General features: G+C 42.6%; 1 protein-coding gene across 2 annotated transcripts; it reads right to left on the reverse strand.

Moving 5' to 3' along the window:
- Nucleotides 1-6,929: 6,929 nt before the first annotated feature.
- On the reverse strand, nt 6,930-105,326 carry GPATCH8 (G-patch domain containing 8; the record flags this gene model as incomplete). Of its 2 annotated transcripts, XM_080713147.1 has the most annotated exons (8): nt 6,930-10,815; nt 18,229-18,359; nt 42,405-42,548; nt 45,532-45,618; nt 47,735-47,802; nt 76,291-76,363; nt 88,964-89,038; nt 105,282-105,326. In XM_080713147.1, the coding sequence occupies 8 exons, from the start codon at nt 105,324-105,326 to the stop codon at nt 6,930-6,932; spliced, it is 4,509 nt and encodes a 1,502-aa protein (XP_080569273.1). The 2 variants fall into 2 exon arrangements, with proteins under 2 accessions (XP_080569273.1, XP_080569274.1); XM_080713148.1 differs by lacking the exon at nt 88,964-89,038.
- Nucleotides 105,327-144,179: the final 38,853 nt, after the last annotated feature.

A 144,179-nucleotide genomic window follows, 5' to 3' on the forward strand; every position in this document is an offset into this window, starting at 1 on the left:
ACTAAGCTGCAGAGGGCCTCACTCAGTAGCTGAGGCTGACTGTGAACCTGCGATCCTCCTGTCTCAGCCTCCCAAGTATTGGGATTACAAGTGTGTCCCACCATGCCCGGCAGCAATTTATTTTTAAAGCTTTTGGGTCTGGCTGGGTTGTAGACAGTGGTACCATTAACTATAAACACAAGAAGGGAGAATCCGATCTTTTGTTGTTAATGTTGCACTGGGGATTGAGCCCTGGGGAATTCTAACTCCAAGCTTTACCCCCAGTCCTATTTTATTATTTTTTTTATTTTGAAACAGGGTCTCTAGCTGGGCATGACAGCATACACTTGTAATCCCAGCATTTGGGAGGCTGAGACAGGAGGATCGTGGTTTATGCCAGCCTCAGCTACATAGCGAGGCCTTTTGCAACTCAGCGAGACCTGTTTCAAAATAAAAAATGAAAAATAGGGCTGGGGCATAGCTCAGAGGTAGAATGCCCCCTGAGTTCTATCCGTAGTACAGTACTGGGAAAAAAAAAAAAAAAAAAAAAAAAAAAAAAAAAAAAAAAGCTGGCAGAGGCCAGGAGTGGTGACACATACCTATTATCATCAGTGCTTGGGAGACTGAGACAGGAGAATTGCAGGTTTGAGGGCAGCCTCAGTAGGGAGACTCTCATCAGCCTAGTGAGACCCTGTTCTAAATAAAATTGGACCAGGGGGTGTAGCTAGAGGAACCCCTGGGTTCACTCCCCAGTGTCACCAACAAAACAAAGAGTTGGCAGAGACCAACCTCAGCAACTTAGCCAGATTGTCAGCAATCTAGTGAGACCCCATTTCAGGTGCCCCTGGGTTCAATTTCTAGTACCAAAAAGAGTGGGCAGAGCTGATACCTTATTTCCACTTTCCCAACCCATCAGTCAGAGTCCTAAAAATCCCTCAATGAATTCATAATTCTGCTAAGGCTTTATTCAGTTAGCAACTATTAGGCTTCAACCACATTCCTGGTACTAAGTGACAGAGGCCAGAAAAACTTTTTGAAATCACTTTTAAAATGTTCTCTTGCTGGGTGTGGTTGGCACATGTTTGTAATCCCAGCACTTGGGAGGCAGAGACAGGAGGATTGCATGTTTGTGGCCCTTGTTTCAAAATAAACTAATGAAATAGAGCTGGGAGTACAAAATAGAAATAGAGCTCAGAGGTACAATGGCCCTGAGATAAATAAATAAATGAATAAATCACTTGCTAAATCCTTATGCACAATAATCAATTAATGGTATTTCACACCAGGTGTGGTGGTGCACACATGTAATCCCAGTACTTGGGAGGCTGAGAGGAAGATTTCAGATTTGAAGCCAGCTTCTACAATTTAGCAAGGCTTTCAGCAATTTAGCAAGACACTGTTTCCAAATAAAAATAATAAAATAGGGTTGGGGTTTTAACTCGGAGAGGCAGAATGTCCAATCCCCAGCAATACCACTACCACTACCACCACACACAACTAAATGTATTTTACTTTGCTCACATCTTTCTTTAAGCATAAAATCAAAATGTTTACTATGGCTGGGTATGTGCCTATAGTCCCAGTTACTCAGGAACTTGGGGCAGAGGATCATGAGTCAGGGGCCAGCCTGGATAACTTAGCAAGACATTGTCTCAAAATAAAAATAAAAAAGAAGCTGGGTGTGGTGGCACACGCTTGTAATCCCAGTACTTGGAAGGCTGAGACAGGAGGATCACAGGTTCGGGGCCAGCCTCTGCTACTTAGTGAGGCCCTCTGCAACTGAGATCCTGTTTAAAAAAAAAAAAAAAAAAAAAAAGGACTGAGGTGTAGCTCAGATCTCCAAAGAAAATAAGAGAATCTTTTTATTTGCAGTACTGGGGATGGAACCCAGGGGCATTCTACCTATGATCTACACTCCCAGCCCTATTTTTTTTTGAAACAAAGTACTCACTAAATTGAAGAGAGCCTCACTTAAGTTAGCCAAGGCTATTTGTGAATCCTGATCCTCTTGTCTAAGCCTCCCAAGTACTGGGATTTCAAGCATGTGCCACCATGCCTGGCTAATTAATCAATCTTAAAAAAGTAGGGGGGAAAAAAAGGGCTGGGAGTGGTGGCGCATGCATGTAATCCCAGAATTTGGGAGGCTGAGAGAGAAGGATCTGGGTTCGCAGCCCACATTAGCTACTTAGGCCCTTTGCAACTCAGTGAAACCCTGTTTCAAAATAAAGAATGAAAAATAGAAGCTCCATGGGGTGGTGCATGCTTGTAATCCCAGCATTAGGGAGGTTGAGACAGGAGGATCACAGTTTGTGAACAGCCTCAGCTACTTAGTGAGGCCCTTTGCAACTCAGTGAGACCCTGTTTCAAAATAAACAATAAAAAATAGGGCAGGAAGTGTAGCTTGGAGGTAGACTACCCCTGGGTTCCATACCCAGACTGCAAGAAAAAAAAAGAAAAAAAGGTTTACTATGTAATTAATTCCATGTAAGACACCCTTCAGGATTAAAAAAAAAACATAAAAAATGAGGAATCAGTCCATTTTTTTTAGTGTGTGATACTGGGAATTGAACACGGGCATTCTAATCTGAGCTCCACTCTTGGCCCTATTTTATTATTTTACTATGAAACAGGGTCTCCCTAGGTTGATGAGAGTCTCACTACTTGCTGAGGCTGTTCTTGAACCTGCAGTCCTTCTGTCTCAGCCTCCCAAGTACTGGGATTACAGGGAGATGCCACCATGCCTGGCTTGAATCAGCCTATCTTTCTTTCTTTCTTTTCTTTTCTTTTTTTGGTGGTACTGGGGTTCCTGGAAGCCCTTCTACCTCTGGGCTACACTCCCAGACCTATTTTTATATTTTTTATTTGGAAACAGGGTCTCCTAAGCCAGCGTGCGCGGCTGGCTTCGAACCTGCGCGATCCTCCTGTCTCTGCCTCCCAAGTGTGGGGTTTACAAGCGTGCGCCACCACGGCTGGCTCAGCCCATCTTTTCAGAGCTTGTAATTTTACTGGGAAGCTGTGAGTACAAAAGAAACTGCACTCAGATTCTGAAACACCAGTTAGCTTACAGAGGGCAAGGAATTAGGTCCCAGTGTCAGAGGCAAGCAGGAAAATGCTGCAACAACGTGGACGAGAAAAGATACGGGAGAGGTGAAGGGATCTCTGGCAAATACAAATGGAAACGGTTGCCAAGGCCTGGATTAGTCAGCAAGGGTGTAGAAGAGGGCACACTTCCATGTTTCAAGTTGAGGTGGCTGAAGCCGTATCAGAACAAGGCAGCTGCATACAACTCTACAGCGCATTTTCCACACAGCCGGGTAGCCTCTTTGACGCACCACCTTCTTTGCTTCTGGAAATTTACTTCTCATTTCTTAATACTTTCTTTCTGGGCAGGGATCTTTGCTACTTTAGGAAATCAGGCAGGATCTGAGCACCCAAACCTAGGTTTAAGATGAATAATTTTTCTTTAGTGGGAGAACACAGCTATATCAAGAGACCAGGAAAGAAACAGACATTACACAGTTCTTTTTTTGGGGGCGGGGGTGCTGGGGATTGAACCCAGGGGCAGTCTATCTCCAAGCTACATCCCCAGCCCGATTTTTTTATTGTCTATTTTGAAACCGGGTCTCATTAGGTTGATGAGAATCTATTTGCCAAGGATGTCCTTGAACCTACAGTCCTCCTGTCTTAGCCTCCCAAGTACTCGGATTACAAGTGTGCACCACCACACCTGGCTGCACAGTTCCTCTTTCCAAAGCTGAAGGTAAGAGGGGAAAGGAATTTATCACTATAAATCTGTGACAGCTTTCCAGGCCTTAATTTTTCCCTGCTTGTGAATTTACTAAGGATAAATAGGGACTTTTGTTTCAGTAACAATTTGGGCTTCTTAAATAGGCAGAAGTGCTCAAACACTGTAGGAATATTAAAGGGTTGAGGATAGAAATTCAAGCCAAGGCATGCAGAACTTTACCTGGAGGACTAAGGCCAGGCAGGTGACTGCTGTAATCCCATTACCCTTAAATTAATCCAAATCCTAAAAACCAAAGCCAGAAACTGCAAACCCATTTAGTGAGCCCCTAACATATTATGCATTCTACTCCATAGATTACAAATCTAAATTGGGGGGCGGGGAGGACAGGCATGATGGCACAAGCCTGTAACCCCAGTACTTGGGAGGCCGAAACAGTAAGACTGCAGGTTTAAGAACAGCCCCAGCAACTTGACTCTCAGCACCCTAGAGACTGTTTCAAAAAAAAAAAAAAAGGGTTGGGGGTATAGTTTGAAGGTAGAATGTCCCTGGACTCTATCTCCAGTACCACCCCCTCAAAAAAAAAAAAAAAAAAAAAAAAAGAAAGAAAATGCTTAATGCTTATGGTAAAAGAGAACAGGAAGGCATTCCAAATCATCTACCTAAGATTAAGAAAAACTTACCAGTCCCCTCCCCCCGCGTCAAATTTTCCCTCTTCTTGGGCAGCCTGGGCTTTCAGAGGAACCAATTCCAAACATCTTTAACTAGTTCACAAGAGTTTAACCCTTAATAATTCCAAATTAGATGTTATTTGTAACCCACAACTCCAATCCTTCCCAACTTAAGTAGATGGGGCAACAATCACAACAGACTGCTAAATTTCCACAAATCATTGGTTTATTAGAAAGTTCCTTTCCCTCATTTTACAGCATATATAGCTCTATCATATGTGATAAAGTTAAATACAATCTGTTATGCCTGTAAGTAAGGATAGGTTATTTTTCCTTTTTTTTTTTTTTAGGTTTTAAAATCACCATTCTGGAAGTTAAACAAAACTGCCCCCAGGAAGGCAGAGAGGCGGCCAGAGTGTGGCTCAATCTACAAGCTAAAGGGGAGCAGCACAAAAGTGTTAACACTGTATTATTTAAATATTTACATGGGCTGAAAGAAAAGAAAAATGAATTCCTTCACATTACAGATGATTCATTTTTCCAGTGCTAGCTATCCAAAAAGTGACCCTTCTGAATCGGACCAGGAGCACTGAGCAGGTGTATGGAGGGTGGTGCTCAGCAGGAGCCTTTTTTGCCCAGCACTTGCTTCTCATAAGCGCAAACCCTTTCTTTTGGGAATCTGAGAAAGAAGGTAGGAACACAGAACCATGGCCCAGGTAAGTTTGGTTTATTTTTCCTGTCAGGTGAGATCACTCAACCAATTCTAACCACAGGAAGTTAGGGATATGACAAAAAGGAAACCTCTAACTACACCAAAAGAGACGGGACCTGCAATGCAAGCAAATACCTTGGGTCAGCATGTTTACTAGGCTGAAGGCCGGGGTGAAAGGCAAGAAGGGGGAGAGGGGAGCAGGGCTGAGATGGTAATTCCTCTGGTTGGTGTTACGAGAGAAAGGGAAATAGGACTTCTACCACTGGGTAGAAAGCATGGAACTATGGAGCAAAATCTATGAATGTGTGCCTCCTAACAAAACTATTAGGAGAACTGTCCCAACTTTATTATTCTGTGGTCTATTTATTCTTCAGTTTCTAGCCAACCCAAAAGGCACATTAAAAACAAACAAAATCGGAAGGGGCTAAATACTAGGAAGGCAATGGACTGCCTGGAACAAGGTACTCAGGGAAACCCAGGATCCCCCCCACCCACCCAGACAATCACTGAATCTTACTGCTTCCAGAGAATAAAGCCCCCCCCTCAGCGGGGTCCACCTGGTCTCTGTATAAAACAACAAAGCACAGGAGGGAGACCACTGCGACTCAGCATTCCTTGGACAAGTGCAGCTGCCTGCTGCCTACAGTAACTCAAAATCCCAATGCTGGGGGCACCACTTACTGCAAATTACTCAACATTTTGTCCCAGCAAAAACTGTTTTAACATTTTTATAGTTCAAAACTTCAAAAAATACATGAGCTTGATAAAATATACATGCTTAGTCATTTTTGTATCTAGCAGAAAACAAATACTTTATTTTTTTTGTTTTCATTTTATAACCTTTAAAGTTTCTTAATTCAACTAGGGCAAACATATTTACACAAAGCCACCAGAACAAGGATCACTTAAAGAGCTGGATGTAAAAAATATTATTGCAGTATACTACAAATATGGAACCTTTTTATATGAGCTACAAAAAGCAGCATTTACGATTATAGAGTTCAGTGCAATTTTTTTACATTAAAAAAATCCTATAAATTAAGAAGGAAACATCAACACAACAAAAGAAAATATACCCTTCAGACACATGAGCTCCTCTCTGGTGAAGCACATGGGTGACTATGTTCCGCACAGCTTCTATTCATGATAGAATCCTATTTTCTGGGATATGCAGATGCCTTTTCTGGGATGAGGGACTTGAGGACAATAGTGCCTGCCACATGTGTGGCTCTGTTTGTATGGGAAGTGGATCAAATGGCAGCCTGAGTTGCATCTGGTTCTGGGTCAGACTCCCTTTTAACCTCACTTGGGACAACATGTCACCAAGGGATGGTCAAAGACACTGCCCAAAAGGGATGGTGCTTTCACGGCTGGAGACAGACAGCCTGGCCTTTCTTGTGGCCCTGAGAAGGCAGGACCAGATGGGCCCATGGCAAGTACTTTGGTGACAACCCGCCAGAAAGGAGGAAAATGTTTAAAATTTACATAGGGAAGAGCACAGGGTAAAAAGTAGAGGGAGAAGGGGACTATCTAAATCTGCAGATGTTGCTGCAGAGAGCTGGGCAGCACTTACTGGTGTTCCCTAGCTTAGAAACAGAAAAGAGAAGGACAAATAGAAAGGAGGAAAGGGAAAATCCCTGATAATAAGCCCAAAGCAAACTTCAAATCCAAACCCATCCCTGCAAGCCAAAACTTAATTCTTTGGCTCTCAGACACTGCCTCCATCCCAGCTTCTGCCTGCTGGTATTAAGTGGCTCAACACCCCCAAGGGAAGAATTATGGGTCACCTTCCCTGGCCCTGCCTCTTCTCATATTCCTCAACTCATGTGCCATGGCTTGGGGGGTGTTGCAGGTCCTGACCTGAGAAGATGGGGTGAAGAAGTGGGTGAAGGTGGAGGGCGGTGGCAGCTGCTGCAGCAGGCCTTGGGGCAAGCAGGGTAGGGTAGAGGGCAGCATGTGGGACAGGGTGGAAGGTGAAGGGCCCAGGATGGATGGCTGAAGCAGGAATGATGTGGATGGGATGGCTAGCAAGAAAGGTGGCAGGGTGGCCAGGGATGATTGAGTGAGTCAGGTGGGACAAGGAAATGGGAGTCAAATGGGGCTGGGGGATATGGTGCACTTGGGCAAGTGGCTGTGGATGAGGGTGGGGGTGAATGCCAATGGCAGCAGCTGCAGCTGCAGCGTGATGTTGTAGGATAGCATGCTGAACAGTTGTGATGGAGGTGGCAGAAGCTGTGGCCGGCTGCTGAATATGAATGGGCTGAAGAGCTGGCGTGGCTGGGGCCAGGGCTGCTGATGCTGGAAAGGCCTTTACTTGTTTGGCCAGAAGTTGCTGCTGGATGTGCTGCTGCGCAGCCTGCTGGAGCTTGCTGTACTTTTCCATCTCCTCAGGGGTGAAGGTGATGGGCTGGCTCTCCAGGGGGGCCAGCGAAGCATCCTCAGCCCCATCTGTCGACTCAATACTAGGTTCCCCACTGGGAGGTGCATAACTAGGGAAGTGTTCAAGGTCTGGTGCTATAGGCAGCAAGCTGGATTCCACAGGACCTGGTTGACTGCCACTATCCAAAGACTCTAGGGTGTCCCCATCGCTGGGATCAGGGAGGTAGTTATGGGAGATGGCAGGCTCCCCTGGGTAGCAGTCAGAGTGTGCCGGGGTACCTAGCGGAGCCACAGGGTGATCAGCAGTAGCTTCTTCAGACTTTGGCTCTTCTGGGGGTGAGTCTGACAAGGGGCCAGCAGCTTCCTCTGAGGGAAACTGATGTCCAAATGAGACATCACTGCTCACTGGGGGCCCTTCTTCTGTCTCCGACTGTTCTTCCCCTCTTTCTAAGCCAGACTCTTCACATTTCTTGTTGGGCTTTCGTGTAGTTGGAAGCTTCCCTATTAGTGGAAGAACAGGCTTATTGCCAAGAGAAGGGGGAAGCTTGGGCCCAAAGTAACCTTGTGGGGGGTCCTTGAGCTTGAGCCCAGATTTATTAGGGGTGGCCTGCACCTCCTCACTCATACTGGGTTTCCTTTCCACTTTCCTGGACTGGATTTTCTCCAGCAGCAATTTGGCAGTGACAGAGTTCTTGTCTTCAGGGCTACAGTCACTTTCTGACCCCCTTCCTGTGCCAGTGTTGCTATTCTGGGAAGGTGGACCTGTCCCTTTACTGTCTTCTCTGCCATCATCTTTCTTCCCAGGGCCTTCACCCCGGCCCGATCGGAAATAGTGGGGGGACTGAGAACGATAGATCTTTGAGCGAATGAAGTCCCGACGGCCAGAACGCCTCTCCTCGGGGCTCTCGTGACCCCATGATCCCTTCCTAGAGCCTGATCTCTGGGAAGGACTTCTGGTACTGCGGCTACGGTCGCGGCTATAGCTCCGGCTCCGCTGCCAGCTGTGAGCCGTGGTGCTGCGACTTCTCCTCTTGCTCCGACTCCGACTACAACTGCTGCTGTGGCTGCGGCCCCGGGATCTTGAGCGCTCTCTGGTATGACTCCGAGATCGGCTTCGGGACTGACTGCAACTGAGGCTATAGTCATCATCAGAAGATGAGTATTTGTGTCGTTTGGACCGGTGCTTGGAGCTGGCATAGTCTGAGTCATCCGAGTCATGAGAGCGCTTAGAGTGCCTTCGTGATCGGTCACTATAGTCACTATAGCTGTCATCAGAGTAACTGTGCTGTCTACTATAGCAGCTCTGGTCTGAAGAAGCATCTGAACTACTTGAATAAGAACGCCGGGAGGAATGGTGTGAAGAATGGTGCCGGCCAGACCGTGAGCGGCTACGGGAATGCTCACTGCCTGAGTCTTCTTCCTCCTCTTCCTCTTCCTCTTCTTCCTCCTCCTCACTGTACTGGGAGGGGGACTTCTGGTGGAGCCTGTGTGATGAAGCATCATCACTATCCTCATCCCCACTACTGGGTTGGCTCCGATGGCTAGACCGACTGCTCCGTTTGGTGCCAGCTCTTCGCTGGCAGGATGACGCTGAGGGTTCGCCTTTGTGTTTCCTCCCACCATGATCTTGGGAACTGCCACCACCCCCACCTTCATCCTTCTTGCTACTACTCTCTTCTTCAGCAGGGAGGGATCTCCTCTGGGAGTCATCTTGAGCTCGTCGTCTTCTTCTTGGTGGTGCAGGGCTGCCACTTCCAGGGGGCTCTGGTTTGGGTCCTCGTTCAGAATCTGCTGGGGCTGAAGACTTCTTCTTTCGTTTTCGTTTCTTACGCTTTTTAGACTTCTCCCCAGATTCTCCCTTAGAGCTTTTCTCTTCAGTATCAGCCTTGTGTTTCCGTTTGTGTTTGCTGGACTTTTTGTGCTTCTTTTTCTTTTTGTGTCTGTGGGACTTTCCAGATCGTTCTTTCTTGTTAGGAAGGCTTCTCCCTGTCTCTTCAGTCTCTGACCCATGGCTGCCCCCAGGCTCCTGCTTGTTCTGGCTGCTACAGGCAGGCCCCGATGCAGGTGCATCTATTCTGCTTCCTGATGAATGAACTACATTCTCTTCTCCTTCCTTGCTTTTATTAGACTCAACAGGATCAAGGCCTTGGGGATGGTCCTTTGAGGAGCCTCCTACATCCTTTGGTTTTTCTGTCCCTTTACATCGAGCATCTTTGTTCCTTGAAAGTTTAAAGTCAAAGTATAATGGGTTACAACTATAGGAAATGGAGGGTTCTGCCTTGGTGAAAATTAATAGTTCTGATGGCCACTGGAGGGCAGTGCTTTCATCTTTGCTCAAAACTGGGAAGAAGGGACCAGTAGGATGTTTGGGTCCTTCCTGGCTTTCTTTCCCTGCTGGGGTGCCCTGAGAGGTTTCTTTAGAAGGGTTAGACTCAGAGACTTGGATGTCTGAAGACTTCTGACTCTCTAAACTCTGCTCACAAACGTCCCCTCCTGAGACCCTCTTTGTGTCCATTTTGCTTCCAGGCTCTGAAGGCTCAGCCTCAGTGGTTTCCTTCTGCTGCTCAGAGACTTCACCAACTGTCTTTTCTGCTCCTTGGCTTGCTGTCACCTTAACACAGCTTTTAGGCTTGGGAGAACTGCTTTTTTTGCTCTCTGGGGCATTCTTGGAGTGTGTACTATTTTCACCTTCCATTTGTTCACTGGCTCTCATAAAGAGCAAGAAGGGAAAATTAGGTTTTACTTTACAGTGTGCTGGGGGGATGTAGTGGTAATACTCTGGCTCTGTAGCTCCAGTTCCTTCTTCTCGCTTCATCCTTTTTAACTTGGATAATGTTGAGGCAAGGGACCCTCCATCCTGAGGGTCTTCATCTTCTTTCTTCCCATCAAGATGACTGCTTCCGTCAGCATCTCCCACCTTCTGTGGTCCTTGGTCAGCGCTCTTCTCATCAGGTTTTGTTCCATCTTCAGAGGTTCCTTCCTCTCCATGGTCCTTGAAAACTGATGCTATTGATTCGAGTTTTACTGGAGCCTTCTTGGCAAAGGAAAATGACACTCCTAACTTTTGCAGTGGGGTCCCCGGATTATTTTTAATGCCAAAGCTGATGCCTTGGGAGGGTAACCCAGGTGCCTGTGCCAGTCCAGTGGTATTGGTGATTTGTACTGCAATGAAGGGACCTCCTTTATCTGTAGAGAATTCAGATCCCAGACTGCAAGCAGCAGTGGTACCTGTCCCACTGTTTGTAGTTGATTCATCCTTATCTTCATCTCCACCTTCTTCATCTACAGCCACTGTGGTTGGTCTGAACATAGGACCACTTCCAGGTACACTACACAATGGTTTTAAAAAGAGAAATAAAATGAAAAACAGGCTTAGGAGTATATCTTATATATTTTATAAAGTACACATCTTTTTTTTTTTTTTTGTGGTTACTAGGGTTCCTGGAAGCCCTTCTACCTCCGGGCTACACTCCCAGTCTCTTAAGTCAGCGTGGCTGGCTTCGAACCTGCGCGATCCTCCGCCTCCCAAGCGCAGGGATTACAAGCATGCGCCACCACGCCTGGCTCATAAAGTACACATCTTTTACCATTCATCATAGTTAGGTCTAAAAGCCATTAAGTAGTGGCCATTCCTTAGCCCTGTACTAATAAATAAAACTTGTCACTGAAAGTCAGGCAATGTTCTCATTCTATTAACCTACCAACCTAAATTTTTAAGGCCATCCAGTTATTTTTTTCTTCTTAAGTTGCCTACATTAGAAATTGTAAAGCTTATCTTACAACTCAAATACTCCATCATTACCATTTAGTACTATATACCTCAACCAGTTTCTGATCTCATTTCTTATTCTATAAACCTACACTTCGGTAAATTATCAAACATATGGCTATAAATCTATTCTCAAAGGTTATGTTTCACTCAGCTAAAGGAAAATAAATCAGCTGGGCACAGTGGTACACGCATCTCAGTACTGGGGAAATTGAAATAGAAAGATTGCAGATTCAAGGACAGCCTAAACAATGCATCGAGAGTCTCAGCAACCTAGAGACCCTATTTCAAATAAAATAGGGGTAGGTGAGTAGTGTGGAGGCAGAATGCCTCTGGATTCAAGCTCTAGTACCCCCCACACACAAAATTTAGGGGCTGGTGATGCAGTCTATTGGTAGAACACATGATTAGCATGTGCTAATATGAAGGTTCTATCTCCAGAACTGTAAAAACAAAATGGAAAAAAAAAAATCTAATTTCCTCTATGCTTTCAAACTTCTTTCTTTTTTTTCTCCTTTGATTGTACTGGGGGTGAGAACGAGAGGCTTTTCTACCTCTAGGCTATACTCCTGGACCTATTATTTATTATTTATAATTAATTAATTAATTAATTAATGGTGCTGGGGATGAAATCCAGGGGCCTTCTACCTCCAGGCTACATTTCCAGACCCATTTTATACTTTATTTGGACACAGGGTCTCACTAAGTTGCTGAGAGGCTAAGTAGCTGAGGCTGGCTTAGAATCCATGTGATCCTCCTGTCTCAGCCTCCCAAGCGCTGGGATTACAAGCGTGCACCACCACGCCCAGCTAAATTTCTTTATTTTTTATTTTGTTGTTGTTGTTGTTGTTGTTATTATTATTATTATTATTATTATTTGCAGAACTGGGAATTGAACTCAGGGACATTGTATTTCTGAGTTATACTCCCAGCCCTATTTGATTTTTTATTTTTTATTTTTTAAGTGGTATTGGGGATTGAACCTAGGGACTTTTCTACCTAGGATATACTCCTAGACCTATCTTATACTTTGTTTGGAAACAGAGTCTCATCAAGTTGCTAAGAGCCTCATTTAGTAGCTGAGGCTGGCTTTGAATCTGTGCGATCCAACTGTCTCAGTCTCCTAAGCACTGGGATTACAAGCGTGCGCTACACACCTGGCTTGAATTTTAGTTTGAAATAGAGTTTCATTAAGTTACTGAAGCTGACTTCAAACCTTCCAGTTTGAAGGCAGTGATCTTCCCGTCTCTGCCTCCCAAGTATCTGGGATTACATGCATATGCCATCACACCTGGCTGTCAAATTTCATTTAAAAAAAATATACATAAGAGCATTTGGGAGTCTAAGACAGGTGAATTACAGTTTGAGGACAGCCTCAATTACTACTTAGTGAGGACCTTTGCAACTCAGTGAGACCCTGCTTCAAAATAAAGAATAAAAAGTCGGGCTGAGAGTGTAGCTTGGAGGTAGAATGCCCCTGGGTTCCATATCTCTCTCTCTGGGTTCCATTCCCAGTATGTATGTATGTATGTATGTATGTATGTATGTATGTATATCACACACACACACACACACACACACACACACACACACACACACACACACTACATAAGAGCCAGGCGTGGTGGTGCACACTTATAATCCCAGTATTTGGCCAGGCTCAGCTACTCAGTGAGTCCCTCTGCAACTCGGTGAGACCCTGTTTCAAAACAAAGAATAAGAAAAAAGGGCTGGGGGTTTAGCTTGGAGGTAGAATGCCCCTGGGTTCAATTTCCAGTACAAAAAAAAATGTATACAAGGTCGGGCATAGTGGCACAATACTATAATCCTAGTACAGGAAGATGGTAGGTTTGAGAAAAGCCTCAGCAAATAGTGACTCTCATTAACCTAGGGAGACCCTGTTTCAAAAATAAAATAGGGCTGGGGGTATAGCTCAGAGGTAGAATGCCTCTGGTTTTGATCCCTAGTATCAGAAAACAAAACAAAACAAACAAAAAACAGAGCTGGGAATATAGTTCAGAGGTAGAATGCCTGCTAGGCTTGGTGGTACACATCTGTAATCCCAGTACTTGGGAGGTGAGACAGGAGTACTGAATATAGCCTCAGCAAGTAGTGAGATTCTTATCAACCTAGAGAGACTGTTTCCAAATAAGTATCTGGGAGGCTGAGATAGGAGGACCACAGGTTTGAAACCAGCTTTAGCAATTTAGTCAGGCCCTCAGCAACATAGCAAAACCCTGTTTAAAAATTTAAAAAAAAAAAAAAATAGGGTTAGGGGTGCAGCTCAGAGATTTGTAGAATGCCCCTGGGTTCGGTTCACAGTATCCACCCCCTAAAGTACATATTTTGAATTAAATATAGAAACCTCTAGCCGGGCGTGGTGGCGTATGCTTGTAATCCCCGCGCTTGGGAGGCGGAGACAGGAGGATCGCGCTGGTTCGGAGCCAGCCTCTCTGGCTTAAGAGACCCTGTTTCCACATAAAAAGTAAAAAAAATAGGTCTGGGAGTGTAGCCCATGGGAATGTATCCCGAAGGTAGAAGGGCTTCCAGGAACCCCAGTACCACCAAAAAAAAAAAAAAAAAAGAAGAAGAAGAAAAAAAGAAACCTCGATCATGCTACCCTGTGGCAGTCTGTGGGTCCGTATATCTGTCTTGGAAGTTAAAATGTCTATGCCAATCTCCTGTGTATCACATAAAAGTTTTATTTTTTTGGGTGGTGCTGGGTATGGAACCCAGGAGCGTTTTTACCTCTCAGTTACTTCATCAGCCCTTCTTGTGTGTATGTGTGCAGCATTGGGCATTCTACCTCAGAGCTACAACCCCAGGGTCTCACTAGATTGATGACAGTCTCACTCCTTGCTGAGACTGTCCTTGAACTGCGGTCTCAGCCTCCCAAGTACTGGGATTACTAGCCCACGCAACCATGCTTGTCTCCCTCAGGCCTATTTTCTTTTTTTTATTTTGACACAGGGCTGCACTGAGTTGCTGAGGGCCTCACTAAGTAGCTGAAGCTGGCCGTGAACCTATGATCCTATCTCAGCCTCCCAAGTACTTGGATTACAGGCGTATGCCTCCATGCCTGGCTGCTTTGGTTTTATAATACAGAAGTCACTCCTTATTCATGGGGGATGTTTAAAGACCTCAAGTAAATACCCGAATCCACAGACAATATTGAACCCAATTTACACTGTTTTTTCATACACACCACACACACCTATGAAGTTTAATTTACAAATTAGGCATAGTAAGAAATTCACAACAATGATATAATAGGACAGTTATAATAATATACTATGATAATATATATGTGGTCTTTCTCTTTCTCTAATGTGTAGACAGCACCTATAGCCTGGATACACTGGACAATGGGTTAATTCATGTGCCAGGTAGCATAGAGTTGAACAGTTTGAGATTTCATTACACTACTCAGAATGGCAATAATTTGGCCAGGTGTGATGGTGCATGCTTGTAATCCCAGCATATGGGAGGCTGAGACCGGAGGATCACGGTTCACAGACAGCCCCAGCTACTTAGTGAGGCCCTCTGCAACTCAGTGAGACCCTGTTTCAAAAGAAAGAATAAAAAATAGGGCTGGGGGTGTAGCTCAGAGGTTAAATGCCCCTGGTTCCACCCCCCCCCCCAAAAAAAGGATGGCAATAAATTATTTATTTCTTAAACTTTCTATTTAATATTTTCAGACCAAAGCTGACTACAAATAACTGAAATCACAGAAAGTGAAACCACAGGAGCTACTATAACATTCTGGAAACATAAAACAATGGCCATTATGTACGTGACCAAGCACATTTTCAGCTTTGACAATAGAAACAATAAGGAACCTTACCGACAGTGTTCTACCTGCCTATTTTGTAGACTATCTGGGCAGCTTTTGAATTTCAAATTCAAGAACTAGCCAGGCATGGTGGTGCATGCTTGTAATCCCAGCACTTGGGAGGCTAAGACAGGAGGATTATAGGTTCTAGGACAGTCTCAACAAATAGAGAGGCTCTCATCAACATAGAACTTGTTTCAAAAAAAAAAAAAAAAAAAATAGGGCTAGGGTGTAGCTTAGAGGTAGAATGCTTCTGGGTTTGATCCCCAGTAATGAACCAATACATATACACACAGACACCCAAAACAACCAAGAACTAAATTATACATCTATTTGGATAAAATTCTTGTTATCTAAACCATAGCAACTGTCTTCAACTCAGAGACCAAAAACATTCACATAATGTGGTACCTCTTGCTGCATCAATTTGCTATTAGAAGAAGTGAACCCAACAGAATTTTATAGCAAAATATACTTGTACAGTGAAATGAAATCTACTCCACAATAACACACACCCCTAAATACAAAACAAAACTTAAACTGAATAAAAAGGAGATTCACTTTAGCTGGGTGTAGTGGGGGAAGCTGAGACACTGAGAAAGGAAGATTACAGGTTCAAGGCAAGGGTTAGCAATTTAGCTAGGTCCTAGGCAACTTAGTGAGATCCTGTTTCTTTCTCCTTTTATTTTTGGTTACTGGAGACGAATACCAGATGTTCTACCACCAGCCTCATCCCCAGCACTTTTTATTTTGAAATAGGGTCTTGATAAGTTGCTGAGTGTCTTGTGTGCCACCATGCCTAGCTAGTAAGACCCTTTAGAAAAAGGAGGGAAGAAGCTGGGTGTGGCAGCAGATGTTTGTAATCCCAGCATTTGGGAGGCTGAGACAGGAGGATTGTAGTTTCCGAACAGCCTCAGCCTCTTAGTGAGGCCCTTTGCAACTCAGTGAGACCCTGTTTCAAAATAAAGAATACACTCCCAGTCCTATTTCTTATTATTTTAAAACAGGATCTAAGTTGTAGAGGGTCTCACTATGTAGCTGAGGCTGGCCATGAACCTGTGATCCTCCATCCTCAGCCTCCCAAGTACTGGGATTATAAGCATGCACCACCACGCCTGGCAAAAGATTAATTTTGATAATTTGCTTTTAGCCTTTGACATGTTACTCCAATAACTTACTATAGGGTCTTGCATTCCTTCTAGGATAAATAAATACTTATTTAACAGACCAAATCTTCTTTTATTCTCTTGAGATTATTTGGTCTTTTTTTTTTTTTGCTGGAAATGGGGATTGAACTCAAGGCCTTGTGCTTGCAAGTGGTTTACCACTGAGCCCTACTAAGTCATCTATTAATTGTTCATTTATAAAGCCAGAAACTAAAAAAAGTTACTTCTGAAAAAAAATCCATTATAATATGTCCTGAAGGAGAAAGTGGCGTGGTATACATATTTTAAGGAGGCACTCTTAACATGGCCAAGAAGGATGTGTTTAGTTGCCAAAGAAGGAATCAAAATATTTTTATTGGCAGTTTAACTCAACATTAGAGATCACAGATTGTTTTAAAACTTACACTATATGCCCTCTCTGTTCCTTCTTTCTCCAAAATACAAGTGAATAAGTTAAACAAACAAACAAACAAAAAAGGGACAAAATAAAACTATTAAGTCCAGGCTGGGATTGCATCTCAGTGGTACAACATTTAACTAGTAGGTACAAGGCTTTGGGTTCAATCTCCAGTACCAACAAACAACAAGCACCCTCAAAATTTGGGTCTGCAGAGTCTAGTTGTTTGAAAATTTCACTGAACACGAGGTACATTCCTCTGAAGGCTAAATACCATACAGAACTTTGACAATCAACAAGAACTATGAAAGAACACTTTTTTTTTTTTTTGCAGTTCTAGGGATGGAACCCTGGGGCATTCTACCTCTGAGCTACACCCCCAGCCCTATTTATTTATTTTTATTCTTTATTTTATTTTTATTCTTTATTTTATTTTTATTCTTTATTTATATTTATTTATTTATTTTTATTCTTTATTTTGAAATTTTATTCTTTATTTTTATTCTTTATTTTATTTATTTATTTATTCTTATTCTTTATTTTATTCTGTGAACCTGCGACCTTGTCTCAGCCTCCCAAAAGCTGGGATTACAAGCGTGTGCCACTATGCCCAGCTGAAAGAACACTTAAAAAGAACACTCATAAGCCGGGCATGGTGGCGCACAGCTTGTAATCCCAGCATTCGGGAGGCTGAGACTGGAGGATCGCAGTTCGCGGACAGCCTCAGCTACTTAGTGAAGTCCTTTGCACCTCAGTGAAACCCAGTTTCAAAATAAAGAATAAAAAATAGGGCAGGGGTGTAGCTCGGAGGTCAAATGCCTCTGGGTTTCATCCCCAGACCCGCAAAAAAAAAAAAAAAAAAAAAAAAAAAAAGACCACTCATGAGGGCAGGAACCTACAGAGAAAGAGATGTAATTCTATAGGCTTTAGACTAGTTAGTACTAACTGTATGGTACTTAATAGGCAATAATAGCACTTGAATATAAGCCCCAATACTTTTTAGCTATAGAATAGAATATTGTGCTTTTCTACAAAAGAAGAATATTAGAGAGTGGGAATAACATAGTAGCATCATTTCTGACTTATTGAGATTGGTAGGCTATTTTTTGTAGTACTAAGGATTGAACCAAGGGGTGTTCTACCTCTGAGCTATACAGAGAGTCCTCTTTTATCTTTTAATTTTGAAACAGACTAAGTTTCTGAAACTGGCTACAAATCTTTGATCCTCTTGTCTCCCACATAGTGGGATTACAGGCAACTGCCACTGCACCTGGCTCTAGTTTATAACGTTAAATCCTTTTTTAAAAAAACATACTGAGGATTGAACACAGGGGCATTCTACCTCTGAGCTACACCCCTAGCCCTATTTTTTTATTCTTACTTTTATTTTTAAACAGGGTCTTGCTAGGTTGTACTAGCTAGGTTGATGAGCATCTCACTACTTGCTGAAGCAATCCTTGAACTTGCGATCCTACTGTCTCAGCCTCCCAAGTACTGGGATTATAGGCATGTGCCACCATACCTGGCGTAACTTTATATCTTAGGATTATAATACTCTGAGAAAAAAAAAATCCTTACCATTCAGCTTGTTTTCTTTGCTCTGCCAACTCATGAAGTCGTCGAAGGGCTTTTTCTTGTTTCTTCTCATCCTTACGGGACCTTGAGGAGACATTTCGGGCAAATTCTCTCTGTTTGAGATCTTTTAACCTCTGGGGTAACAGAAAAAAGGAACAGAGAGTGGGTGATTTAGAGTTAACTTGGGAATCTGAAAGCAAACCTTTAGAATATTTACTAGTGTAGAATAAACTATTACACTTTATGGTAACTGAAAACACAATGGTTGATTACTTTGGTATGACTCTTAGAGTATTTACATTTCTAATCAGGACAGCATATCATTTGCTTTATTGGACAATGTAAAGTCACTTGAGAAGAACGAGCAAATTTTAGAACACTGGGAGGAAAGAAAAGGGACTATTTAACCATCTGTTCTTCCAGGATGCAAAATTAGACAAACAGAACATGAGATAAATTGTAGTAACACAGGCCAAAGAGTACAGAAAGGGGTTAGCTAGTACAGATAATCACCCAAGGTGTAAGATTTTTAAAAAGCAATGTACAGCTTACATGGGGAGGTTATTTTAATCAGAACAAATAGAAAATGTCTTTTTATTTCACCATAAAAGGTGTTACTTCTTTTCAGCACGAAGGTTTTCTGTTAAGTATTAATCCTAAGCGAGATCTTCCAATGGTAGCAGGTCAGTGCTCACCAGTCTGACCACTTCCATCTGGTCAGCCTGCTGAAATTAGAGATTAATATATGTCTTTTCATTCCTTTATGGCCTTGAGAGAAATATCCAGGGGATAAGGGAGAATAGAGACAAGTCAAAGATTTTATTACTTAAAATCCAGGTAACAGAATTTTTTTTTAGAGGCTACTGTTCAATTTTCCTTAAAATGAAACAAAAGAAACAACCAAAAAACAATAGTGCCATGACACACTGGTGACAGAATCCAGACATATGTATCTGCATTAAAGACAGAACTAAAATTATTTAAAACACATTAGATATTAAGAAAGAAATAAAACAAAATCAAACACACAATTAGTTTGAGCTTTTACAATAGAGCTGGGCAAGAAATCTGACCCAATATAAGTGGACATTGCTTTGTAGAGAGGCATGATGTTCCACAGACAAAGGAATTTTCTTACCTAATATTTATGAATGTGTTTGAATCTCTTCGCACTGGGAAGGGGAGGGTAGAAAGACACACACAAAAAGATATACAGCTAAAGACACTAGTAGAAAAACTCACTCTTGTGATCTGGGCTCCCAAATTAGAAGGATTTGCTTTCAATACATCAGCTGAAAATGTCACATCACAAGGAAAAAAAGTAAAAAGTAAAACAAGAGTGGAAGAGAAAAAAAAATAAAGCAAGCATTACTACACAAGCTCTCTTAGTGAATCTACAAACTATTATACTGAACAGTGAGGGACAAAGCCGTCAACTTTAAAAGGGCTGGGGAGAAGGGAAAGCACCTGTACAACATGTATATGTGTACATACACACAGAAGGACATGGTAATCCCACCTAGATAAATGAACTATCTGTATTTCTTTTTTGTATCCTGGTACTGAAGATTGAATCTAAGGGGACTCTACACCTAAGCTACACTCCCAACTCTTTTAATTTAATTAATTTATTTATTTTGGGGTGCCGGGGATCGAAACCAGAGGCATTCTACCTCTGAGCTATAACCCCAGTCAGATTTTTTATTCTTTATTTTGATACAGGGTCTCACTAAGTTGCGGAGGGCCTCACTAAGTAGTTGAGGCTGACCACAAACCCGGATCCTCCTCTCTCAGCCTCCCAAGTACTGGGTTTACAAGTATGCGCCACCATGCCCAGCTTTTATTTTTTATTCTGAATCATGGTGTTACTAAGGCTGGCCCTTAACCTGTGATCCTCCTGTTTTAGTACTGGGATTTACAGGTATGAGCCACCTTGCCCAGCTGAAGCTATCTTAAAAGAAAAATGGTTACAAACTTTGGGAAAAACCAGGCTTGGTGGCCTTAATGAGGCCCTCTGCAATTTATTAAGGCCCTTTTCTTTCTTTCTTTCTTTCTTTCTTTCTTTCTTTCTTTCTTTCTTTCTTTCTTTTTTTTTGGTGGTACTGGGGGTGGAACCCAGAGGTCTTCTACTTCCAGGCTATACTCCCAGACCTATTTTATATTTTTATTTGGAAACAGGGTCTCACTAGGTTGCTGAGAGCCTCACTAAGTAGCTGAGGCTGGCTTCGAACCTGTGCGATTCTCCTGTCTCAGCCTCCCAAGTGCAGGGATTACAAGCGTGCGCCACCACACCCAGCTATTAAGACCCTTTTTCAAAATTAGAAATAAAAAACAGGACTGGGACATAGCTTGGAGGCAGAATGCCCCTGGGTTCAAACCTCAGTACCACGATAAAAACAACACAAATTTTGGAAAAGACTCCATCCATTCATCCATCCATCCATCCACAATCCAACCATCTATCTGTAGTACTGGGGACTGAACTCGGGGGCATTCTACCTCTGAACCACACCCCCAGCCTATTTTTTAATTCTTTATTTTGAAAAGGTCTCACCAAGTTGTGGAGGGCCTAAGTAGTTGAAGGGTATCCTGAAGACACCCTTCCTCAAATCCCTGCTACAGGTACACAGATGGTGGTAAGAATGGAAGAGAATGGGTTGATGTCAATAAAACCAATCCAAATTGTAAACTGCCTTGACTTTGTTATTCTATTAGGTATAGCAAACATTTCCATATTACCTTTACACACTTTATAGTCAAGGCTGATGTCTTCAAAGTAGAACTGGAACCCCAAAACTTTAAGTAAACTTTTCCAAAAACCAATATGTACATCTGAGGTTCCTCTGGGATGATATTATGATAATAAAAATGGTAAGGTATCTGAGGCTCATATTTCCCCTTTTTTGTATTAGATTATAAACTCAGGGCCATTCTGCCTTCAAGCCACACCCTCAGTCTTATTTTTATTTTGAAACAGGGTCTTGCTAAGTTTCTGAGGTTGATCTTAAGCCTGCAATCATCCTGTTTCAATCTCTGAAGTACTGGGATTACGGTGTGTGCTCCCCCCCATACACACACATCTAATTCCAAGTCTCTTTCCTACTCAGGGCACCTCATAAGACTGTTGCTTCTTTCTTTCTTTCTCTTCCTTCCTTCCTTCCTTCCTTCCTTCCTTTATTCCCCCCCCCCCTTCCTTTCCTTTCCTTTTATTTTCGGTACAGGAGATTGAACCAAGGGGAATTCTATCTCTGAGCTATGCACCTGCCAGCCCATTTTATTTTTATATTTTTATTTTTTATTTTATTTAATTAATTTTTTTTTGGTGGTACTGGGGTTCCTGGAAGCCCTTCCACCTCCAGGCTACACTCCCAGACCTTTTTTTATACTTTTTTTATTTGGAAACAGGGTCTCTTAAGCCAGCGCGCTGGCTTCGAACCAGCGCGATCCTCCTGACTCCGCCTCCCAAGTGCGGGGATTACAAGCATGCGCCACCACGCCTGGCCAAAATAAAAATAAAATAAGAGCCAGGCATGGTGTCACACACTCGTAATCCCAGCATTTGGGAGGCTGAGACAGGAGGATCGCAGTTCAAAGACAGCCTCAGTTACTTAGTGAGGCCCTCTGCAACTCAGTGAGACTGTTTCAAAATAAAGAATAAGAAATAGGGCTGGAGATGTGACTTGGAGGTAGAATGCCCCTTGGCTCAATCCCCAGTACCACATGTACAAAAAAGTAAAGTTTGATATGAAATATTTTCACATCTCTAACAATAAGATATTCAAGTTATATAAAGTCTTTCAGCTCTCAGATGATAGCAAAGTCCCTTAGAGAAACAAAAAGGCTAAAATTAAAACCCCTTACTTCTACACAGAATTGGGCCAAATGACAAGATAGTGACAAGAAGATTAAATTCCTATTTAAGAAGTAACTGGGGCAGAGGTGTGTGTGTGTGGTAATATGCTAGGAATCAAACTCCAAGCCTTAGGCATGCTAAGCATGTGCTCTAATATTGAGCTATATACCCCAGCCTAAAAAGTAATTTTGTAAAGACACAGGACTTCATCAGGGTCAGAATGTTCCAAAGTTGCGCGCACACACACACACACACACACACACACACACGAGCGCGCGCACGCTAATTATGACCTTATCTTTGAAAATGCTTCCTGAAGAGCTGCTTAAAAAGATATATATATTTGGTGGTACTGGGGTTCCTGGAAGCCCCTTCTACCTCTTGGCTACACTCTCAGACCTATTTTATGCTTTTTTATTTTTGGAAACAGGGTCTCCTAAGCCAGCGTGGCTGGCTTTGAACCTGCACATCCTCCTGTCTCCGCCTCCCAAGCATGGGGATCACAAGCGTGCGCCACCTGCCCGGCTAAGAGTTGCACAGTTTATCCATCAGGTTCCTAGGTGTGGCTCATTTGCTACTGAATGCTCACATGAAATTCTCTTGGGGAATTTTTGTCCTTTTTTTCTTAAATTCTAAACAGAAACATAACTTAAGATAACTTCTTCAGGTAAAAATAAAGGAGCAAACATGCCTACCTATCAAAAAACAGGCAGAAGTCAAATAAAAATGCCCAAACTGCAGATATGTTATCAATTCAAAACTCTTGTCAAGGCTGAGCAAATTCTATATCATATATAAAAACTCAAGTTAGACTCCCACTTAGGACACTGTCTAATCTGAATGGATACAGTTAATAATGTAAATGGACTCAAAAGCTATGACTACACCAGGCATGGTGGGACACACCCAAAATCCCAGTATTTGGGAGATTAAGACAGGAGAATCCTGGTTGGAAGCCAGCCTTAGCAATTTAGCAAGACTCTTAGCAACTTAGTGAGACCTTGTTTTATAATGAAAATAAAAAGGGCTAGGGGTATATTTCAGAGCAGTTCAAAGGTAGAATGTCCCTGGGTTATTCAACACCCAACACACACACACACACACACACACACACACACACACACACGCACGCACGCACGCACGCGCGCTCGCTATTTATGACCTTATCTTTGAAAATGCTTCCTGAGGAGCTGCTTAATAAATTAGCTTATTTTTATCAAAGTTTATAAACAAAAATTTAAGCCCCATTAAATATTTAGTGGAAATTATTTTGATTCAAAGGAAGGAGGCTGCGGGCGTGGTGCGCACAATTGTAATCCCTGCACTTGGGAGGCTGAGAAAGGAGGATCGCACAGGTTCGAAGCCAGCCTCAGCTACATAGTGAGATCCTGTTTCCAAATAAAGTATAAAATAGGTCTGGGAGTATAGCCTGGAGGTAAAAAGCCTCTGGGTTAGACCCCCAGTGCCACCAAAAAAAAAAAAAAAAAAAAAGGAAGAGGCCAAATCTCATTCAAAATGAAAGGGCTATGCACCGGGTGATATACTAGTAACCCTAGCTACTCCAGAGACTGAGTTGGGAGCATCACTTGAGCTAAGGAGCTCAAGGTCAGCCTGGGCAACACAGTGAGACTTCACCCAATAAAAAACCCCATTCACCTAACCAATAACAAAAAAGAACAAAGAACTGAAGATCCTATTTTCCTGAAAATTCAACAGTGTTTTCCAAAAATGCCCTTCCTTCCTTCTATCAAAACAAAATTAATTCTAGGAGTTTATATTTGAGTATATTTAACCTGGAATAAGTTTGATCGTTACTTTCTCCAGTATTTCAAATCTATTATATACATTAATTTCTTAGTTTAATTAATTTTTTGTATGTGGTACCATGGAGGCACTTTAACACTGAGCTACTTCCAGTCCATCTGTCCGTCCGTCCGTTCGTCCGTCCGTCTGACTGACCTACCTACCTATTTTTACAGTCCTGGGGAGTAAACCCAGGGCCATTCTACCTCTGAGTTACACCCTTTATGTTTAAAATTATAGTCTTCATTTTGAAACAGGGTCTAAGTTGCAAAGGGCCTAAGTTGCTGAGGCTGGCTTCAAACTTTCAATCCTCCTTTCTTAGTCTCCCAAGTGCTGGGACTATATGCAGGCATCACCACACCCACCTCATTTGTTTTTGTGGTACTGAGGATTGAACCTAGGGGCATTCTACCTCTGAGCTACACTTCACACCTATTTTTGAAATAAGGTCTCAGTGAGTTGCAGAGGGTTTCAGTAAGTTGTTGAGGCTGGCTGCATAAATAAGATCATCCTGTCTCAGCCACCCAAGTACTGGGATATAGGTATGTGCCACCATGCCTGGCTCTTTTTATTTTTTTTATTTTGATACAGTGTCTCATTAAGTTGCCCAGGATGGCCTTGAATTTGTGATCCTCCTTCCTAAGCCTTGAGTACCTAGGGCCCCTGTATTCACAAAAAGGGAAGAAAAAAAACAGTTTGATAAGTTTTCATATAGCATATCTTTTTGTGTTATAAACAACAGTCTGACATACAGGCTGAGTTAAGGTAAAATTAAGTCTCAGACTTTGTTCTGGAATGTGGCTGCTATCAGTTCAGGAAAAAAAACATAATTTTTTGACAAAAAGATTATTAAAAAAGAAGAAAAAATCAAGTTTCTCTTTAAAGCTGAGTAAATGTAGGACATAGGAATTTTATTGTCAATAGAGAACACTGCACCTTAAATTATACCGGCATTCTGATACCTACAATTCCTTTCAACTGGGGAAAATGTTTTGAGTTTGTAGTGCTAGGTACTGAACCAGGCCCTTCTTCATGCGAGGCAATCATTTGATCACTGAGCTAAAACCCCTCTTCCCCCACCCCCGTTTTGTTTTTGTAGAACCCAGGTGGGTAGTGGGAATCATGAAACCCAGGGGCATTCTACCTCCGAGCTACATCCCCAGCCCTATGTTTTATTCTTTATTTTGAAACAGGGTCTCATTGAGTTGCAAAGAGCCTAAGTAGTTGAGGCTACCGACCAACCAATCTTCCTTTCTCAGATGCCAAATGCTGGGATTACAAGTGTGCACCACCATGCCCAGCCCAGCCCAGCCCAGCACTGGGAATTGAACCTACGGGCATTCTACCTCTGAGCCCAACCTCCGGCCCTATTTTTTATTCTTTAATTTGAAACAGAGCCTCAAATTAGCCGAGGCTGGTCGCAAACTTGCAATCCTCCTATCTCAGCCTTCCAAGTAATGGAAGTGTGCACCACCACACCTAGGAGAGCAGGGTGGTGTGTGTGTGTGTGTGTTTTTGTACTGTGTGTGTCTTTTTATTTTTGTACTGGGGGGATTAAATCCAGGAGAATTCTATCTCTGAGCTACATACCCTGACCTTTACAGGGTCTTACTAAGTTGCTGGGGCTGTTTTTTTTTTTTTTTTTTTCTCTTTTCTTTTCTACCTTCGAGCTCTACCCCCTGCCCTATTTTTTATTTTTATTTTGAAACAAGGTCTCACTGAATTGCAAAGGACCTAAGTAGCTGGGGCTGGCTTCGAACCTACTCGATTCTGAGACTATTCTTGAACATGGAATCTTCTTGTCTCAGTCAGCCCCCCAAGTACTAGAATTACTAGGCATGCACCACCATGCCCATCTTGGTTTGTTTCTTCTTTCTTTGGCACTGAGGATTGACTCCAGAGGCGTTTTACCTCTGAGCTACAACCCCAGCCCTACTTTGTGTATTTATTTTTATGACACTGGATTGAACCCGGTGGCATTCTACCTCCAAGTTACACCCTCAACCTTATTTTTTCATTTCTATTTTGAAACAGTGTCTCACTAAATTGAAGATTTGCTGAGGGTGTCCTTGCATGTGCAATCCTGTCTCAGCCTCCCAAGTACTGGGATTACAAGGATGTGCCACCATGCCCGATATTTATTTATTTATTTATTTATTTTTGTATGTGTGTTAGGGATTGAACCCAGGGGCATTCTTTGTGTGTGTGTGTGTGTGTGTGTGTGTGTGGGTTTGGGGATGGAACCCAGGGGCATTTGACCTCCAAGCTATACCTCCTGCCCTATTTTTTATTATTTATTTTGAAACCGGGTCTCACTAAGTTGCAGAGGGCCTCACTAAGTAGCTGAGGGTGTCCGCGAACCACGATCCTCCTCCAGTCTCAGCCTCCCGAATGCTGGGATTACAAGTGTGCTCCACCACACCCAGCTAACCCAGGGGCATTCTAACTCTGAGCTATACCTCCAGACCTATTTTATTTTATTTTATTTTTTTTAATTTTGAAACAAGGTCTCACTAAGTTGCAGAAGGCCTCATAAGTTTCTGAGGCTGGCTGCAACTCTGTGATCCTTCTGTATCAGCCTCCCCAAGTACTGGGATTATAGGCATGAGCCATTGCGTCCAGCTTTCGTTTTCTTTTTCTTTCTTTTTTGTGGTACTGGAGAGGGACCCAGGGCATTCTACCTCCGAGCTACACCCCCAGCCTGATTTTATTCTTTTATTCTGACACAGGGTCTTATTTGTTGCAGAGGGCCTCACTAAGCAGTTGAGGATGGCTATGAACCTGTTATCTCCCCATCTCATCCTCCCAAATACTGAGATTACAAGTGTGTGCTACCACACCTGGCTGGTTTTGTAGGGGTGGAGGGGTGGGATTGTGGATTGAACCTAGAAGCATTCTACCTCTGAGATATACCCTCAGCCTGGCTGGGTGTGGTAGCACATGCTTGGGACTGAGATAGAAGAATCATAGTTGGAAAATAGCCTCAGCTACTTAGTGAAGGCCCTCTGCAACTCAGTAAGACCGTTTCAAAATAAAGAATAAAAAAAAATAGGGATGGGAGTGTCTCTTGGAGGTCAAATGTCCCTGGGTTCCATCCCCAGTACCGCAAAAATAAAATAAAATAAAATAAATAAACCCTCAGCCTGAATTTATTTCTTATTTAGAAACAGGGTCTCACTAAGTTGTGGAGGGCCTCGCTAAGTTGTTGAGGCAGGCTGTGAACCTGTGATCCTCCTGTCTCAGCCTCCCAAGTACTGGGATTAACCACCATGCCCAGATGGCCGGTCTCTCTCGGTCTCCCTCCCTCCCTCCCTCTTTCTTTTTGTGGTACTAGGGGGCATTCTACCTCAGAGCTACACCCCCAGCCCTATTTTTCTTTCCTTTTATGGTACTGGGGATGGAACCCAGGGGCTTTTCTACCTCCGGGCTATACTCCCAGACCAATTTTATACTTTATTTGGAAACAGGGTCTCACAAAGTTGCTGAGGGCCTAAGTAGCTGAGGCTGGTTTTGGACCTATGTGATCCTCCTGTCTCAGCCTCCCAAGCACTGGGATTATAAGTGTGCGCCTCCACGCCTGGCTCTATTTATTTATTTATTTTTGGGTGGTACTGGGGTTCCTGGAAACCCTTCTGGGCTATACTCCCAGATACACACACACACACACACACACACACACACATATATAATTTTTTTTTTTTTTAATTTGGAAACAGGGTCTCTTATGCAAGCACGGCTGGCTTTGAACCTGCGCGATCCTCCTGTTTCTGCCTCCCAAGCGCGGGGATTACAAGCGTGCGCCACCACACCCGGCTTATTGTTTTATTTTAAAACAGGGTCTAAGTTATATATTGTATAGGCTGGTCTGGAACCTGTGCTCCTCCTGTCTCAGCCTCCCAAGTACTGAGATTATAAGCATGCATCACCATGTCTGGCTTTGGTATATTCTTTGATAGTACCAGATATGCCTACTTTAAGGTACTTTCATACATATATATTTAAACATGTCCACACAAATATACACAAACATGTATGTATATGTAAGTATATGCAGCATATAGTTTTAAGTATGCCATATCTGGAGACAAAGATTTGCCCTGTATAATTCACAAAAGTTCCTTGGGTCCAAATCAAACAGAACAGCAGGATCCCAGTTTAGAGCACTCTTTACAGCACTATCACTTATAAACCTGTATTATATAAGTTGTTTTAGCATTTTAAGACTACCATAGAATACAACCTAATCCCAGAATCCCAGAATTTCCATACCACAGTGCATCACTATAATGAATTTAAGTTTACCAGGCAGAAAACAAGTTGAAATGGCAGGATATAAATAAGGTAGACTCATTTTTATTTATATTTGGATTGTATGCCAAGATGAAGAATAGTTAGCAATACATATTAAGAGATATTGCCTGTTTTACCTACAACATTAGTTCTTGAAGGGTCTGTTTAAAGTTACACTACTCATAAAAGCAGACAGTTTCTCTAAGCAGACACAGATCTGCCCAAGATTAAGGAGACTGTGATTTCTGGGTCTAAGTAATCTACTTCCAAAGCAAATGAGTATGTAAGATTTAACAGGTGAAAAGGTTCAAAACATGCTCAATTTTTGGAAGACTGACAAAAACAGCACGATAGAATATGATATCCACAGTAATATAAAGTACACAGAATCTATCATTTTCACCTCTGCTACAGGTTGTTTAAACTACAATGTGCTCAAGTTCTGAGATGCATTCCTTTCTTCACATTTGTTGTTTTTAAAGCTTAATCTCTTAGATATGAACTCTGTTATTTGAGTTGCATTTATGAAGTTTTGGGATTCCAAGGTACTTCATTATTTTCTACTTTTGTCAACAATCACTGGTTTCTTAAAAATAAGCATTCTAGCCGGGCGTGGTGGCACACACTTGTAATCCCAGCATTTGGGAGGCTGAGACCAAAGGATCGCGGTTCTTGGACAGCCTCGGCTACTTAGTGAGGTCCTCTGTAACTTAGTGAGACCCTGTTTCAAAATAAAGAATAAAAAACAGGGCAGGGGGTATATCTTGGAGGTCGAATGCCTCTGGGTTTCATCCTCAGACCTGAGGGGGGGGGAAAAAAAAAACGAAAAAAGAAAAAAACATTCTATAGAAAGCCCTAATACAGAGTACCTAAAGAGTACCTTCATAAATATCTCATTTTTGTGGTTTCATTTTTTGGAAGTGTAATCTCTTTTAATTTTAACTCTGGGATTACTTTCTCTCGTTCTTTTTCATTTGCTTCTGTGTTCACCCCCTATGGCATATCAAAGCAGCACTTAAACAGAAACCCAGTTTGAATTTTGCCAAATAATGCAGGGGCTTGACAGAGATCTGACTTGTTTTGACCAGTCTATTTGTCCTGATGCAGTTTGTATAAAGCATATAGAAAATCAAATGCAGAAAAATATCCCGAGAGGCAAATATTCAACCAGTTAACAGTGAAACCTCAAATGGAAAGTGATCACTGCAAACTTTACTAAAGTCTTTGTGAAGTACAAAAAAAGACCCTCCTTCTATCACCACGAAATTTCTCTCAGAATACACTTCAATTCAGAATCTGTTTAATTTTTGAGTAATGAGGAAAAGTCTACAACTTCTGTTCTTTGATAATGTTACTGGGTACTGAAATAATCAACAAAGAGTAAGCAGTACTGCCAAAAAAGTTGGCAACAGTTGAGACAAAAATCATGTATTAATAAATTGTATTCTGTACAGTTCAGATTAGAGAATCACTGGTGGTTGCAACGGGCTCATCTGTTTTAGTTCAGCTATTTGAAGTTCAGGATACTACTACTTTTATTCATACAGTTAAAATAGACCTTAGTATTAAATAGGTCTCCGGTTTTTTCAGAACATGTAAGAAGTACAGGGGTTTTCATATTAAGGTAATAAATATATAATAATATATATTAATATATTATTATATAATAATATATAATAATATATAATAAAAGAAAGAAGAGGCAGGATAAAAATGTTCTTTCTTCTGAATGAGACACATATTCTTTCTATAAGGTAAGAGGTTTTGTTTTTTTGTTTTTGCAGTACTAGGGATGGATTCCAAGGGCATTCTCCCTCCAAGCTACACCCCCAGTCCTGTTTTTTTTTTTTTTTTAAGTCTTTTTATTTCTTGAAACAGAGTCTCACTGAGTTGCAAAGGGCCTCACTAAGTAGCTGAGGCTGTCTGCAAACTGTGATCCTCTGGTTTCTGCCTCCCAAATTCTGGGATTACAAGTGTGCGCCACCACTCCCGGCAGGGTAAGAGAATTTCTGAAACTGCTTTACAGTGCCTTTTTTTTGGGGGGGGGGGTCTGGGGGTGGAACCCAAGGGCATTCGACCTCCAAGGTACACACTCTGCCCTGTTTTTTTATTCTTTATTTTGAAACAGGGTCTAAGTTGCAGAGGGCCTCACTAAGTAGCTGAGGTCCGCGAACTGTGATCCTCCGGTCTCAGCCTCCCAAATGCTGGGATTACAAGTGTGAGCCACCATGCCCGGCTACAGTGCCATATCCATGCCCGGCTACAGTGCCATATTTTAAAGACAGGATCACACAGTCACGAACTGAAAAATATCAAGAGACTCGGTCTCAACACTAAGTGTAACGAGACGGCTTCTTTTCTTCTTCGTTTTGGTACTAGGATTAAACAAAGTGGCATTCTACCTCTGAGCCAAACCCCCAGCCCTTTTTACTATTTGTTTTAAAATATGGCTTAGATAAAATAAGTTGCTGAGAGTCTCACTAAGTTGCTGGGGCTGGTTTCAAATTTGTGATCCTCCTATCTCACCCTCCTACGTACTGGGTTACAGGCCTATGCCACCATGCCTCACTAGGAGACAGCTTTTCAATGTGCTACTTTCTCCAGTGTCAGAACTTACAGATATGTGAGAAGAAAATGTCCTTGCCTGGGTTGTGACTAGTATTCAGAAGCACTTGGCAGGTTAACAATAATAAACCACACAGGCATTGGTATATATATAAAAAAGGATGAAGTGAAGACCACAGGTAATTGAAGAGTGAGCAGACTGCCTGAATCAATGGCTGTGTTGAAATGTAGGTCTAAGGTGAACAGATGCTTTAATTTTTCAAGACAAGCCAAAGCCTGAATTATGTAATATCTCGTTTTGAGGGGGGCAGTACTGGGGATGGAACCCAGGGGCATTCTACCTCCAAGCTATACCCCCAGCTCTATTTTTTTATTCTTTATTTTGAAAAGGGGTCTCACTGAATTGCAAAGGGCCTCACTAAGTAGCTGAGGCTGTCCATGAACTGCGATCCTCCTGTCACAGCCTCCTGAATGCTGGGATTACAAGTGTGAGCCACCATGCTCAGCTCTCCTAATTTTTTTTTTTTAAGTGCTTGGGGTCTTGCTATATTAGTTGTCTATGCTGGCCCCAAACATCAGGGTTTAAGTGAGCCTCCTGTGTCAGCCTCTCCAGTACATACCACCAATTCAATACTCTCTCTCTTGTACTGGGGATTAAGCCCAGGGGTATTCTATTTCTGAGATATACCCTCAGTCCTTTTGAAGCTCCTTTTATTTTTTGCTTTGAAATTGAGTCCTGCTGGGTAGTTGAGAGTCTCACTACATTGCTACGGTTGTTCACAAACCTGCAATCCTCCGGTCTCAGCCTCCCAAATATTGGGATTACAAGCATGTATCACCATGCCCAGCTGGGAACCAATTAAACTTAAAGGGGGAAAAACTAACATTATGCAGACCAGACAGAATATATCTGTGAAAAAATTTGTGATCTTTGATTTACATGTCAGAAGGATCTCTTAGCTGGGTGTGGCCACTCAGGCTTGTAATCCCAGCATTTGGGAGGCTGGGATGGGAGGATCACAGTTTGCGGACAGCCTTAGCTACTTAGAGAGACCTTTGCAACTCAGTGAGTCCCTGTTTCAAAAATAAAAAGACTAAAAATTATGCCTGGGTTGTAACTCAGAAGTACAATGCCCCTGGGTTCCATCCCTAGTACCATTAAAACAAACAAAAAAGAATCTCTTAGTGGCACAAATAGAAGAGGATAAGATTAGAAGAATTCTGAGTGGGTACCAAGGTAACCAAGAAGCAAATCATTAATCTTTTTCTTTTCTTAAATGTACAAGCTGGGTGTGGTAGTGCACACCTGTAATTTTAGTCCTTGGTAGGCTGAGACAGGATTACAGGTTAGGGGACAGCCTCAGCAACTCAACAATCTAGTGAGACCCTGTTTAAAACAAAAACAGAAAAAGAGCTGGGGGTGTAGGTCGCAGGTAGAATACCCCTCAGTTTGACCCCCACTACCTACGCTAAAATATAGTACTACTGTGGATCAAACCTAGGGCCTCACACACACTAGGCAAGTCCTCTACCACTGAGCTATACCTCCAGCCCAATCATTAATCTATTAATGTGCTGCTAGAAATTTACTTCTGGAAAAAGAAATACAATTTTAGGCTACTGAGAAAGCTAAAGAAAATGGTTTCAATTGCCATACCTAGTAACAGCCAATTTCTTTTCCTTCCTATCTCCCTTCATAACACTGGGGATTGATGCCTGGGCAAACAAGTTTGGGTTTGCTTGCTTCCCTGGACCAAGGACTGAGCCCAGGGGCATTTTGCTTCCAAGCTATTCCCCTTTTTTTTTTTTTAATTTTATTTTAAAACAGGGTCTCACTAAGTTGTGGAGGACTTCACTAATTAACTGAGGCTGTGATCCTCTGGTCTCAGCTTCCCAAGTACTGGGATTACAAGTGTGCGCCACCACGCTCGGCTCGCTCGCTCCTTCCTTCCTTCCTTCCTTTTTTCCAGTACCGGGGATTAAACCCTGGGCCTTATGTATGCTAGGCTTGTGGTCTACCGCTGAGCTATATCCCCCTAGTCTTTTGAGACAGAATCTGAAAAGGTTCCCAGGCTGGCCTTGAACTTGCGATCCTCCTGTCTCAATTTCCCAAGTAGCAGTAGTACAAACATGTGCCACCACACTCAGTTCTGGACAAATATTTTAAAAAGATATGAACTGGCCGGGCGTGGTGGCTCACACTTGTAATCCCCGCGTTTGGGAGGCAGAGACAGGAGGATCGCGCCGGTTTGAAGTCAGCGCAGCTGGCTTAAGAGACTCTGTTTCCAAAAATAAAAAAAGTATAAAATAGGTCTGGGAATGTAGCCCGGAGGTAGAAGGGCTTCCAACCCCAGTACCAAAAAAAAAAAAAAAAAAAAAAAATTAACCGGGCATGGTGATGAATGCTTGTAATCCTAGTGTGGCCAGCCTAGTAACATAATGAGGTCTTCTGCAACTCGTAATCCCAGCATTTGGGAGGACGAGATGGGAGGATCTCAGTTTGTGGACAGCCTCAACTACTTAGCCAGGCCCTTTGCAAAATCATTAAGACTGTTTCAAAAAGAGAAAGACAGCCAGGCATGGTGGAGCATACTTGTAATTCCAGCATTTGGGAGGCTGAGACAAGAGGATCATGATTTGCGGACTGCCTCAGCTACTTAGTGAGGCCCTTTGCAATTCCGTGAGACCCTGTTTCAAAATAAAAAATAAAAAATAGGGCTGGTGGTGTAGCTTGGAGGTAGAATGCCCCTGGGTTCCACTTCCAGTAACACACACACACACACACACACACACACACACACACACACGAAAAAAAAATAAGACTGGGGATATAGCTTAGAGATGAAATGCCCCTGGGTTCCATCCCCAGTAACACACACACACACACACACACACACACACACACACACACACACACACACAATAATAAATAGGGCTGAGGGTGTAGCTTGAAGGTAGAATGCCCCTAGGTTCAATCCCCAGTGCCATACACATATACACAAAATATATATATGCAAAATAATTAAAGAGGAAAGGATGTAGAGATGAAAAAATTTTTAGTTTCAAATTTAACTTACAACTAAGTCAACAAAGGTAGGATATGATCAGTGCTAATGTTTGAGCACTCAGGCACATCAGAACTAATTTACAGCTGGGTGTAGTGACACATATACCTATAATCTCAGTACTTAGGAGGCTGAGACAATGGGATCAAAATCAAGGACAACCTCCACAACCTAGTGAGACTGTTTCAAAACAAAAAACAAACAAAAGTGCTAGCTGAGGTTATAGCTTGGAAGTAGAATGCCCTGGGTTCAATCCCTAATACCACATACACAAAAAAGATCTATTTTATATAAAATGGAATCATAAATTAGGTTATCTCTTAAGGACTTGTTAGGCCTGTCTTTGGAAATTTCAACACATAGTAAGATTGATCACTTGAAAACAAGGTTTGAAAAGCCGGGTGTGGTGGTGCATGCTTGTAATCCCAGCGCTTGGGAGGCTGAGACAGGAGGATCACACAGGTTCAAAGCCAGCCTCAGCTACTGAGTGAGCCTCTCAGCAACTTAGTGAGACCCTGTTTCCAAATAAAGTATAAAAAATAGGCCTGGGAGTATAGCCAGGATGTAAAAAAGCCCCGGCCCTGGGTTCCACGCCCAGTACCCCCCACACACACAAAAAAAAAAAAAAAAAAAAAAAAAGAAAAAGAAAAAAAAGAAAAGAAGAAAAGAAAGAAAAGGTTTGGCTCTGAAAAGAGCCAACAAAATATGTAATTAGCTTTTACACTTATGAAGACAAAGTTGGGATTTAATATTTTTATATTAATGACTTCACAAAATATTAAAAAATTTCAGAAAATCTGGTAAATAGGGAGAGGCATGCCAGGCATGATAGTGCACACTTGTATCTCAGTACTTGGGAGGCTGAGACAGGAAGACTGCAGGTTCACAGACAGTCTCAGCTACTTAAGTCTCTCTGAAACTTAGTGAGACCCTGTTTCAAAAAATAAAAATAGGGCAGGAGGAGTAGTTCAGAGGTAGAATTCCCTGAGTTCCATCCCCAGTACCACAAAAATAAATAAATAAATAAATAAATAAATAAATAAAGTAAAGGGCTGGGTATGTAGTTTGGAGGTAGAATCCCCCTGGGTTCCATCCAAGGGGCCACACACACACATACAACCAAGGGAAAAAAAAGGGAGAGGCACATAACACTTTTCCTAATCCCCATAGCCCCAGTCACAATAATTGAGGGTAACTGTGTATCTCCTTTATCAGGGATTAACTCTGCTGAATAAAATGTTCAGGGTGGACTAGTTTACCATTTCTCTGGAAAAGCTTCAATGGTGAAAGATGAAAGCTAAGGATTACTAATATGGGATGACATACTTACCTATTATCTCAGATTCATAATAATCCTGTGTGCCTTCCTGGAAGACAAGACAGGGCGTCTTTATAATTTTAGAGTACGAATTTGGAAAAATGGCAGGCCCATTTGTATGGTAAGTTCATGTCCATCAAAGAGAAATAAAAAATATGTTCTATCTACCATTAAGTGCTATTAGGTGTTATGTTAAAAGGTCAGCTAAAGGTTCTTTAGAAATTCTATGTATAGAGAAGAGTTGTATAAAAAATTCAGTGCTTTTTTGGCTGTTAGTGATATGGTTATGCCATGTTATTTAGAGGGTCTACCATTTGCAACAAGATAGCATGAAAAAGGTGAACGGCCTATATTTCGACCAAAAATAAAAGCCAAATTCATACTACATCTATCTTTTTGTTGTTGTTTTACTGAGGATTGAACTCAGAAGCATTCTATATATGAGCTATACCTCCAGCCTGCCTATCTATCTATCTATCTATCTATCTATCTATCTATCTATCTATCTATCTATCTATCTTGGTGGTGCTGGGGTTCCTGGAAACCCTTCTACTTCCAAGCTACACTCCCAGACCTATTTTATACTTTTTAGTTGGAAACAGGGTCTCAAACTAGCGTGGCTGGCTTTGAACCTGCGCGATCCTCTTGTCTCCACCTCCCAAGCACGGGGATTACAAGCATGCGTCACCACACCCAGCCTATTTATTTCTTTTAATTAATTAATTTATTTATTTTTGTGAGTCTGGGGATGGAAACCAGGGACATCTGACATCCGAGCTACACTCCTTACCCTATTTTTATTCTTATTTTTGAAACAGGGTCTCACTAAGCTGCGGAGGGCCTTACTAAGCAGCTGAAGCTGTAAGTGAACTGCGATCCTCCGGTCTCAGCCTCCTGAATGCTGGAATTACAAGTGTGCACCACCGTGCCAGGCTCCCCCAGCCCTTTTAAGAAAAACAAACAAACAAAAAAAATCAAAAAACTTTTATTTGAAACAGGGTCTCCCTAGGTTGATGAATCTCACTACTTGCTAAGGCTGCCCTCCAACCTGCAATCATCCTGTCTCACCTCACAAATACTTGGATTACAAGCATGTGCCACCATGCCCAGCTCCTATATCTGACCTTTTTTTTTTTTTTTGACAGTTGCTGAAGATTTAAAGTTTATTAGAAGATAGAAATACAGAAAATAGAAATACAGCCCCATGCCAAAATGACATGGGGGGGTTGACTCGAAATGAATATACCCTATATCTGACCTTTTTTAAGAGTTGAGTTTTTGATTAAAGTGAAGAAATAAACTAATCTCATTAAATGTACATGCAAAAGATTTTCCCAGACCAGGGATCACAGGTATACATTCTATATTAGTGGACAAGTAGTTCATTTTCTATGAGAAATTCTTAATTTTATATTTTCATATTTATTTATTTATTTATTTTTGTGGGTCTGGAACCCAGAGGCATTTGACCTCCGATCTACACACCCTGCCCTATTTTTTATTCTTTATTATTTGAAACAGGGTCTCACTAAATTGTGGAGGGCCTCACTAAGTAGCTTAGGCTATCCGCAAACCACGATCCTCCTGTCTCAGCGTCCTGAATGCTGGGATTACAAGCATGCTCCACCATACCCGGTTTATATTTTCATTTTAATAATAACCTAAAAAAGAATAATAAGTATTTTGTAGTATTAGGGATTGAACCCAATGGCACTCTACCCAAGTGACATTCCAAGACCCAGTTTTCTTTTGGGGGGGGGCGGGATAACCAGGTTTCACTGAGTTATCAAAGACTGGCCTTGAATCTAGGATCTTCCTGTCTCAGCCTCCTAGGTACTGGGATTACAGACATGCACCATACCTGCCCTAGTTTACTTTTTTTTTTTAGTTGAAACTTTAATTAATTTAAAGACTTCTCATTAACTAAAGATGTAATCTAATTTTTTTTGTGTGTGCCCTAAATATCTCTGGGGTCTTTTTATTTATCACAGGCACTTTTTGGTAATGAAGATTGATCCTGGGGCCTTCTACCTCCAAGCTACACCCTTAGCCCTATTCATTCATTCATTCATTCATTCATTCATTCATTCATTCATTGCAGTGCTGGGTACTGAACCCAGTGGGGCATTCTATCTTAGAACTATGCCTCCAGAACCCCCTTTATTAAATGTTTGTTTGTTTTTGAAATAGGGTCTGGTCTCAAACCTATGATCCTCCCGTCTCAGCTTCCCAAGGTACTAGAATTACAGGTATGCAAAACCACATATAGCCCCAGCCCTATTTTATTTTAATTTTTGCATTACTGAGGATGGAACCTAGGGGCAGTCCACCTCTGAGCTACACCTCCAGCCCCACTTTTATTCTTTATTTTGAAATAGGGTCTCACTGAGTTGCAAAGGGCCTCACAAAGTAGCTGAGGCTGTCCTCAAACCATAATCCTCCTGTCTCAGACTCCCAATTGCTTGGATTACAAGCATGTGCCACCACACCCAGCTCTTAGCCTTATTTTATTTTTTGGTGGTACTGTAGGTGAAACCCAGAGGCTTTCTACCTCCGCGCTACACTCCCAGACCCATTTTATATTTTATTTGGAAACAGGGTCTCACTAAGTTGCTGAGAGTCTCACTAAGTAGCTGAGGCTGGTTTCGAACCTATGCGATCCTCTCGTCTCAGCCTCCCAAGCGCAGGGATTACAAGCGTGTGCCACCATGTCCGGCTTCTTAGCCTTAGTTTAAAACAAGATACTAGGCTGGGCATGGTGGCGCACACTTGTAATCCAGTACTGGAGAGGCTGAGATAGGAGGATCACATGTTGCAGGCAGCCTCAGGAAGCAGTTAAACTCTCATCAACTTAGTGAAACTGTTTAAAAATAAAGTTTAAGGCCGGGCGTGGTGGCGCATGCTTGTAATCCCCGCGCTTGGGAGGCAGAGACAGGAGAATTGTGCAGGTTCGAAGCCAGTGGCGCGCGCTGGCTTAGGTGACCCTGTTTCCAAATAAAAATGTAAAAATAGGTCTGGGAGTGTAGCCCGGAGGTAGAAGGGCTTCCAGGAACCCCAGTACCACCAAAAAAAAAAAAAAAAAAAAAAAAAAAAAAAAAAAAGTTTAAGCCGGGTGTGGTGGTGCACGCTTGTAATCCTAATACTTGGGAGGCTGAGACAGGAGGATCACAGGTTCGAGGAAATCCTCAGATACTTAATGAGGCCTCTACAACTTAGTGAGACCCTGTATAAAAAAAAATATAGGGCTGGGGTGTAGATCGGAGGTAAAATGTCCTTGGGTTCAACTCCCAATATTGCAAAAAAAAGAAACAAACAAACAAAGTAAGTTTAAAAAATAGAGATGGGAATGTAGCTAGGATGTTGAATGCTTCTGAGTTCCAACCCCAGTACTACAAATAAAATAAAACAAGGTCTTGTTAATTTGCTGAGGGTCCTGCTATTTGTTTTTGTTTTAGTATTGGGGATTGAATCCAGAGGCGTTCCACCTCTTAGCTACACTCCTAACCCTACTTTATTCTTTATTTTGAAACAGGGTCTCAAAAAGTTGTGGAGGGCCTAAATACCTGCCATCCTCCCGTCTCAGCCTTCCAAGTACTGGGATTCCAAACCCACACCACCACGCACAGCTGGTCTTGCAAATTTGATGAGGCTTGCCTCAAATTTACCATCCTCCTGTCCCAGTTTCTCAAGTACTGGGACTACAGTCATGCATCACTGTCCCCAGCTCATAGATATTTCTTAAATGAATAAATTCTCAAGAACTCAAGAAGGTGGGTAAAGTCAGGTGTGGCAAAGCACACCTGTAATCTCAGTATTTGGAAGGCTAAGAGGCAGGATTGAAGGCTGAAGGCCAGCCCTATGTAACTTGGTGAAACCGTGTTTAAAAAAAAAAAAAATAAGTCTGGGGTTAAATAAAATAAAAAAGGAAGCTCAGAGACAGAGTGCCCCTGGGTTCAAAAAAGGGAGGAGGAACAGAGTGAATACTTCCAATGCTTTGTTAATCCCAATACTTGGGAGGCTGAGACAGGAGGATCACAGGTTCATGGACAGCCTCAGCTACTTAGTAACGCCCTCTGCAATTTAGTGAAATCTTGTTTCAAAAATAAAGAATAAACCAGGAGTGGTGGCAGAATTATAATCCCAGTAGGAAAATCACAAGTTTGTGGCCAGTCTTAGCTACTTAGTAAAGTCTTTTGCAATTTTGTAAGATCCTGTTTCAAAATAAAATAATAAAAAATAGGGCTGGGTGTAACAGCTCAGAGGTAGAATGCCTCTGGGTTCAATCCCCATTACCATCAAAAAAAAAAAAAAAAAAAGGAAGAACTTGACATTTTAAATTTATAAACACACTGAAAAACTATGAAAGTTATTAATAAGCAGTATTCACTGTAACTTATTTTTGGGGAATTGAATCTAGGGGCATTCTACCTTTAAGCTACATCCCCAATCGTGTTCTTTTTTTTTTTTTTTTGCGGGTCTAGGGATGGAACCCGGGGGGCATTAGACCTTTGAGCTACAACCCCTGCCCTATTTTTATTCTTTATTTTGAAACTGGGTCTCACTGAGTTGCAGAGAGCCTCACTAAGTAGCTGAGGCTGTCTGTGGACTGCGATCCTCCGGTCTCAGCCTCCCAAATGCTGGGAATACAAGCATGCACCACCACACCCGGCTTCATGTTCTTTTTTATTTTGAAACAGGGTCTCGCTATATTGCTGGCGCTGATCTTGATTCTGTGATCTTCCTATGAGTCTCAATAGTATTGGGATTAGAAGTATACACAGAAACATTCTACATCTGAGCTACACCCCAGCCCTATTTTATTTTTTATTTGGAAACAGGGTCTCACCAAGGTAATGTGAGCCTCACTGTATTGCTGAGGCTGGCTTCAAATCTGTGCTTCTCCTGTCTTAGCCTCTGAAGTACTAGAAATATAGACAGGTGCCACCACTCCAGCACACTCTTAGTTTTGGGGGGTTTTTTTGGGGGGTGTGGTACTGGGGGTGGAACCCAGGAGCTTTTCTACCTCTGGGCTATACTCCCAGACCTATTTTATACTTTATTGGGAAACAGGGTCTCACACTAAGTTGCTGAGAGCCTCACTAAGTAGTTGAGGCTGGCTTCGAACCCGTGCGATCCTCCTGTCTCAGGCTCCCCAACGCAGGGATTATAAGCTCATATCACCATGCCCAGCTACATTCTTAAATTTTTTTTTTTTTTTTGAGGGTCTGGGGTTGGAACCCAGGGGCATTCTACCTCCGACCTATACCTCTTGCTCTATGTTTTATTCTTTATTTTGAAACAGGGTCTCACTGAGTTGCAAAGGGCCTAAGTAGTTGAGGCTTGAGGCTGTCTGCGAACCACGATCCTCCGGTCTCAGCCTCCCGAATGCTGGGATTACAAGTGTGCACCACCATGCCTAGTTACATCCTTAGTTTATGGAAGATGATTCTTTGAAAGAGAAAGCTAACTGCTATATATTTTTCCCATGTATATGTTCTCTAAGTTTCTGTTCTTCAAATCAAGCAGAGTTGACAATATATTAAAATAATATACAAAGGAGTGTAATAAGTTGAAAGGCTGTTTTAAATATAATTTTTTCCCCTTGTGGTACTGGGGGTGGAACCCAGGGACTTTTCACCTCAAGGCTATATTCCCAGACCTATTTTATACTTTATCTGGAAACAGGGTCTCACTAAGTTGCTGAGCGCCTCACTAAGTAGCTGAGGGTAGCTTTGAACCTGTTCAATCCTCCAATCTCAGCCTCCCAGGCATGGGTATTACAAGTCTGCGCCACCATGCCCAGCTTTAAATATAATTTTATCATAAAATTTTTAACTTGGTTAGGTGTAATTAAATATAGAAAGAATTGCTGCAAAAGCATTTCACATGCAGCTTATAAACTCTCCCTATGTCATGAAGACTAAAACTTGGTCAAAGATTGCCTTTTACTTGTGTACTGAAAGATGACTGGAAGATGAAGGAAAGGCTTTAAAAACACACAAAACCTAATTCAATGGCTCTGGCTTAAGAGATGCAATGCCAGTAATCCTCCTAAATTTTGTCTAAAAATTATAACTCTCATATCCCACAGACACCTAGCAAAAGTCAGGCAAAATCATCCAAAAGGCAACAGCTCAAAATTCTTTAATAAATCAGAACAGGGTTAAAGATTTATTTCTCCCTGCTAAAGTCCCCAAGAAGAAATACTGTCAGTAACTAGTTAGGTAAAAGTTTCTTTTACCTACACAACCAAAAATGATTGCAGAAAAAGTATAACTCATTTCTCATCTCTTTAACATGAAGCATTAGAGGTTCTTTTTAAAAGATAGCATCTAATTTTATTTTCTGTTTCAAGATTTATCTACCTTTCAAGATACTGATAACAAGATGACTTACTGATAGCAAACAGTAGCCAATAAAACATGAGCTCTTAATTCACAAGCTGAAAAGACCACAGTCTAGGATAACTCTTCAAAGTTTTTTATTTATTTACTTTTGAGACAGGTGGTGGCGCAGGCTTGTAATCCCTGCATTTGGGAGGCAGAGACAGGAGGATCGCACAGGTTTGAAGCCAGCTGTGCTGGCTTAAGAGACCCTGTTTCCAATTCCAAATAAAAATATAAAAAATAGGTCTGAGAGTGTAGCCTGGAGGTAGAAGGGTTTCCAGGAACCACCAAAAAAAAAAAAAACAAAACAAAAAAAAAAACAAAAAAAAAAAACTTATTTACTTTTTTTTTTTTTTTGCAGGTCTGAATGCCAGGGGCATTCGACCTCCGAGCTACACCCCTGCCCTATTTTTTATTCTTTATTTTGAAACTGGGTGTCACTGAGTTGCAGAGGGCCTCACTTAGTAGCTGACCCTGGCTGCGAAACGCGATCCTCCAGTCTCAGCCTCCAGAATGCTAGGATTATAAGCGTGAGCCACCATGCCTGGCTTCAAAGTTTTTTAAACAAAGAAATGGAAACAAAGCTCCCAGAAATCCTCAGTGAATTACCAAATTACATACAAATTTAGAAACTGCTCAAAGTCACAAATATTAAGATTCATGAAGCTCACAATTCTTCACTCTACTTAACACAGTTGGGGAGTAGCTGGTAAAGAAAGTGGGTGCCTATGTCATCAGGATTTCTGTTGCTGAAAATATCAAGTAAGTCAAATGACTGTAAACAAAGATTGGAGGACACAAGACACCAGTCACAAAGTTTCTTGGGAGATCATAGAATCCAATAGTTACAGCAGGAGCTAAAGTATGCTTTGGCTTGTTAGTAAGTAATTATTTCTAACCTGCTTGTGCGCATGATCATAGGAGTTGATGTGGTTGTCAAATTCTTGATGCTTCTGATACTGTTTATCACAGAGTTCACAGTAAAAGTTGGCCCTGAGGTCTTCCAAGGCTTTGGCAATTGCCTTCTCTTTGTCAACATAATCCTGTAAGAACCACAAAATAAACAAGAAGTAAACCGATAAATTTCACAAAATTTAGTGGTACCAGTAAAAACTGAAGGAAACACAGTGGCAATCTGGTGGGGTAATTAGTGTGGTTGTAGTTATGCTTGTTTACAAATAAACAAATGTCAGAGTTTAATTTTACTTTCCTTTTGGCAATATAGTAGATAAGATATTTTGGACTGCCCTATTCCTACCCTGGCTAAAAATCAATATAAAACACAACTTGGCATGGTAGCACACACTTGTGATGGGAGGATCCCAGGTTTGAGTCCAGCCTCAGCAACAAAGCAAGGTCCATCAGCAACTCAGGAGACTTTGCTTCAAAATTAAAAAGAAGAAAAAACAAAAAGGCAAAAGAACTAGGTATGATGGTGCATACCTGGTTTCAGTACTTGGGAGTAATTTTAGTACTGTGGTGGGTGGGCGGAGACAGGAGGATCACAGGTTCAAGGACAGCCTTAGCAAGTTAGTGAAACTCTCAGTAACCTAGTGAGAGCCTGCTTAAAAAAAGAAAAGGCAAGCCAAGCTGGGCGTGGTGGTAGTGCACACTTGTAATCCCAATACTTGGGAGGCTGAGACAGAAGGATCACAGGTTCATGGCCAGCCTCAGCTATTTAATGATGTCTTTCTCTGCAAGTTAGTGAGACCCTGTTTCAAAATAAAGAATAAAAATATAGGGCTGGGGGTATGCGCCGGGGTTCCATTCCCAGTACTGCAAAACAAACAAACAAACAAACAAAAATCCTATTTCTCTTTTTCACCTTAAATATGAATAAAATGGATGCCATAGTATACTCCTGTAATCTTAGTATTTGAGAGTCTGAGGAAGGAGGATTGTGAGCTCAAAGCCAGGCTTAGCAATTTAACAAGGCCTTCAGCAACTTTTTAGGTTGAAATCCTATCTCAGCCTAAAAAAGAAAATAGGGCTAGGGTTTGTGGCTTGGAGGTAGAATACCCCTGGGTTCAATCCCCAGTAACTAGCTAGGACCCCCCCCCAACACACACACACCATGGTCAAAACCTAGTTTCTATATGATAACTTAAGTAAGTCTGTTTCTTATCTTCTAATTCATTTATTTATTTATTTATTTTTATTTGGTGGGGCAGGGTACTGGGGATGAAACTCAGGGGGCATTCTACATACAAGCCCAAACCCCAGTCCTACTTGATTTTTATTTGGAAACAGGGTCTCACTAGGTTGATAAGAGTCTCACTATTTGCTGAGGCTGTCTTCGAATCTGCAATCCTTTTGTCTCAGCCTCCCAAGTACTGGGATTACAAGTGTGTGCCACCATGCCCATCTTATTTATTTATTTTATAGTAAAGCTAAATCTGCACTTTAGAGTTTAGATTAAAATTAGAAAAAAAAAGTTCTCAATTTGTTGTTATTGTTTTGTTGGGTTTTTTTGGCAGTACTGCAGATGGTACCCAGGAGGATTCTATCTCTGAGCTACACCCTTAGCCCTGTTTTTTATTCTTTATTTTGAAACAGGGTCTCACTGAGTTGCAAAGGGCCTCACTAAGTAGCTGATGCTATCTGTGAAACGCGATCCTCCCGTCTCAGCCTCCCAAATGCTGGGATTACAAGCATGCACCACCACAACTGGCTTCAATTTGTTATTCTTAAAATATATCTCATCCATTAAGAAAACAGAAAAGGAAAGCCTTATTAATTGTTATCAAGTTCTCAAAGAACTTTTTTAAAATTTTTTGCAGTGCTAAGGATTGAACCCAGGACTTTGTTGGGCAAGCATTCTACTACTGTACTACCTCCCCAGCCCCTTTTAAAATTCTATTTCAAAGCGAGGTGTGGTGGTGCACGCTTGTAATCCCAGTACTTGGGAGGCTGGGATAGGAGGATCACACAGGTTCGAAGCCAGCCTCAGCTACTGAGTGAGCCTCTCAGCAACTTAGTGAGACCCTGTTTCCAAATAAAGTATAAAAAATAGGCCTGGGAGTATAGCCAGGATGTAGAAAAGCCCCTGCATTTCATCCTCAGCACCACAAAAATAAATAAATAAAATAAAATTCTATTTCAGAGCTGGGCATGGTGGAACATGCTTGTAATCTCAGTACTTGGGAGGCTGAGACAGGGGGATCACAGGTTTGAAGCCAGCCTCAGCAACTTAAGAGAGGTCCTGTTTCCAAATAAGAAATAAAATCAGACTGGAGGTATAATGCCTCTAGGTTCAATTCCCAGTACCAAAAATAAAAAAAAGAGAGGAAGGAAGGAAGGAAGGAAGGAAGGAAGGAAAAAAGAAGAAAGAAATCAAGCTCTATTTCAGACAAGTCTCGCTAAGTTGCCAAGGCTGTCCTGAAACTTGGGATCCTCCTGCCTAGCCTCCGGAATAGCTAGGTAACATCACATCTACCTTTCAAAGGACTTGAATTTTAGCTTTTGTTTTATTTTTGGTGATACCGGGATTCCTGGAAACCCTTCTACCTCCGGGCTACACTCCCAGACCTATTTTATATTTTTTGGAAACAGGGTCTCTTAAGCCAGCGTGGCTGGCTTCAAACCTGCGCGATCCTCCTGTCTCCCCCTCCCAAGCACGGGGATTACAAGCGTGAGCCACCACGCCCAGCTTGTTTTGTTTTTTAAAGTGTTGGGGATCAAACCCAGGGCCTTGCTGATGCTAGGCAAATGCTCTGCCAGTGAGCTACATCCCAGCCCCTTAAGTAAAAATTTTAGTGCTGCTACTACTACTTGTCTATCCAAGTACCAGGAATTGTATTTTCAAACATTAACTAATGTGTTTTTTCAAAGAATTTTATAAAGTAGGTATTATTATCACTATAGTTTTCACACAGGCAATAAATAGAACAGTAACAGAAACCAGAGTACTACTACTAATCACCACACCAAATGCAAAGAAATAGTGTTCTCAAGAGAGATTCTTTTCACCAAAAATGTACTTCTTCTTGAGTAAGGCACATCTGACACAAAAATGACGTTAAGTACCTTGTACTTCTGTCTCAGTTCTTCTGTGTCTTCCTTTTCCACTTCTAGGACACGGCGCCGTTCGGTAGCATCTTCAGCATAATCAAGCTTAACAAAAATAGACACAATCAGTCTTATTTCCAAAAGTACCCCAAGATTAGCTATGAAAAAGTCATTTGTACTACAATACTGTCTGATAACAACAACAAAAAAACCTGTGTATTTTGCTCAGCTACTTCTTGCTTTATTATCACCCCATAGAGAAAATAGCAGGAAAAATATTCTATTAATCCTTTCATGCTGGTGGCTCTCAACAGACACATTTGTTGATGATAACAGACATCAACTCAGTGTTCACTGCCAAAGAATTAAGAATAAATGGATCACCAGGCATGGAAAAGCAGGCCTATAATCCCAGTAATTAGGAGGCTGAGAGAGGAATATTACAGGTTTGAGGCCAGCCGCAGCAATTTAGTGAGACTATCACAATAAAAAAAGGCTGGGGGTGTAACTCAGAGGTAGAATGCTACTGGGTTCAATATCCAATGCCAAAATAAATAAATGAATAAAATATTGTACTGGGATTACAGACACATATAACCATGCCTGGCTACAGGGAATATTTAAAAAACTGAGAAACACTGCCCATGAAATAAGCACCAGGGCCTGGGTCTACGTCTGAGTCTGCCTTGCTGTACAACCTGGGCAAACCAATTAAGCTCTTTACATTCGATTTGCCTTAAAAGTATCACTAAATGAGACTATAAAATGCATCTTTAAGCCAGGCACAGTGGCCCAATGCCTGTAACCCCAGTACTAGGGAGGCTGAGACAGAAAGATCCCGGGTTTGTTGCCAGTCTCTGCAATCTCATGAGGTCCTCCACAACTTAGCAAGACTTTGTTGTAAGATAAAAAATATTTATTTATTTATTTATTTATTTATTTATTTATTTATTTATTTATGTGTGTGGTACGAGGGATGGAAGAGAGAAGAGGCATCCTACATCCTACCTCCTGGCTAGACCCCACATCTATTTTATATTTTCATTGGGAACAGGGTCTAAGTTGCTTAAGCTGGCTTTGAACCTGAGCTCCTCTTGTCTCATCCTCCCAAGTACTGGAATTACAACTGTGTACACCATGACCAGCTTTCAAAACAGAAAATAAAATAGGGCTGGGGTATAGATCAGAGGTAGACTGTCTCTAGATTCAATCCCAGTGAATATATATATATATCACACACAAAATATATTTTACAAATTTATCTTAACTGTCCAAAGAATAATATTAGATTATATTCACTCTGATTAAAAAAAAAATTGGGGGGGGGGTGGTACTAGGGATTGAACTCAGGGGCATTCTATCTCCAAGCTATATCCCTATACCTTTTTATTTTTATGTTTTGAAACAGATTCTTGCTAGGTTGCTGAAAGTCTCACATTACTGAGGCTGCCTTGAACCTGTGATCCTATCTCAGCAGTCCAAGTACTGGGATTAGAGCCACCATGCCCAGCTGGAGTTAATGTCAATTTTATTTATTTTATTTATTTATTTATTTATTTTTTGGTGGTACTGGGGTTCCTGGAAGCCCTTCTATCTCCGGACTACACTCCCAGACCTATTTTTACATTTTTATTTGGAAACAGGGTCTCCTAAGCCAGCGCGCGTGCGCAGCTGGCTTCGAACCTGCGCGATCCTCCTGTCTCTGCCTCCCAAGTGCGGGCATTACAAGCGTGCGCCACCACGCCCGGCAATGTCAATTTTAAACATCCCATAAAACTAGGCTGGGCATGGTGGCACTCACTTGTAACCCCAGCATTCAGGAAGCTGAAACAGGAGGATCGTGGCTCACAAACAGCCTCAGCTACTTAATGAGGCCCTTTGAGACTCAGTGAGACCCTGTTTCAAAATAAAGAATAAAGCTGGGCTTGTAATCACTGCGCCTGGGAGCGGAGACAGGAGGATCGCGCAGGTTCTAAGCCAGCGATGCTGGCTTAAGAGACCCTGTTTCCAAATTTAAAAAATATATAAAATAGGTGGGAGTGTAGCCCAGAGGAAGAAGGGTTTCCAGGAACCCCATTAGCACCAATAAATAAATAAATAAATAAATAAATAAATAAATAGGAATGGGGTGGACTCGGAGGTAGAATGTCCCTGGGCTCTATCCTCAATACCCCCCCCACAAAATTCCCATAAAATTAGTGGGTTAATAAAATGAATTTACCTCCATTTCCATACGACCCATGCCCATGACATCATACTTGACAACGATTGGAATAGGATCTGTCCTTCCTGTAACAGGAACACATAACCAAGGTAAGACACAAAGCTAAGCCAACAACTCACTTTACACATTAGGTTTGGGTGGTTAGAGATCTTGCCTTGGAGTGCAGAGACCAGAAAGCTACAGTGAACCAAACATAAGCCATTCTCACAGCTTACACCCAAACCCTCCTTTTCTAGTTTAAACCAATTAACCACTTTGTTTGACCTTCCAGTTGGGGGTTAACTCCAGATTACTATGACAGAATTGAACTAATAAGTAATGCAAAGCAATTCTAAGCAATGGCACCAGGAGATTTAAAATTTTAAACTTTACTTCTCATCAAGAATCACTTCACACCATCCATTAATATCCACCCAATCACTTACAACTGGTTAGTTACTCAAGTGACATGCTTAAAGAAGTATATAGATACTTTTTTGCAATACTGGGGATGAAACCAAGGGGCATTCTACCTCTGAGCTACAACCCCAGCCCTATTTTTTATTCTTTATTTGGAAACAGGGTCTCACTGAGTTGCAGAGAGCCTTGCTAAGTAGCTGAGGCTGTCCACAGACCATGATCCTCCTGTCTCAGACTCCCAAGTACTGGGATTACAAGCGTGCGCCACCAAGCCCGGCTAGTATATTTTCAGATATGAAGTAAAATTATCATTACAAATCAGCATGTCTAATTTTTTGTTTTCAAAAGATTCTTTATAATTTTTAATGAGGCTACGAAATTTTTAAATAACAACCAACAAGTTATTGCCTTTAGAGACAAAGAGCAGCTTTACTTTAATCTGGTGCTGGAGGTCCCTTCCAGAGTGGGTTTAACACTGTCTGTGGTCAATGGTAAGCTGTGAAAAGGACTAGTTGCGAAGAAAATTGACTTTAAACTAATTGATCTAATGCTGGAGATTTTTTTAATAAATATATATTTAATCCACTCATAACCAGCCAAACAAAGCAAAATGGGGCAGACAAGCACTTTACTACCACAGCTGTTTTACATCACAACTTGCGCTGTTTGTTGTGATGTAAGCCCACTGAAAAGAGGACTTACCTTATCCGTTGTACACCTTTAGTGAAAAAACACAATGTTTACTTCCCTCATCATTCACTCAGGCTGGTGTAAACAATTGTTTTTTTTTTTGTTGTTGTTGTTGTTGTTATACACACATATATATTATACCTTTGGGCTAAAAACTGAATTTTGTCAGCCTAAACTTGAGGTATTAAAAAAATTTTTTTAAATACATGTTATGAACATGACTGGTTTAGGTCCTGCAGAAAAAAGAAGAAACTGTCTAATAAAATAAGGGGCAACAACTAGTATTCAGATGCTCTACATTTGTCAGATTAATTTTTGTCAAAAAACAATGAAAAACAAATTGAGAAGTTTACCTACTCATCACCAACATCCTATTATTGTTTTTAAACAATAAATAGGAAGAAAATTAGGAGAAATTATAGTTTAAAAAACTGTTTAAATAAATAAATGAATAAATAATATGCCAAAAAAAGAAAGAAGAAAAAAACCCTAGAATACAGCCCTTTTTTTTAGCTACTACTAAAGACCACCAGTAAAACAAAATGAAAATGCATTACTACCTTATGCCCAATGGTATAATAAATAAGCAGTGACTGCAATCTTTAGCAAAAGGACCAAAATAAGACAGGTTATAAAAATGACTTCCTAAGTGCAATATCACTTTCATAACGTCTCAATCAGGGATTTACTGGTAAAAACCAATGGTCCAATGAAAGAATTGAAAGGAAATGTCAAAAAATTATTTTAGTATCTTTTTTGATCTGTCAAAATTTGTTTTTTTAAGAATCATGAAAGTTTTAGTACAAATTCATTACCTCTGTAAACCCCTGTTATGAACTCTGTATTAGTACTTTTGCCTTCTAAGGCAGTCAAAGTTTGTTTTAATTTATATAAATTGCAGTAGCAAGTGCTAGTGCCCATTACATTGGGGGAAAATCAAGTTTTTGACAGTATTAGAATTTAATATTTAACTGATTTTTTTGGCAGTTCTAATAACACAAATAGATACATCCCTTCTTAACATTACCCTTTAATGAACAAGGATCAGACAAGTTGCATAAGGAAAGGAAAGAAAAATGAAAAAGACCAAGCAGAAGGATGAAGGCTACAACAGAGAAAGTAAGCCTAACATATTGGTGCACTGATGACAAAAGGAGTAATTCAGTCTGAAAATAAAAAATTACCACTGCTAAGTTTACCATCACCACAACAAGTCCAGGATCATAATGCTGTAAAAAAGAAACACCATTTGTTAGGCAGAAACCATTAGAGTAGGAAACAGGCCTTCTAGCAGGCAGACAGGATAGTGTAAAGTACCAATTGGGTTTTGTCCCTCCCCCAATTTCAGCTGAGGACAAAGGAAGGACATTTTGTGCTGCAACAGCTGTTTTCATACAGGTCAAGACCAGTGTGTGAGATTTTTGTACTGCTACTTGAGAACATGAAAAATCTCTTCTGCAATGCAGAGGAATGGGGTGAGGTGTCAATTTAAAGGGAGAGAACTAAATATAGCTTCTAATCTCTCATTTAACTATTCATTCTGAAAAAAATTAGTATTCAGTGCCCAAGATGGGACTTCTTTATTAAATAACTCTCATCTAAGAATGGATCTGATCATCTTGCCAATGAGCAAGTCATTTGCTTCACTAAAAGAACTCTAGGAGCACACTTGCAATCCCAATACTCAGGAGGCTAAAACAAGAGGATCTCAGGTTAAAAACAAAAATAAAAGCAAGCCGGGAGTGGTGGAGCACTCTTGTAATCCCAGCATTCCAGAGGCTGAGAGAGTAGGATCACGGTTCACAGACAGCTTCAACTACTTAGTGAGGCCCTCCGCAGCTTGGTGAGACCCTGTTTCAAAAATAAAGAATAAAAAATAGGGAAGAGGGTATAGCTCAGAGGTCGAATGCCCCTGGGTTCCACCCCCAGACCCACAAAAAGCAAACAAACAAACAACAACAACAACAACAACAACAACAACAACAACAACAACAACAAGTCTCCCTAAATTGCTGAGGCAGGCCTATGATCCTCTCATCTCCCAAGTACTGGGATTAGAGGCATGCACCACTGCTCCTGGTAAGGCCAATTTTATTTAAGCCTCAGCAACTTGTGAGGCGCTATTTCAAAATAAAAAATAAAATAGAGCTGAAGTAGCTCAGAGGTAGACTGCCCCTGGGTTTTAACTCAGTACTACAAAAAAAAAAAAAAAAAAAAAACTCTAGGAGGCTTGGGGCAGTGGGAGGTGGGATTTCAAGCCCTCTCTCAAAATATATAACAATTGAAGATCTAGAAAACAACCTTTTAACTTCACTGCTTAAAGAATGTTGCACATTTGACCTCTGTTACTAATAAATAAAACTCAGTGGCTCTCAGAACTCTGCTCCCTGCTAATGAAGACCTTCCAGGCCCACCAACATCACTCTTTCTGCAACCTCTAAAGGAGAGCTCTGAAAATCCTTGGGGGTGGGATGGGGGGAGGACATCATCCCTATAATCTCAACTATTCAGGAGGTTGAGGCAGGAGGATTGCTGGTTTCAGGCCAACCAAGGTAATTAGTAGTACTTGGGAGGATGAGACAGGAAAATTGCTGGTTCAAAGACAGCCTCAGCAATTTACTGAGACCCTATTTCAAAATAAAAAAATAAATTAGGGCTGGGAGTGTAGCTCAGAAGTAGAGCACTCCTGAGTTCAAACCCCAGTGCCAAAAAAAGTGTGGCAAATATTATTTAATGTCTATTAAATTAAGGACATTTCTGGTCTTTATTTCACTTCAAAGTATTAGGTAACTTCAACCAGAACTTTAAACACTCCTCCCCTTAAATAAAATTGGCCTTACTAGGGGCAGTGGTACAAGCCTCTACTCCCAGTACTTGGGAGGCTGAGACAAGAATCATAGGTTCAAAGGCTGCCTCTGCAATTTAGGGAGACTTTTTTTTTTTTTTTTTTTTTTTTTTACCCCAGGAGCCTTCTACCTCTGGGCTATACCCCCAGACCTTTATTATTATTATTACTTTAATTTGACAACAGGGTCGTGCATTAAATTACAGATAGCCTAAGTTGCTGAGGCTGGCTTCTGTCTATAATCCTCCTATTTCAGTCTCCCAAACACTGGGATTATAAGCATTAGCCACCACACCCGGCTGACTCTGTTTTAAAATAAAAACTAGGCCAGGTGTGGTAATGTACACCTGTAATACCAGCAACTTAGACCCTGTTTCAAAATGAAAAATAAAATAGGGTGGGGGGGTAGCTTGGAGATAGAATATCCCTGGATTCAATCCCTAATACCACCACAACAGTAGTAAAAATAATGAAAATTGGTAGATAAAATAAAATAGAAGTGGGGGTATAACTTGGAGGTAGAATGCCTCTGAGTTCAATCTCTGATACCAAACAAACCAACAAAACACTAAAAAATGAAAAAAGAAAAGAAAAAAAGAAATTGGACTTCCCAGTGTAAAATATATAGACAATTTTCAAAACCAAAACTTCAAATGATGCCTTACCATTCAACTAGAAATTTAATTTTAATTTTATTCATTTATCAAGTAGTGCTGGGGAACAAAAGCAGGGCCTCAAAAGCACTCTACCATTAACACCCAGAGTCCTTTCTACATTTTAAAAGGGAACTTTACTTCTCAGAAGTTCTTAAATGCTCATATATATTTGGCAAGTCTTGTTAAAATGAGAAGGATTATAACAAAAGAGTGAATGAGATCAAATACAGAGCCTGCTGGACAGTAGAGTGAACCACACCTACAATCCCAGGTACTTGGGAGGCTGAGAGGCAGGAGGACTGCGTGAGCCTAGGAGGTTAAAGCCAGGCTATACAACAGTGAGACTGTATCAAAAACACACAAATAAACCCAACAGCAATAAGAAATACAAAAACCCACTGAGTATCTTTAGCTACCCAGTCTCTGAGAACAACTCCTTAAGAATTAGTTTTGATTTTAAAATAGTTAAGGATACACCAATCTATAGTTAGCCCAAAATGAACTGTAGAGAAATACGACTCCTTCCTTCCTTCCTTCCTTCCTTCCTTCCTTCCTTCCTTCCTTCCTTCCTTCCTTCCTTCCCTCCCTCCCTCCCTCCCTTCCTCCCTCCCTCTCAACACTATATTTAAAGGAACAAACTCTAACAAAAGAAAAAGTAAGAGGAAAATATTAAAAGATAATCACAGACAAACATGATGGCACACGCTTGTAATCCCAGTACTTGGGAGACTGAGACAGGAGGATCACAGGTTTGAGGACAGCCTCAGCAAGTAGTGAGACTCTCATCAACTTAGTGAGACTCTGTTTCAAAATAAAGAATAAAAAATACAGCTGGTATAACTCAAAGGTAGAACACCCCTGGGTTCAATATTCAGTACCAAGCACACACAAAAAGATAATCACAATCTGGCAATTAGCCATACTTTAGAAACAGAAGGCACATGGCTTCCCTATAGAAATAAGGAAGTTCAAACAATTATACACTGAATTATCAACATAGATGTAAGAATGCCAAGATTTATCTTTGTTGCCTCTTTTCTTATAGAAGTACATTCAACATATGTGTGTGTGTGTGTGTGTGTGTGTGTGTGTGTACACGTGTGTGTATGTGTTGGTACTGGGGACTGAACCCAGAAGCATTCTATGTCTAAGTTAAACCCTTAGCCCTACTTTATTTGTTATTTTGAAACAGGGTATCATTAAAATTATGGAGTGTTTCATAAGGTTTCTGAGGCTGGCCTCCAATTTATGGTCTTCCTGTCTCAGACTCCCATGTACTGGGATTACAGGCATATGCTACCACACGTGGCTCAACACATATACTTACTAGTTCACACTACATACCAGACACTGTTCTATTTTTTTTTTAATTTTTAAATTTTTTTTTCGGGTCTGGGGATGGAACCCAGGGGCATTCGACCTCCAAGCTACAGATCCTGCCCTATTTTTTATTCTTTATTTTGAAGCAGGGTCTCACTTGAGTTGCAGAGGGCCTCACTAAGTAGCTGAGGCTGTCTGCAAACCGTGATCCTCCTGTCTCAGCCTCCTGAATGCTGGGATTACAAGCGTGGGCTGCCACGCCCGGCTCCAGGCACTGTTCCAGTAACTGATATAGAACAGTAATTTTCTTTATGGTGTTATGCTCTCTGAAATACCTAACATAAGGCAAAATTTTACCTGCTTGAACTTCTGTCATGAAGGGAAGAAAACAGAACATTCATGAAGTTAATGCAAAAGTCGTTAAAAAAGCTTTAAAATGTGTAATATTAGTTGTGTGGTGGCACATGCCTATAATTCCAACTACTTAGGAGACTGACGCAAGGGGATCACAAGTTCAATCCAGCCTGGACAACTAAGTGAGACCCTGTCTCAAAATATAAAATAAAGGAGTACTTTTATTTCAGACTGAGGCAAGATGATTTTTAGTTCAAGGCCAGTCTAGACAACTTAGTGAAATACTGTCTTAAAATAATAAAAAGGGCTGGGATTGTAGCTGAGTGGTAAAGTTGAGTTCAATCTCTAGTATCCCCTCCACCCACAAAGATTGACTCTAATAAAGCAGAAGTTATTTTATTTTTTTTAATGAATAAATCAGGCACAATGGCACACACCAGTAAAACCAGTACTTGGGAGGCTAAGATAGAAAAATCTTAGGCTTGAGGCCAGCCTCAGCAACTTATTAAGCCCTCAGCAACTTGGTGAGAGACTATTTCAAAATAAAAAACAAGGGGCGGGGGTGTCACAGGTTGTGGTGTTGCACATTTGTAATCCCAGTACTTGGGAGGCTGAGATAGGAGGATCATGGGTTTGCAGCCAGCCTCAGCAATTTGTGAGGCCCTCCACAACTTAATGAGACCCTGTTTCAAAATAAAGAATAAAAAATCATGCTGGGGGTGGAGCGTAGAGGCAGATGCCCTGGGTTTAATCCTCAGTACCAAAAAGGGGGAAGTGTTAAAATGCCCCTGGGCTCAATCCCCAGTACCCAAAAAGGGGGGTGATAATATCTACTTCCAAAAGACATAAAATGATAAAGGCCAAGAACCTGCCCAGATATCTGTCCATCTTTCTTTTTTCCTTCCTTCCCTTCCAGTGGTTCTTTATCTCTATGCTACATTCCCAGCCCTTTTTATTTTTTTATTTTGAAACAAAGAATTTTGCTAAAATTACTGAGGATCTTGCTAAATTGCTGAAGCTGGCCTCAACCTTGTGACCAACCTGTCTCAATCTTCCAAATACTGAGATTACAGGCATGTACCATCACACCTGACTCCTATTTCTAATTTTAAGTAAGTCAAATTACATAAGTGAGCCGAGCATGGTGGCGCATGCTTGTAATTCCAACATTTGGGAGGTGGAGACAGGAGGATCACACAGGTTCGAAGCCAGTCTGGCTTAAGAGACCCTGTTTCCAAATAAAAATATAAATAGTCTGGGAGTGTAGCCCAGAGGTAGAAGGGTTCCATCCCCAGTACCACCAAAATAAATAAATAAATAAATAATAATAAAAAAATAGGGCTGGGGGCGTAGCTCAAAGGTAGAATGCCCCTGCGTTCCATTCCCAGCACCTCATAACAAAACAAAACCCAAAACATAAGTGAAAATTATGCGGATTTTTTGTGTGTCTGGTACTGGGGTTCCTGGAAACCCTTCTACCTGCGGGCTACACTCCTAGACTCCTAGACATATTTTATATTTTTATTTGGAAACAGGGTCTCTTAAGCCAGAGGGGCTGGCTTAGAACCTGTGCAACCTTCCTGTCTCCACCTCCCAAGCGCGGGGATTACAAGCGTGCGCCACTATGCCTGGCAAATTATGGCTTTTTTAAACACAAAAGTTGGAAGATGACCATTCTCTGCTTTGTAAAAATATACAAATAAAAAAGGAAAAAATACATATACAAATAGAAATCTGACGTACATCATGTTAATGCACTAAATATCATTTAATTTATTAAAACAATGATTACTTTCAACTTTCAGAAATACTGAATAAAAATGATATATCAACAGCACATCTATTTTCAAATCAAAGCTTTGCTTTTGCAAATTTCTCATGAAAACGACAGCCTTCAGTGGCATAATAACAATGATTGCTTTTGGAACCATTCTGATATTTTTCATAGTAACTGTCAAGTATCATATACGCTTTTTGGAAAATATTAACTAGAAACACTGAGCAAACTAGTAATTCTCTACAGGTTTTTTTCTTTTTTCTTTTTTTTTTTTTTTTTTTTTTGGTGGTACTGGGTATGGAACCCAGGGGCCTTCTACCTCCGGGCTACACTCCCAGACCTATTTTATATTTTTTATTTGGAAACAGGGTCTCTTAAGCCAGCGAGGCTGGCTTTGAACCTGTGCGATCCTCCTGTCTCAGCCTCCCAAGTGAAGGGATTACAAGTGTGTGCCACCACGCCTGGCTCTACAGGGTTTTTAAGGTTAAAAAAGACTTTCTACTCAAAATAGTTCAATTTACCTGATACTACAAAAACTAATTACACATTCACATGTTAAATATATATATTTTGTGTGTAGAGGGGGTTTGGAAATTTGGGAATTGAGCCCAGGGGCATTCTACCTCTGAGCTAGACACCCAGCTCTATTTTTTTTTTAATAAAGGGTCTCATTAAATTGTGGAGGGCCTCACTGAGTAGCTGAAGCTGGTTGTGAACCTGCAATCTTCCTGTCTCAGCCTCCAAAGTACTAGGATTACAAGCATGCACCATCACATCCAGCTTACTTTTTATTTTGAAAAAGGGTCTAAGTTACAGAGGGCCTCACTAAATTGCTGAAGCTGGTCAAAAGTGCACACTTACAATCCCCACGCTTGGGAAGCAAAGACAGGAGGATCGCGCAGGTTCGAAGCCAGCCTCACTGTTTCCAAATAAAAATATCAAATAGGTCTGAGAGTGTAGCCCATAGGTAAAAGGGTTGCATCCCCAGTACCACGAAAAAAAATCTGCGATCTTTTTGTCCCTCCTCCCAAATACTGGGATTAAAGGAGTGTATCACCATATTGGGCTAAAAATTATATTTTTGTCATGACCTGTTTACTGAATTAGAACAAGAAGACTAACTTGATTTTCATATACAGATTTGTTTTTTGCTTTGTTTTGTTGTCTTGGGGACTGAACTCAGGGGATTCTACCTCTTAGTCAAATTTTATTTTTTATTTTGAAACAGAATCTTGCTAAACTGCTGAAGGTCTCATTATGCTGCCATGGCTGGTCTCAAACCTGTAATCCTCCTGTCTCAGCCTCCCAAGTACTGAGATTACAAGTATAAACCACCATGCCTGGTTTGGCCAAGATTCTTAACATTAAATTTTGCTTAAAGTTTCTAGTGAATTTATCACAAAAATAAAGAATAAATATATAATCATTATAAGTGTCCCAAGAAAAGAAAATACTACATTCAGAGCAATCTGCATTGTGTGTGTGTGTGTGTGTGTGTGTGTGTGTGTGTGTGTGTGTGTGTGTACTGGGGTTCCTGGAAACCCTTCTACCTCTGGGCTACACTCCCAGACACCTTTTTTTTTTGGGGGGGGGGTACAGGGTCTCTTAAGCCAGCAAAGCTGGCTTCAAACCTGCACGATTCTCTTGTTTCCGCCTGCCAAGCGTGGGGATTACAAGCGTGAGCCACCACACCCGGCTTATCTCCAATTTTACTGGCCAGAAAAACTACTGCATATTTCAAAACTGCAGTACAATAGTGGTATTTCTTAACACTTTATTATCTGTCCAGGGGACTGAAGTGAGACAGCACACATGCAAGTTAGGTCCACTAAGGCATATTTATTTGGTGCCACGGATTGAACCCAGAGGCATTCTATTTCCAAGCTACGGCCCAATTTTCTTATTTGGAGACAGGGCTTCACTAGGTTGATAAGAGCCTCTTTAAGTTGCTGAGGCTGGCTTTGAACCTGTGATACTCTTGTCTCAGCCTCCCAAGTACTGGGATTCCAAGTGTGCACCACCAAGCTGGGCAGCATACTGATTCAAAGCATGGGCTTTAGCTGGATGTGGTGGTGCACACTTGTAATCCCAGCACTTGGGTAGATGATGCAGGAGGATCGGATAGGTTTGAAGCCAGCCTTAGCTACTTAGTGAGAACCTATTTCCAAATAAAATATAAAATAGGTCTGGGAGTGTAGCTCCGAGGTAGAAAGCCCCTGGATTCCATCCCTGGTACCCCCCCACCAAAAAAAAGCATGGGTTTTAGCACCAAGAACCTACCATTTATTTGCTATAAGATCTTGAACATACTATTTCTCAGAATGTCAATTTCCTCTTCTGTAAAATGGAAATTATACATACCTTGTAGAAATTTTAAATTAAAAAAAAATATGGATAAGAGCTCATTAAATGCTTAACAAATGTTAGCTCTTATAAAGGATTAACACTGCTGGGCATGGTTCACACACACCTGTAATCCCAGTACTAAGAAGACTGAGACAGGAGGACTGCAGTCCCCGCCTCAGCTACTTAGTGAGGCCCTTCACAACTTAGTGAGATCCTGTTTCAAAATAAAGAATAAAAAATAGGGCTGAGAGTGTAGCTTGGAGGTTGAATGTCCCTAGGTTTCAGCTCCAGTACCACAAAAATAAATAAATAGATAGGATTAACACTAAAAGTCAAAAAGAGCTTGCTAAATAAACTGACTGTACATTGTTTCATAGTTGACAAGTTTTTTTGTTTTGTTTTTGGGGAGCAGGTCTGGGGATGGAACCCAGGGGCATTCGACCTCCAAGCTATACCCCCATCCCTGTTTTTTATTCTTTACTTTAAAACAGGGTCTGAGTTCCTGAGGGCCTCACTAAGCAGCTGAGGCTGCCTGCGAACTGAGATCCTCCTCTATCAGTCTCCCAAATGTTGGGATTCCAAGTGTGCACCATCATGCCCAGCTTCAATATCTCTTCTTGCTAGAAGAGTACATACCTCTCCTCTGGTCAAATAATACCTTTAGCTTAAAAAAAAATTCCAAATTGGAACAGCAGTAAACCGTCCTCATTCAGTATTTTAGAGCATGAATTCTGAAACCAGAAATGGTTGCTTATCCTTAGGCAACTTATTAAACTCCTCTCTCACTAAACTATATCTACAATCTAGTACTCTTTTTTCCTGTAGACCAATTCCAATCTATAAAAATTTGGCCAAGTGGGGGGAGGGGCAGGGGAGGGGGAGGTAGTGGTTGGTGGTATGTGTTTGGGGGGTGGGGGTTGAAACAGGGTCTCACTATACTGCTATTGGTAGAGGGCCTCACCAAGTTGCTGAGGCTGGCCATAAACCTTCAACCCTTTTGTCTCAATCTCCCAAGTACTGGGATTACATTCCTGGATCCAAGGTTTCTAATTCTAAAGTTTCTTCTTCTTTAAAAAAAAAAGAAAGAAAGAAAAGTAGCCAGGTGTGGTGGCACACACCTATAATCCCAGTACTTGGGAGGCTGAGACAGAAGGATCACAGGTTCTAAGACAGGTCAGCAAGTAGTGAGACTATCAGCAACCTAGGGAGACCCTGCTTGAAAACAAAAAAGGGTTGGGGTAGTATAGCTCAAGGTAGAGTATCCCTCGGTTTAATCTCCAATTCCCCCCCATTAAAAGAGGGGATAATAGTAATTATCTTACAAGCTTGTTTTAAGAATTAGATCAAGCCGGGCCTTGTGGCACAAGCTTGTAATTCCAGCATTTGGGAGGCTGAGATAGGAGATCGAGGCTCGAGGACAGCATCAGCTACTGAGTGAGGCCTTCTGCAATTCAGTGAGATCCTGTTTCAAAATAAAATTACGGCTTGGAGATAGAATGTCCCTGGGTTCCATCTCCAGTACCACACACACACAAAAAAAAAAATTTTGGGGGGGGGGCAGAACTGGGGATGGAACCCAGGGACATCCTACCTTTGAGCAACACCCCCAGACCTAATTTTTTTTTTTTTGCAGTACTGGGGTACCTTACTAAATCTGATGGTGAATTATTAAAATTATGCTTGCCTTTGGCAAACGTATAAAGAATCTTAAGCCCCATTTAATTAGTAGGAAACGGAGGCCATTACAGCTTAGCTACAGGCACCCTCAGCTAAAAGAGCTCTGTGAGTAACTGAGCCTATGTGCTATCCATGCCCTTGCCCTGTGGTGCAGAAGAGCTACATTTGCTGTCTTCCCTATCAATTCCTATTTTCGGTATCAGTATTTTTCTGAGAAGTAAAAAGATAAAACCAGTAACACTGGTTTCAAAGTCAAACTTAGTAGCTGTATGACATTTCCAAAATGGTTTAACTTTAATAAGCATGTGAAGACCTATTTCATAGTTGGGTGGGGTGCCTATAATCCCAGTACTTGGGAAGCTGAGACAGGAGAACCAAAGGTTCGAGGACAGCCCCAGCAATGGAGTGAAATTCTTGGCAACCCTATTTCAAAAAAAATATAAAGGGCTGGGAGTGTGATCAGTGGGGTTCAATCCCCAGTACAAAACAAAAACAAAAACAAAAACCCACCTACTTCATTAGCTGGGACAACGAGAAACATCAAGATTCTACATCAAGTGATTCATGATATGTACTATTTTTTCCTTTTCTTTCAAAAGTCAAAATAAGCCAGGTTCTGTGGCATATGCCTATAATCCCAGTATTCAGGATGCTGAGATAGGAGGATCGCAGGCTCAAGGCCAGCCTCAGCAACTTGTAAGACCTTGTTTCCAAATAAAAATTAAAAAGGCTGGGGTTGTAACTTGGAGGTTGTAACTTGGAGGTTGAAAGTCCCTGGGTTCAATCCCCTGTACAAAAAATAAAATAAAATAAAATAAAATAAAATAATTCAAAGGCAAAATAAGATGAAAGGATAACATTATTTTATGCAAAGGCTTTACCGGGGGATGGATGGATGGATGGATGGATGGATGGATGGATGGATGGATATATGTGTGTGTGTGTGTGTGTGTGTGTGTGTGTGTGTGTGTGTGTGTGTGTATTACTATAACATTTAAAGAAAGCTAATTTTTCTCATCCAAGGAATGATTTTTTTTTTCTTAATAAGAGAGCTGGGGGTGTATGTTGCTCAGTGGAGTTAAAGACCAGCCTGGGCAACATAACAAGACCTTGTGTCCCAATAAAAATAAATATTTTTTTAAAAAGTTAGTTGGCACTGCAGATGTAGCTCAGTGGTAAGGAGCACTTGCCTAACATGTGAAGTCCTGGGTTTGACCCCCATCACTGCCAAAATAAATAAGAAAGTTAGGGACCATGGTGCACTCCAGTAATCCCAACTACTTAAAATGCTAAGGGAGGAGGACCAAAAGTTTGTGGCCTGTCTGGGCAACTTAGCAAGACCCTTTCTTTCTTTCTTTCTTTCTTTCTTTCTTTCTTTCTTTCTTTCTTTCTTATTTATTTATTTATTTATTTATTTTTTTTTGCAGTACTGGGGATAGAACCCAGGGGCATTCTACTTCCGCGACCTACACTCTCAGTCCTAACTTTTATTTATTTATTTATTTTATTTATTTTTTTATTTTTTTTTTGGTGGTACTGAGGTCCCTGGAAGCCCTTCTACCTCCAGGCTACACTCCCAGACCTATTTTATATTTTGAAACAGGGTCTCTTAAGCCAGCATGGCTGGCTTCGAACCTGTGCGATCCTCCTGTCTCTGCCTCCCAAGCGCGGGGATTACAAGCGTGCGCCACCACGCCCGGCATATTTATTTTTTATTTATTTAATTTTTTTGGGGGGTGGTACTGGGGTTCCTGGAAACCCTTCTACCTCCAGGCTACAATCCCAGGCCTACTTTTTATATTATTTTTATTTGGAAACAGGGTCTCTTAAGCCAGCGAGGCTGACTTTGAACCTGTGCGATCCTCCTGTCTCAGCCTCCCAAATGCTGGGATTACGAGCGTGCGTCACCACGCTCAACTAGCAAGACCCTTTCTCAAAATAAAATGAGCTGAACATGGTGATGCACACCTTTAATCCTGGTATTTCAGAGACCGAGACAAGAGTATTAAAGTTTATCTCAGCAACTTAACAAGAACCTATTTTTTTTTTTTTGGTGGTACTAGGGGTGGAACCCAGAGGCTTTCTACCTCCGTGCTGTACTCCCAGACCTACTTTATACTTTATTTGGAAACAGGGTCTCACTAAGTTGCTGAGGCTGGCTTTGAACCTGTATGATCCTCTTGTCTCACCCTCCCAAGCACTGGGATTACAAGCATGCGCCACCACGCCCGGCTGACAAGAACCTATTTCAAAATAAAAAATAAAACAGGGTTGGAGGGGTAGTTAGAAGTAAAATGCCTCTGGATTCAATCCCCAGTACCAGTAAATAAACAAACAAATAAGTGAAAAGGGACTGGGATGAAGCTTAGTAGTAGCACTAAGATTATCTAGCATTTATGAGATTCCATCCCAAGTACTACAAGAAAAATTTATATCCTCATATTTATCCATTTATTTATTTTGTTTTTGAGGTAGATGTTATGTTATCCAGGCTAGCCTCAAACTCAATTCTCCTGCCTCAGTCAGCCTCCTGAGTAGCTGGGACGACAAATGTACACCACTATGCCTGGCTTTCTATTTAAAAAAAATTTTTTTTCTTTGTAGCACTAGTGATTGAACCCAGGAATATTCTACCTCTGAGCCACACCTCCCACCCCAGCCCTTTTTATTTTTTATTTTGAAACAGGGTTTCACTAAGTTGTAAAGGGCCTAAGTATCTGAGGCCTGGCCACATCCTCCTATCTCAGCCTCCCAAATCCTGGGATTAGAAGTGTATGCCACCACGCCCGACTTAACAATTTTTAAAATTCTATGAACAATTTTCTGTGTTTCAGCTATGTTTTAGAAACTGGTTAAATATGGGGGTTGATTTGATGTGGCTAAGAGATAAACCATTTGCCTAGCATGCATGAGACCCTGAATTACATCCCTAGCCCCACAAGAATGAATGAATGAATTAATTAATTAAAATAAATGTATAAGTAAATAAATAAGAGCCAGGCGTGGGGGCGCATGCTTGTAATCCCAGCATTCGGGGGGCTGAGACCTGAGGATTGCGGTTTGCAGATAGCCTCAGCTACTTAGTGAGGCCCTCTGGAACTCAGTAAGACTCGGTTTTAAAATAAAGAATAAAAAATATTTTGGGCAGAGGGTGTAGCTCAGAGGTTGAATGCCCCTGGGTTCCACCCCCAAACCCACAAACACACACACAAAAAGGAAATAGGTTCCCAAGTAGGATTTTCACACAAAAAGCGTATTTATATTTATACATCTATATCATTTAGCACATCCAGCAGTTTACTGTAATACACATGGTTCTACACCAGGGACTGAACTCAGAGGCATTCTACTTCTGAGCTACACTCTACCCCTATTTTATGTTCTATCTTGAAACAGTCTCTCTAGCTTGCTGAAGAGTCTTACTATGTTGCTGAGGCAGGCCTCGAACCTGCGATCCCCGAACCTGTGATCCCCATCTCAGCCTCCCAAGTACTGGAATTACACATGTGCACCACCAGGCCAGGAGTGCTTTTTTTTCTCTTACTGTATCTTGGAAACTATCGTATACATATTGAGTATATACTAAATTACTTCAATTCTTTTAAAGATGCATGGTTTCCCTTTACACCATATGTCAATAGTCTAATTTTTTAAATTCATAGTATCATTAATCAGAAAATACATTACTTTATGTTCACTAAGAAATTTAAAAGCTGCCAACTACATCTATATTATTAACAAGATGCATCTGAGCTGGGCATGATGACACACACTTTTAATCCCAGCATCTGGGAGACTGAGACAGCAGGATCTCAGTTCAAGGACAGCCTCAGCTACTTAGTGAGGCTCTTTGCAACTCAGTGAGACCCTGTTTCAAAATAAAGAATAAAAATGCCGGGCGTGGTGGCGCACGCTTGTAATCCCCGCGCTTGGGAGGCAGAGACAGGAGGATCGCGCAGGTTCGAAGCTAGCCCTGCGCGCTGGCTTAGGAGACCCTGTTTCCAAATAAAAATGCAAAAATAGGTCTGGGAGTGTAGCCCGGAGGTAGAAGGGCTTCCAGGAACCCCAGTACCACCAAAAAAAAAAAAAAAAAAAGAATAAAAAATAGGGCTGGGGTGTAGCTTGGAGGTAGAATGCCCCTGGGCTCCATCCCCAGTACCACAAAAAATTAAATAAAAAAATAGGATGCATCTGATTTTAGCTTTCTAAAAATATGGGAAAAGTAACAAAATATGGAAAAAGTCACATCATCAATGAAATTACGTCTGTTCCTAATCTTTTGTTATAGTGATGTAGTGAATAGCCTCAATCAGAATGGTATTATTCTGTGCATTACCAGAATATGCTCAGAATAGACAGCTATAAATAGAATTACCAGATTCAGGGATACATGCATTTTAACCTTTTTTTGGGGGGGTGTTAGGGGTTGAACTCAGGGGCATTCTACCTCTGAGTTACATCCTATTCTTATTTTTTATTTGTACACGGTCTCCTTAAGTTGCTGAGGCTGGCTTTGAACCTGTGATCCTCATGTCTCAGCCTCCCAAGTACTGGGATTAAAAAGCTTACATCACCATGCCCAGCTGCACTTTAATCTTTAAGCAATCCAAATTGTTCTCTTTAGTGTTCTATCAATTTATGTTTTCATGATAATGACTTAAGTAGCTAGCTTGAAGAACCTATTAAATATTCAAGCTGATCATATACTTAATTCTACACATGAAAGGAGTACACAGAAGTATAAAATATGACTCCTGCCCTGACAAAGCCTTCAAAGGTCTATAGTTGTTTAAAAAGCAACTCTTACAGGACTGGAAAATCAGCTTATAGGCAGGAATCATATTTTATTTACTTTTGTCCAAGACTTAACATTATTCACAGACAGCCAGTACAACTGCAATATTTTATTAACTAAGTAATGACTGGCCAGGCATGGTGGTAATCCCAGTACTTGAGAAGTTGAGACAGGAGGATCTCAGGTTCAAGGGCAGTCTCAGCAAGTAGTAAGACTCTAACCTGGTGAGACCCTGTTTCAAAATAAAAATAAAACTGGGCTAGGGTTATAGCTTGAAGATAGAATGCCCCAGGGTTCAATCCCCAGTACCCCCCACACACACACACAAAAGTATTTTCTGAGCCTTCTAGACAGGTTAAATATGAAATAGTATTAGACCAATTAACTTTTCCCAAGGGCTACATTTTGGTTTGTGATCAAAGAACCAGCCAAATTGTGAAACAGCTCTTAGACATGCCTAACAAACAAAGTTTAATCACCATTTCTGGGCTATATCCACTGGTTAAATGTGTTTCACTGCAAAGTAAAGATTCTGAGTTTTGTTTTGGTACTGTGAACTGAACCAAGACATTTTACCTCCAAGCTACACTCCCAGTCCCATTTTATTTCTTATTTTGAAGGGTCTCACTAGGTTACTGAGAGGATCACTAGGTTACATAGGCTGGCTGTGAACCCACAATCCTGTATCAGCCTCCCAAGTACCAGGATTACAAGTGTGTGCCACCATGCCCAGCTTACCAAAAGTTTTAAAACAATTTCCGGAACCAAATCCAGTCCAACTGCCACAAAATACAACTATCATTTACTATTGCCTACTTCAGAATTAAACACATCTTTCTGCCTCTATAATAAGCAACTGTCCAAGCTAGTCACAGTGATGCACACCTATAGACCCAGTACTTGGGAAGCTGAGACAAGCACATCACAAGTTCAAGGTCAACCTATGCAACGGAGAGGCCACACACATATTAGTGAGACCCTATTTCAAATTAAAGAACAAAAAAGAATAAAAAATAGGTCTGGGGGTGTGGTTTAGACAGAAAACACCACTGGGTTCAATTCACAGTACCAAAAACTAAAAGGAACACCTCTGGGTTCAACCCAGTACCCCTCCAAATCCCTAGCACACACACACCAACTATCCACAAGATTTCTCAACGGGGCTTTGTGTTGTTTCATTCATTCATTCATTCATTCATTCATTCATTCATTCATTCATTCATTTTGCGGTACAGGGGATGAAACCCAGGAGCATTCTACCTCTGAGCTACACCCCCAGCCCTACTTTTTATTCTTTATTTTGAAACAGGGTCTCACGGAGTTGCAAAGGGCATCACTAAGTAGATGAGGCTGTCCATGAACTGCAATCCTCCTGTCTCAGCCTCCCGAATGCTGGGAATGCTGGGATTACAAGCACACATCACGAAGCCCAGCTGTGTTGTTTCCTTTAGATGATTACCATGTCTCAACATATTTTTCTACATGTCTTTCGTTTTTTTTTTTTGGGGGGGGGTACTGGGGGTGAAACCCAGGAGCTTCCTATCTCTGGGCTATATTCCCAGACCTATTTTCTATTTTATTTGAAAACAGGGTCTCACTAAGTTGCTGAGAGCCTCACTAAGTAGCTAAGGCTGGCTTCAAACCTGCGTGATCCTCCAGTCTTAGCCTCCCAAGCACAGGGATTACAAGTGTGAGCCACCATGCCCAGCTTTTTGGGCATTTTTGTCAAAAGCTTAAAAATTGTTTTGATCTATGCAGCCCAATTTTATTTCATATTTGGAAACAGGGTCTCGCTAAGTTGTCGAGGCTGGCTTCAAACCTGTGATCCTCCTGTCCTAGCCTCCCAAGTACTGGGATTACAAGCGTACACCACTAGACCCAGCTACAAATGTTTTTTGAACAGGGTCTGAGTCTTGCTAGGTTGCTGAGGTTAGTCTTGAACCTATAATGCTCCTGATTCAGCCTTTCAAGCCCTGGGATTACAAGTGTGTGCCACCACACCTAGCCTAGTGTCTTCAAAAAGAATGGATCCTCACTGTTTCCAGTATTAAAGGTGGAGCTTGTTTTGTAAATAACTTTTTATTTTCTGGTAACAGTATAATGGCATTATGCTGATTTCTTTGGCATAGCTCCTTCTGCAATTCACACATGATTTGACCTAGGATATAACCATGCTTATAGCATACCAAGATAATTTGTGAAGATTTTTTTTTTCATTGTACTAAACCTTTGCAGTATATAACCACTTGAGAAACTTTGTTGCTAAAGTAAAAATGATCATGCTTCCTCAGTATTTTACAAACAGAAAACTTTTGGGCTCATGCTTTGTAAATTCTTTACATTTACTAGTCTGTTGTCAATTGCCAGTTCTCCTTTTTATTTAAGACTGTAACATGAATTTCTGAAATTGTCCCTGCTATATGGGGGGGGGGCACTGGGACAATCCAGGATGGTGGCAGTAGTAGCCTTGGGTTCATTTGGGGGGTACTGAATTAAAAAAAGGGAGCAGTGGAGACTTCTGGGAAGATGGCGACCGAGAAAAGCGGGGCTTAAGAGCCCCGCTAACAACCAATTTCCATTACCACAAAACCAGCGCCTTTCATAGCCAGAAAACACCATCACCAGAAAAACAAAAATACCACCAGACTCCAGAGAGAAAGCGGACTGAAAACAGAGCTCAGGGCCACAGAGGAGACACACGCGCCCGAGGACGTGGCAGCAGCGCCATACTGCCGGCGGCAGCGGCGAACTCAGCGGACGGCTACAGCAAGCCGAGGTGAGCCGCTGCGGAACAGCCAGGCGGGATCTTTCGGCGCAGACAGCATTTAAAGCTCCCAGTGGCTGAGCTCAGCACACGCTGCAGGGATTCAGAGTGGAAATCAAAACCAGAGAAGAAAAAATACGCCAGCTTCACGGCCGAGGGCGTGGCAGCGGCGCCATATTGCCACTGGCGGCAGCAGCAGCAGGGAATTCACCGAGTCCAGTACAGCTACATCTGTGTACTCAAGAACAGTGAGTCAAATTGCGGGCCACAGAGGAGAAATCCCAGTACTGTACCCCCTGGGACTTGACTCAGTGAGGGGGTGGCGGTGGCAGAGATATCACACCATAGGAGAACGTGCAACCTGGCGCCCCCCACAGTCTAAAGCAGCCTCTATCGACTCCCTGGGTCAGAGACTCTGTGATACAACCCAGTAAAGGAGTAGTGGGGTCTGAGATAATACAGACTCAAGATCCAGAGCACCTTAAGTGAAGCCATAGTGACCCAAGTGAAGAACCCAGAGAAGGCACAAACCTCCGAAATCATGGGAAAGAGGAATAACACTGGAGTAATGAATGTGCACAACCCCACAACATCAGAACCCGATAAAACAGAAAATCAGAGATTTTTAGAAGATCAAATCAGGAAAATAACTGTAGAAATAATAGAGGTGCTTCGAAAAGAACTCAGAGAGAGCCAAAAAGAGATAAAGGATGCAATTAATGAAGTAAAGGCCTCAATTCAAAGCACAAACAACCGATTAGACCACATGGAGAACAGAATCTCGCTCTTAGAAGATGAGCAATCCAAAAATGAACGCATAGTTTCTAATCTAGAAAAAAATATCCGACAGCAGGAATCTGACATTGAAGAAATATGGGCCCATCTTAAGAGAGCTAACCTAAGAATAATTGGAATAGAGGAGGGAAAAGAAAGTGATACCAAAGGGATCAACAATCTCTTCAAGGAAGTAATAGCAGAAAATTTTCCAAATATAGAGCAAGAGGTTGATACACAGATCCAGGAAACTTATAGAACTCCCTTTAGACAGGACCGGAGAAGAGGATCCCCACGCCATATAATTGTCAAAATGACCAATGTGGAAGCCAAGCAGAGAATCTTAAAGGCAACAAAAACAAAGGGCCAAGTGACATTCAGAGGCAAACCAATTAGAATCACTCCAGACTTCCCAAACCAAGTCATGAGAGCCAGAAGGGCTTGGAGTAACATATTCCCAATTTTGAAAGAAAACAACTTCCAGCCAAAAATTTCCTATCCAGCAAAACTTTCTATCAAATTAGATGGAGAAATAAGAAGCTTCCATGACAAACAGAAACTGAAGGAATTTATGTCTTCAAAACCAGCGCTAGAGAAAATACTCAAAGAGATTAACTACAAAGAAGAAATAGGTAACACTCACCAGAACCAGAGAAACAAGAGTTTCCATCCAACAGACAACTAAGATTGGTTATCTGTGGAGATTCATTATTTGTTAGTCTTTTACCTATCTCTAAATTGTATTGTTTGCCTTTATTGTTGTTAATTTTTAGGATTTCTAGTTGGAATATTAATATACCTTCAGATATAGCATTTGGAAATATTTTATCCAATTCTATTAGTAACTTTTAACTCTGTTTACATTGTCTTTGGATATACAATATTTTCTTTTATTTTTTAGGGAGTTTGTATATTCTTCTGTTGCCTGTGCCATTGAAATCATATCCAAGAAATCACTGCCAATTTCAATGTTGTGAGGTTTTATGACCCAGATCTTCTTCTAAAAGGTTATAGTCTTAAGATTTATATTTAGGTCTTTTATCTATTTTGAGTTAATACTTGTATGAGGGATTAGGTAAGGGTCCAATTTTATTCTTTTCCATGTAATTATTATTTTTCAACAATATTTAGTTAAAAGACTATTATTTCCACCACCAAATGTTCGTGGAAACCTTATCAAAAATAACTTGACAATATAGGGAAGAATTTAGCTCTAGGCTTGTATTTAACTCCAATGGTCTATATATCTGCCTTTAGAACAGTACTATACTGTTTCAATTATTGTAGCTTTATATGGTTTGAAATCAGAAAATATATATCTGCTAGCTTTGTTCTTTTTCAAGATCGTTTTGGGTATCTAGAATTCATATTCCATATTAGGATAGATTTTTTTCTGAAAAATAAATATATAAATATATGATAGTTTCACCTAAAAAAACAGAAAAAAATATGCTCAGGTAAGAAAGAAAGCAAAAAGAAATATTGAAATGTTATCTTTAAATCATCAAAAGCTTGGTATCAGACAAATGAAACTGTTATGTGAGATTATCATTTTTAATTTTGGATAAATTGCTATAATACTAGATGTCAACCACTAAGCCAAGCATGGGAAGGAGGGATGGGGAGAGAATGTTGTGGGGATCGGGTGGGGGTTGACTGGGTGATGTGTGCATGTATGTCTACAAAAGTTTGTATCCCACTATGATGTATGAATACAGTGCACCAATAAAATAAAATTAAAAAAAATAAAATAAAATAAAAAAAAATAAAATAAAAAATAAAAAATAAAAAATAAAAAAGGGGTGAGGGTGTAGCTCAGTGAAAAAAAAAAAAGGGAGCAGTGGAAGCACTGAATGGGGTGCTGAGTAAATTTTTTTTGAGGGGGGGGTAACTGTGATCTAACATCATACATGCAGCCTGATTTCTTTGGGCAATTTTTTTTGGGGGGGTGGTACTGGGGTAGAACCCTTCTACCTCTGGGCTACACTCCCAGACCTATTTTTTATATTTTATTTGGAAACAGGATCTCTTAAGCCTCAGCTACTTAATGAGGCCCCCTGCAACTTAGTGAGACCCTGTTTCAAAATAAAAGAATAAAAAATGGGTCAAGGGGTGTAGCTCGGAGGTCAAATGCCCCTTGGTTCCATCCCCAAACCCGCAAAAAACAAACAAACAAACAAACAAACAAACAAACAAACAACCTTGTAATCCCAGTACTTGGGAGGCTGAGACAGGAGGATCTTGAAGGTTCGAAGCCAGTCTCTGCTACCTAGTGAGGCTCTCAGCAACTTGGTGAGACCCTGTTTCCAAATAAAATATAAAAATAGGTCTGGGAGTGTAGCCCAGAGGTAGAAAACCCCTGGGTTCCAACCCTAGTACCACAAAAATATAAAAAGAAAAAAAGGGGTAGGGGTGTATTTTGGAGGAAGAATGCCCCTGGATGTGTGTGCCTCCATACAGCTTATCTTTTTTGTTTGTTACTGATGACTGAACCCAGGAGCATTCTATCTCTGAGTTCTACCCTCTAGCCCTTTTTACTTTTTGTTCTGAAACAGTCCCCAGAGGTTGCTGAGAGTCTTGCTGATTTACTGAAGCTGACCTCAAAGAGCGATTCTTCTGTCTCAGACTCATAAACACATACACAAACTACCAGCCATTTATTTTTTATTATTTTATTTTTTTGGTGGTACTGAGGATGGAACCCAGGAGCTCTCTACCTCTGGGCTATACTCCCAGACCTATTTTTTATATTTTATTAGAAACAGGGTCAAACTAAGTTGCTGAGAGCCTCACTAAGTAGCTGAAGCTGGCTTCGAACCTGTGCGATCCTCCTGTCTCAGCCTCCCAAGTACTGGGATTACAAGCATGCGCCATCCCGCTTGGCTACTACCAGCCATTTAAAACAGATATGAGCTGGGCGTGGTACACACGCGTGTAATCCCAGTGCTTGGGAGGCTAAGACAGGAGGATCACACAGGTTCAAAGCCAGCCTCAGCTACTTAGTGAGGCTCTCAGCAACTTAGACCCTGTTTCCAAATAAAATATAAAAAATAAATAAATAAAATGAACCTCACAACATAATGTGAATGAATATACGTAACATTACTGAACTATATACTTAAAAATGGTTAAGATAAGCTGGCCAATATAATAACACACTCCATACTTGGAAGACTGAGAAAGGATTATCGCAGGTTTGAGGCCAGCCTCAGTAAATCAGCAAGACTCTCAGCAACCTCTGGGGACTGTTTCAAAACAAAAAGTAAAAAGGGACAGTGGTCGAACTCAGAGGTATAATGTTCCTGGGTTCAATCATCAGTAACAAAAAAACAAAAAAGATGAGCTGGGTGTGGTGGCACACACCTGTAATTTTAGTACTCAGGAGGCAGAGATAGGAGGACCACAGGTTACAAACAAGCCTCAGCAAGTTAGTGAGACCCTGTTTCCAAATGAAAAATAAAATAGGGCTGGAGGTTTGGTTCAGAGGTAGACCACCCCCCTGAATTTAATACCCAACTCCACATGCACTCGTGGTTAAGATAGAAGGGGTGGGAGCATAGCTCAGTGGTAGAATGCATGCTTAGCATATGTAAGGTCCTAGGTTCAATTTCTAGCAAAAAGAAGAAAAAAAGAAAGGAAGGGAGGGGAAAAGAAAAAGAAATACGGTTATGGTAGTAGTAAATTTTATGTTTTAACACAATTAAAAAGCTGGAGCAGGGAGTAGTGGCACACGCTTGTAATACCAGCATTCAGGAGGCCGAGATAGGAGGATCACGTTTCACGGATAGCCTCAGCTACTTAGTGAGGCCATTTGCAACTCAGTGAGACCCTGTTTCAAAATAAAGAATAAAAACTAGGGCTGGGGGTGTAACTCAGAGGTAGAATGCCCCCGGGTTCCTTGCCCAATACTGCCAAAAATAAAAGCTGGAGCCAAGTGTTATGGCACACACCTATAATTCCAGCACTTGGGAGTGAGACTTTCAGCAACTTAGTGAGACCCTGCTTTAAAACAAAAATATAAAACAAGGATGAGGATATACCTTAGAGGTAGAGTGCCCCTGGGTTCAACTCCAGTACCCCCCCCCCTTGGTGCACAGTACTTGGGAGGCCGAGACAGGAGAATCACACAGGTTCGAAGCCAGCCTCAGATACTTAGTGAGGCTCTCAGCAACTTAGTGAGAGCCTGTTTCCAAACAAAAACATAAACTAGGTCTGTAAGTGTAGCCCGGAGGTCGAAGGCCCCAGAGTTCTAACCTAGTACCATAAAAATAAACAAACGAACAAACATAATAAAACACACACACACACACACATATTCATACATACATACATATATATATATATATATATATATATATATATATATATATATATATATATAAGATTCCCCACTTTAGTTGGACTTTAACCCACTGTTTCAGAGTCCTAATTTTAGGACACCTACAAAAACTTTGTTGCTCATTTTAAATTTTTTTAGGTGTCATAATAGATTAAAATTTCTAGGGCCGGGCATGGTGGCACATGCTTGTAATTCCAGCATTTGGGAGGCTGAGATAAGAAGATCTCATTCAAGAAAAGCCTCAGCTGTTTAGTGAGGTCCTTTGCAACTTGTGAGACCTTATTTCAAAATAAAGAATAAAAAATAAGGCTGAGAGTGTAACTCGAAAGTAGAATGCCTCTGGATTCCATCCCCAGTGCTGGGGAAAAAAAAATTCTGAGGCTCAATTTGCAAAATTGTGAGAGTCAAATCTGCTACAAAGATAATAACAATCAGCCAGGCACTTGGGAAGCTGAGACAGGAGGATTGCACAGGTTCAAAGCCAGCCTCAGCTACTTAGGCTTTCAACAACTTAATGAGACCCTGTTTCCAAATAAAATATAAAATAGGTCTGGGAGTGTAGCCCGGAGGTTGAAAGCCCCTGGGTTCCACCCCTAGTACCACTAAAAAAAAAAAAAAAAAAAAAAAAAAAGATAATAACAATCAGCAATGCTGGGCATTCTCAATGAGGAAGAGATGTTTTAAGGAGGAGGAAAAGATTAAATCTAGTCTTCAGATCTTCTAAAAAAAAAAAAACACTACTTTCATTGGAACAGACTTTTAAAAAAAGAAAAATGCCATCTCTAGCCAGGTGTAGTGGGCTGTAATCCCAGTACTTGGGAGGCTGAGACAGGAAAATCTCAGGTTCAAAGCCAGCCTCAGTAAATTAGGCTCTTAGGAACCCAGTGAGACCCTGTTTCCAAATAAAGAATAAAACAGGGTTTGGGGCATAGCCCAGAGGTAGAAGGCCCTGTGTTTCACCCCCAATATCTACACATGATAAACTGTAGTTTATCCCATACAAATTGCTCTTGCTCATATTCTTTGTAATCATCTACAGAATGCCACTTAGAAATCAAATTTAATGGTAATCAAAGCTTTTCCTCCCCCCCCCCACCCCCGTGACACTAGGGATTGAACCTAGGGGATATTCTAACTTGTAGCTACACACCTAATCCAATTTTTTTGGGGGGTGGTGGTACCAGGGATTGAACCCAGGAGCATTCTACCTCTGAGCTATATCCCCAACCCTATTTTTTATTCTTTATTTTGAAAAAGGGTCTAAGTTGCAGAGGGCCTAAGTAGCTGCAGCTGGCTACGATTCTGTGCTCCTCCTGTCTCAGCCTCCCAAGTACTGGGATTATAAGTGTTTGCCACCATGCCCAGCTCCTACTCTTTTTTAATAAGGTCTCATTAAGTTGCTATGGCTGACTATGAACCAGTGACCCTACTATCTCAGCCTACCAAAAATAGGGATTATAGGTATGTGCCATCATACCTAGCCTGGAATCAAATCTATCTTCCCCAAAGAAAGTGTTAATACTTGGTGATAAGCCAGGCATGATGGTGCACGCTTGTAATCCTGTAATCCGAGTACTTGGAAGGCTGAAACAGAAGAATCTAAGGTTCCCAGCCAGCCTCACCTCAGCCACTTAGAGAGGGCCTCTGCAACTTGCTGAGACCTTGTTTCAAAATAAAAGAATAGAAGCCAGGCATGGTGGAGCATGCTTGTAATTCCAGCATTTGGGAGGCTGAGACAGGAGTATCATGGTTCGCAGACAGCCTCAGCTACTTAGTGAGGCCCTCCATAACTTAGTGAGACCCTGTTTCAAAATAAAAAATAATAAAAATTAGGGCAGGGGGTGTATCTCGGAGGTAGAATGCCCTGGGTTCCATCCCCAGACCCACAAAAAAAAAAAAAAAAAAAAAAAAAATAGAGTTGGGTATGGTGGCGCATACTTGTAATCCCCACGATTGGAGGTCAAATGACCCTGGGTTCCATCACCAGACTCTCAAAAAAAAAGGATAAAAAAAAAAGGGGCTGGAGGTAAGCTCGGAGGTAGAATACCCCTGGGTTCAATCCCCAATACTGAACAACAACAACAAAAAAACTTGGTAATAAATGTTCAATCAAAATACATTTATTGAGGTAGGTGTAGTGGCACACACTTATAATCCCAATACTTGTGAGGTTGAGAAAGGAGGATTGCACGTTCAAAGTCAGTCTCAGCAATTTAGTGAGACTCTCAACAACTTAGCAAGACCCTGTTTCCAAATAAAAAATAGAATAGGACTGAGAGAAGCCAGGCATGGTGGCACTTGTAATCCCAGCATTCAGGAGGCTGAGACCGGAGGATCGCAGTTCACAGACAGCCTCAGCTACTTAGTGAGGCCCACCGCAACTTAGTGAGAAAAATAGGGCAGGGGTTGTAGCTTGGAGGTCACATGCTCCTGGGTTCCATCCCCAGACCCACAAAAAAAAAAGGGACTGAGAGTATAGCCCAGGGGTAGAAGTCCCCTGGGTTCTACTCCCAGTACCACACACACACACACACACACACACACACACACACACACACACACACACACATCACTCACTGTATGTGTCCACCACTGAAAAGAATTTGTAGAAGTAAATTAAAAGTAAACTGATTAGACTTCTGCATTCAAACTGAAAATCCATTTCCAAATTCAAAGAATTAGCTAACATTAGCAAACCTATTTCCAGACACTCCTTTATACAATGAGCCCCTCCATGATCACAAGCAGAAGCACAACGACCTCCCTTATTTCTGAAGTAGCACACACATCACATCTGCAGCTAGCAGTAGTTCTTGAATCTGAGAGAACTAAAAAGTAAACACAGGTGGCTGGTTTCCACAGAACAGTAACTCAGAAGCAGGATTTTGTTTTATCCAAACAATTAGTGTAGTTAAAGTGAAAAACAAATGCAATCAAAATTTAAATTTTTATTTTATTTATTTATTTATTTTTGGTGGTACTGGGGGTAGAACCCAGAGGCTTTCTACCTCCAGGCTATACTCCCAGACCTTTTTTATATTTTATTTGGAAACAGGGTCTCACTAAGTTGCTGAGAGCCTAAGTAGCTGAGGCTGGCTTTGAACCCGTGCGATCCTCCTGTCTCAGCCTCCCAAGCGGGGGGATTACAAGCGTGCACCACCACGCCCGGCTAAAATTTTAAATTTTAAGCCATATATTTTCCAAAGCCGGATCTGAATCTGACCAGTGGCCTCTGTGCTTTTATGTTTCATGTGGGTCAATTTTTCTCTTCACTACTACATAGATTCTGATTACAGAGCAAAAGAGCCACCAGGGTAATCAATCTCCAGCTTCAGGGAGAATTTGGAAGGACAAAAATTAAACTATGCTGTTGAATGACATTCTTTATAAGACTGAAGCTACAATACAAAATGACCAAAAGGCACAACTCTGATACTATATACCCCTTTAATTCCGCCAGCCTGTCATCTACACACACAACAAATGCGTGTGCGCATGCATGTACACACACACACACACACACACACACACACACACACACACACAAACAGGCTGAGCCATTCACAGTATGTTTGGTCTTTTAAGTTTTAATGACACAGCAGCTTACTCCTGCAAATTATTGGCAATATGGAGGCTACAAAGAAACTTAAAATACAATTATAGGAAAAACAGACTATTCTCAGGGGAAAGAAATGGAAGAGAAAACCCCCAACATTTCTTTAAAAAGACAACAAATATATTCAGGTACAAGATTTGCATCAGAAACAGTTTTCTTTCTTTCTTTCTTTCCTTTTTTTGGTAAATTTAAAAAACTTACCCTGAAGAGATTTTCCCAATCCCTGGCCCAGCTTCCACCCATGTTTCTGGAGTAAGCGGTGTCCAATATTATCCTGACAGACAGAACAGAGAGACAAACCAAAAATATTCCAATAATATATTCTTCCCTTCCTAGTGATATTTAAACAGGTGATGAGCAAGAGATAATTCTACATATATGCATGCAAAAAAGGTGCTTATAACAGGGTAACGTGCCCGACAAAAGGGACATCAATGTCACGAAAATGCTGCTGGCACTTTATATGGGAAGAACGTATCGGGTGAGGGTCCCTTCTGAGGCTGTGCTGGGCAACTGTGCACCTAACACTTTAAAAAGGAGAAAAAGGGGGGGATACATTTATGAAGTTTTAAATCTAACATTAAAAGGCATAAAATCAAGGTACTTATACAATCAGATCCACCACCTAGATAGCACCACTTAAAGATTTTTCTTAAAATAAGAAAATCTACATTGTGTTTAGTTATTCTGCTTGTGTCAAGCTTTTGTGATACATAGTAAGCTGTAAGTGTAAGACTACCCCACCACTAGAAATAAAACAAAACAAAACAAAAACAATCAGCAAAATCCAGGCTAGACTTGATTGGTGTTTTAAATATATATATATATGTATATAAAATATAAATATTTAACTAGCATGCAGCCAATATTAAACTGAAAAAAAAAACAGTGAGGTTAGTAAAACAAGAAATTAAACTGATTAAACAGAAAAATAAAATGAGCTCAAGCACAGACTGAGTGATGCATTTCAACATGTAGTCTAACAAAAATGCTAAGATGTTAGAATGAACAGGCCTAGCAATAGTTAACAGTGAAGAACCATTAGTGCATGTAGGGAAAACAACAAACATAATGTCTCATCTTCCCTGGAGAAACTGGAAGAGGCATTTCAATGTAAATTATATGAAAAGATACCAGAAACAACAATTAAATGTCAGCTTTTATCTAAAGGGCCACGATATCACAAACTAGTCCAGCGTGGTGGCGCACGCTTGAAATCCCAGCATTCGGAGGCTGAGACAGGAGGACTGCGGTTTGCAAACAGCTTCAGCTACTTAGTGAGGCCCTCCACAACTTAGTGAGACCCTATTTCAAATTAAAGAATAAAAAATAGGGTTGGGAGTGTAGCTCGGAGGTCGAATGCTCCCGGGGTTCCATCCCCAGTACCACACACACACACACAAAAAAAAAGATATCACAAACTTCTACAGCCTTCTGTCCAATTCTCTGCTTTTACAGCTATTGTGAAATACTAAGCGACATGTGAAATAACTACTATCAGAAAAAAAAAGATGCTACTCATTAAAAACAAAACAAAAAAGAGGGCTCTTTTTGGTCATTTTTTTTTGTATAGGGGACTGAACCCAAGGTCATTTTACCTCTGAACTACAACCCCAGCCTTATTTTATTTTTGAAACAGGGTTTTGTATTTTTGCTGCGTGTTTATATGTATTTTTTTAAACAGAGTCTTGCTAGGTTGACGAGAATCTTACTACTTACATGCTCAGGCTGCCCTTGAGCCTGTGGATCCTTCTGTCTCAGCCTCCCAAGTACCAGGACTATACACATGCACCATCATTCCTGGCTTTAAAACAGGTTTTGCTAGGTTGCTGAGGACCTTGCTAAAATAGCTAGGTTGACCTTGAATCTGCAATCCTACTGACTCAGCCTACCAAGTACTGGATTACAGGCAAGTACCACCATGGCAGGCTGTTTTTCTTGTATTGAGGATTAAACCCCAGGGTAAGCCAGGTGTATAGTCATAGTACTTATGAGGCTAACACTGGAGAATCATATGTTCAAGACCAGCCTCAACAACTTGGCGGGACTCTCAGCAACCTAGTGAGACCCTGTTTCTGAACAAAAAAGAGTTGGGGTAGCCAGGCATGGTGGCACAAGCTTGTAATCCCAGTACTTAGGAGGCTGAGACAGGAGGATAATAGGTTCGAGGACAGTCTCAGCAAGTAGTGAGACTCTCATCAACCCAGCAAGACACTGTTTCAAAATAAAAATAAAAATAAAAAATAGGGCTAGAGGTATAACTGAAAGGTAGAATGCCCTTCAGTTCAATTCCCAATGTAAAAAAAAAAAAAAAAAACTATTGTAGGCAGAGACAGAAAAATCCCAGGTTTGAGTCTAGCCTGAGCAATTTAGCAAGACCCTCAGCAACTTAGCGAAAATCTATTTCAAAATAAAAAACAAAAATAGGCTGGGGGTGTAACACAGGGGTAAAATGCCCCTTGGTTCAATTATCAGTACCAAAATAACTTACTCAATATAAGTAATGCTGGCAGAAAATGGAAAGGTAAAGAGATCCTTATTTTCTTACTATGAAAACAAACTTATCTATATGTAAAATCTTTCTTTCATAATATAATTTTTACAAATGACTAAGTCTCTGGACAGGACAAGGTTAGCAGAATGACTCTGAGTGTAAGGTTGATTAAATTATTCTTTATTAGCCAGGCGTGGTGGTACATGCCTGTAATCTCAGCATTCGGGAGGCTGAGACAGGAGGATGGCAGTTCACAGACAGCCTCAACTACTTAATGAAGCCCTTTGCAACTCAGTGAGACCCTGTTTCAAAAAAATTATAAAAAATAGGGCTGAGATGTAGCTCGAAGGTAAAATGCCCCTGGATTCAATCCCTAGCACCACCAAAAAAAATATATATATATATTCTTAACTGCTAAACAAATGCTGTAACTATAGCCGGCACTTAGACTTAGGTATTAAATGATGCTGACAAAAATTGTTGCCCCCCCAATTTGTTGTTGTTTGTTTAAAAAAACTTAATTTTGGGCTAAGTGGAGATGAGACATTATGCTGACTGTGTTATATTATGAATGCACTAAAATAAACAGACAGATGAAGCAGTATGCTATTTCCAAAAGCAGTGCAAGTGGAGTGAAAGCATTTCCATACGAACCTGGCTTTACAACTGGGCTGTCAAAAGAACAGTTAAATGTAACACAAAGTAAGAAACTGTCCGATCACTAATGGTCGTTTTTTTTTTTTGTATTGTTTTCAATTCACTGCTTGCAAGTAATGTATTTATTAAAGAAGAGTGAAAGCATAAGTAAATTCACGAGTCAAGACCAGCTGAGAGATTCAAGAGCAGCGTGTTGTGACTGACAACAGTGAAAGGAAAAGCAAATGTTAAAGGGAAAGGGAGAAAAAAAAAAGAAAAATTTAAGGTTATACACATTAGCACCACTTTTACAAAACCACTCAAGAGGATGGCTGTCACTTAATTAGAAAAAAAGCTACCAATACAAAACAATAGTGGCATTTCCTTTCTAAAACTCAGGTTAAAACCGTTCTTTAATTATCTACTTTCCCAATAGGGAATGAAATGTTGGGGGCCATATTAAAATATACAACATGCACCAGGCGTGGTGGCGCACGCTTGTAATCCCAGCATTCGGAGGCTGAGACCGGAGTATCACGGTTCGCGGACAGCCTCAACTACTTAGTGAGGCCCTCTAAAACTCAGTGAGACCCGGTTTCAAAATAGAGAATAAAAATAGAGCAGAGGGTGTAGCTTGGAGGTCAAATGCCCCTGGGTTCCATCCCCAGCCCTGAAAAAAAAAAAAAAAAAATTCAACATGCCATTCTATGTCCTTCAGATCAAATCAAAGGCAACAGAAACAACAGACACTCATTCCAGAACCTCTTCGCACTAACCTCCTAGAGTAAGTGAATGACTAATGCAGAAAACTTGGCCCCTTCCTATCATTTCAAACTACCTGATTGTGCAGGGGGGAAAAAAAGGTGGGGAGCTAATATTCAGTATAGTTTCCTACCAAAAAAGGAGGGGGACATAAACAATTGTCAAAAACCCAGTAGGCTCAGCTGGGTATGGTGGCACATGCCTATAGTCCCCATACTTGGGAGGAGAAGACAAGAAGAACCAGAGGTCTGAGGATGGTCTAAGATAATGCAGTCAGAGTCTCCACAACCTACTGAGACTGTTTCAAAAACAAAAAAGGCTGGGTGTGGTGGCACATATCTGTAATCCCACTACTTGGGAGGCTGTTTCCAAGTAAAAATATAAAACAAAGGTGAGTTCCATTCCCAGTACTACAAAAAAAATTTTTTTAATAAAATAAAAAGGGCTGTGGAGCTGAGTGTGGTGACGCACACTTGTAATTTCAGTACTTGGGAGGCCAAGACAGGAGGATAAAGGTTCTCAACCAGCCTCAGCTACTTAATGAGGCCTTCAAAACTTAGTGAGACCCTGTTTCAATATAAAGAATAAAAATAGGGCTGGGGTCTAACTCAGAGGTAGAATGCCCCTGGTTTGTATCCCCAGTACAAGGGTAAAAATAAAAAAAAAATAAAAAAAATAAAAGGCTGGGGATGTAGCCTGAAGTTCATAGAATGCCCCTAGGGTTCATCCCCAGTACCATGGAAAACAAAAACACCAATGGGCTAAAAATGATTGGTAATATAAGAAAGGCACCCCCAAAATACCTTACTTTACAATAAAGTAGAATAAAGTAGACTTTTCTACCTATGAAATAGTCAAAACTTTTATTCATGAAATAAGGGATTAAGCCGGGCGTGGTGGCACATGCTTGTAATCCCCCACGCTTGGGAGGCGAAGACAGGAGGATCTCGCAGGTTCGAAGCACTGGCTTAGGACACCCTGTTTCCAAATTTTAAAAAATGTAAAAATAGGTCTGGGAGTGTAATCCGGAGGTAGAAGGGCTTCCAGGAACCCAGTACCACAAAAAAAAAAAAAAAAAAAAAAAAAGAAATAAGGGATTAATAATCACCAACCTACAGAAAATTAAGTAACCTTTCTGTGTAAGGCTATGATTTTGCCAATTACTCATGGATGCTAATTATAATAATAAATCGACACAGTAACTTATAGGTCTAACAGTTTGAACAGAATAAGAACAATGAGCACTAAATTTACTTCTAAAATGGTAACTATTACGAAAATAATTAAATCCAGTTAACTATTATTTTAGTCACTATTATAGTGACAAAAAAAATCCAGTTTGGCATGATGGTACATGCTCATAATTGTAGCTACTTGAAAGGTTGAGGCAGGAAGATCATCTGAGCCCAGGAGTTCAAGACCACCCTAAACAACATAACAAGACCGCCATCTCAAAAAACAAAACAACCAAAAACCAATATTTAGTTTAGGCTTTATTTGTTTTGTGGTACTAGGAAATGAACCTAGGGGCATTCTATCTCCAAGCTATACCCCCCCCCAGCCCTTTATTCATTTTTTGTTTTTGAAACAGTGTCTTGCATGGGACTTAATTATAATATCACAGAACCAAAAATAAATTATAATTTTTCTTTATATAAAACAGTCTGGAGCCAGAAGTGGTGGTACGCGCTGCCAGCCTCAGCTACCTGGGGGTATAACTCAGAGGTAGAATGACCCAGTACTACCTATACACACACACACACACACACACACACACACACACACACACACACTCTCTCTCTCTCTCTCTCTCTCTCTCTCTCTCTCTCTCTCTCTCTCTCACAGTCTGGTTTACAACTGACAAAGATGTGTGATAGTAAACTGCTTGTAATTTAAATGTATAAGGAAGAATTGTGAAAAAAATCCTAATTTTAATTAATAAAGCAACTGAATTTTGCCCTAGGTGGTAAGCAAAAAAGCTGTTTTTCAGCAGGGTTCAGTGGTACACACCTCTAATCCCAGTACTTAAGGCTGAGAAAGGAGATCACAAGTTCCAGATCAGTGTCAGCAACTTAGTGAAGACCTATTTCAAAGTTAAAAATAAAAAGAACTGGGAGTGTAGCTTGAAGGTGAAATGACCCAGTGTTTAATCCCCAGCAAATAAATAAATAAATAAAAGCTGGTTTTCTGGTTCTCCATATGATTCAAACTAGTGGCTATGTTGCATGTTCTTTAGTTAGAAATAGAGTTCTTCTAACTGTGGTTAAACCATAAAGGTGAAATGAAAACTTTTTGACCAAAGCAGGCCTCAGTTGCCCTTCTGGTTTTTTTTTTTTTTTTTTGTATTTCTAAACTTAAATGTGTAATTAAAATGCTACACTTTCCAATTTTGTTCCTCTCTATCATGTGAGAGAGAGAAACATGACTTAAATGAGATATTTGAAAACAAGAAAGTAAGCTGGGTGTGGCAGCGCACGCTTATAATTCCAGCATTCAGGAGGCTGAGACTGGAGGATCGCGGTTCGCAGACAGCCTCAGCTACTTAGTGAGGCCCTCCACAACTTGGTGAGACCCAGTTTCAAAATAAAGAATAAAAAATAGGGCAGGGGGTGTAGCTCAGAGGTTGAATATCCCTGGGTTCCATCCTCAGACCCACACACACACACAAAAATGCACCAGGCATGGTGGCGCACGCTTGTAATCCCTATGCTTGGGAGGTGGAGACAGGAGGATCGCACAGGTTCGAAGCCAGCCTCTTTGGTTTAAGAGACTCTGTTTCTAAATTTAAAAAACATATAAAAATAGGTCTGGGAGTGTAGCCCAGAGGTAGAAGGGCTTCCAGGAATCCCAGGGCCACAAAAAAAAAAAAAAAAGAAAAGAAAAGAAATAGAAAACAAGAAAGTATAACATAAAAAACTACCAATATGCTGAAAATATAGTATCAACAATTTTTTAAAACTCCCCAGAGGTGGGCATAGTGGCACACACCCGTAATCCCAGTACTTGGAAAACTAAGACAAAGGACCGAAGGTTTAAGGAGAGCCTCTGCAAGTAGTGAGACTTTCATCACTACATGAGACCCTGTTTCAAAATAAAAATAAAAGGGCTGGGTGTGTGGCTCGGAAGTAGAATGCCCGTACGTTCAATCCCTAGTAACACATACACACACACACTAACACACACACACACACATACCACTCACCAGGCATGAAAGCACACCCCTGTAATCCCAGGTACTCAGGAGACTGAAGCAGGAGGATCTCAAATTGGAGATCAGACTGGGCCACTTAGCAAGACTCTATCTCAAAATAAAATGGAAGGACAGGGATATAGCTTAGTGGTAGAGTGCTTGCCTAGCATGCACAAGATCCTGGGTCTAATTCCCCAGTACCTACCAAAAACAGACACACACACACACACACACACACACACACACACACACACGTGCACGCTAGGTGCAGTGGCACATGCCTGTAATTCCAGTACTTTGGGAAACTGAAACAAGAGGATTGCAGGTTCAAGGCCAGCCTTAGCAACTTAGCAAGGCCTTCTGCAACTTAGTGAGACCTTTTTTCAAAATAAAAAATAAAATAGAGTTAGGGGTATAGCTTAAAGATGGAATCCCCTGGGTCTAATCTCCAGTGCCAAAATAAATAGCCTGGGGATATAGCTGAGTAATAGAGTATTTGCCAAGCATTTGTGAGGCACTGGGTTTGATACTTCTACAAAAATCAAACCAACCAACCAAACAAACAAAAAAACTTATAACTAGCTGTTTCAGCCATTTCCCAACATTCTTTTTTTATTAATTACCAAGTAGAAAACTTTTCCATGTATCTGTATACCACCACAGTAACAAAAATCATTTTGGCAAGAGCACTACAGACACGTATGATGGGAGCCTGCCGGATCACAGATAAAAACTTATTTCATTGTAGCCAGGTGTGGTGGCGCACGCTTGCAATCCCAGCATTCGGGAGGCTGAGACCTGAGGATCGCGGTTCGCGGACAGCCTCAGCTACTTAGTGAGGCCCCCCGCAACTCAGTGAGAGCCTGTTTCAAAATAAAGAATAAAAAATTGGGCATGGAGTTTAGCTCAGAGGTCAAATGCCTCTGGGTTCCATCCCCAGACCCCCCCCCCAAAATTTTTTTTTTCATTGTATAGGGCTGGCTCCAAACTTTTATACTAGAAAGCAATATAATTTCTCAAGAGAAAACTATACTACAGATATGTCAGTGACTAGGTGAATATTAATTCCACACTATGTTTTATTTTAGTTGACAGCCACATTCACACTTTAGCCCATTTTTAACAGTGACAAAAATAGTTAAGTCTCTTGAGTGGATTGTAAGCTTTGCTGATTGTGTATCAAAGACTCTGTAAGCAAGAACCAAATGCTACTAGGTGAACCCATGCAAACAAGTTGTAAAATTTCCCAAAACAAAAAAGTCTATAGCTCACTACAGATGACACAATGAAGACTAGAGAGAAAAGCCATAGAGTAATGCTACACCATTCAGCTCCAAGAAGCACATTTATAGTGCAGTCCACAGATGGTCACTGCTAAATGTCAAATCAGCAGTCTTAGAGAGTTACAGTTTGGAACTAGTGGAGTCCACAGATCTGAACAGATATGCGACATAACAAAAATCCACCTATACATATATTCCTAAATCCCTACATAAGCAAACTAAACTTCAGCAGTTGGAATTTTAAAAGTTATACTGATTTTTTAAAACTTAATCAATCAATCTTAAAACTTTTAAAGCCAGGATTTTAATCAGGTAGAGCAAAAACCAACTAATGTTGATTGGTAGTTGCCTTTCCAAATGGAACAATGACAGCATATTTTAAGTCTATGATGCAGGCATTTTGCCATCTGTGTAACTTAACATTATTCCCCATCTGGTTTCTCACCTTCAATTGATAAAGGTCATAAGGACCATATATCCTAAATCACACCAACCAATTCTTATAACTATGATGGAATGAATCCTTGATTGGGCTACAGCCTTAAGTTTGGTTTTTTAGATATTTTATCTTTAAGTATATGGAGGCCATATTTATAATGGCTGGAACCTAAAAATCACAAGGCAACAATGACTTTTAAAACTCAAGTTTAAAAAAGATTCTGTGATAAGAATAAAAAGCTAATACTTTATATTTTTATTTTAATTTTGATAATCAAGTTATCTAGAAGTTTTTCATGGTTTTCTTAGAAAAGTTTTGTATTTTTTTTACCAGAAATTCCATTGAAAGATATTTGGTTGGTTGAAATAAAGAAAGGAAAATATAATTTTATAGCAAATATTATTAAATACTCTACAAATACTCGATTTTGGTGTGTTTCCAACATTGAAAACTGAAATACATATATCATCTCACTGATAAATCTAAGCTTCAGAAATTCACTAAAAGCATAATGCATTACTATACCTTTAAATCTCATTTCCTATCTTGCTGGTTTGCATCAAATTTACCCTATCATATAAAAAAACCCTCAATCCTATACTCACAATAACCCTTCACACAGCATATTCTTGGCACAAACCTGTGCAGAGGCTTCCATGGTACCAGCTGCTGCAGATTACCTTTGTTAAAAAAAAAATAACTAGGACCTTTAGCTCCTGCAATGATCTGTAGACTCCCAAAGCTGCATATTCCAGCCACTTTTGAGTTGCATGCTGTAGCAAAACAGTCAGCACCTCTCAATAGATATTGCTGCAGAGAAAGATTTTAATTCAGCAGAGTCTCTTTCTGTGTTAGAGCAATGACATTTCCCCCTAAGAACAAAACAGCTCAATATAGCCAGCCATATAACTCAAATATATACCTATTATTTGGTGGGCATTTCTTTAGTTGATAAACTTTTGTTCTGGGGGGAGAAGTAGAAGGAATATTGCTTACTTTGATATTAACTGTTGTACAAGTTTCTTTTAAAACTTTACATTTTATTCCCAAATGACTAGGTGGCAGAATAAGATCCTTATATTGTCAGTCTCAATTCTACCTAACACATGTAAGCTATGAAGCTACAACTACTACTTAAAACATTAAAAATAAATGCAGATGTTTATGTGCTTCAGAAATAACTTTTCATATGAATCTGTGTAACTTATGAATATCCATCTCTGAACATACATGTATTGATTAAAAAATTAAATATTCAGTCTGAGTACTACAGTATTTGATATTTTAAGCGAAAATTACACTAACAAATGAGGCAAACATGGATTATACTTCTACTCATTGAGACTACTCAATAATGATTAGACTATCTTCTCTCAATTCTATGATATATGCTAGAAAAAATCCTGGACAGCCAGTGCAGTGGCACACACCTGCAATTCTAGTACTTGGGAGGCTGAGACAGGAGGATCACAGGTTCACAGCCAGCCTCAACTACTTAGTGAAGCCCTACACAACTTAGACCCTGTTTCAAAATAAGAAATAAAATAGGGCTAGGAATATAATTCAGAGGTAGAATACCCCTGGGTTCGATCGCCAGTATCATAAAAATAAAAAAAGAAAGAAAAATAAAAAAATCCTGGACACTGTGAGGTAAAATACCATTAACTTCATGTGTCACAGGAATAAGTTTTTTTAAAAAAATCTTATGACGTGGCTCTAAAAGAAGATTTTACGCTGGGTGTGGTGGTGCACGCTTGTAATCCCAGCATTCGGGAGGCTGAGACAGGAGAATTATGGTTCGTGGACAGCCTCAGCTACTTAGTGAGGCCCTTTGCAATTCAGTGAGACACTTTTCAAAATAGAGAATAAAAAATAGGGCTGGGGGGTGTAGCTTGGAGATAGAATACCCCTGGGTTCCATCCCCAGTACCACCAAAAGAAAAAAAAAGAAAAAAACTATTGTTTAGTGCTTCTAAAAATTTTTGTCAGCCAGGCATGGTAGCAGATAGTTGTATTCCCAGTACTTGGGAAGCAGACACAGGAGGATCATAGGTTCACAGACAGTCTCAGCAATTCGGTGAGATCCTGTTTTAAAATAAAAAATAAAATAGGGCTGGAGATATAGCTAAGAGGTAGAACACCCCTGGGTTAAATCTCCAACACCAAAAAAAAAATAAGGGAGAGGAAGGAAGCCGGGCATGGTGGCACATACTTATAATACCAGTACTTGGAAAGCTGAGACAGAGGATCACAGGTTCTTGGCCAATCTAAGCTATTTAAGTGAGGACCTCCACAACTTAGTAAGACTCTGTTTCAAAATAAAGAATTAAAAAAAAAAAGAGAGCTGAGGGTATAACTCAGAGGTAAAATGCCCCTGGGTTCAATCTCCAGTACCACACACACACACCAAAAAAAAAAAAAAAAAAAAACAACTAATAAATAAAAATAAAATACAAAAAAAGCTTTGTTGAGTATAGTAATAATAAAAATTAGGCTGCAAATTCAGGGTAATTAAGTTTCCTGTGACTTTAATGCCAGCATACTCACAGAATTATAGCTTATATAAGAACATTAACCAACCATACACCTTATAGGGTACTGGGGCTCACTGCTGATAAGTTTGTTCTTGAACTCTGATCCATAGAAAGATACTTAAATGGAAAAATTATTTCCAAGTACAAGATACTAATTTTATTATAAAATTCTGTCTCATGATAATCCCCCAAATAATATGGAACAAGGCACAAACTTCAGTTAGTTTTAGCAAAGTGGGCTTGGCATTTTATCCTTATGTCAAAACACAAGACTGAGCTTTCAGCAGATCAGATGTGATTTCTCCCTCTGCAGCATTATCACATGCGTCATCAATTACTGCCATGCCTAAGTCTAGCATCATGCCAGCACATTAAGACAGAAGGTACTATATGCAGTGTTCACTGGACCAGAAGGACAGAAATAAGAAGGGGAGGTGGGGGAGAAAGAAACCCTAGAGAAGAAATTTTAAAAAAAGGCAGACCGTGCAATACAAACCAGATCATGGCTGCTTAGCTAATATGGGCCAACTGCTGTGGAAGAAAAATGTCGAACACCCCAAGTTGTGTAAATTTCTGTAAACATCTAAACACACACACAAACACACACAACACCAACCTAATTAGGAACATAAATATATGTTGATCCTTTACTATGTTTTAAAAATAAAAAATAAAACACTTTAAAAAATAAAAGCTAAAGTATCTATATTCTGTACTCTCTAAATTGCCTGATTATTTTCCTGAAGGATATGAAGCTCCTGTTTTTTAAGAGGGAAGGGGCCTTGTTTTGACTGGTATAAAGATTAATATTTGCTCTCAGATGTTTTTTACCCCATTCAAGTTCTGCCAATGATCCAATGAACCCATACGGAATTATGTGTACACTTAAGCACAAATATTAAATACTGACAATAATGACAAGTTTAGACAATCAACTATGTTATTAAAAATAAGGTTTTTAAAATAAAAATGTTCAAAAATTAAGGCTCTTTAAAAATTGAGAGACAGGGAAAATAAGTCTCCTTGTTCTATTATTTGGTATCACTAGTATCCCAATCTAAGCAGATCAAGAAGATAACTGACTTTTGGAAAAAAATTCAGACTTTTTTTTTTGCCACAGACACCAAGTTTTATGTTTCTCAAGACTATAGTAAGACTGTGTATTACTTCTTAACTGTTTTTAATGGACCATGATTGGGTACCTAGGAGAAGAATGAAAGGATCAAAATACATTTTACTCCTTTATTCAACTTACGAAAAGACTAAACTTGGTAACTTGCTATCTTTATCAGAATATCAGTATGGGCCAAATAATATTTTTCCATCAAAATTGTAATTTCTCCTATGTTTTGGACTGATTTCCCAATATATTAAATATCAGATTATATCCCAAACTCTATTTGGTTACTATAGTGCATGCAAAAAAAATTCTTAACTGTACTATTGTTTATTAATAAATTTAATTTCACTCACATCAAGTGTCACACGAACACTACCTAACTGGCTAAGACCCAAAATTAAGCACTAATCATCTTACCGATTCTATAGGCTTGTCAAGTGACGCTTGTTCAATTTCCAAGTGTCCCTCTTCATACTGATCAAAGTGATTACCCTGAAAGAAAAGACTATAGTTATTTTTCAATAGCAATAAATATCAAAAATAGCCTAATCAAATGAAGTGCTCTTTTTAACTTTTCATTTTTGTCAGTAGATAAACAAAAACTGCACCACAAATTTAGACTTTAAAAAACTCTATGAGTCAGGTATGGTGGCTCACGCTTGTAATTCCAGTACTTGAGAAGCTGAGATAGGATCATAGGTCCATGGCCAGACTCAGCAACTTAGTGAGGCCCTGCAACTTAGTAAGACCCTGTTTCAAAATAAAATAAAATAGGGCTGGGGGTGTAACTCAGAAGAAGAATGGCTCTAGAGTCTATCCCCAGTACCACACATACACACAAAAAAAGTCTATAAAAAGCTGGGCATGGTGGTCCATACCTTTAAGCCCAGTGCTTGGGAGGTTAAGACAGGAGGATTACAGGTTTGAGACCAACCTCAACAATTTAGTGAGACTTTCAGCAGCCTAGTAAGACTCTTTAAAAAAAAAAAAAAGAAAAGAAATACAATAGGGCTAGTAGTATAGCTCACAGGTAGAACACACTTGGGTTCAATCCCCAGAACAAAGGAAGGAAAAAGGAAGGAAGGAAGAAACACATAAAGAGTTTTTTTTTTTTTTTTGTGGTACTGGGGATAGAACCCAGGGGCATTCTACCTCTGAGCTACACGCCCAGCCCTATTTCACGCCCAGCCCTATTTTTTTTTTTTTTATCCTTTATTTTGAAACAGGTCTCACTGGGTTGCAGAGGGCCTCACTAAGTAGCTGAGGAGGGCTGCGAACCGCGATTCTCCTGTTTCAGCCTCCCAAATGCTGGGATTACAAGCATGCACCACCACGCCCAGCTCTTTCAGGCTCCAAAGAAAGAGATTTTAAATCTAAAAAACCAACTAGGAAGCTGGGCACTGTGGTGCACTCCTGTAGTCCCAATACTTGGGAGGCTGAGGCAGGAGGATTACAGGTTGAAGGTTAGCCTGGACGACTTGGCAGGACCCAGTCCAAGAAAACAAAAAATCTAAAAGAGCTGGGGAAGTAACTCAGAGGTAGAGCACCCATGGGTTCAATCCCCAGTATCCTACACACGCACACACACACACACACACACCCCACCATCACAACAAAACCAACTAGGAGTCAAGGTACAGCTCAGCAGTAGAGTGCTTGCCTAGAATACGCAAGGACCACCGGGTTGTAATCCCCGCGCTTGGGAGGCAGAGGCAGGAGGATGGCAAAATAAAGGCCAGCCCTGAGCAACTAAGACCTTATCTCAAAACAAAAAGTGCTAAAGATATAACTCAGACCAGTCCTGGGTTCAATCCCTAGCACTGCAAAAATACAAATAAAAAATACCTGTTTTAAATAAGAAATAATCCAGGCTGGAGGTATAGCTTGGAGGTAGAATGCCTCTGGGTTCAATCCCCAGTATAAAAAATTATTTTTTTAAATATGTGAGAATATATTTGTGACTTCAAGCTAGACAGATAATTCTTAGATACAACCCTAAAGCACAATCTATAAAAAAAAAAAAAGTATTAAGCAAGCCGGGCGTAGTGGCGCACACTTGTAATCCCAGCATCTGGGAGGCTGAGATGGGAGGATGAGGTTCGCTGACAACCTCAGCCACTTAGTGAGGCCTTCCGCAACTTAGTGAGACCCTGTTTTAAAATAAAGAATAAAAAATAGGGCAGGGGGTGTGGCTTAGAGGTCAAATGCCCCTGGGTTACATCCCCAGACCCACCAAAAAAAAAAAAAAAAAAGTATTAAACCAGCCACGCTTATAATCCCATAGCTTGGGAGGCTGAGGCTGGAGGATCACACAGGTTCGAAGCCAGCCTCAGCTACTTAGTGAGGCTCTCAGCAACTTAGTGAGACCCTGTTTCCAAATAAAGTATAAAAAATAGGTCTGGGCCGGGCATGGTGGCGCACACTTGTAATCGCTGTGCTTGGGAGGCTGAGACAGGAGGATCGCACGGGTTCGAAGCTAGCCTCAGGTATTTAGTGAGGCTCTCAGCAACTTAGTGAGACCCTGTTTCCAAATAAAGTATAAAATAGGTCTGGGAGTATAGCCCAGAGGTAGAAAAGCTCCTGGGTTCCACCCTCCAGTACCATACACACACAAAAAAGAGTATTAAGCCAAGCACGGTGGCACAAGCTTGTAATCCTGGTACTTGAAACGCTAATAAAGGAGCATCTCAGGTACATGTAAGTAGCCTCAGGTATTTAGTATGGCCCTCTGCAATTTAGTGAGACTCTGTTTCAAAATAAAGAATATTTGCATGATGAGGCATTTTAGTCACTACCTCTTCTGAGATACTTGTGTAAAAACAAAAACAAAAATAAAGAATAAAAGTAGGGCTGGAGGTGTAGTCAGAGGTTCAATCCCCAGTACAGGAGAGAGAGAAAGAAAGAGAGAAAGAGAGAAAGAGAGAAAGAGGGAGAGGGAGAGAGAGAGGGAGAGGGAGAGGGAGGGAGGGAGAGGGAGAGGGAGGGAGGGAGAGGGAGAAGGAGGGAGGGAGAGGGAGAGGGAGGGAAGGAGAGGGAAAGGGAGAGGGAGAGGGAGGGAAGGAGAGGGAGAGGGAGAGGGAGGGAAGGAGGGAGAGATGGGGGGAGAAAAAAATATTTAGGGTCTGGTATAGCTCAGCAAGGGTGCAGGTCAGTGGCGGAGCCTGTAGTTAGCATATGCAGAGGTTCAGAGTTCAATTCTCAGTGCACACACACAAACATACAACACACACAAAAGTCAACATAAAAAACCTACAATAGCCAGGCATGGTGGTACATGCTTTTAATCCCAGTTCTTGGGAGGCTGAGGCAAGAGGATAACAGGTTCGTGGCCAGGCTCAGCTGCTTAATGAGGCCTCCACAACTTAGTGAGACCCTGTTTCAAAATAAAGAATAAAAAATAGGGCTGGGGGTATGTATAGCTTGGAAGTAGAACGTCCCTGGGTTCAATCCCTACTACTGCCAAAAAAACCCCAGAACTACAATATATGACATTTGACATTTTGGAAAAGCAAAACTATGAGAATAGTACAAAGATTAATGGTGCCAACAGTTTGGGAGAAGAATAGATGGAGCACTGGAGATAACTAGCACAATGAAACTATTCTCTATGATACTATAATGGTGAGCACATGTCATTCATTATACATTTCTCCAAACCTATGGAACTATAAAACCAAGAGTGAACCCTAAAGTGGAACGCCCACTTTGATAATGAATTATCTCTATTGGTTCATCCATTGTAACAAATGTGCAGGCTGTTGGGGGAGGGGCTCAAAGGTGGACTGTTTACATGGGAGCTTCAAGCACTTTCCCCTTAACTTTGCTATGAACCTAAAAATTAAAAAAAAAATCAAGTCTATAAATTTAATAAAATCAAATGACACAAAAATTAGTTATATTAAGCATATATTCAACATTTTTAAAGCATTTCTTCAAAGTATGTCTAACTTTAACACTCTTAAAAATAGTGTTTTAAAATGACTATAAAACTAAAAGGTAAATTGACCGTGGCTAGTTCTTAGAAATTAAATGAAGAAGGGGCCAGGATGCAGCTCAGTGGCGAAGTGCCTGCTTTGCAGGTGTGGCGCTCTGGGTTCGATCCCTGGTTCCAAAAAGACAAAAAGAACCCCTTTAAAACAAAAAATAAAGCCGGGCGTGGTGGTGCACGCTTGTAATCCCCGTGCTTGGGAGGCTGAGACAGGAGGATCGCACAGGTTCGAAGCCAGCCTCAGCTACTTAGTGAGGCTTTCAGCAACTTAGTGAGACCCTGTTTCCAAATAAAATATAAAATAGGGCTGGAAGTATAGCCCAGAGGTAGAAAGCCTCTGGGTTCCACCCCCAGTACCACCAAAATAAAGAAATTAATTAATTAAACAAAAAATAAGCTAAGAAATGAAATGGAGACGAAAAAGTCATTCATTTTTTACTTGTCACAATGTGGCCTAAAGATTTAACAATATCTACTTTTATATTTGTATTATTTACTTTAATAATTTTAAAAGAAGAGCTCCAAACATTGGACACTGCTAACAAAGTTTCCTCAACCTGTGACAAGAAGCTTTCCCAAAAGATAACATACCTAGTTGTAAGATTAAAGTTCTACCAATGATCTCACTCTAACAAAATGTTTGCAAGAAAGCATTTTACAAAAACACCCTAAGAGGCTCAGTGGTAGGGCATCCCTGTGTTTAATCCCCAGTACAGGATAGAGTAAAAAAGAAAACCGACACAGTAATTAAGTTACAAATTCACAAGGCTTGTGATTGTGATTCTTATTTCACCTAATAAGATAAAGTTCCTTATTTCTACCAGTATATTATACTAAAAACCCAGATTTAAAAAGGGAAAAATAGCTTGCCTCTATAATTCTGAAATATCTCAATAGAAAGCAAAATTGGTCAAAATTTTCTAGTTATAAAGGACAAAGATTGAGGAGACAAACAAGAAAATAACTAAATGCAATCAATATGGAATCCTGGAGAGGATCCTAGAACAAAAAATGAGTATTATTAGAAAAATGAGTAAAACACACATAAAATCTGTGGTTTGGTTAATAATATTGTACCAGTGTTAATTTCCTAGTTTTGAAAATCATATTATGAATCATATTATGGTTACTATATGGATACTGTGGTAAGGGAAGATAGGTAAGTGGTATGCCAGAATTCTCTGTAAATCATTTTTTGCAACCATTCTATAAATTTAAAATTATAAGAGGAAAGCTGGGCGTGGTGGCGCATGCTTGTAATCCCAGTGCTTGGGAGGCTGAGACAGGAGGATCGCATAGGTTCAAAGCCAGCCTCAGCTACTGAGTGAGGCACTCAGCAACTTAGTGATACTGTTTCCAAATAAACTATAAAATAGGTCTGGTAGTATAGCCAGGAGGTAGAAAAGCCCCTGGGTTCCACCCTCAGTACCCCCCCCAAAATTGTAAAGACACATCTAGTTATGGAATAATCTCAAGATATACTGTTAAGAAAGAAAAATCAGAGCAGGGCATGGTGGCACATGCTTATAATCTCAATACTTTTAAGAGGTCAAAACAGGGCCAGGCATGGTGGTTCGCAAGCTTATAATCCTAGTACTTAGGAGGTTGAGAAAGGAGAATCAGAGGTTCCTGGCCAGCCTCAGCTAATTAGTGAGGCCCTCTGCAACTTAGTTAGATCCTGTTTAAAAATAAAGAATAAAAAATAGGGCTGGGGGTGGTTATAGCTCAGAGGTAGAATGTCCCTGGGTAAAATCCTCAAAACCGCAAAAAAAAGAAGAAAAAAGAGAAAGAAAAAAAGAGGCTAAGACACGAAGATCGAAAGTTTGAGGCTAGACTCAGCAACTTAACAAGACCCTGTTTCAAAATATGAAATTGTGCTCATTTCGGCAGCACATATACTAAAATTGGAACAATACAGAAGAGATTAGCATGGCCCCTGCACAAGGATGACACGCAAATTCGTGTTCTATATTTTTCTTTGTATAGCTGTATAAAAAGCAACTGATTTTTTAAAGAATAAACATTTTAAAGTAAAAAAATATATATATGAAAAAAAAATCCAGGTATGGTGGCACACCCTTGTAATCCCAGTACTTGGAAGGCTGATATGGGAGGATGGCAGGTTCACGGCCAGCCTCAGCTAATTAGTGAGGCCCTCCGCAACTTAGTGAGACCCTGTTTCAAAATAAAGACTAAAAAATAGAGCTGAGGGTGTAGTTCGGAGGTAGAGGTAGAATGCCCCTGGGTTCAATCCCCAACACAGCTAAATAAATAAATAAATAAATAAATAAATAAATAAATAAATACAAAATAAAAAAGGCTGAGAATGCTGGCATGCTGGCACACGCCTGTAATCCCAGTACTTGGGATGCTGAGACAGGAGAATCACAAGTTCAAAGCCAGAGCCAGCAATTTAGTGAGGCTCTCAGAAATCTAATGAGACTCTGTTTCCAAATAAGAAATAAAAAAATCAGGCTGAGAGTGTAGCTTGTGAGAGTGTAGCTTGGAGATAGAATGCCTCTGGGTCCAATATCCAGTACCATAAATGGGGAGGGGAGTGCTGAGGATATAGCTTAGAGGTAGAATGGCCCTGGGTTCACTCTCCAGTACCAGAAAAAAAAAAAAAAAAAAAAAAAAAAACAGAAGAAAAGTATTGAGGATAATAACAGAAAACTTGTTTTGCTAACGACTTTAATTCCTTACTACCTTTTGACTTACTAAAACATTCTATGTACAATGCCAGAGCAACTTCAGCTACTTTTCCTTCCATTCATTCTTTTTTTTTTTTTTTTTTTTGGCAAGTCTGGGGATGGAACCCAGGGGCAACTGACCTCTGAGCTACACCCACAGCCCTATTTTTTATTCTTTATTTTGAAAAAGAGTTTCACTAAGTTGCGGAGGGCCTCGCTAAGTAGTTGAGGCTGCTCACGAACCGCAATCCTCCGGTCTCAGCCTCCCAAATGCTGGGATTACAAGCATGCGTCACCACGCCCGGCTTCATTCTTAAATTAGGTATGAAACACTAAATATATATATATATTTTTTTTTCTTTTTTTGGTGGTACTGGGGTTCCTGGAAACCCTTCTATCTCCGGGCTACACTCACAGACCTATTTTATATTTTTATTTGGAAACAGGGTCTCTTAAGCCAGTGCAGCTGGCTTCAAACCTGCGCCATCCTCCTGCCTCCTGTCTCTGCCTCCCAAGCGCAGGTATTACAAACGTGCGCCACCACGCCCGGCTAAATATATTTTTTATATCTCAAAGAAATCATTTAGTATAAGCATGTCAAGAGTATATTCCTTCTTTCATATTTAACTTTTTGCATTGACTAAATACAATATGCATTATTGGTTAGATTTCCACAGTTAAATGGACAATTCACTTTTTATGAGTGGAAAATCATTACAACAACTCTATTCACTGCAATATCCCATCAGTGAGTTCTTTCAGCATTTGTAGTGGTCATTTGTAATTCCTTTGGTAATTATCATGAATCTGCTTTTCACTTAATGCTAAATGGCAATGCTAATATGAAAAAAGAATTAATACCAGATATACGAACAAAAGTACCAGTCATTTCAAGAAAGGAGTATATGTGGGTGTGGGAGTGTGTATGGGTATGGGAGTAAGTTAGTAACTGAGGCTTGAATCCAGGGGCATTCTACCTGAGCTACCCCCAGCCCTGTTTTATTTTGAAACAGGGTCTTACTAAGTTGCTGAGGTTGATCTTGAATCTGCGATCCTCCTGTCTCAGCCTTCCAAGTACTGGATTACAGGCATCCACTACCATGCACAAAAGAATTGAGGAAGCCGAAAGAGTCAGGGAAGAAATTTTAATAGAATACAATAACTAAATATATACCTCAAGCTAGAATCCATTTCCATTAATAAAATATTAGAAACTGACTAAGTCACAAGAACAAAGACTAAACCTCTTCATGGGTTTCAGATCTATAATTCAAGATCTCACAAACTTCTGCTACTCCTTTTCAGAAAATGGTGATCTTTTTTCATGGTGCATGCTTGTAATTCCATTTACTTAGGCTAAAGCAGAAGAATAGCTAGTTTGAGGTCAGCCTGGGAAATTTAACAAGACCCTATATCATAATAAAAAATTAAGAGGGCCAGGAGCTGGCTACAGTGGCATAGGTCTATGATCCAAATTCTTGAGAGGCTGAGACAGAAGGATCACAGGTTTGAGGGCAGCCTCAATAACTAGACCAGATCTTCAGCAACTTAAAAAATTAAGCCAGGTTTGGTGGTACAAGCCTGTAATCCCAGTACTTGGGACGCTGAGATAGGAGGATCACAGGTTTGAGCTAGTCTCGGCAACTGAGCAAGACCCTCAGCAACCTAAGGAGATCCTCTTTCAAAATAAAAAAAGAAGCCAGGCGTGGCGGCACACGCTTGTAATCCCTGCACTTGGGAGGCTGAGACAGGAGGATTGCACAAGTTCGAAGCCAGCCTCAGCTACTTAGTGAGGCTCTCAGCAACTTAGTGAGACCCTGTTTCCAAATAAAGTATAAAATAGGTCTGAGGGTATAGCCCGGAGATAGAACAGCCCCTGGGTTCCACCCCCAATAACACCAACAAATTTTAAAAAATAAAAAAATTTAAAAATAAATTTAAAAAAGAGGAGTGGGGGTATAGCTCACAGGTAGAATGCCCCTGGGTTCAATCTCCAGTACCATCAAAATAATAATTATTATAATCAGTCCTCTGCAGATACATATACTAAAGAACATTTTCTTGCTAGCATTCAACTGTACCATCATTAATAGCTGTGCAAACACAAAATGCTAAGCATTGTACCTTTCCCTATAACACCTAAACTCATGCTGGGGATGAAACCCCAGGGCCTTGCAAATGCCAGGCAAGTACTCTACCAAAGCACTGTAGAAGATGCTGCTGCTGCTGCTGCTGCTGCTGCTGCTGATGATGATGATGATGATGATGGTATTGAGGATTAGAGGCTTTCTGCCTTCAAGTTACACCCCAGCCCTTTTTATTTATTATTCTGAAGCAGGGGCTCACCAAATCATTGAAGCTGGTCTCAAACCTACCTCCTGCTGTCTCAGCCTCCCAAGTACTAGGAAAACAAGTATGTACCACCACATTGGGCTCAAAGCATTGTAACTTTAAAATTTTTTTTTTCAGTACTAGGGATTGAACCTAGGGGCATTCTACCTCCAAGCTACACCCCTAGTCCTATTTTTTATTCTTTAATACAGGGTCTCACTAAGTTACAGAGGGCCTCACTAAGTAGCTGTGGCTGTGAACCTGTGATCCTCCTGTCTCAGCCTCCCAAGTACTAGGGATTAAATCCCCCACACACAACTTAGTGAGAACTTGTTTCTAAATAAAAATAAAAATTAAAAAATAGAGTTGAGAGCCAAGCATGGTGGCACACACTTTTAATCTTAGTACTTGGGAAACTGAGACAAGAGGATGGCAGGTTTGTGGCCAGCCTCAGCAACTCAGTGAGGCCCTCCACAACTTAGCTATTAGACCCTGTTTCAAAATAAAAAAATAAAACAGGCCTGTGGTTTAACTCAGAGATAGGATGCCCCTCAGTTCAATCTCCAGTACATAAATAAATAAATAAGAGCTGGAGTGTAGCTTGGAGGTAGAATGTTCCAGGGTTCAATTCCCAGAACCACAAATGAATGAATGCATAAAAGAAAAAAGGGCTGAGGGTGAAGCTGGAGGTAGAATGCCTCTGTGTTCAATTCCTAGTGCCAAAAAATAAAACTATTAAAATGAGCCAGGCATGGTGGTGTACTCCTATAATCCCAGTGCTTGGCAGGCTGAGACAGCAATAAGTACTAAGACTCTCATCAACCTAGTAAGACCCTGTTTCAAAATGGAAATAAAAGCCGGGCATGGTGGCACACGCTTGTAATCCCCACACTTGGGAGGCGGAGACAGGAGGATCATGCAGGTTCAAAGCCAGCCTCTCTGGCTTAAGAGACCCTGTTTCCAAATAAAAGTATAAAAAATAGGTGTCTGGGAGTGTAGCCTGGAGGTGGAAGGGTTTCCAGGAACCCCAGAACCACCAAAAAATAAAATAAAATAAAATAAATAAATAAATAAATAAATAAATAAAATAGGACTAGAGGTATAGCTCAGAGGTAGAATGCCCCTGAGTTCAATCTCAGTGTCACAACAACAACAACAACAAGAATTTGTTTTCAGTCTCAGAACAGAAAATAAAAAGGCCTGAGGGTACGGCTAAGAGATATAACATCCCTGGGTTCAATCCTCCTTACCACAAAAAATAAAAAATAGAGCAAGCATGGTGGTACAACTTGTAATCCCCCCAAAAAATTTGTGAGGCTGAGATAGGAGGATCGTGGTTCATGGACAGCCTCAGCTACTTAGTGAAACCCTTTGCAGCTAAGTGAGACCCTGTTTCAAAATAAAGAATAAAAAGTAGGGCTGAGGGCATATCTCAGAGGTAGAATGCCCCTGGGTTCCATCCTCAGTATTGCAAATAAATAAATAAAATAACAAATATCAGCTTAAAGCCAGGCATGTAATCCAGAATTTGGAAAGCTGAGACAGGAGGATCATAAATTCAAGGCCAGTGCTTGATAACTTAGTGAGACCTTGTTTCAAAAAACAAAACAAAATGAGTCTGGGGGTATAACTCAGGGGTACAGTCCCTTGAGTTTGATTCCCAGAAACACACACACACACACACACACACACACACACACACACACACCAGCCTAGCCAGGCTGGGTGGCACAAACTTGTATTCACAATACATGAGAGGTTGAGACAGGAGGATGACAGGTTCAAGGCCTGCCTCAGCAACTTAGTGATGCCCAGTTTCAAAATAAAAAATAAAAAGGGCTGGAGTATGGATCAGAGGTAGAATGCCCCTGGGTCCAATCCCAGAAAGAAAGGGAGGAAGGATCAGCCTAGATACCAAAGAATTACATGTGGTGCACATCTGTAATCCCAGCTATTGAAAAGTTTGAGACTTGAAATGGGATGGAGTATATAGCTCAGAGGTAGAATACCCTTGGGTCCAATCCCCAGTACCACAAAATAAAATAAAAAGGGCTAGGAATAGCTGGACATGGTGACACATACCTGTAATCCTAGTACTTGAGAAGCTGAGAAAGGAGGCCATAGGTTTGAGGACAGTCTCTGCAAGTACTGAGATTCTCATCAACCTAGCAAGACCCTGTTTCAAAATAAAAATTAAAAGACAGGAGCCAGGCATGGCACACTTTTAATCCCAGCACTTGGGAGGGTGAAACAGGATGATCACAGGTTCACAGCCAATCTCAGCTACTTAGTGAGGCCCTCTGCAACTTAGTGAGACCCTGTTTCAAAATAAAAATGAAGCCAGGCGTGGTGGTGCACACTTCTAATCCCAGCATTTGGGAGGCTACGACAGGAGAGTCACAGTTCATGGAGTATAGCTTGGAGGTAGAATGCCCCAGGGTTCAATACCCAGTACCCCCCAAAAAAAATAAGGCTGGGGGTGTGGTTCAGAGGTAGAATGCCCCTGGGTCTAGGGTTTAGTCCCCAGTATAAACACACACACACACACACACACACACACACACACACACACACACACACACACACACCAGGGATGTAACTTCATGGTAGAGCACTTGACTAGCACAAGCAAGGGCCTGGACTTGCTCCCTAGACAAAAGGATATGTGAAACAGTTAACAATATGTCCTTTATGACACAGCATAACTTGTAACTTATCACTTGTAACTTATCACGGTAAGAAAATTCCCTGGAAATGCCGGGCTGGGTGTGGTGATGCACCCTTGTAATCCCACCCAGCATTCGGGAGGCTGAGACCTGGAGAATCGTGGTTCACGGACAGCCTCAGCTACTTAGTGAGGCCCTCTGCAACTCAGTGAGACCCAGTTTCAAAATAAAGAATAGAAAATAGGCCAGGCGTGGTGGAACACGCTTGTAATCCCCGCGCTTGGGAGGCTGAGACAGGAGGATCACACAGGTTCAAAGCCAGCCTCAGCTACTTAGTGAGGCTCTCAGCAACTTAGTGAGACCCTGTTTCCAAATTAAATATAAAATAGGTCTAGGAGTATAGCCCAGAGGTAGAAAGCCCCTGGGTTCCACTCCCAGAACCACCAAAAATAAATAAAAAATAAATAATTGGGCAGGGGGTGTAGCTCGGAGGTCAAATGCCCCTGGGTTCCATCCCCAAAACCCTTAGCAGACCAAAAAAGAAACAGATCTGAACAAAACAAAAATAAGAGTAAAAACTAATTTTATCACTTTTCCAAAGTTCACTCTATGTGACCTATAAATTTATCCTTCACACTTGATGACTCAGTTACAGCTATATAAAGTATATAATTGGCTGGGTGTGGTGGCACACACTTGTGATCCCTGCACTTGGGAAGCTGAGACAGGAGGATCACACAGGTTCGAAGCCAACCTCACTCAGATACTTATTGAGGCTCTCAGCAACTCAGTGAGACCCTGTTTCCAAATAAAATATAAAACAGGTCTGGGAGTACAGCCCAGAGGTAGAAAGCCTCTGGGTTCCACCCCAAATACCACCAAAAGGGGGGGAGGGGAATATATATATATATATATATTTGCCAGCAGAGATGATGATCTTGGACATAGGAGTCAAAAAGTCATCCTGAAGCTGGGCATGGTGGCGCATATTTGTAATCCCAGTACTTGGGGGACTGAGACAAGAGGATCACAGGTTCACTGCCAGCCTCAGCTACTTAGTGAGGCCCTTCAGAACTTAGCAAGATCCCGTTTCAAAATAAAGAACAAGCTGGGCATGGTGGCGCAAGCTTGTAATCTCAGCATTTGGGAGGCTGAGACTGGAGGATGATGGTTCGCGGACAGCCTCAGCTACATAGTGAGGCCCTCTGCAACTCAGTGAAACCCTGTTTCAAAATAAAGAATAAAAAATTGGGCAGAGGGTGTAGCTCGGAGGTAGAATGGCTCTGGGTTCCATCCCCAGACCCGCAAAAAAAAAAAAAAAAAAAAGTAATAAATAGGGATGGAGGTATAGCTTGGAGGTACAATGCCCTGAGTTCAATCCCCAGTTCTTCAAAAAGGAAAATAAAAAATTCATCCTGAATCCAGGCTCTGCCACTTAGTAGATGTGTGTACTTGGCAAGTTACTTAACTTTCTGTGCCTCAGATTTTCATCTTAAAGTGGAAGTAATACCTACTTTCATAGGGTTGCTGTTAAGATTGAGATAATACACATAAACACTACAGAACAGTCCTTATTTTTTATTATAATAAAGTTACCAGTCAGGCGTGGTGGCGCACACTTGTAATGCCAATACTTTGGGAGGCTGAGACAGGATGATCAAGGGTTCAAAGCCAGCCTTGGCAACATAGAGAAACTCTCAGAAACCTACTGAGACCCTGTTTCCAACTAAAGAAAGAAAATTGGGCTGGGGGGCATAGCTTGGAGGTTCAATCCCCAGTACCAAAATAAATAATAAATAAAGTTCCCAATCTGTGGGTGGGAGTAGAAGGGACTGAACCCAAGGGTGCTCTACCTCTGAGTTAAAACCCAGCTCCATTTTATTTTTTATTTTGAAAACAGAGTCTCGCCGGGCGTGGTGGCGCACGCTTGTAATCCCCGCGCTTGGGAGGCGGAGACAGGAGGATCGCGCAGGTTCGAAGCCAGCCGCGCTGGCGTAAGAGACCCTGTTTCAAAAATATAAAATAGGTCTGGGAGTGTAGCCCGGAGGAAGAAGGGCTTCCAGGAACCCCAGTACCACCAAAAAAAAAAAAAAAAAAAAAGAAAAGAAAAGAAAACAGAGTCTCAATGCTATCATGCCTGAAAAGTTAACAATGTACATCCCTAATGATGATTACTTTTTCTTCTTTTTTTTTTTTTTTTTGTAGTACTGGGGATTCAACCGAGGGACATTCTACCTCCAAGATACACCTCCAGCCCTATTTTATTTTTTATTTAGAAACAGGGTCTCTCTGAGTTGCAGAGGGCCTCACTAAGTAGCTGAGGCTGGCCACAAACCACCATCCTCCCTTTTCAGCCTCCCAAATGCTGCGTTTACAAGTGTGCACCATCACGCCTGGCTTTGATTACTGCTTTTAATCATAAAGTGCTTCAAAAGGCATATCACATCTAAACTTCTCACTATATAATACAAAAGATCTTTAGGTTGGAATGTAGCTCAGTAGTAGAATATCTGTTTGGCATATATGAAACCCTGAGTTAGATCCCAATCACCACAAAAAGAAAAAAAAAATCACAATAGTTTTAACATAATTGTATAAAAGGTTTCCATTTCTAATACCCTATTTATTCAAAATGCTAGGACAGACTTTTTATTTTTTTGGTACTAGGGAATAAACCCAGGGGATTTCTACCTCTATGCTATACCCTTAGTCCCTTTATTTTTTAATTTTAAAACAGAGTCTTGCTAAATTGCTGAGGCTAGCCTCAAACTTGCAATCCTCCTGTTTCAACCTCCCAAGTACTGGGAATACACCACCACTCCTGGCAGACATATAAAATTTTAAAAATCAACATTTTCTTGGCTTACCCAATACAGCAGGAGTGGGTTATTTCAACTTTAAAGCAGAAAATAAAATATATGCATCTTTAAAGGACTACCAAGCAAATAAAATCAAATTTTACACTAACCCAACTAAAACATCCTAGAAGAGGTCATCTTACTTAGAAACTGGGTATTGAAGGGCTGGGTGTGGTGGTACATGCTTGCAATCCCAGTACTTGGAAGGCTGAGACAGGAGGATCACAGGTTTGTGGCCAGCCTCAGCTACTTAGTGAGAACCTGTTTCAAAATAAAGAATAAAAAATAAAAAATAGGGGTATAGCTTGGAGGTCAAATGAATGCCCTTGGTTTCAATCCCCAGTACCACACACACACACACACACACACACACACACACACACACACACACACAGAAAAATTCATTTGTAAACTGAGCATGGTGTCACACACCTATAATCCTAGTACTTGGGAGGCTGAGACAGGAGGATTGCAGGTTTTAGGACAGCCTCAACAAGTAGAAAGACTCTAAGCAACCTAGACAGACCCTGCTTCAAAATTAAAAAAAAAAAAAAAAAAATAGGGTTTGAAGGTAAAATCCATGGGTTCAATCCCCAGTGCCACACACAAAATTTTTTTTTTCATTTATTGTCCTATAAACACCATTTGTTTAACAAATCTATGGAAATTCTGTGGCTAACAGACATTTTTTTTCCTCAAAACTTAAGTAGCTGAGGCTGGCCATATTATCTAATTTCAATTTTATTGGGTCACCTTGAAATTTTCTCCTCTAAAAGGTATATCCATTATCAATACGACTCTTTAAAATTAATAATAAAGGTTTTACATATTGCACCCTACTCTTTTTTTGGTGCTAGCTAAAAAAAAAAAAACAACAACAAAAAAAAAAAACTCTCAGGGATCAAATGGTTAATATTAACTGCTTCAAACTTCAGTGGCCCTGCATTATATTCTTACACCACCTTGAGATTCTGTATTGTCCTGCAGTTATACAGCAGACGCATGATCACAAGGCTTTCCAACATCCCCCAAATCTCTTACTGCTGCAAAACTTCTCATAGCGTTCTATGTACTAGACTGTTAACAGTGTTGGTTTATAACTGTTAAAATGCTTTACCTGTTTGCCAACCCAACCATCCCAGGAAATCCAAACCCTTCAAAATGCCTTCTGAAACACATCTTGAGTTAATCTCGAGTTGCTTTGAGGAAGATCTGCAGCGGGATAAAAACTTCAGTTCTGCGATTCATCCCCTGACCCAAATTGCTGTTGCCAGTATATGCGGTAGTAATGCAGTGGTTTCTTTGAGACTCTGAGGACGTATTTTACCTAGAAATAGCCAATCTCTACTATATTTCTTTCAGTCTACGATATTACTGCAGTAACAATGCTCACCAGTAATATATTTTAAACAGACAAAAGATGAGATATTCTAATTCGACCTCTTATTTTTTCCCCCCTCAATAAGGCTTGCCATCACAAGGGCATTTTTCCAAACCAACATTTGCAAGTGAAGAAAGACTCCCGCTTTTGGCATTAGTTATCACACGCTTGGAAAGGCCATTATCGTTACGCTTCTTATAAATCTTCTTTCGAGATAGGATTTGAAGTTAAGCTTACGACTGTCTACATTCCAGTAACTTACTATTTTTCCAAGCCCAATTAACGACCTAATAACAACAGCAGTGTTGATGTCCCGGGAAATCTCAATGTTTAACCAAGGAAGCGTCTGATAACTAAGGTACCCTTTTCCTGAGTGAGAAAAAAGGAAAAAGAGACAATAAAGGGATATGTTTGTCATAGTGCGGGAAAAGGAGAGAAGAGCCCAAGACGATCAGTGCGCGCAACTCCGGGGTTTCGGACGCCCCGGCCTCATCCGCACGAGCCCCCGGCCCAACCCTCTCCCCCTGGGAGCGGCCGGCGCAGCGCCCCGGGGCCCGACGGCAGCGCGGCCCCAGGGCTCCAGGCTGGGCTCCCGAATCCCGAAGGCCACGGAGCCGGCCAGGGCTGCAGACCGGAGGCGGCGGTGGCAAGATGCGGCCTCGTCTCCAGCTACGAGGCCCCTGGACAAATCAGAGGCAGAAGGGCGAGCGGGTCCGAGCCCGAGCAGAGGCCCGGAGGGACGCGAGCTGGGAGCCAGCGGCCAAGGAGGCGCCGCGCCCCGCCAGCGCCTCGCCCGGGTCCTCGGCGACGCCCGTGTTTACCTGAAAGTCTCGGTCCTCGTTGAAGCGGGAGAAGCGGTCCGCCATTTTGCCGCCTTCACTCCTCTCAGGACGACGCTCTCCGGTTCGCTCCTTCCCTCCCGCGACACCCGCCCCCTCCCTCGTTCCCCGCCTCCTCCCACGCCCACCGGGCGCGCGCAGCCGAGGGAGGGAGCGAGCGAGGACGCGCGTCCCCGGGGAGGCCGGTCGGCGCAGGCGTCTCGCAGCCCCGGAGGCGGAACCTTGCCGCACGTCCCCTCGCGGCGCGCTGCCCCGAGCGACTCCGGCGGCTGCGCGTGCGCACTCGCCCCAGGCCCCTAAGCACTTCCGGAGGAGAGGTCAGAGGGGCGTGGTGCGCCGGAGTCGGCATCTTTTACACTTGCTCTTCTTCGCCTATTCAAAGTCCTCTCACTGTTGCTTTTCCGTGCACGTAGAAGCCCATTATCTTATTTTTGGAGGGGAGGGGAGAAAGTACTGAGAATTGAACCTAAGGGCATTCTACCTCCGAACTGTACCCCCAGCCTTTTTTTTTTTTTTTAATTTGGAAGCAAAGTTTTGCTTTGCTTTAAATTGTTGAGGCTGGTCTCCAACTTGTGATCCTATCTCAACCTCTCAAGTACTGGGGTGACAGGTGTGTGCCACCGCTCCCGGCTGTCATTAGGCTTACAGGACTAAAGTTCCCTTTGTCCGAAGACTGTGAGCTTCTTGCAGTACCTCAGGGCAAAGGTTGTTTTAGAGGCAGTCTATTTCATCACTGCACCCAGTTTTATATAGAATGGGGCTGGGCCGGGCGTGGTGGCGCACGCTTGTAATCCCAGTAATTGGAAGGCAGAGACAGGAGGATCGCAGGTTTGAGGCCAGCCTCAGCTAAATAGTGAGGCCCTCTGAAACTTAGTGAGACCCTATTCCCAAGTAAATAAAATAGAACTGGGAGTGTAGTTCGGAGATTAAAAACACCCCTGGGTTCAATCCCGAGTACCACAAGAAATAAATAAAAGTAAATAGGGCTGGGGTGTAACGCAGAGGTAGAATGTTCAGTCCCTAGTACCAAATATAAAGCCCCTGGCCCAACCATCTCTCCCTGGGAGTGGCCAGTGCAGCTCCTCCAGGGACCGACTGCAGCCCGGCCCCAAAGAGTGTCCCGGCTGGGCTTCGGAATCCCAAAGGCCAACAGGCTCAAACCAGAGTTTGAGACCAGAAGCGGGAGGTGAGAAGAGATGAGGCCTCGTCTCCAGCTACGAGGCCCCTGCAGAAATCAGAGGCAGAAGGGCTAGCGGATCCTCCAGTCCCAGCAGAAGCCCGAAGGAAAGCGATCTTGATGTTTTTCAGCAATGAACTGAAACCAGAGGTATTATACCGCTGAGCCTACTCTTTTTTTTTTTTTTTTTTTTTTGGTGTGGGGATGGAACCCAGGGGCATTCTACCTCCAAGCTTCACCCTCAGCCCTATTTTTATTATTATTATTATTATTTATTTTGAAACAGGGTCTCAGCCAAGCATGGCGGCACAGGCTTGTAATCCCAACATTCAGGAGGATCGCGGTTCATGGACAGCCTCAGCTACTTAGTGAGGTCCTTTGCAACTCAGTGAGACCCTGTTTAAAAAAATAGTTAAAAATAGGACTGGGGTGTAGCTCGGAGGTCGAATGACCCTGGGATCCATCCTCAGACCTGTAACAGAAAAAAAAAGAGAGACTCAAGTTGATTCAAATCAATTAAAGCTCTCTGGGCTTCCGTTTCTTTTGTGTACAAGAATGAGCTGGCGATTGAACCCAGGACCTCATGCAAGTTTCCTTTTTATATACTGTGAAAATTGAATCTAGTAATCGTGAAGATTACTAGAAATGTAGACTGAATCACATGGACAAAGCCTAGGTGGGCCTCAGCCTCCAGAGCCTGCCTGAGTTCCTTGACCCAAGGCCCCTTCCTCCACCTTCCAAACCCACAGCAGCTTCGCTGCCTCACATCCCATTCTAATCCTAATGTTGTGAGCATACGCAATATATGTCAAAAATGTTGTGAGTATATGAAATATATGTCAGGATATAGGTATAGTGTAGGGACAGGTAGACTGGCCAGGTATGCGAAGAAGATGGGGCAGAAGAAGGATGTAACTGACATGCCCAAGACAAATTAATGGACCCACTCCCCAGCACACATCTGTAGGATGAGACAACTGGAAGACAAGATGAGGACGAAGTAACGGACACACATCCCGGACATACGTCCATAGGATGAGACAGCTGGGAAAACAAGATGACGGTGGAAGCAATGAGCCTATGTAATCAGTGACATCAATTTACGGTATATAAGACCTAGCAAATGGCTAGATAGGCGGCTCTGACCCAACTGTCTAAGAGGCTGAAAGTTAGCCCGGCCAGAAGGAAACATTCCCGATAGCTGCTGGATGATCCCTCTAAATGACAGTTGGGCTCATCCCCGTCTGACTCCCGGGACATCAAGCATCTGCACCTCAACCATCAACAACGGCTGTGACAGCAGTCCTGAACCTAGGTTACCCGCGGAGACCCGTTTGCCTCAGGTAACCAAGTGCTATCTGGCCAGTGGCTTAGTTAGAGAAGGATGGGACTATTATGAGCATTATAAAATAAACAGAGTATTCATGAAAGACATTAAGTGTGACCTGTCATTCTTGCCACTGTGTCAGTAAGACTCATAACACCTGACCTTCTGCTTCTTCTCCCACATGTGAAGGGCCATTGTGGTCACACTGGGCTCACTTGACAATCAGGAGCCTCATCCTCCTTGATACCAAATGATTAGAAACTTTAATTTCACCTGCAACAGAAATCCCCTCTGGCCACATGATCTGACATAGTTACAAGTCCCAGGGGCTAGGACCTGATCGTCTGTGCTGTGCCAACTTCAGCATGTATAGGATACAGACACTGGAGCCAGGAACCTCAGCTACCTAGTGAGGCCCTGTGCAACGCAGTAAGACCCTGTTTCAAAAAATAAAGAATAAAAATAGGGCTGGGAGTATAACTCAGAGACAGAATGCCCCTGGGTTCCATCCCCAGTATGGCAAAAATAAAAATAAAAATAAAAGGGCCGGAAGCCGGGCGTGGTGGCACACACTTGTAATCCCCCCTGCTTGGGAGGCTGAGACAGGAGGATCGCACAGGTTCGAAGCCATCCTCAGCTACTTAGTGAGGCTCTCAGCAACTTAGTGAGACCCTCTTTCCAAATAAAATATAAAAAAATAGGTCTGAGAGTATAGCCTGGAGGTAGAAAGCTTCTGGGTTCCACCCCCAATACCACAAAAAGGGGGTGGCTGGAGATATAGCTCAATGGCAAATTACCCTGGGTTCCATCCACAGTACCACCACACACACAAAAAAAAAAGAATGAAAAGAAGAAGAAAAATAAAACAAGCTAAGGCTGACTGTTGTGTAAAGTATCCCTCATTCTCTGGCTCATAATTAAGTTCAGGTTAAACATTTTTTTTCTTTTGTGGTCCTGGGGATGGAACCCAGGTGCTTTCTACCTCTGGGCTATACTCCAAGACCTATTTTATATTTTATTTGGAAACAGGGTCTCACTAAGTTGCTGAGAGCCTCACTAAGTAGCTGAGGCTGGCTTCGAACCTGTGCGATCCTCCTGTCTCAGCCTCCCAAATACTGGGATTAACACCCAGCTAGGTTAAACTTTTTTTTTTTTTTTTTTTTTTTTTTAGCAATGTTACAGGTCTCATTGTCATCACTGCAATATATTTGGTTAAACTTCTTTTTTTTTTTTTCTTTTTGGTGCTACTGGGGATGGAACCCAGGGGCCTCCTACCTCCAGGCTACACTCCCAGATCTATTTTATATTTTATTTGGAAACAGGGTCTCATAAGCCAGCTGAGGCTGGCTTTGAACCTGCAGGATCCTCCTGTCTCAGCCTCCCGAGCGCGGGGATTACAAAATGCGCCATCACGCCCGGCTTGGTTAAACATTTTTTTACAAGAATACTCAATGGCTAATATGTCCTTCTCAGTGAGGAGGTACATGCAATCAATTTGTCCCAAATATAGTGGCTTTGTTGAGTTCCATTTCTTGGTTAAAGAGTTGCTAATCAGACTGCTACATTGTGAATGATGAAACTTTGATACTTGTGAATATATTATTTTTCAACCCCCTTCTACTCAATGATGATACTTGTCTGAATCATTTATTACAAACAATGGTTATGGCATGTTGACTCTGATTCTGCTGTTTCTCCTATATTTGCAGAAAGTAATTTTTTTTTTTTTTTTTTTTTGGTGGTACTGGGGTTCCTGGAAACCCTTCTACCTTCGGGCTACACTCCCAGACCTATTTTATATTTTTCTTATTTGGAAACAGGGTCTCTTAAACCAGCGCGGCTGGCTTTGAACCTGCGCGATCCTCCTGTCTCCACCTCCCAAGTGCGGGGATTACAAGCGTGCGCCACCACGCCGGCTATAGAAAGGAATTTTATGAAGCTTTCTGTCCTCTTCTTCAGCCTTTTAGGGTATCACTGTGGATGAAGACAAGGGCAGAAAGCTGCTGCTGCTGCTTCAGTTTTATAAATAAATATTACTATTATTCTTTTTGTTGTACTGGGGATTGAACTCAGAAGCATTCTACCTCCTAGCTACATCCTTACCCCTATTTTATTTATTTAATTTTTATGGGAGGTACTGGGGATTGAACCTAAGGGCATTCTACCTCTGAGCTACACCCCCAGCCTGGTGTGTGTGTGTGTGTGTGTGTGTGTGTGTGTGTGTGTGTGTGTGTGTGTGAGAGAGAGAGAGAGAGAGAGAGAGAGAGAGAGAGAGAGAGAGAGAGAAAGAGAGATACTGGGGGTGGAACCCAGGGGCTTTCTACCTCCAGGCAATACTCCCAGACCTATTTTATATTTTATTTGGAAACAGGGTCTCACTAAGTTTCTGAGAGCCTCACTAAGTAGCTGAGGCTGGCTTCGGATCTGTGAGATCCTCCTGTCTCTGCCTGCATGGGGATTACAAGCATGTGCCACCACGTCTGGCTCCCCCCAGCCTGATTTTATTTTTTATTTTGAAACAGGGTCTCACTAGGTTGATGAGAGTTTCATTACTTGGGAGACTATCCTGCAACCTGCAATCCTCCTATCTCAGCCTCCAAGTACTGGAATTATAGGCATATGCCACCACACCCGTTTTTGTTTTTGTTTTCTCGATACTGAGAATTGAACCCAGGGGCATTCTACCTCTGAGCTACACCCCCAGCTCTATTTTTTTATTCTTTATTTTGAAACAGAGTCTCACTAAGGTGCAGAGGGCCTCACTAAGTACCTGAGCCTGGCCATGAATCTGCGATCCTCCTATCTCAGTCTCCCAAGTACTGAGATTACAAGTGTGTGCCACCACTCCCAGCTTCTTTTTATTATTTTATTTTCAGGCAAAGTCTCACTAAGTTGCCCAGGCTGGCCTAGGACTTGCAGTCCCCCTGCTGTAGCCTCCTGAGTAGCTAGGATCACAGATGTACACCACCACACCCAGGATTAACAACTATTTTGGGAGGTTTATTGCATGCCAAAAATCATGCGTTACCTGGATTATCTTATTCAGTGCTCAGAGCCCCCCTCTGAGGCAGGTACAATGATGATTTCCCCCCCATTTTCCAAGTAAGTAAGTATTTTATGTGAGTCAGTAATTTGCTAGTAAGACATATAGCCTGGATTCAAACAGGGCAGCCTGGCCCCAGGGCTCTATGTTCCTGCCACCAAACTGGAAGTTTGCCCAGTAGGAACCGACCCAAGGCTCAGAACAAAGGCTGAAGCTAAGGAGCAGGAGAAGGGCAGGCACTGAGGGCGCCGGGCACGTCCAAAGGCAAAGGCATGGGGGCGGGTTTCCGTGGCCCTCTCTCTCTCCAGAGCCCTCATCATGGTCAGGAGTGGGGCTGACTCAGAACCCCCGGCCTTCAAGAGCGTAGGAGCCGGGCGTGGTGGCGCACACTTGTAATCCCAGGATTTGGTAGGCTGAGACAGGAGGATCGCGGTTCACAGACAGCCTCAGCTACTTAGGCCCTTTGCAACTCAGTGAGACCCTGTTTTAAAATAAAGAATAAAAATAGGGCTGAGGGTATAGCTCAGAGATAGAATGCCCCTGGGTTTTATCCCCAGTACTGCAAAAAAAAAAAAAAATAGTGTAGGAGCAGTAATAATGAGGGGCACCCGTGGCACCCGCACATCTCAGAAGACATGAAGGGCAGTGGGGGGGGGGTACCTTGCTTACCTGTGCAGTCAGACTTGCCCACGATGGAGAGAGCCAGTGGGGATGGTGGAAACAAGCACTGGCTCTGAGTGGCCCCGTGCACCCGCTGAGGACCCTCAGGTGTGGTGCAGGGAAAGCGGGGCCAGGGCTGCGAGGCCGGCTGTCCCTGTGCCCTTCCTATCTTAGACTGATAATAGCATCACTTATTAAATGTTTTAGTATTTTATGCAGTTTATAGGTGTCATGACATTTTTGTCTCAAAATGATGCAAAGAGCTGGAAGCATAATTATCCTCATTGGGCAAATAAGATGGAATTGTGGCCTGTCTGTAATGATAACGGGTACCTAGAGAAGCTGCCTCTGCTAAAAGCAGTGACTCTGGGACCTGCAGAAGCCCAGTGGGCAAGCCAAAAATGCTTGGCATTGCTGCCTTTGCTTCGTGACTGTCTCCTTTATTACCTTAAACTTTGTGGCCTGTTCAGCTCTGCATGTAGGCATGTTAATTATTTCAGGAGTGTTCATCTAAAAATGTGTAATGCAAGCTTTATCAGCCCTAAACTTATTTATCTCATCCCCCTCCAAGACTAAGGCAAGCTGGGCATGGTGGCATATACCTGTAATCCCAGTACGTGAGAGGCTGAGACAGGAGGATCACAGGTTTGAGGCCAGTATGGCATAAGTTAGTGAGTCCTTGTTTCAAAATAAAAAAGCACAAGGGGAGCTGGGTGTGGTGGCACATGCTTGTAATCCCAGTACTTGGGAGGCTAAGACAGTAGACTCTCGCAGGTTTGAAGCCAGCCTCAGCTACTTAGTGAGGCTCTCAGCAACCTAATGAGACCCTGTTTCCAAATAAAGTATAAAATAGGTCTGGAAGTGTAGCCCAGAGGTAGAAAGCCCCTGAGTTCCATCCCCAGTACCACCACCAAAAAAAAAAAAAAAAAAAAAATTAGGACTGGAGGTGTAGCTCAGAGGTAGAATGTCCCTGGATTTAGTCTCCAGTACTCAAAAAAGAAAAATAAATAAATAAAGGAAGGAAGGAAGGAAGAAAACACTGCCACTCACACAGGAACCCCCTGCAATAGACGGCCAGGATGCTGGACTAGTTCCTGGAGTGCGTTCTTCAGCGTATCCGTTATTCATCAAATATTTATTGCACCCCTAGCCTGAATCAGCCCTGCATGAGTGCTGGAGGCCCTGCGGTGAGCTCGCTGGGAAAGGTCCCTGTTCTCATCCAGTCTGCGTTCAGGCCTGGGATGCAGGAGAGGGGACAGACAATGCACAGGGAAACAAGGGAGCTCCTTCAGGCAGGCGAGGTGTTGAGAAGATGGTGGATGGTGGATGTGATAGAGAGGAACTGAAGGAGGCTACTTTAAAATCAGCCGGGTCAGGTGAGACCTCTCTCTGCAGGAGGTGACATTTGAGCTGTGAGCTGGGAGTTACAAACTGGGGCAGAGTGTTCTAGGCAGAGGCACTAGCAGCTAGAGGCGGGCAGGTCACTGGGAGCTCCACATTCAGGTGGCCCCACACTTTTTTTTTCCTTCAGTACTGGGGATGGAACCCAGGGGCATTTTACCTCCAAGCTACACCACCAGCTCTATTTTTTATTCTTTATTTAGAAACAGGGTCTCACTGAGTTGCAAAGGGCCTCACTAAGTAGCTGAGGCTGTCTGCGAACCGAGATCCTCCTGTCTCAGCTTCTCAGATGCTGGGATTACAAGCGTGTGCCACTACGCCGGGCTTATTTTTTTTACTTTGAAACAGAATCTCATTAAGTTGTAGAGAACCTTGCTAAATTTCTGAGGCTGTCCTCCAACCTGTGATCATCCTGCCTCAGCCTCCCAAGCACTGAGATTACAGGCATGCACCACCACACCCAGCTTGGAAATTCTCAGTAACTTTTGAAAAAGGGAACCACGTTTTTATCTTTTACTGGGTAGCAGTCCTGGCTACAGGCACTGCAAGAACCAAATTCATGTGTGTGCACACACTGCCAGGGATTGAACCCAGGGCCTGGCACCTGCTATTCAAGGGCTCTAACTTTGTCTACATCCCAGCCATTTTTTGTTCGTATGTTTGTTCTGGCTCTGAGGATTAAAGCTAGGGTGCTTTACTACTGAGCTATACCCTCAAGTCTGTTTATTTATATGTATATATGGATGGTACTGGGAGGTTCAACGCAGGGCCATTCTGTCTCTGTGCCATGCCTTCATCCCTATTTTATTTTTATTTTGAGACAAGTTCCTGCTAAATTGCTCGTGCTGGCCTTGAACTTATGATCCTCCTGCCTCATCCTCCCAAGTACTGGCCTCTGGCTCCAAGAGTGGCATTCTTAGTTCAAACAGTATATGTTGGAGCCAGACATGGCGGCACATGCCTGTAATTCTAGTACTTCGGTGGCTGAAACAGGAGGATTGCAGATTTGAGAACAACTTCTGCAACTTAGACCCTATTTCAAAATAAAAAAATAAGAGGCCGGGCGTGGTGGCGCACGCTTGTAATCCCCGCGCTTGGGAGGCAGAGACAGGAGGATCGCGCAGGTTCAAAGCCAGCCGCGTGTGCTGGCTTAGGAGACCCTGTTTCCAAATAAAAATGTAAAAATAGGTCTGGGAGTGTAGCCCGGAGGTAGAAGGGCTTCCAGGAACCCCAGTACCACCAAAAATAAATAAATAAAAATAAAATAAAATAAAAAATAAGAAAATAGGGCTAAGGGTATAACTTGGAGGTAGAGTGCCACTGGGTTCAATCTTCAGTATCATACAAAAATTTTTTAAATTTTTAAAAAGAGGGTCTGGGCATGATGGCACACACTTGTAATCCCAGCATTCAGGAGGCAGTGACCAGAGGATGGAGGTTTGCGGACAGCCTCAGCTATTTAGTGAGGCCCTTTGCAACTCAGTGAGACCTTGTTTCAAAAGTTTAAAAAGACTGAAAAATAGGACTGGGGGTGTAGCTCGGAGGTGCAGGGTTCCATCTTCAGTACCGTCCCTGGGTTTCATCCCCAGTACTGCAAAATAATAATAATAATAATAATAATAATAATAATAATAATAAAATATATGTGGGGTTGGGTGTGGTGATGCATGCTTGTAATCCCGGTACTTGGGAGTCTGAGAGAGGAGGATTGCAGACCTGAAGACAGCCTCAGCAAAGCATCGAGACTATTAGCAATTTAGCAAGACCCTGTCTCTAAACAAAAAATACAAAGGAATAATGGGGAGGGGATGTAAGCTGGGAGGTAGAGTGCCTGTGAGTTTAATCCCCAGCACCAAAAATAGATAGATGAGCCGGGCATGGTGGCGCACGCTTGTAATCCCCGCGCTTGGGAGGCTGAGACAGGAGGATCGCGCAGGTTCGAAGCCAGCCTCAGCTACTTAGTGAGGCTCTCAGCCTGGCGGCAACAGCTATTAAATCCCCGTACTTGGGAGGCTGAGACAGGAGGATCACGCAGGTTCGAAGCCAACCTCAGCTACTTAGTGAGGCTCTCAGAAAAAAAAAATCCAGGTGTGTATCTTTCTCCATCTTTCTACCAAGAAGCAGTGTCTCAGATCCCTTTAGTTTTGATTACTCCAGTGGATATAAAGTAACATCTTATTGTTAATTGATTTTTTTGTTCCTCTGTCTGCTTATGAATGAGTCTCTTTAGTTGTTCTCCCATGAATTCCCTATTCATGCCATTGCCATTTTTCTATGACTGGTTTGTCTTTTTCTTGTCAATTTGTAAGATCTTTTTGTATAGTAGAGCTGTTAACCCATGATCTGTCATCTGCATTACAATTTTTTCCCCTAAATCTACTGCTGCTTTCCTAATGAATGTGTTTATGTTCTGTAATATCTATCAAAAAATGTTTTAGCTGGGCCCAGTGTCACATGCCTGTAATCCCAGTACTAGAAAGGCTGAGACAGGAGGATGGCACATTTTGACTCAGCAACACAGTGAGAACCTCGACAACTTAATTAGACCCTGTTTTGAAGAAGAAGAAGAAGAAGAAGAAGAAGAAGAAGAAGAAGAAGAAGAAGAAGAAGAAGAGGAGGAGGAGGAGGAGGAGGAGGAGGAGGAGGAGGAGGAGGAGGAGGAGGAGGAGGAGGAGGAGGTGGAGGTGGAGGTGGAGGTGGAGGTGGAGGTGGAGGTGGAGGTGGAGGTGGAGGTGGAGGTGGAGGTGGAGGAGGAGGAGGAGGTGGAGGTGGAGGTGGAGGAGGAGGAGGAGGTGGAGGTGGAGGAGGAGGAGGAGGAGGTGGAGGTGGAGGAGGAGGAGGAGGGTATGGTGGTGCACACCAGTAATTCCATACTTGGAAGGCTGAGACAGTAGGATCATAGATTTGAAGCCAGCCTCAGCAACTAAGAGAGACCCTTGGCAATTTAGCAAGACCTTGTTTCCAAATAAAAAATAAAATAGAGCCAGGCATGGTGGCACACACTTGTAATCCCAGCATTTGGGAGGCTGAGACAGAAGGATCACAGTTCGAGGACAGCCTCAGCTACTACTTAGTGAGACCCTTTGGATTCACTGAGACCTCTTTTTTTTTTTTTTTTTTTTTTGGTACTAGGAGTGGAACCCAGGGGCTTTCTACCTCCGGGGTATACTCCCAGATCTATTTTATATTTTATTTGAAAGCAGGGTCTTACTGAGTTGCAGAGAGCCTCACTAAGTAGCTGAGGCTGGCTTCGAACCTGTGTGATCCTCCTGTCTCAGCCTCCCAAGCGTGGGGATTGCAAGCGTGGGCCACCACACCCAGTGAGACCCTGTTTCAAAATAAATAATAACAAATAGGGCTGGGTATGTAGCTCAGAGGTAGAATACCCGGGTTTCATCCTCAGTACCGCAAAAAAAAAAAAAAAAAAAAAAAAAAAAGAAAGAAAGAAAGAAAGAAAGAAGAAAATAGGATATAGCTCAGAGTTTGAAAATCCCTGGTTTCAATCCCCAATACCACAAAACAAACAGTAAACAAGCAAAAATAATAAAATAGGGATGAAAATATAGCTCAGAGGTAAAATGCACCTGGATCTCATCCCCAGCACTACAAAACATAAATAAATAAATAAATAAATAAATAGTAAAATAAAAATTTGAAAATAGCCAGGCATGGTGGCGAACATGTGTAATCTCAATACTTGGGAGGCTGAGACAGAAGATCTCAAATTCAAAGGCAGCCTTAGCAATTTAGCAAGGCTCTCAGAATCTTAGCGAGACCATGTTTCCAAGTGAAAAATAAAACAGGACTGGGAGTATAGCTCAGAAGTAGAATGCTTCTAGCTGGGCGTGGTGGCGCACACTTGTAATCCCAGCATCCGGGAGGCTGAGACCGGAGGATCGCAGTTCGCGGACAGCCTCAGCTACTCAGTGAGGCCCTCTGCAACTCAGTGAGACCCTGTTTCAAAATAAAGAATAAAAAACAGGGCAGGGGGTGTAGCTCGGAGGTCGAATGCCCCTGGGTTCCACTCCCAGACCCGCAAAAAAAAAAAAAAAAAAAAAAAAGAATAAGAAATTGAGCATTGAGCAGGGGGTGTAGCTTGGAGGTCGAATGCCTCCATCCCCAGACCTGCAAAAAAAGAAAAAAAAAAAAAAGAAAAAAAAAAAAAGAAGTAGAATGCTTCTGAGTTCAATCCCAGCACCACAATAAAGTAAAATAAAAAACTGTGCATGGTAGCTCATGCTTGTAATCCCAGTACTCTGAAACAGGAGGATCATGGTTTGCAGCCAGCCTCAGCCGAGGCCCTCTGCAATTTAATGAGACCTTGTTTCAAAATAAAGAATAAAAATAGGGATGGGAGTGTATCTCAAAGGTAGAAAACCCCTGGGTTCCATTTTCAGTACCACAAAAAATAAATAAATAAGTAAGCAAGTAAATAAATAAATAAATATAGTAAGTAGGGCCAGAGGTGTAGCTTGGAGGTAGAATGCCCCTGTGTTCAATACCCAGTAGCCCCCCACTCCAAAAAAAGAAAAGAAGCCAGGCGTGATGGTGCACGCTTGTAATCCCAGCATACTGGAGGCTGAAACCAGAGGATCGCTGTTCGCAGACAGCCTCGGCTACTTAGTGAAGCCCTCTGCAACTTAGTGAGAACCTATTTCAAAATAAAGAATGAAAAATAGGGCTGGAGATGTAGCTCGGAGGTCAAATGCCTCTGGGTTCCATCCCCAGACCCACACACACACCAAAAAAAAAAAGAAAGAAGAAAAGAAAAGAATTTTTTTACACTTATTTTACATAGCCAGACTCCTAGACTTTTCATATAAAATTTTATGGGTGCGTGTATGTGTGTGTGTTACTAAGGATTGAACCCAGGGGCATTCTACTTCTAAGCTACATCCCCAACCCAACTTTATTTTTTATTTTATTTTATTTATTTATTTTTTATTTTTGGTGGTACTGGGGATGGAACCCAGGGGCCTTCTTCCTCGGAGCTACACTCCCAGACCTATTTTTTATACTTTCATTTAGAAATAGGGTCTCTTAAGCCAGCTGAGACTGGCTTCGAAACTGCGTGATCCTCCTGTCTCAGCCTCCCAAGTGCGGGGATTACAAGCGTGCTCCACCACACCCAGCTTTTATTTTTTATTTTGGAACAGGGTCTCACTAAGTTGCTGACAGCCTCACAAGGTTGCTGAGACTGGCCTTGAACCTGGAATCCTCCTGCCTTAGTCTCCCAAATACTGGGATTACAATTCTGCACCACTACACTCAGCTATGGATTTATTTTTTAATGCCCCTGGGTTCAATCTCCAGTACCACAAATTAAATAAATAAAAATAAGTAGGTAGAGCTGGGCATGGTGGCACACATGTAATTCCAGCATTTGGGAAGCTGAGACAGGAGGATCACTGAGCTGACAGCCTCAGCTACTTAGTGAGGCCCCTTGCAACACAGTGAGACCCTGTTTTAAAATAAAGAATAAAAATAGGCTGGGGTGTAGCTTGGAGATAGAATGACCCTGGGTTCCATTCCCAGTATCACAAAATAAATAAATAAAATTAATTGATTAAATAATAAATAAAATAAAAATTAAAAATAGGTTTGGGGATGTAGCACAGAGGTACTTTTTAAAGCCTCTGGGTTTGCCGGGCGTGGTGGCGCACGCTTGTAATCCCCGCGCTTGGGAGGCGGAGACAGGAGGATCGCGCAGGTTCGAAGCCAGCCACGCTGGCGTAAGAGACCCTGTTTCAAAAATATAAAATAGGTCTGGGAGCCTAGCCCGGAGGTAGAAGGGCTTCCAGGAACCCCAGTACCACCAAAAAAAAAAAAAAAAAAAAAAAAAAAAAAAAAAGCCTCTGGGTTTTATCCCAGGGGCTCTAAAAAAAAAAAAAAAAAAAGTAAGTAAATAGAATTCTAATTCATCTGAGGCTTAGTTTTGTATACAGAATAAAGTAAGGCTCTGTTATAGTAAAAAGCACTTTTAATATTTCCCCACTTCTTTATTATTTATTTATTTTTGCAGTACTGGGGATAGAACCCAGGGGCATTCTACCTCTGAGAGGCACCCCCCAGCCCTAGCTGAGGCTGTCCTTGAACCAAGATCCTCCAGCCCCAGCCTCTCAAATGCTGGGATCACAAGCATGCACCACCACGCCCATCTCTATTCCAATTAAGTAGAACAACTCTTATATTATATATTAAAGTTTCAGAGCTGGATGTGGTGGCACATGCTTGTAATCCCAGTACTTGGGAGGTTGAGACAGGAGGATCACAGGTTCAAAGCCAGCCTCGAAAGCTAGCAAGGCTCTCAGTAACCTAGTGAGACCATTTTTCCTGTTTCCAAATAAGAAATAAAGTTGGTCCCGCTGGGCATGGTGGCGCATGCTTGTAATACCAGCACTTGGGAGGCTGAGAAAGGAGGATCACACAGGTTCTTAGCCAGCCTCAGCTACTTAGTGAGGCTCTCAGCAACCTAGTGAGACCCTGTTTCCAAATAAAGTATAAAATAGGTCTGGGAGTATAGCCCGGAAGTAGAAAGCCTCTGAGTTCCACTCCCAGTACCACAAAAAAAAAAAAGAAAAAAAAGAAAAGAAAAGAAAAGAAGAGAAAAAGAAAAAAGAAAGAAAGAAAGAAAGAAAGAAAGAAAGAAAGAAAGAATAAAATTGGGCTGGGAGTATAGCTTGGAGATAGAATGCCTCTGGGTTCAGTCCCCAGAAACAAAAATTATAAATTAAAATGGCTAGGAGTATAGCTCCAAGATAGAATGCACCTGGGCTCAATTCCTAGTGAAGAAGAGGAGGAGGAGGAGGAGGAGGAGGAGGAGGAGGAGGAGGAGGAGGAGGAGGAGGAGGAGCTGCAGGAGGAGGAGGAAGAGAAATAAATACACTGGACCAGAACCAAATTTGGTGGGATGCTGCCTTAGCACAGGACAAGGAGAGATTGAGGCACATGCTTATAATCACAGTACTTGGGAGGCTGGGACAGGAGGACCTCAGGTTTGAGGTCAGTCTCAGCCATTTAGCAAGGCCCAGCAATTTGTAATCCCAGCATTCAGGAGGCTGAGACAGAAGGATTGTGGTTTGCAGATAGCCTCAGCTACTTAGCCAGGCCCTTTGCAACTCAGTGAGACCCTGTTTCAAAATAAAGAATAAAAAATCAGGCTGGGGGTGTAGCTCGGAGGTAGAATGCCCCTGGGTTCCATCCCCAGACCCACAATAAATAAATAAATAAATAAATAAATAAATAGAATATAAAATAGGGTTGGAAGTGTAGCTAAGAAGCAGACCGCTCCTGGGTTCAATCTCTGTATCACAGACATAAGGAAAAAAAGGAGGAGTCAAAGGGGAGGTTCATCCTATCCTATTTGGGTCTCGGGGACTGAAGCAGAGCAGTGACAATCCTTCGTGGCCTGTTAGGCTGTTTCCATCCGAAGTGGGAGCAGGTCCCGGGTCTGCAATGGGCGCGGGTCCCGGGTCTGCAATGGGCGCGGGTCCCGGGTCTGCAATGGGAATGCATGTGCTGCCACCTACTGTTCTACTGAGGCAGTGCCGTCACCTTCGCGCCTCCTCCCTGGCCCCAGGGAAATGCCTGGGGTTCCAGACCCAAACTTCTTCTCCCAGCAGCGTCCAGCTCTGAGGAGGAGGGCCCCAGAGGCCAACAAGAGATATGTTTAATGCTATGGTGTGGAGACAGGAAGACTTATCCAGCACCACCAAATACCAGGTCAGACACCACAAACTGCTTCGAACCGACCGAGCCCAAATCTCCCGCTTCCCCACCGCATCCTCCGATAGGCAGGTTGGGAGCCCTGATCAGGAGTATTCCTGCCTGTAGACGACAATCAGTCCCTACTTACACGAGGCGAGAGAAGTCCCAGAGCGCTGCCACTAAACGGGAGAGAGTGCGGGTCCTGGGGTAGGAGCGCATCCGGGAGGGCGGTGGAAGAGGAGGTGATCCGCAGGGAGGTGTTGAGGATGACAGGAGAACGTCCATTTCCAGCGACGACAGGCTAAGTGGTTCAGACCATCCTTCCACCAAAAGCAAGTGCAAATACTGGATAAAAAAAAACAAAATTCTCCTCTTTTTGGTGCTTCTGGGGGTTGAACCCAGGGGTGCTCTACCACTGAGATACAGCCATACCCCCAGCCACCCCCCCAATTTTTTTTTTCGGTACTGTGAATGAAACCCAGGGGCAGTCTAGCTCCTCCGAGCTACACCCCCAGCCCTAGTTTTTTATTTTTTATTTTGAAACAGGTTCTCACTGAGTTGCTAAGGAGCTGAGGCTGACTGCGAACCAAGACCCTCCTGTCTCAGCCTCCCTAATGCTGGATTACAAGTCAGAGACCCCTTTTCAAAAAGTAAAAAATAAAATTACAACTGGACTTCCAGGAAGATGGCAACCGAGAAAAGGGGGCTTAAGAGCCCCGCTAACAACCAATCTCCATTACCATAAAATCAGCACCTTTCATAGCCAGAAAACACCATAATAAAAAAAATAAAATAAAATAAAAGCTAAATAAAATAAAATAAAATAAAAAATAATATTAAAAAATAAATATATTAATAATAAAATAAAAAATAATAAAATAAAATAAAATAAAAATAAAATAAAATAAAATAAAAAGTTAAATAAAAGCCTAGAGCTAAATTCTTCCCTATATTGTCAAGTTATTTTTGACAAGGTTTCCACAAACATTTGGTGGTGGAAATATTAATCTTTTTACTAAATATTATTAAAAAATAATAATTACATGGAAAAGAATAAAATTGGACCCTTACCTAATCCCATATACAAATATTAACTCAAAATAGATAAAAGACCTAAATATAAATCTTAAGACTATAAGCTTTTAGGAGAAAATCTGGGTCATTAAACCTCACAACATTGAAATTGGCAGTGATTTCTTGGTTATGATTTCAATGGCACAGGCAACAGAAGCGTATACAAACTCCCTAAAAAATAAAAAAAATATTGTATATCCAAAGACAATGTAAACAGAGTTAACAGTTACTAATAGAATGGGATAAAATATTTCCAATTGCTATATCTGAAGGTATATTAATATTCCAACTAGAAATCCTAAAAATTAACAACAATAAAGGCAAACAATACCCTTTAGAGATAGGTAAAAGACTAACATAAATAATGAATCTCCACAGATAACCAATCTTAGTTGTCTGTTGGATGGAAAATCTTGTTTCTCTAGTTCTGGTGTGTGTTACCTATTTCTTCTTTGTAGTTAATCTCTTTGAGTATTTTCTCTAGCGCTGGTTTTGAAGACATAAATTCCTTCAGTTTCTGTTTGTCATGGAAGCTTCTTATTTCTCCATCTAATTTGATAGAAAGTTTTGCTGGGTAGGAAATTTTTGGCTGGAAGTTGTTTTCTTTCAGAATTGGGAATATGTTACTCCAAGCCCTTCTGGCTCTCATAACTTGGTTTGGGAAGTCTGGAGTGATTCTAATTGGTTTGCCTCTGAACGTCACTTGGCCCTTTGCTTTTGTTGCCTTTAAGATTCTCTGCTTGGCTTCCACATTGGTCATTTTGACAATTATGTGGCATGGGGATCCTCTTCTCCGATCCTGTCTAAAGGGAGTTCTATAAGTTTCCTGGACCTGTGTATTGGCCTCTTGCTTGATGTCTGGAAATTTTTCTGCTATTACTTCCTTGAAGAGATTGTTGATCCCTTTGGTTTCACTTTCTTTTCCCTCCTCTATTCCAATTATTCTTAGGTTAGCTCTCTTAAAATGGGCCCATATTTCTTCAATGTCAGATTCCTGCTGTCGGATATTTTTTTCTAGATTAGAAACTATGCGTTCATTTTTGGAATGATCATCTTCTAAGAGCGAGATTCTGTTCTCCATGTGGTCTAATCGGTTGTTTGTGCTTTGAATTGAGGCCTTTACCTCATTAATTGCATCCTTTATCTCTTTTTGGCTCTCTCTGAGTTCTTTTCGAAGCACCTCTATTATTTCTACAGTTATTTTCCTGATTTGATCTTCTAGAAATCTTTGATTTTCTGTTTTATCGGGTTCTGATGTTGTGGGGTTGTGTGCATTTATTGCTCCAGTATTATTCCTCTTTCCCATGATTTCAGAAGTTTGTGCCTTCTCTGGGTTCTTCCCTTGGGTCACTATGACTTCACTTAAGGTGTTCTGGATCTCGAGTCTGTAGTATCTCAGACCCCACTACTCCTTTACTGGGTTGTATCACAGAGTCTCCGACCCAGAGAGTCGATAGAGGCTGCTTTAGACTGTCGGGGGTGCCAGGTTGCACGTTCTCCTATGGTGTGATATCTCTGCCACCGCCCCTCTCCCACTGGGTCAAGTCCCAGGGAGTACAGTACTGGGATTTCTCCTCTGTGGCCCGCAATTTGACTCACTGTTCTTGAGTACGCAGATGTAGCTGTACTGGCCTCGCTGAATTTGCTGCTGCTGCCGCCGGTGGCAATATGGCGCCGCTGCTACACCCTCGGCTATGGGGCTGGCGTTTTTCTTCTTGGTTTTGATTTCGACTCTGAATCCCTGCAGCGTGTGCTGAGCTCAGCCACTGGGAGCTTTAGACGCTCTCTGCTTGGAGAAATCCCGCCTGGCTGTTCCGCAGTGGCTCACCTCGGCTTGCTGTAGCTGTCCCATGAATTTGCCGGTGCCGGCAGTATGGCGCTGCTGCCGCGTCTCCAGTCCTGTTTTTTTTCTATATTTTTAAACAGGGTCTCACTGAGTTGCAAGGGCCTCACTAAGTAGCTGAGGCTGTCCACAAACCGCGATCCTCCTGTCTCAACCTCCTGAATGCTGGGATGACAAACGTGCGCCACCACACTCGGCATAGTAGTGGTTTTAGAATCAGAAACAGAAGTAAAAAGGTCCTGGGACTGGGAGTGTAGCTCAGAGGTAGAGTACTAGCCTGCCATGTGAGAGACCCTGGGTTCAATTCTCAGCATGGCAGGAAAAGAAAAAAGGAGAAGGGGGAGGAGGAGAAGGAGGAGGAAGAGGAGAAAAAGAAGGAGGGTCTAGAATCCTACAGCAGCAAGACTCACCCTCCATCCTGGCAGAGAGGGATGCCCTTGATGTCAGAGAAGCCGCAGGTTGCTTGGTGGTTCCATGCACACCCTGGAGCCAGATAGCTCCTCCATTCTGGATCTTCCCACTGTGTTGCATTAGGCAGGTGGCTTGAAGCTCTTTCTCTCTGCCTCATTTTCTCATTTGTAAAATAATGTAAGCCGGGCGTGGTGGCGCACACTTGTAATCCCCGCGCTTGGGAGGCTGAGGCAGGAGGATCGCACAGGTTCGAAGCCAGCCTCAGCTACTTAGTGAGGCTCTCAGCAACTTAGTGAGACCCTGTTTGCAAATAAAATATTTTAAAAAATAGGTCTGGGAGTATAGCCCGGAGGTAGAAAGCCTCTGGGTTCCACCCCCAGTACAACCAAAATAAATAATAATAATAATAATAATAATAATAATGATAATAATAAATGTAAGAATGGTACCTGGCATGTGGTACATCTATGTCCGTGTCAGCTGCTATTATGATGATGATTTGCTTCTAACCTGCAGCCGTATAACTCCAAAAGATGATGAAGTGTAATTAATTTAACATAGCACATGCCATGTTTGTCTACACCAACTGTGGGCAAATGAAGGTGAAACAAGCCAGACGTGATGGCACACGCCTGCTAGTAATTGAGACAGGAGGCTCGCAGGCTGAGGACAGCCTCAGCAATTTAGTAAGACTCTCAGCAACCTAGCAAGACCCGGTTTTAAAACAAAACAAAATAATTAAAATAGGGCTGGAGGTATAGCTTAGAGGTAGAATGCCCTGGATTCAACCCCCAGTAGCACAAAAACATGGGCTTCTGACAACTCGTGTTAAGGAATTCCCAGTGCCATCTACAGGGAGAGTCTAGGGAGCCCCAAGGATCACATCCGATACAGAACTCCTCCTCCCTGCACAATTTCGTCACCTGCTTCCCAAGTCACCCAGCACTCCTCCCAGTCCACCCACGTCGGCAGAGGGCGCTGTGGCCTCAAAATGCAACTCCCAGCTGCGGCTCTCACTTGGGCCAGCGGTGGGGAGGAGGCTACCCGCCAGACCCTTTGTCCCAACTGTCTCCTTTCTCCAAGCACTCAAAGAACCACATCCCACATCACCCACCCTTTTGGTGTTCCAAACCTCGCCCTGTTCCAAGCAGGGTTTTCTGAAGTTCCCGGCCCTCTAGACCTCCTCTGAACCCCAGAAGCCTCCTGCCGGCAGTGATTATCTGCGCCCTATGCTGTTCTGTTACTATTTCCAAATTCCATGGCAGCACAGCTGTAAACCTCGGTGGGTGTTGCTCTCCAAACAGCCTTCTGCCAGCCACCCACAGCCTTCTCCTCTGGTGCAGCTTCTCCAGACAAAACTCACCCCACCCGGTTTACTCCTGTGCAGGGCAAAGGACTTGTTTTATTCAATCCAAGGTTACAGCACTAAGAGAAGAAGACAAGATCCTAACTTTACTGACCACCTACTATGTGCCAGGCAGTGTTCCAAGCACTTCATGTCATCCTCAGAACACTGTGAAAGTTCTTAGGCCCATTTTACAGATGGGACGATTAAGGCCCAGAGTGGTGAAGGTCACAGAGATAATGGCTGCACCAGCGTTCAGGCTGGCTGGTTCATCAGCCGGGCTGTGTGTACATGTGTGTAGATGTGTGTGAGGTCTGGGGATTGAACCCAGGGGTGCTCTACCACAACCCTTTTTACATTTTATTTTTATGTTTGTGTGTGTGAGTGAGTGGTACTGTGGATTGAACCCAGGGCATTCTACCTCTGAGCTATATCCATAGCCCTTTTTATTTTATTTATTTTTTATTTTTTGGTGGTACTGGGGATGGAACCCAGAGGCTTTCTACCTCCGGGCTATACTCCCAGACCCATTTTATATTTTATTTGGAAACAGGGTCTCACTGAGTTGCTGAGAGCCTCACTAGATAGCTGAGGCTGGCTTTGAACCTGTGCGATCCTCCTGTCTCAGCCTCCCAAGTGCGGGGATTACAAGCATGCGCCACCATGCCCGGCTCCTTTTTATTTTTTAAAATATTTATTTATTTACTTATTTAATGCAGTACGGAGAATGGAACTCAGGGGCATTGTACCTCTGAGCTACACTATCCACCCTATATTTTATTCTTTTTTTTTTTTCAGTACTGGAAATGGAACTCAGGGGCATTCTACCTCTAAGCTACACACTCAGTCCTATTTTTTAGTCTTTTTATTTTATTTTTTTTAATTTTTTTATTTTTAATTTAAATTTTTTTTTTTTATAAGTGGAACATATTGGAAGTGGTGTACATTTACACTGTGCTTCATGCCCTTCCCTAGTCTTTTTATTTTTTAAAATAGGGTCTTGGGCCAGGTGTGGTGGCGCATGCTTGTAATCCCAGATTTCAGGAGGCTGAGATTGGAGGATCACACGATTTGTGGACAGCCTCAGCTACTTAGTGAAGCCCTTCGCAACTCAGTGAGACCCTGTTTCAAAAATAAAATGAAATTGCTGGGCGTGGTGGCACATGCTTGTAATACCCATGCTTGGGAGGCAGAGACAGGAGGATCACTCAGGTTCTAAGCCAGCCTCGCTGGCTTAAGAGACCCTGTTTCCAAATAAAAATATAAAAATAGGTCTTGGGAGGTAGAAGGGCTTCCAGGAACCCCAGTGCCACCAAATAAATAAGTAAAATGAATAAAAAAACAGGGCTGAGAACCAGGCATGGTGGTGCATGTTTATAATTCCCAGCACTTGGGAGGCTGAGACAGGAGGATCATGGTTTGCGGACAGCCTCAGCTACTTAGTAAGGCCTTTTGCAACTCAGTGAGACCCTGTTTCAAAATAGTTAAAAATGGAGCTGGGGGGTGTAGCTTGGAGGTAGAATGCCCCTGGGTTTCATCCCCAGTACCGCAAACATAAACATAAACATAAATAAATAAATAAATAAATAAATAAATAAATAAATAAAATGAAACAGGGTCTCACTGAGTTGTGAAGGGCTTCACTAAGTAGCTGAGGCTGAGAACCTCAATCCATGCCTCCTGAATGCTGAGATTACAAGTTCCACCATGCCCAGTTTTTGAACCCAAGGGCATTTCTACCTCCAACCTACACCCCCAGCCCTATATTTTATTCTTTATTTTGAAACAGGGTCTCACTGAGTTGCAAAGGGCCTCACTAAGTAGCTGAGGCTGTCCGCAAACCGTGATCCTCCTGTCTCAGCCTTCTGAATGCGGGGATTACAAGTGTGTGCCACCATGCCCGGCTGCCCAGTTTATTCTTTGTGTGTGTGTGTGTGTGTGTGTGTGTGTGTGTGTGTGTGTGTGTGGTAGTGGGGTTCCTGGAAACCCTTCTACTTCCGGGCTACATTCCCAGACCTATTTTTTATACTTTTTTGATTTGGAAACACGGTTCTCTTACGGCAGTACAGCTGGCTTCGAACCTGCACGATCCTCCTGTCTGCCTCCCAAGCGCGGGGATTAAAAGCGTGTGCCACCACGCCTGGCTATTCTTTATTTTGAAACAGGGTTTCACAGAGTTGCAACCGGTCTCACTAAGTAGCTAAGGCTGTTGATAAACCATGATCCTCCTGTCTCAGCCTTCGAAACGCGGGGATTACAAGTGTGAGCCACCACTCCTGGCTTGCCCTTTTTATTTTGAAATGGAGTCTTACTAAATTGCTGAGTCTCGCTAAATTGCAGAGGCTGACCTCAATCCTCCTGTTTTAGCCTTCCAAGTACTGGGATTATAGGTATATACCATCACACCCGGTTTATAACGTGTGTGTGTGTGTGTGTGTGTGTGTGTGTGTGTGTTACTGCGTATGGAACCCAGGGGCATGGTATCCCTGAGATACGCCCCCAGCCCTATGCCCTATTTTTGTTTTGAGATACACCCCCAGCCCTATTTTTGTTTTGAAACAGGGTCTTACTAGGTTGATGTGAGTCTCACTACTTGCTGAGGCTGTCCTTGATCCTGTGATCCTCTTGTCTCAGCTTCTCACATACTGAGATTACAGGCATAAACCACGATGCCTGTCTTTCTCTTTTCTTTCCTTTCTTTCTTTCTTTCTTTCTTTCTTTCTTTCTTTCTTTCTTTCTTTCTTTCTTTCTTTCTTTCTTTCTTTCTTTCTTTCTCGAAACAGAGTCTCAATAAAGAGAAGCTGGTCTCATACCTGAAATCCTCCTGTCTCAGACTTCCAAATACTGGGATTACAAGTGTGTACTACCACACCTGACTATAATGGGGCTTTTTTTTTTTTTTTTTTTGGTATGTGTGGTAGTGGGGATAGAACCCATAGAACCCAGGGGCATTCTACCTCCGAGCCTCAGCCCTATTTTTTATTCTTTATTTTGGAACAGGGTCTCACTGAGTTGCAAAGGGCCTTACTAAGTAGCTGAGGCTGTCCACAAACTGTGATCCTCTTGTCTCAGCCTCCCAAATGCTGGGATTTCAAGTGTGCACCACCATGCCCAGCTTTATAACTGGGCTCTTAAAACAAGATGTTCAAACAGGTGTGGTGATGTACGCTTGTAATCCCAGTACTTGGGAGACTGAAACAGGAGGATCACAGGTTTGAGACCAGCCTCAGCAACTTAGTGAGTCCCTTAGCAATTTAGTAAATAAAAATAAAATAGGGCACTCTAGCTCAGAATGCCCCTGGGTTTGATGTAGGATAGAAGAAATAGATAGAAAGGAGACAGACAGGAAGGAAAAGTAAAATAAAACTTCAGTGTATTAGAACCTGGAGCTGAAGTGCTTCAGTCTTTATGCCCTAAACCAGTTCTCTTTCCCAGGCATGACTCTCCCAAATTCCGGGAAAATCTGTAGATCCTAGAGTTAACTAAAAAGAAATTATTTCCCTGTGCAATGAAACCAAGACAATATTTTGAGAAACCTATACTTTAGGACAGTCTAGCTTATCTGTCAGTCAGCTAGTGAGGACCCCAATCAGCCTGAGGACAGACGCTAAGGTCGACCAGAACACCAGGAAGCGCCTCGGGATGACCAGCTGAGGCCATCCTCACGCACCTCCTCTAGCCCACCCCTCACCAAAGTCCCCTGTAAGAAAAGAGCCCAGCACTCCCCAGGTGCCTTCTTCACCTTGAGGTGGCCCGTGTTCTTTCCCCCCCCCACCCCCCGAAACTGGTGATTGTTTGTTTGTTTGTTTGCAGGTCTGGGGACAGAACCCAGGGGTATTTGACCTCCGAGCTACACCCCCTGCCCTATTTTTTATTCTTTATTTTGAAACCAGGTCTCACTGAGTTGCAGAGGGCCTCACTAAGTAGCCGAGGCTGTCTGCGAAACCGCAATCCTCCAGGTCTCAGCCTCGCGAATACTGGGATGACAAGCGTGCGCCACCACGCCCAGCTCGAAACTTGGGGTTGAACTCAGGGTTTCACTGAGTTCTTTCTATCTCTAAACTACATTCCTAGCCCTATTTTATTTTATAATTGGAAACAGGATCTCATTAAGTTGTAGAGGCTGGCTTTGAACCTACTATCCTTCTGTCTCAATCTCCCAAGTACTGGAATTATAAGTGTAAGACACCGTCCCCAGCCCCCAGCCCCTAATCCTACTTTTTAATTTTTATTTTGAAACAGGGTCTCACTAGGTTGGTGAGTCTCACTACTTGCTGAGACTGTCCTTGAACCTATGATCCTCCAGTCTCAGCCTCCCAATTATTGGGATTACAGGCATGTACTACCATGTCTAGCTCATTTTATTTTTATTTTTTTTAGGTATTTATTTATTTATTTATTTATTGGTGCATTGTAATCATATATCACATTGGAGTACAAGACTTGAGAGGATATACAAGCACACATCATCCAATTAGCCCTCATCCAGCCCCCATCCCATTCCCTCCCCCTCCCTCAATCCCATGCTTGTTTGGTGATTAACTTTGATACATTTGTTTATGTACCTCTTGCGTTTTAAAGAGGCTCCATCCTCCCCTATTCCATACCCTCTGATTAGTCATCTTAGTTGCTTCACTATAGGGCCCTTTCTATAGCTCGACCTCTTCCTGTTGCCCCTTTCCTCCTAGTTTTGCTCATTAGGGGAAGCATCTGATTTTTATTTTCTGTGATATTTCTCTGTGCATGCCGCATTGCAAGTACCGATCCCACTCTTGACAGCCCCAGTAGTGGCCTGGCTACCCGGTGGACTGATCCAGACCTTGCTGGCTCAAGCAGCGGCCTTGCCTCATGGGAGGCCCCAATTCTGGTCTCGCTGGCCCTGACACCAGCCTAACCCCTCAGCTGGCTTCGATCCTGGCCTCGGAGGCCCCAGTAGCGGCCTTGCCTCCTGTCAGGCTCCGATGCCGGCCATTGGCCCCGGCATCAGCCTAACCCCTCGGCAGGCTCTGATCCTGGCCTCGGAGGCCCCAGCACCAGCCTTGCCTCACGGCAGGCTCCAATGACGGCCTCGCTGGCCCCAGCCCCGGTCTAACCCCTCAGGAGGCTCCGATCCAGCCTCAGAGGCCTCAATAGCAGCCTTGCCTCACGGAAGGCTCTGATGCTGGCTGCTGGTCCTGGCACTGGCCTAACCCCTCGGCAGGCTCCGATCCTGGCCTCAGAGGCCCCAGCACCAGCCTTGCCTCATGGCAGGCTCCAATGCTAGCTCATTTTATTTTTGAAACATGGTCTCACTAAATGGCAGAGGTCTCACTAAATTGCTGAGGTTGGCCTCGAACCTGTATTCCTCTGGTCTGTTTTCTTTTCTTTTTTTTTTTTTTTTTTTGGTGGTACTGGGGGTGGAACCCAGAGACTTTCTACCTCCGAGCTATACTCCCAGACCTATTTCATATTTTATTTGGAAACAGGGTCTCACTAAGTTGCTGAGAGCCTCACTAAGTAGCTGAGGCTGGCTTCGAATCTGTGTGATCCTCTTGTCTCAGCCTCCCAAGCGCAGGGATTACAAGCATGCGCCACCATGCCCGGCTCTCTGGTCTGTTTTCTTTCTAAGTACTGAAATTGCAGGTGGGCATCCCCAAGCCTAGCTGTGAGTGCAGATCTAACTGGAAGTCCTCTCTTCTTGCCAGGTTCAGAGCGCCCACTGTGCCAAAGGCTCCCCTGGTAGAGACAGGGAAAGCCTAACAGATTTGGGGAGAACTGAGGGAGGACCCTAATGTAGGGCAAAGACCCAGCCTGAGATTGTCCGGGCTCCTTCTCCCCCACCCTTCTATGGCGGTCAGGGACCAAACACTGAGGACAGGATTTGTGTGAGCCTACTCAAACCGGCTCAGGGATCCTATGGCCTCTTTTTCATTTTCCAAGCCTGCCCCGCCCTATCAGACTCTGGCTGGACCAGTGGAATGGGAGGGTTCTTGATCCCCAGTACTGCACCACTGAGGGCTCTCAGAAAGATGGAGGGAGCCGGGCGTGGTGGAACATGCTTGTAATCCCAGTTCAGGAGGCTGAGACCAGAGGATTGAGGTTTGCAGACAGCCTCAGCTACTTAGTGAGGCCCTCTGCAACCTAGTGAGACCCTGTTTCAAAATAAAGAATAAAAAATTGGGCTGAGGGTGTAGCTCAGAGTGGGTTCCATCCCCAGACCCACAAAAAAAAAAAAAAAAAAAAAAAAAAAGATGAAGGAATACAGGAAGATCTCAGGTTTGAGGACAGTGTCAGCAAGTAGTGAGATTCTCATCAACCTAGTAAGACCCTTTTTAAAAAGAAAAGTAAATAGCTGAGAGGTAGAATGCCCCTGGGTTCAATTCCAGTGCCACAAAAAAAAAAAAAAAAAAAAAGAGAAAAAAAAAAAAAAGATAGCTGGGTGTGGTGGCACACACTTGTAATCCCAGCATTCTGGAGGCTGAGACCAGAGGATCACTGTTTGGTTCGCGGACAGCCTCAGCTACTTAGTGAGGCCCTCTGCAACTCAGTGAGACCTGGTTTCAAAATAAAGAAAAAAAAAAAATAGGGTAGGGAATGTAGCTCGGAGGTCAAATGTCCCTGGGTTCCATCCCCAGACTTGCAAAAAAAAAAAGCTGGGTGTGGTGGCACACACTTATAATCCCAGCACTTGGGAGGCTGAGACAGGAGGATTGCACAGGTTCGAAGCCAGCCTCAGCTACTTAGTGAGACCCTGTTTCCAAATAAAATATAAAATAGGTCTGGGAGTATAGCCCCAAGGTAGAAAAAACCCCTGGGTTCCACCCTCAGCACACCACACACACACACACACACACACACACACACACACACACACACACAAAATAAATTAACTTAAAAAGAAAGAAAGAAAGAAAAAAAGATGAAGGAATCCAAACTGCAGCAGTGGCAGCGAGGATCAGACCAGCCAGGAGAGAAGAGCCAAGTCCCTGACTGTGTCCTCAACGGGGCCTCCTCCCTCCCCACCCTGTGCCCCTACGAAAAACATCTCTTCCCTCCGTCTCCCTTCTACTCATCCAAAAGAGCTCTGTGTGATGACACACACCTATAATCCAGTATGTGAGAGGTCACCATAGGAGGATCACAGGCTCTAGGACAGCACGCAGTAATTTAAAAATCCCATTGGAAGGGGAGGGGTATCGCTTGGATATAGAATGCCCCTGGGTTCAGTCTCCAGTACTTTATTTTTTTCCTTGATGGAACTGGGGGTTGAACCCAGGGGCATTCTGCCTCTGAGCTACACCCCCAGCCTTAAGTTTTATTTTACTTTTGTGGTACTGGGGATTCTACCTCTGAGCTACACTCAGCCCTATTTTTTTATTCTTTATTTTGAAACAGGTTCTCACTGAGTTACAAAGGGCCTCACTAAGTAGCTGAGGCTGTCTTCGAACCGAGGTCCTCTTGTCTTAGCTTCCCAAATGCTGGGATTACAAGCGTGCACCACCACGCCCAGCTCTATTTTTCTTATTTTTCTTTTTTCTTTCTTTCTTTTTTTTTTTTTGGTGGTACTGGGGATGGAGCCCAGGGGTCTTCTACCTCCGGCCTACACTCCCAGACCTATTTTATATTTTATTTGGAAACAGGGTGTCTTAAGCCAGCTGAGGCTGGCTTCGAACCTGTGCGATCCTCCTGTCTCAGCCTCCCAAGCGCGGGGATTACAAGCTTGCGCCACCATGTCTGGCTTTCTATTTTTCATTCTTAATTATTATGGAGGACCTCACTAAGCAGCTGAGGCTGCAAACCTGCAATCCTCCTGTCTCAACCTGCCAAGTACTGGGGTTATAAGGCTGTGCCACCATGCCTGGCTTTCCAGTACTTAAGTAAATAAATATTAAAAGGTGAAAGGTGCGGGGTTGGGGGAGAGGGTATTGCTTGGATGCAGAAAGCCCCTGTGTTCCATCCCCAGTACCACACACACACACACACACACACACACACACACACACACACACACACAGTGAAAGTTAGGGCCTTCAGAGGGTAGAGAGCAGACCTAAGGATAGCAGTTCGTGGACAGCCTCAGCTACTAGCGAGGCCCTTCACAACCCAGTGAGACCCTGTTTCAAAAAAAAAAAATAAAAACAAAAAGACTACAAAATAGGGCTGAGATGTAGTTTGGAGGTACAATGCCTTTGGGTTCCCAGTACCACACACACACACACACACACACACACACACACACACACACAAAGGAGCTGAATACTGTACACACCTGTAATCCCAGCACTTAGGAGGCTGAGACAGGACGACTGCAGTTTCAAGAACTCCCTCAGCAACTCAGTGAGACACTGAGGAATCTAGAGAGAAAGACCCTCTTCCAAAAAAGCAAATAAATTAATTAATTAAAAGGGCTGGGTGTAGCTTGGAAGTAGAATGCCCCTGGGTTTAATCTCCTCTACAAAAAGAAAAAAAAAAAAAGAAAAGAAAAGAAAAAGGAAAAAGAGAAAGAAAGAAAGAAAGAAAGAAAGGAAGGAAGGAAGAAAGAAAGAAAGAAAGAAAGAAAGAAAGAAAGAAAGAAAGGGAAATTAAAAGAATTAAAAGGTCCCATTGTGGCGAGGGATGCCTGTAATCCCAGTGCTTGGGAGGCTGAGACAGGAGGATCCTACATCAGAGGACATCAGCAATTTAGCTCAATTCTCAGCAACCTATGCAGACTGTTTCAAAACAAAAACCAAAAAAGGGCTGTAGATATAACTTGGAGGAAGAATGCCCTTGGGTTCAATCCCTAGTGCCCCTACAATAATAATAATGATGATGATGATAATAATAACAATAATAATAAATTAAAGCTAGGCCTGACTTGGAGAGAGTTGTGCAAGTGGGAGGGGGCAGCCTGGGCTTAAGAGGGGATCCTCCAGCCTGGTCTCTCACTCCACCCCCACCCCAGGTCCCTGGTTTGACCCCTCAGGGCTTCTTTGGCGAGCCCCCCCAAGGAAGATGACGTAGTAGTTGGCAAACTGGGGTGGGGCTGAGGAGAAGGGCTGATGGAGGAGGGAGGGGGGAGGAGGGGGCCTGGAGCCCAGCTGGGATGCTTCAGAGGGTTGAGGTCTGGGTTTACCGGGTGTCCTTCTCAGCCCCGAGAGGGGATACGCAAAGAATTGCTAATTGCAACTAAACGAGGCCTGTGTGTGGGGGCAGGGGCAGCCTGGGCTGTCAGGGGCTACCGCCTCTTTGAGTGCCTGGGTAAGTCCAGGCCAGCCTGCTCTTCTCATGTAAAGCAGCTTTTTGTCTGGGGGAGCCAGGGCTGGGGCCAGGGGCTGGGGAAGGGGCCGGAGCCATTAGCAGGTTTCTTGTTCCCCAGAAAGGGAGAAGGGTGCCGTGGCCTCCCCGGAATGAGAACGTCTCCTCCTTCTCCCCTCGGAAGCTTTTTATGTGGGACTTGATGGGGTGCTGCCCAGCAGGGGGGGGTGGGCCTGGGATCCCAGCACCCCCCCCCCTGGACTGTGGGAAAAAAGCGAGCACAAAGAAGGGGGCTGGCCAGTGACTTGGGAGACCGGGCAGCTCAGACCCAGGGACTCCCTGAGGTTGGAATACCCAGCGCTAGAGCCTCTTCTCTCCTGAGCATGTCACCCACGGCCACCAGCATCTTTTTTTGCCATCTGGGCCCAAAGGCTCCCTAAGCTTTATAGAATGGGGCGGGCCCTCGACGTAAGCCTGCTCCTTAACTGAGCCTCACTAGAGGAAGGAGAAAGGAATCCAATCTTTAGAAAAAACTAATTATAGGAACCAAGCCAGCATGGTGGCTCACATTTGGAAGGCTGAGACAGGAGGGTCATGGTTCGCGGCCAGTCTCAGCTACTTAGGCCCCTTGCAACTCAGTGAACCCTGTTTCAAAATAAAGAATAAAAAATAGGGCTGAGGGTGTAGCTTGGATGTACTGTGCCCTGGGGTTCTATCCCCAGTACCTCAAATAAATAAATAAACAAAAAATAAATAAATAAGCCAGACGTGGTGGCACACGCTTGTAATCCCAGCATTCAGGAGTCTGAGACCCGGAGGATCGCGGTTTGCAGACAGCCTCAGCTACATAGTGAGACCCTTTGCAACTCAGTGAGACCCAGTTTCAAAATAAAGAATAAATAATAGGACAGGGGGAATAGCTCAGAGGTCAAATGCCCCTGGGTTCCATCCCCAGACCCGCAAAAAATTTAAATAAATAAAAAATAAATAAATGAGAATAAAGGAACCAGCTGGGCGTGGTGACACACATTTATAATCCCAGCATTTGGGAGGCTGAGACAGGAGGAGCATGGTTTGAGGACAGCCTCAGTTACTACGTAGTGTGGCCTTCTGCAACTCAGTGAGACTCTGTTTCAAAATAAAGAATAAAAAATAGGGCTGGGGGTGTAGCTCAGAGGTAGAAAGCCCCTGGGTTCCATCAGTACCACACACATACAAACACACACACACACACACACTATATATATATATATATATATATATATATATATATATATATATATATATATATATATATATTCTTCTACCTCCGGGCTACACACCCAGACACCTATTTTTTATATTTTTATTTGGAAGCAGGGTCTCTTAAGTAGCTAAGGCTGGCTGTGAACCAGTGATTCTCCAGGGTCTCAGCCTCCCAAGTACTGGGATTACAAATGTGCACCACCACACATGAAAAATATATATTTTTGCCGGGCGTGGTGGCACACGCTTGTAATCCCTGCGCTTAGGAGGCTGAGACAGGAGGATCGCACAGGTTCAAAGCCAGCCTCAGCTACTTAGTGAGGCTCTCAGCAACTTAGTGAGACCCTGTTTCCAAATAAAATATATGTCTGGGAGTATAGCCCGGAGGTAGAAAGCCTCTGGGTTCCAACCCCCAGTACCACAAAAAAAAAAAAAAAAAAAAAAAAAAAGGAATAAACCCGGGCAGGCTGGTGACACACGCATTATAATCCCAGCATTTGGGAGGTTGAGACCGAAGGATTTCGGTTCAAGGACAGCCTCGGCTACTTAGTGAAGCCCTTTGCAACTCAGTGAGACCCAGTTTCAAAGTAAAGAATTAAAAAAAAAAAAAAATAGGGCTGGGGTGGAGGTGTAGCTCAAAGGTAGAATGCCCTTGTATTCCATTCCCAGAACTGCAAAATTAATATTAATAATAGCCGCGCGTGGTGGTGCACGCTTGTAATCCCCGCGCTTGGGAGGCAGAGACAGGAGGATCACGCAGGTTCGAAGCTAGCCGCGCGTGCTGGCTTAGGAGACCCTGTTTCCAAATAAAAATGTAAAAATAGGTCTGGGAGTGTAGCCCGGAGATAGAAGGGCTTCCAGGAACCCCAGTACCACCAAAAAAATATATATATATTAATAATAATAATAATAATAATAATAATAAATAAAGTAAAATAATAAAATAAGGCTGGGGGTGTAGCTCAGAGGTAAAATGCCCCTGGGTTCCATCTGCAGTACCATAAGATAAATAAACAAGCAAACAAGAAAACAAACAATGTGGGCTGGAGTGTAGCTCAGTGCTAGAGCACTTGCTAGTGTGGGCGAGGCCTGGGTTCCTTCCTCAGTACCACAAAAATAATAAATAAATAAATAAATAAGAAAAATAAACATAGGAACTTAAGAACAACGCTTCTGCGGGGCACTGTGACATGCATCTGCCATCCCCGCTACTCTGGAGGCTGAGGCAGAAGGGTGCATCTAGGAATTCGAGGACGGCCTGGACAGCATAGCACCTTGCACGACAGTTCCTGGATCTTCCTTTTCCAGAACATTCATTGACAGGAGAGCTACAGGAACACATACACTCCAGGGCAAGATCTTGGTGCCTCACTTTGACCCAACAGGACCACACAGAAGGCATGTGTCATCTAATATATGGAGTTTTTTTTCCCCATATTTGACTGGTATTAAGAAGATAAAACCGATATTCCTAGATTCCAGTGTGGCCTCAAAGATCCCATCCCACAGACTAGACAAAGAAGAGCCCAGGGACATCACAGTATAGGGTGCTAGGGAGACATACCAAAAACAGCTGGGGAGTCAGTTCTTTTCCTGCTAGCTATCCATTACTTAACCCAGGGTGTCTCCTCCTCTTTCCCACTACTTTTGAGGCCCCATGGTCTATCTCCCCCATCCCCATGTGTCATCCTGGCTGGGCCCCCTAAGCCAGGTGGAGGATGCTGACACCCCAGGCCTCTCCCCATTCACCAGACACCCAGGGGCTCCTCGACCCGAAGGGCATTTGGCCAAGGGGCTCTGGCTTTGGTCCAGTGCCTTCTCCAGCCGGGCAGGCCCCTAATCCATCTCGCCCAGCAGGAAGCCCTTAAGCTGCCTTTTCAGCGGCCTTCCCCAGCCTGCTGTGGGCTCGGTGCCTTTCTATACCACCCTTGGCAGGAGCTGTGTTATACAAGCTGGAGAGAGCCGCCCCCGCGAAGAGGTCAGCCTGCCTCGGGCTGCTTCCAGCTCCCTGGTCCCCTCCACAGGGTTCCCCCTCTAGTGTACTGTTGGGCATCGCTGGGCTCTGACAGCCCACAGCCCGGCTAATTCACATCGAAGCCCCAGACTGGGCCCAGGCAGGGTAGGGAAGTTAGGGGGATTGTGGGCAGGAGGCCAGGATCTGGGAAAGTGTGGCAGGCAGGAGAGAGCCCCTTTGGCTCTGTGCCATCTCTCCTTCTGCTGGTCTGGCCATCTTTCCTCAGACTCCAGCCCCTGCCCCCAATACCTCCAAGTCCATTCCCAGCCTTCTGTGACTCAGCTACACAGCCCAGAATGAGGGCTGGGAGAGCCTGGCCCCTGGAAGAGAGAGAGACCTGCTCAGGGCCAAGGGAGAGTTGGGGCAGGCTTGTCCTCTCTTCCTAGGTTGTACTGGAACGGTTGCCTGTCAGTCCTGGGCAGGCGACCTCCGAACTTGGATCATTCTAGGGCAGACTTGATTTCAAGCCCCCAACTCCAGGGGTCCAGTAAGTCTACTCTTATTGATTCTGATTTTTGGTTTGAAAAATGTGGTTCTTGTATATTTTAGTCTCCACCCAGTCCTCAACCCAAACCCTTTCCTCCTCTTCCTTTCAGGAATAAATAAATAAAAATTTTTAAAAAAGAAAGAAAAGAAAAGAAAAACCACCCCACCTAGGCCCCTTCGGCCCAGCCCCAATCCCAGCCCCACCTCCCTCGGGCCTCTCCTGGAAGGCAGCCTTCTGCGGGCTAGGAGTGGTTAGAGAAGAGTTGGGGGTGTGTGCCTGGAGGTCTGTTTGTAGTTCAGATTCTTCTCATTCCAGACTCAGCAGGCTCTCTTCGAGGGAAGGGCCTGGGTTAGGGAGGGGGGTCCTTAGGGCACTAGCTGCAGGGAAGGAAAGCTTCCTGGGGAGAGGAGGGAAGTGTGTTTTCTTCTGTTTTTAATGACCCCCATCCACAAGGTAAGACCCGAGGACCCTAACTCCATCCTTGCCCCCCCCCCAGCTGCCTCAGTGTTAAGGCTCCTCCCATCAAGAGGAAATGTTCAGTGCAGAGGCCTCCAGCTCTTCTTTTCCCGCTAATTTGTGTTTCTCTCCTTGTGAATACTGGAGAGGTTTGGAAGAGTTCGGGGGCAGGGGGAGTTACCTGGACGGTGACTGGCCCAGCCCAGCTTCAAAGAGGTCAGATGGATCTGTCCCCCAAATGAAAACCCCTGCAGATTTTTACTTTAACCCCAGCATCAGCATATTTGTGCCCCAATACTGCCAACCCCTGGGCCATAAAATTCCTTCCTGGAGGGCTCAATCAGAGTGACCTGGCCTTGTGGGAAAGCAACCTGAACCCCCAGCCCCTGGGTCTTAGAAGTCTGAGACCTGCCCTGAAGCCCTGGATGGCTTCCTTCTCCAGCTGTCTCTACCTGACCCAGGGAGAGAGGAAAGCAAACCCCACCACTCTTTCTGATCCTATTTATTATTTCTTTATTGGCACTGGGGATTGAACCCAGAGGCAGTCTAACCTTCAAGCTACACCCCAGCCCTATTTTAATATTAATTTTTGAAACAGGATCTTGCTAGGTCGAGGAGTCTCACTACTTGCTGAGACTGTCCTCCAACCTTATTCCTCCTGTCTCAGCCTCCCAAGTACTGGGAGTACAAGCCTGGTGTGCCACCATCTTTGGCATTTTGTTATAGCAGCTCAAACTACTAAGACAGCAGGAAACTGGGCACTTGCACAATTGTTGGATGGACTACAGATGCAGACTTTATTTTGTTTTATTTGGTACTGGGGATTGAACGTAAGGGCAAGGTTCAAGCTATACCTCCAGGCTTTTTATTTTTTTTGTTTTGAAACAGGGTCTCAGCCAGGCGTGATGGCGCATGCTCGTAATCTCAGTATTTGGGAGGCTGAGACATGAGGATCTAAGGTTTGCAGCCACTCTCAGCTATTTAGTGAGGCCTTCTGCAACTTAGTGAAACCCTGTTTCAAAATAAAGAAAAAAAATAGGGCTGGAGGTAGAATGTCCCTGGGTTCCATCCCTAGTACAAGAAAGAAAGAAGGAGAGAAAGAAAGAAAGAAAGAAAGAAAGAAAGAAAGAAAGAAAGAAAGAGAGTCTCACTAGGTTGCTGAGAGTCTCGTTAAGTTATTGAGGCTGTCCTCAAACCCACTATCCTCCTGCTTCAGCATCCCAAGTACTGGGATTGCAAGTATGCACCACCACTCCCAGCAAGGTGCAGACTTTATGATGGAGCCACAGAAATGATCCTCCAAAAGGACCTGCCACCTCTGCCACAAGCAGATAAGGAGACTCAGGAGGCTGCCATGGGCACTAAGTCAAGGACACTGCCCCATAGCTGCCCCTAGGCATCAGTGCCACTGCTGCTACTGCTGTCAGGGAGACTAAACACTGGGTACTGCTGGAGGAAACCCCAACTCCAGGGCCGTGGCAGCCAACAGGAACAGCCGGAGCAGCAAGAACAGGTGCCACTTCCCCTTCACCTTCCAATTTCCAAAGAACGTACTTTGTAGCCATAGCTCTAGCTGCAAGGGAGGCTGGGAGAAGAGGATATGGAAGAGGAAGGAGGTGGGAATGGATTCTGAGGGTGAATCCATCCTGTTCACCACAAAGCAGAGGATGGGAGGAGTGCTGGAAAGATACATTGGGCTGAGACATTGAAAGGCTTTGAGTGAACTGGAGTGTGAGATAGAGCAGTACCGGGCAGCTGCCAAGAGTACTTTTCCAGGGCTGTGAAAGTGGTTTGGGAAGCAGATATATCTATCTAGAGCATGCATAAAAATCACTTGGAGCTGGTCATGGTGGTACAGGTCTTTAATCCCAGTTACTTAGGAAGCGAAGACAGGATGACTGCAGGTTCAAGGCCAGCCTCAGGAACTTAGGGAGGCTCAGTTTCAAAAATAAAAAGAGTTGGGAATATAACTCAGAGGTAGAATGCTCCTAGATTCAATACCCAGTATTCAGCCCCCAAAATCACTTGAATCAGCAAGCAAGACCCAAGAATCTGTATTCCTAGCAGATATAACCCAGCTACCCCAGTGCCTCTCCTTCCATGACTCTGATGCCTACCTTGTCCTAGGGCAAGAGTCTGAAAGGGCAGTTTAAGCTCTGAAAAGGTTATGTTTGTGTGGGGCACATGCTGAATTCATATCTTCTTTCCATGAGAGCTAGCCCTAAAGTTGGATGCTAAACCCTAAAAAAATATCAGTGAATCTGGGCACAGTGGTATATGCTTGTAATCCTAGTACTTGGTGAGGAGATAGAAAGGAAATAGGCAGACAGGGAAGAGGCCTCGGCAGAAAAAAGTTAATTTCCTGAGGGTCGAGGAATATTAATGAACTTCCAAGGCTCTTAAAGAGATCAGCTATTCCAAGGTTCAGAGATAAGAATGACCAAACCTTCACAAAACCATCTGTTTACTAATTAACAAACCCAGGAGACATCACTGGAGCAAGTCTGACACTCCTACTGAAAGGAGACCCTTCAAAGGACATGCAAATGACACTCTTACTGAAAGGAGACCCCTCAAAGTACATGCAAATACCCTATGCAAATTCTGAGAGCTGCTTCTCAGAATCCCAAACTCCAAGCAAGAGAGGACATGCAGACATATATAAACCCCTAGCACAGTGACCAAGACAGTCACCCACTCTGGGAACCCCTCCCCGTTGGGGAGCTTTTCTCTCTCTCGCAGGTCGTGTTAGCTTTGAGAGAAGGTGGGGTGCAATTGAAGGCACTTCGCCCAGGATACACTTGGGTAGTGACCTGAAAGCCTCCACTGGACATCAAGGCTGACCAGGGCCCCTAGGGGTGACCTGCACTTCTTTTCTGGCAGATTGCGTGGACTTTGGGAGAAAGCAGCCCGCAACTGAAGGCATTTGGCTTGGGCAAACCCTCAAATATTGTCCTGAAGGCAGCTGCTGGACTTCAGAGTCCTGACAATCCTTAGGGGTGTTCTGCCACTTTCCCTATTCCTTTCTGGCAGATCGCGTGGACTTTGGGAAAAAGCAGCTTGCAACTGAAGGCATATGGCTTGGGCTACCCTCAAGTATTGTCCTGAAGGCAGCTGCTGGACAAGAACCCGGTAAGGAAACGCCGAGTTTCTTCTCAAGAAACTCCCTTTCATCTTAAGGAAACCTCGGGTTTCTTCTCAAGAACCCCCCCCCCCCCCCCGTTTCATTGGGAGGCTGAGACAGGATTGCAGGTTTGCAGCCAGCCTCAGCAACTTAGTGAGGCCCTTCACAACTTAGTGAGACACTATTTCAAAATAAGAAGTAAAAAGCCAGGCATGGTGGTCCATGCTTGTAATCCCAGCATTTGGGAGGATAAGACAGGAGGATTTCGGTTTAAGGAGATCCTCAAGCTATTACTTAGTGAGGCCCTTTGCAACTCAGTGAGACCCTGTTTCAAAATAAAGAATAAAAAAGAAATAGGGCTAGGTGTATAGCTCAGAGGTAGAAAGCCTCTGGGTTCTATTCCCAGTACTGAAAGAAAAAAAAAATACTGTTGAGGTGGAAATTTAGGAGAAGGAGGCTCTGCCTAGAAATGAGGATCCCGGGGAACGAAAGCCCTGCAGTGTCTCTAAAGAGGACTAGGAGGACAGCCAATGTGCACAAGCATTTCCTTAAGCTGTGGCTCACCCTTCCTCCAGCTCCACTCTAGAACTGGGGTCCAGAATCTTTGGGATCCTATTTTGATGGAAGGGGGTTAGTAAAGAGATTCATTCCGACTTGGCAGAGAAGAAAGCAAAACAGAAGGGTTGAGAGATGAACAGAGGTAGAATTTGTACCCTGAGTCCCCACAGGAACTCACTGTCCCCCCCACCTCATACTGAACTTCAGCACAGAATAGTATTAAAATAGTCCTCATCCTCCTTCTCCTCTTCCTCCTCCTCCTCCCCTTTTTCTTATTTTCTTTTCTTGATTCTTACCACCAGTTTGGAGAACAGGCCAGTAGGCAGATCAAAAAGCCCACATCCCAGCCTGGCATCTCAATGAGGGTCCCCCAAACCACAGTAAGGCATATAAAACTGCCCGGGTGCAGAGGCTCCCCCCCCACACCCAGTGCCTGAGACTCTGTGCCCTCTTCAGAAGAGTCCCCAGACCCCTGCCCCTCCAGGCAGGTCCTCCCAGAACAAGAGCCGGGTTTCAGGTTAGGGGAGGGGTGGGGGGGGCCGTCCCTCAGTTCTCCCCACAAAGCAAAGTCCAGGAAAGGAGGAGTGGGTGAGGGCCGGGTGGTGGGAGAGCCAGGTCCTCCTAGTAAATCAAAGTTGGTTTCCCATATGGGGCTGCCACGGCTTTGATTTCTCAAGTCGCCCCTCCCCCTGGGCCGCTCCCCTCACCCCCAGCTCCAGGGTTTCAATTCCTCCCTGAAAAGCAGTGGGGCCTCCTTTCAAACCAGCCCAGCGCCTCCAACTTCCAACAACAGTGGAGTAAGTTACAGGAAAGAGAAAGGGGAGGGGGCGGTGAGGTGGCCCGGCCTAGAGGGAAGGGAGAGAAATTCTGGGAGGAGGGGGGGGGAAGGAGGGCACAGTGAGAGCTAGTGAGTCAGGAGATGGGGTGCGGCCTTGAGGAAAGAGTGCGCTAGGTTAGAGCCGCTAGGTTAGAGCCGAGGGGAGCCCGGACCTAGAGGGAAGCCAGCCTGTCTTGGTCCTCCCTCCCCAGCTGGCTCCCCACCACCAGGACCCTACCACATCTACCAGTCTGTGATTCACTTGGCCCATCCTGCTCCTCTTGGCTTTAGGATCTTAGAAGGTTCCAGGAGACAGAATACCTGACTCATTCATTCCTAAGAACCCTTATTTCCTAGGTCCAGAGGGAACAGTCACCCCAAGAACACTGAGCTTTCAGCCCCTTTCCCTCAGTCTCCCGAGCAGCCTGCACCTTGCTCCAGCTCAGCCAGAGGCTTGAACTGTGTAAAGCTTAATTATTAGGTCATCTGGCTTAGACACTTAATTTTATAGCCCTTTTGCCTTCCAGGGACATTGGGGAAGGATGCCAGAGAGATGAGGTGCTAACAGCTCAGTCCCCTTACCCTCTGTCCTCACAGCAGAGGAGCAGGGGTGGGGGCTGCCTAGGAACTCAGCAGGGGTGGAGTGAGGTGTGAAGGGACCCAAAGGTGGCAGGAAGAAGAGTCCCAGGAGGCCTGTCCTAGAGCCCATGGCTCTGTGGCCACTCTCTAAGGGTGTTTCCTTGAGAGCAACGTGGAGAATGGAATGAAGGGAGAGGGAATTTGTCACTTGCAGGTGGTTTCCAGGTCTTCTTGGCCAGGCTCAGAGAGGAGACAGATTTCCCTGGAAGTAGAATATGTGTGGATCAAGAGAAGGATTAGCCACTTGGCTCTCTGAAGGCTCAATATCTAGGACTTAATCAGTTACTTACCCACTTAGACTCTGTGTGTGTATGCAAATAGATGGATAGATAGATG

Source organism: Muscardinus avellanarius (assembly GCF_963383645.1).
Source record: "Muscardinus avellanarius genome assembly, chromosome: 16".
Classification (NCBI taxonomy): Eukaryota; Metazoa; Chordata; class Mammalia; order Rodentia; family Gliridae; genus Muscardinus; species Muscardinus avellanarius.